General features: G+C 34.9%; 12 protein-coding genes, 1 long non-coding RNA gene and 1 pseudogene across 23 annotated transcripts; 5 read left to right on the forward strand and 9 right to left on the reverse strand.

The window, feature by feature from the left end:
• Positions 1–3,139: 3,139 nt before the first annotated feature.
• On the reverse strand, positions 3,140–13,948 carry LOC116120009 (annotated as a pseudogene).
• A 4,540-nt stretch (positions 13,949–18,488) lies between these two features.
• Positions 18,489–19,559, reverse strand: LOC116120010 (putative pentatricopeptide repeat-containing protein At5g37570). The gene has a single exon (XM_031405942.1). The coding sequence runs from the start codon at positions 19,557–19,559 to the stop codon at positions 18,489–18,491; it is 1,071 nt and encodes a 356-aa protein (XP_031261802.1).
• A 945-nt stretch (positions 19,560–20,504) lies between these two features.
• On the reverse strand, positions 20,505–21,075 carry LOC116120023. Its single transcript, XR_004126483.1, has 3 exons — positions 20,987–21,075; positions 20,797–20,879; positions 20,505–20,718 (listed from the first exon to the last, which is right to left on the reverse strand). It is a non-coding gene; the product is annotated as an uncharacterized LOC116120023 (long non-coding RNA).
• A 10,536-nt stretch (positions 21,076–31,611) lies between these two features.
• Positions 31,612–33,283, reverse strand: LOC116120032 (protein BIG GRAIN 1-like A). Its single transcript, XM_031405967.1, has one exon. The coding sequence runs from the start codon at positions 32,860–32,862 to the stop codon at positions 31,642–31,644; it is 1,221 nt and encodes a 406-aa protein (XP_031261827.1). The 5' UTR covers positions 32,863–33,283; the 3' UTR covers positions 31,612–31,641.
• A 7,153-nt stretch (positions 33,284–40,436) lies between these two features.
• LOC116120027 (GBF-interacting protein 1-like) lies at positions 40,437–46,904 on the reverse strand. Of its 3 annotated transcripts, none has more exons than XM_031405961.1 (10): positions 46,445–46,904; positions 45,834–45,877; positions 45,098–45,224; positions 44,806–44,944; positions 44,070–44,653; positions 42,875–43,214; positions 42,279–42,552; positions 42,020–42,112; positions 41,324–41,773; positions 40,437–41,005 (listed from the first exon to the last, which is right to left on the reverse strand). In XM_031405961.1, the coding sequence occupies exons 1-10, from the start codon at positions 46,626–46,628 to the stop codon at positions 40,664–40,666; spliced, it is 2,577 nt and encodes an 858-aa protein (XP_031261821.1). In that variant the 5' UTR covers positions 46,629–46,904; the 3' UTR covers positions 40,437–40,663. The 3 variants fall into 3 exon arrangements, with proteins under 3 accessions (XP_031261821.1, XP_031261820.1, XP_031261819.1); XM_031405960.1 differs by having other exon boundaries at positions 44,806–44,938; positions 45,098–45,230; XM_031405959.1 differs by having other exon boundaries at positions 45,098–45,230.
• Positions 46,905–48,367: 1,463 nt separating this feature from the next.
• LOC116120040 (protein Brevis radix-like 2) lies at positions 48,368–53,487 on the reverse strand. Of its 2 annotated transcripts, none has more exons than XM_031405980.1 (5): positions 53,338–53,487; positions 51,418–51,794; positions 49,536–49,671; positions 48,820–49,211; positions 48,368–48,740 (listed from the first exon to the last, which is right to left on the reverse strand). In XM_031405980.1, exons 1-5 carry the CDS (start codon positions 53,485–53,487, stop codon positions 48,662–48,664), a joined length of 1,134 nt encoding a protein of 377 aa, XP_031261840.1. In that variant the 3' UTR covers positions 48,368–48,661. The 2 variants fall into 2 exon arrangements, with proteins under 2 accessions (XP_031261840.1, XP_031261841.1); XM_031405981.1 differs by lacking the exon at positions 53,338–53,487 and adding an exon at positions 52,016–52,040.
• A 1,860-nt stretch (positions 53,488–55,347) lies between these two features.
• LOC116120011 (protein Brevis radix-like 3) lies at positions 55,348–55,965 on the reverse strand. The gene is made up of 2 exons (XM_031405943.1): positions 55,598–55,965; positions 55,348–55,393 (listed from the first exon to the last, which is right to left on the reverse strand). The coding sequence occupies exons 1-2, from the start codon at positions 55,963–55,965 to the stop codon at positions 55,348–55,350; spliced, it is 414 nt and encodes a 137-aa protein (XP_031261803.1).
• Positions 55,966–66,364: 10,399 nt separating this feature from the next.
• Positions 66,365–67,709, forward strand: LOC116120048 (uncharacterized protein PF11_0207-like). Of its 2 annotated transcripts, none has more exons than XM_031405994.1 (4): positions 66,365–66,458; positions 66,534–66,689; positions 66,768–66,932; positions 67,244–67,709. In XM_031405994.1, the coding sequence occupies exons 1-4, from the start codon at positions 66,417–66,419 to the stop codon at positions 67,514–67,516; spliced, it is 636 nt and encodes a 211-aa protein (XP_031261854.1). In that variant the 5' UTR covers positions 66,365–66,416; the 3' UTR covers positions 67,517–67,709. The 2 variants fall into 2 exon arrangements, with proteins under 2 accessions (XP_031261854.1, XP_031261855.1); XM_031405995.1 differs by having other exon boundaries at positions 66,780–66,932.
• A 1,555-nt stretch (positions 67,710–69,264) lies between these two features.
• Positions 69,265–75,618, forward strand: LOC116120024 (phospholipid:diacylglycerol acyltransferase 1-like). The gene is made up of 7 exons (XM_031405955.1): positions 69,265–69,716; positions 71,631–71,853; positions 71,982–72,265; positions 72,976–73,303; positions 74,017–74,276; positions 74,559–75,051; positions 75,200–75,618. The coding sequence occupies exons 1-6, from the start codon at positions 69,265–69,267 to the stop codon at positions 75,040–75,042; spliced, it is 2,031 nt and encodes a 676-aa protein (XP_031261815.1). The 3' UTR covers positions 75,043–75,051; positions 75,200–75,618.
• A 1,301-nt stretch (positions 75,619–76,919) lies between these two features.
• Positions 76,920–84,762, forward strand: LOC116120035 (polyadenylate-binding protein-interacting protein 3-like). 4 transcript variants are annotated; one of them, XM_031405970.1, is made up of 15 exons: positions 76,920–77,061; positions 79,175–79,338; positions 79,408–79,569; positions 79,720–79,850; positions 80,107–80,297; positions 80,908–81,085; positions 81,182–81,421; positions 82,343–82,473; positions 82,554–82,638; positions 82,769–82,802; positions 82,894–83,216; positions 83,385–83,531; positions 83,915–84,010; positions 84,104–84,169; positions 84,355–84,762. In XM_031405970.1, exons 2-15 carry the CDS (start codon positions 79,197–79,199, stop codon positions 84,382–84,384), a joined length of 1,956 nt encoding a protein of 651 aa, XP_031261830.1. In that variant the 5' UTR covers positions 76,920–77,061; positions 79,175–79,196; the 3' UTR covers positions 84,385–84,762. The 4 variants fall into 4 exon arrangements, with proteins under 4 accessions (XP_031261830.1, XP_031261832.1, XP_031261831.1 ...); XM_031405972.1 differs by having other exon boundaries at positions 82,569–82,638; XM_031405971.1 differs by having other exon boundaries at positions 82,346–82,473.
• Positions 84,763–96,751: 11,989 nt separating this feature from the next.
• Positions 96,752–101,207, forward strand: LOC116120045 (nuclear transcription factor Y subunit A-3-like). 4 transcript variants are annotated; one of them, XM_031405987.1, is made up of 6 exons: positions 96,752–97,025; positions 98,204–98,594; positions 98,949–99,061; positions 99,137–99,211; positions 100,306–100,479; positions 100,602–101,207. In XM_031405987.1, the coding sequence occupies exons 2-6, from the start codon at positions 98,297–98,299 to the stop codon at positions 100,974–100,976; spliced, it is 1,035 nt and encodes a 344-aa protein (XP_031261847.1). In that variant the 5' UTR covers positions 96,752–97,025; positions 98,204–98,296; the 3' UTR covers positions 100,977–101,207. The 4 variants fall into 4 exon arrangements, with proteins under 4 accessions (XP_031261847.1, XP_031261846.1, XP_031261849.1 ...); XM_031405986.1 differs by having other exon boundaries at positions 96,752–96,949; XM_031405989.1 differs by having other exon boundaries at positions 96,752–96,949; positions 100,309–100,479.
• A 4,738-nt stretch (positions 101,208–105,945) lies between these two features.
• On the forward strand, positions 105,946–111,457 carry LOC116120031 (PHD finger protein ALFIN-LIKE 4-like). The gene is made up of 5 exons (XM_031405966.1): positions 105,946–106,125; positions 107,300–107,332; positions 109,060–109,288; positions 110,241–110,379; positions 110,863–111,457. Exons 1-5 carry the CDS (start codon positions 106,005–106,007, stop codon positions 111,130–111,132), a joined length of 792 nt encoding a protein of 263 aa, XP_031261826.1. The 5' UTR covers positions 105,946–106,004; the 3' UTR covers positions 111,133–111,457.
• A 1,102-nt stretch (positions 111,458–112,559) lies between these two features.
• Positions 112,560–114,176, reverse strand: LOC116120033 (solute carrier family 25 member 44-like). Its single transcript, XM_031405968.1, has one exon. It carries the CDS (start codon positions 113,898–113,900, stop codon positions 112,845–112,847), a length of 1,056 nt encoding a protein of 351 aa, XP_031261828.1. The 5' UTR covers positions 113,901–114,176; the 3' UTR covers positions 112,560–112,844.
• Positions 114,177–115,444: 1,268 nt separating this feature from the next.
• LOC116120013 (ankyrin repeat-containing protein BDA1-like) lies at positions 115,445–117,755 on the reverse strand. The gene is made up of 2 exons (XM_031405944.1): positions 117,156–117,755; positions 115,445–116,254 (listed from the first exon to the last, which is right to left on the reverse strand). Exons 1-2 carry the CDS (start codon positions 117,753–117,755, stop codon positions 115,445–115,447), a joined length of 1,410 nt encoding a protein of 469 aa, XP_031261804.1.
• Positions 117,756–121,896: the final 4,141 nt, after the last annotated feature.

Genomic DNA, 121,896 nt, shown 5'->3' on the forward strand with positions numbered 1-121,896 from the left:
TCATATGTACTCATTACCAGTAACCTAAAAAGCCAACACACGTACGATATCATCATAGAAATTTTCAGAAAGGGTAACAAGTATCAAGCATATTCCGAATCATCACTATACGTAGGCAAACCCTTGATTGTCCCACTAGAAAGCTCATCTCTATCACTTACTATCTTCTATTTCCGTAAGTCAATGCTCTTTGGAATTTAACTGAGTTATTGTTAGAGTCAGAAAGTGACTCTATTTTGGTGATAAAAAACCCCATTTGTGATTAATTGAAGTATATTGAGACAATTAAGGAATTTATGTAATTTATTCTGAAAATCGCTCCTAAATTTTTCTTATGAATTAACATGTTTGGAATGATTTTGGAAAGTATATGAGTTATATTAGGTTGTGGTTTATAGGATTAAGGGTGATTTTGTCTCATTTATGCTATTTAGGGGTAAAATGTCATGTTTTAAAGGGCTGATTTTGTCACTCTTTCAATTATGCAGGGACTAAACTAAAATTTTGCAATGTGTTCTATAAAACAAAAAGTGCAGATCGCGTGAACAGGAGGCTGCCATCCATAAGTTTTCCGCGACCCTTCTCTTCCACCTACGGTGACTCTTCGGCTTCCTCGACCACAATCATCCAATCCTGGCAAACCACCAAGGCAAACCACCACCGAGAACCACCACGCCGCGATGCTTCGTCTTCCACCGCGTCGTTTCGTCTTCTCGGCCAGTTTTGGCCATTTTTTCGGTGCGTTTCCAGCTCCCCAGGGTAGATCTTCATTCCCCATAGCCGGATCTTGCATTTCCATCTCAGCCGCCGCGAAAACGCCGGAATCTGCGGTTTTGCCGCGCGACTCTTCATCTTCCAGCCAGATCCTACTCATTTCCGGTGACTTCTCACCTCCCCAGGACCTGATCTGAACTCCCCATCACCAGAGCTTTCCATCGGTACCTTCGGATCCCATTTCCGCACACGTTTCTAGAGACCCGTCGAAAATTAACGTTTTTTCGGCGAACCGCGGCTGTTCGTATTCCGAGCTGTCCGTTGGTCATTTTCCCCCTTTTTCGCACCAACATCGCTGTCGGTTACCTCCTCTCCACCATGGTCAGCTCCGTTTCCACCGTTTCGGCCTCCGTCATCACCTCCATGAGCGCTAAGCTCCTGGTTGTCTGTTACGGCATAGGCGAGATCGGGATTGACTCCACGACTCTTCTCATCGGCTCTCGACTAGTTGGATGAGCCGATTATGGACATTGGTAGTATTGTGCTTTGGATTATTTTGTTTTCATTTCATGATTGATTTCGATACTTTAATATGATTTGGGCATAACTTGTGATGTATGTTGTGTCCTTGTGATTTAATGTTTTCATAGAACTTGCTGAATGTTGTTTGGAATAATTAAATGATGATATTGCTTACATTACTTCGCATCGATTGTAATTGAGTTGTGTTTGGATTTATTTAATTTCTACTATTGTTGCGTTTATTGTGAAGTTGGTTGATTGATATTACGTTGTTGACAGATTGTATTTGTTATCGCGTACCAACTAGTGGTATTGCCTTGTGCGTTTATCGACGTTCAATGAGTCTTTAACCAATCGAACTGAGTGATCGTGTAAGACAGGATAGATTTACCTAGAGTGTCGAGAAACTATTTCATTGATTTACCTTGCCTTGTAGGTTTAGGGGATCGTAGAGGTGTGGAGAAGAATTGTGTGAGTCGGTCTCGTGTCGAACTAAAACCGTAACGGCAACATTTTTATTATAAAGTTTTTATTAGTTTTAATTGCACTATTTCATTATTTGCATTTAGTCTATTTAGTTTCATTAATCCATTGCCAATTTCATTTTCGCTACTTAAAATACATTAGGTTGTTAGTCTTGCTCCCTGTGGATTCGATCTGCTTACCGCTAACTACGGTACTTAGGTTTAATTTTTAGACTGTGACGATCGTCTAACGTATCCAACATCATATAAGTAAGTTCCACCTTGTTTCTACATCAAGCACCAAATGACTCTTACTTTCATTTTTTAATTCTCCACACACTCCATAAATCTCATTAACTTGCTAGAGAAGACCTCACATACCTCCCTATAACACGAATTCTAATATAGAGTCATCTATATCTTTTACCCTCTTTTACAATCAAACTTAGTATGTGGGCAGAACATCTCATGAGAAGAAATTGACCACCCAAACATTTCCCTGCCAACTTGATAACTGAATCCAAGGTAGCTTATCCCACATCATAGAACTTGCATTGTCAACCATTTTCTGTGAATAACTTAGAAATACCTCAATCAAGCAAGCACCTCTCACTGCCTTCCCAATGATTAAACCTTTATGACTACTTATAGGAAAAAAGTTTAAAATCCTTTTGTGTAGTTGCCAATCGTCTTCAATGAAGTGAACCATAAGACGCGCATAGTTGAGGTTCTAACAATTTGTCCATGTATCAGTGTGTGAACAAACTATGATTAACTACTAAAAAACTTCTTTAGCTTTTCACTCTCTTCAATATAAATCTGAAACAATCTGTAGCCACAGTCTATGGGAGGGCATTTGAAACCTAGCGTGCCCCGTCATCACACGTTGAAACCCCTCACGTTCCACAAAATTAACGATAGCTTATCGATAATGATCATTTGGACAATAGTTTCTCTATCAAATCTTGATCAAATTTCCATGAACAATAAAGATTGTGTAGGGGTGGCACCATCACTTGAGAGGTCACGTGAGCTTGTTGAAAGAATATGTCTTCTGTCTTTTGTCCTCCACATTTAGAGGATACTTTTACCGCCTACTTAAGTGATTACGTAACAACTTGTACCACTCTACTTGGACAGCAGAATATCCCACAATAGTTACATGTTGCCATCAATCATTCTTATTCTCACACTCATTTTTGGTGAAGTGATCCCACATTTCAATATGTATCCTTCCTACTAGTAGTAGATTTCGCACGTTTTGGAGCTAAAGGTCTAGGTGGTCTTGGTGTAAGTGCTTGGTGTCATTTGAAGTGTCAAAGTGGGTGTGTTGTTGTCACTTGTCAAGATATCTAACTGGCATAAAAAAGGAATATGCATTAACTAACATTTCAACATGTACACAAAATTACCAATGTAATAAAACTCACTAACCTTCCTTAATCAGCAGTATTTGACTTCCTCACTTGAATTCCTGAAACAATTAATTATACACAAAATTCAATCAAAATATGAACAAAATAAAATACAATTACACAAAAAGAAGTAATTAAATTACCCAGGAGATGACACTTCTCGTAGGCCTTTTTCAGTCCTTCAATAGGATGCACCGTTTCATTTTGAAAACTAGAATTTACGAAAATGACACATAAATAATCAACACTAACCAGTAGGCGGCAACCACAACAATCAAACACCCTCCAACCTCCACATTACAACACCCAAAACAACCAAGAAACAATACAATCAAAGGAGAAAGAACCACGACACTAAACACCCGAAATGCCTTCACATTACACAACCAAAGAAAACAATACAAATCAGAAGAAGTCAGATTTTCTTCAACTCATACACGTGTTAGCACTAATTGTTATAGTGTGGCATTGGAAATGAAATATTGCAAAGGAGCTTCCAACCATGCACTAACCATTAATTTAATACTTTTCTTCTTTTTATACATCCAATGTTGAAGACAAACATAACCACACAGAAATAGAGAGACAAGAGAAGAGACACACTTATTTTACTGTCTTGTTCTGCATTAACAGAACATCTAAAGAAATAGAGAAACAAATATAGAAGAGAAATAAAGAGAATAGTAGCCCAATTCTAACTTTATTTAAGAGAAAAAAAATGTTTAAAGCAATTATTAGTGATCAGTTTATACCATCTTGTCATGCAACAATGACATTTATAATTTTTATTAGATTATGTTTTAACTCAAGTAAAAATTAGAAATTCTATCTGATTAAAGGGTAAACAAAAAGTAGCAGTGTTAATTTGGACAGGATTCTGGCATGTGCACTAAATTTGGTTGTCTAAACTCGCTCTGCTGATTTTACTTGTTCAAGGGTTTAGAAATTTGTCAATCATCTCCATTAACAATAAATAAATCTAGAGGACCTCATCACTAAATAACATACCAATTATTGTTATTGACTTTATTGCATTATACATATATATCCCGCAGAGAACTCATTCTAATTTAGGTTTTTACTTTTTGTGCACACAATTATTGTTGGTTGAACACTAGGTTACTCCACATTACACAACCAAACAACCAAAGAAAAACAATACAAAAAAACTTACAAAGCAAAGAGATGATTGGAACTAGAAAAAAAAATGACGATGGAGACTAGAGCGACGATGGCTACTGCAAAGACTAGTGAAGAAAGAAGAAATGGTGACTGGTGAGCAAAAGATCACGGCTGGGAACAACTGAGCTGGCTAAGTCACGCAATAGGCTGTCTTGAGGGACCTGGGAACCCCAATGTGGTCCGAGTCTACATAAACAGGGACCGTGAGCAACCTGAGGCTGGCTGAGGTATGAGAACTAAGCAAGAGAGTAAGAGTTACTGAGACAGAGACTACAGTGGCTAGGTGAAAAAGAAGAATGTGACTGGAGAGCAAAGTGGCGACTGGGAGTAAAAAGTTTAAGAAATTTGTACCTGAGGCTAGCTAGGCTAGGCATGAGACTGAGAGAGTGAGAGTGAGAGTTACTGAGATGGCACTGCAGCGAGCCAGCAACTTCGTGAAGAAAGAAGAATGGTGACTGGTGACTGGTGACTGGTGACCTAGTGACTAGTGACTAGTGAGCACAAGATCGGCACGGTGGAAATTTGTGTGGCTGAGGTGTGAGAACTGAGAACTGAGAGAGACGAGAGTGAGAGTGAGAGTTAGGGATTGCAATTGCAAAAATCCAAAAGAGTCAAAAACCAAAAATGCAAAACACATATATATTTTTTTTAAATTCAACTCAAAAAACCGGTTTCATGTAACCAGAATATTTGATAAAAACCAAAACCGAACCAGGTATTAATTTTTTCTAAATAACCGAACCGAATCCAGAAAAAGGGATTTTCAATCCGGTTTGATTTTCGGGTTTTTTTTTCCACCCCTATCATCCATCATGAAAGCCTCTTGTTTTACACAAAAATGGTCCTAAATATATAGGCCCTATTTTTCATGTGTTATTAAAATTATCACAATCATGAATACAAAATTTATCAAAGCAAAAACCAAATGAACAACATAAAAAAATTATATATTAAGAATATACATTTTTTTTTCATATTATTCATAGGGCTACAAACGAGCTCATGTCGAACCGGGCTCGACTCGGTATTTTCTAAGTTGAGTTTGACTTGAGCAGCTCGACATTAAACGGCTAAGCTCAAGCACGCTGATACTCAACTCGACCTGCTTGCAGTCTAGAGGATCCGCTTAATTTCGCGAGTGCTCATGGGCTCGTATAAGCTCGCGTAGTTTAAAGTAGTGTCCCTATCCTATTTCCATAAATCCCTAACTTCATTTTCTTATCCTAGTGCAAAATCCTATATTCTTATTCCTACTTCCATCGTTCCAGCTCCAATCCACCATCGTTTAGCCTCTAACCCCCAATCTAAGCTTCGTCGCCGCTCTCTAACGATGGCCAAGCTCTCCTTGTCCCATTCATCTTGTAAGCGTATCATCCTCTATCTTCTTTGAATTTTATAACGTAATAACTAAACAATGTGTTAATGTTTTTCTTTTCTTTGAGATTGGTTTTTGCCTTCAAAGTACTCTACTTTTTTTGCTTCTTATCATCAGAAGCTTTGTTTTATTGATGAGAAATTTTGAAATATTTATTTAATTTATATTTATAGATATCTCATGGATTTTTTTTTTATGTTTGATCTTGTTTGTGTTGATGTTGTTGTACCAAAATATACACTGATGTCAGCACCATCAATTAACTTAACAATTACTCAAAGACAAAGTGGTATTAGCTGTCAAAACTCCAACCGCCTCGAAAGATATTTTATATCAATCCTATCCCATTTTAAGATAAGGTTAAGGAGTGGTCCTCACGTGTTATTGCAAATTTGCAAAAGCACTAAAGGTACAAATGGGCACATCACTTCCACAAAAGAGGGGGTTAGGTACAAACGAGAGCTTCACTATTTTTTTCTCTGTAAATAAGCATTTCTCCATTTTTGTATGCCTAATAGGCATAATCAGAAAAATAGCCAGAGAACAATAAATAACAGTGGATGTGATTCGCTTTAAGCATCCGAACTACTATAAAAATTCCTCTTGTCCATCTTTTATTTATGTTTCATCAAACATATATCATCTCAGCACCATAAACACTTCTTATGAATCATTCATGGTGTATTTCTAAGAGCAGCTTAGCACTTTGCACGTGCGAGTCGTTGGTGGTCAAAATCAAACATCAACAAAATTCATCCATCATAAATGGCTCTGATTTAACGCAAAAATGGTCTTAAATATATATGGTCCCAATGATTCACGAGTTATTAGAAATTATCACATTATGAATACAAAAATTTATTAAAGCAAAACCAAAATGAATGACATAAAAATTTATATTTATTAGAATATACATTTTGTTCTTATTATTCAACAAGAAACATAGATTCATCCATCATAAATGGCTCTGTTTTACACAAAAATGGTCCTAAATATAGATTATCCCATTATTCACGTTATTAGAAATTATACACATTATGAATACAAATTTTGTCAAAGCAAATACCAAAATGAACGACATGAAAATTTATTATTGATGATATACATTTTGTTCTATTATTTAACAAGGAATGATAGATTCTCCATCATGAAACCTCTTGTTTACACAAAAATGGTCCTAAATATATATAGTCCTAATTATTCACGTGTTATTAAAATTATCACAATTATAAATACAAAATTTATCAAAGCAAAAACCAAATGAACACATAAAAAATTTATATATTATAGAATATACATTTTGTTCATATTATTCATAGGACTACAAACGAGCTCAGTCGAATCGGGCTCGACTCGGTATTTTTCTAAGCCGAGTTTGAGCTCAAGCAGCTCGAACATTAAACGAGTCAGCTCAAGCCCGCTGATACTCGACTCGACTCGCTTGCAAGCTCAGAGGAGCTCGCTTAATTTCGCGAGCGCTCGTGGCTCGTATGACTCGTGTATTTTAAAGTAGTGTCCCTAATCCTATTTCATAATCCCTAACTTCTTTTTCTTATCCAAGTTCAAATCCTATTTTCTTATTCCCCAATCTCCATTGTTTCAGCCTCCAATCCACCGCCGTTTAGCCTCCACCCTCCAATCTAAGCTCTTCGCCACTCTTTGCAGGTGGCCAAGCTCCGCCTTTGTCCTCATTCATCTTGTAAGTATACATCCTCTATCTTCTTTGAATGTTATAATGTAATAACTAAACAAAGTGTTAATGTTGTTTCCTGCTTTGGGATTTGTTATTTGCCTCAAAGTATTTTGCTTCTTATCATTAGAAGCTTTGTTTTGTTGATGAGAAATTTAAAATATTTATTTAATTTATATTTATAGATTCTCATGGATTTGTTTTTTTTATGTTTGATCTGGTTTGTGTTGATGTTATGGTGCAAAAAATACACACTGATTTAGCACCACCATTAGAGCTTAACAAGTACTCAAGACAAAGTGGTATTAGCTATCAAACTCAAACCGTCTCAAAGAAATATTTTACATCGGTCCTATCCCATTTTAATATAAAGATTAAGGAGTGGTCCTCACATGTCAAGCAACTTGCAAAATCACTCATTACATGACCTCAAAGTATAAATGAGTACCTCTCTTCACGAAAGAGAGGGTTGGGCACAAACGAGAGCTCAACCATTTTTTTTTCTTCACTGCAAATAAAACTTTCTCCATTTTGTACACCTTACAAGCATATCCGAAAAATAGCCAGAGAATATAAAATAACAGTAGTGTAGATTCACTTTAAGCATCCGACCCTTATAAAAATCTCTTTTGTCCTCTTTTATTTATGTTTCATCAACATTATCATCAGCATTATAAATACTTCTCATGAATCATTCACGTATAATTTCTAAGATTTTCTTAGCACTTTGCACATGCGAGGCCATTGTTGTCAAATTCACTCATCATATACATAATTTGTTGTTTTGGTTGGCAACATAGAGTTGATTGATGAGATATGAATGCTTATATATATTGGAGATTTCATGAACATTTGAACTGTAGGAGTTGTTATTGAACTGCACAGATTCAGGGAACTGCATCAGTCGAGCTCGCAACGAGCTACTCGGGCTCGCTTGAACTGTCTACAAGCCTGAGTTTGATGTCAAGCTCAAGCTCCAGTTTACTCAGCTTGGTGATAAATTTATCCATCATAAATGGCTCTGTTTTTTACACAAACATTCTCCTAAATATACGGTCCCAATTAATTTTTTTCAATAAAATGTCTAAATTTCCATGTTGTCTCATTCACGTGTTAATAGAAATATATCATATAAATACAAAAAATTATTAAACAAAATCCAAAATGAACAACATAAATTTTAAAATATCCAATTTTTTACATTTTTTTATATATATAATTCATTTTTTTAATATTTGAATAGAGTAATGATACACCTACAACCTCTTTTCACAAACTTTCTCTCACAACCTTGACATGATAGTTCTCAATTGGCTAGCCGTAATATATCAAGTGGGATCCATTATGTCTGACTAATTATAATTATCACGTCGAGGTTGTGAAAGAAAACATGTGAGAAAGATTATCGTTGTAGGATTTTTCTTTGAATAACATAGTATTGATTATATATAAATTCATTTTTTATAATTTTGAATAGAGTAATATACATCACCCACAACCTCTTTTCACAAACTTTCTCTCACAACCTTGACGTGATAGTTCTCATTGGCTAGCCGTAATCTATCAAGTGGGATCCATTATGAGCTGACCTAATTATAGTTATCACTCGAGGTTGTAAAAGAAAACATGTGAGAAAAGATTATCGTTGTAGGATTTTTCTTTTGAATACCATAGTATTGTATGATGTATTGACTAGACTGTTTAATAGTCCATGATATTGGTGGTAATTATAAATAACCCAACAAATTTGGTGAATCAAAAAGTTTGGCCTCCCGCCCAATCATGTCAAATTGGGACGAAAGGCCCAAGTCAAGGCCCAGAATCGGCCGTCGTGGGTGGCGGACGAGCGAAACCGAAACTTAAGGCCATTACAAGGGTGGCATTCTCTTTCTAATTCTAGTGCTTGTTTTGTAGTACACAACAGAACTGGTGATAGAAGCGAGTTTCAAAACCCTAGAATCTCTTGAGAATGTCAGCCACTGACGGTGCTTGCGATGCTCAGACCTCAGAAAGAATAATTTCAAAGTTAACGTGAATTTATTGATCTTTCTTGTGGTTTATGTGGTTCAGTTCAAGAGTTTCTCGTAATGAGAAAGTAAAGAGTTGCTGAACGAGTGTAACGATAGTGAATTGATGTATTTTTTTTTTTTTTTTTTTTTCTTCTTGTAAATTAGAGTTCATATTAGCCATTTATATTATTCAAATGTACCTACAAGTTGTTTATTTGAAGTAATTTTAGTTAATTTTGTTTGTTTCTTTGAGTGCTTTGGAGACTATACAAATGCTACTAGTATGTACATGGATTCTGGTTTTGACTTGAGATTATTCATTGAGATTTAATCTTTGTGTTTTTGTTTCAATACACTCCATGGGAGGATTGCATGTTTGTCATTGTAGTGGTGAGACGTGGCATTGCCAAGGAGAGGAATTTGTCTTCGAAAGATGCGGGTTACTGTGAGTTTAGGCCCCTATTCCCAGTTTTTTCAAAAGGCAAATATGTTATTAAACTAGTGGCTTGGCCCAAAAAAAAAAAAAAAAAAAAAAAATTTAGGATAAGACAGAGAGCAGTGATGTTTGAGTTGGTGCTATATTTTGAGCAGAGATGTCAGGTTGCAATGGAGTGAAGTGACTTTGAATGCAGAATTTTTTCTACATGCTTGATGATGAAACGACCCTTATTAAGGCGTGTGAGGATTTGGCTTACTTTTCTACTCATTGTGGTAGGGGTTTTTTTCACAGCATTCTTTGACTTAATTTGTTTTTTCATTGGTTGGGATCAAGTTGTTGGAATATATCTATTTCAATTGAAAATGTATTTCAGGTAATATGAATAAGAACCAATAGAATATAGGGAGTCTTCTTCGCAAGTAAAGAGGCGGCGGTCTACAGTTTGACAGCCAGTAGCGGACTCTTCTTTGTGCGGCAATGAGGCCTTCTGCAATCCTAAAATCAATTGTCAGTGCTGGACACTCTGTATTGCATTATGTCCTTTGTAATATAGTTCATTTTGAACATTTGATATGGACTAAATGCATATCCAGTATGAAAGTACGAAATGACTTATGCCATCAATATTGCCCATATTCATGTTTCTTCATTTAATGTTTAGGAGAGAGGGGAACCAGTTGAATAGGTTTTACCTGAAGCATCACAGTGATTTCTGGGTTTTCAGGTTTGTGTCAAGACATGTTTTGGTGCAAATATGAATTCAAATGCTTTTTTTTTTTTCTAATCGATGTAACATATGTCAGGAGATGTGTCTGCCTCGGGTTTGAGAACCTGATGAGTCATTTGATGGGTGGTTTACCCAATCCTTTAACGATGCTGAGACAAATATCAGCTCGCTAATATGTATGCTTCTTCGTCCTTTTTCAGTTTGATGCCATTCCACTATAACTTGATTGCTTTGTCAGGTGAGACTCAGGAACTTCTCTGGAGCATCAAATGTACAAATTCAGGTTCCGGTGCATGAGATTTACTAATAACTGATTGCTCTGTCATATGAGCCATTCCTTTCTATTTTTGTTCTACATTTTGTGTGCTTACAAAAGTGTTTGACCATTGTAGAGTTCAGCAATTCGCCACCTACATGTGTTGCTAATGCAGTTCACAATGTGTGACTCAAACTCCTGGAAATGCTGTTTTTTAAAGGTATTCCTCCCTCTAAATTTCTCTTTGTTGTTTGTTTCCGGAGGGAAGGGAATCTTCTTTTTGTTACACAATATCTCTCTCTTTCTAATTCACACAAAGGCATTGTTCAATAACTCAATAACAGACTATTAAGGACATTTTGTGGATGGGACACACAATAGTTATTTTTTGGCGATACCATAGTCCTCATCTCGGGTATTTTATATGGGTTGTCCTGTCCCACAAATTAGTCGCGTATATGTGGTACAAGTCCATGGGGCTAGCTACTGGTCTCTCTGTACCATATGCTTGGAATTACGATTTATTGACTCATTGTTCTGAATATATAATTATATTTCTGACTCTTTTCTAATTGCTTTAGGCAGAAAATCGTTCATACGGACCCCTACTAAATTAGCTTCTTCAGTTTGCCTATCCATTTGCCTTCATAAAACCATGTGGAGTCCAGGAGATGTTCTCTGAAGGACTAAACCAGCGAATCCACACACCACCATCAAATCAAAGCAAAATATTGAAGATCCCTCTGCCTACCCAACTTAGCATTTTCTGGGAAGCCTGTCGTGTGGCAAAACAAAAATTCAAACTGAAGGAGGAAAAGGCAGCATCACATTAATAACCAAAGATGAGTTATAAGTTTTCTTCCAAAATTCAAGCATATAAATTAACATCGAAATTCTATTTTTGAAGTAACTCGGGGATTTCGTTAAGTCACAGCACGTGTTTATGTTTCCCAGTTTGTTTTATTATTGTATTTAAGGTCTCTTGTAGCTCTTCATCTGACCTGACCTTGCTTGTAGACTCCAATGTAACCATGATGCTGCTTTTATTCTCGAATGTAAACAAAGTAACCAATGCCAAAATTTTCAACACCGGTCCAACAAGAGTGGAATGACCCCATATCATGTAGGAACCATTGGATTCTCGTGAAGGCGAGCAAGTACTACAAACAACTACAACCATATCCTCATATCAGACATTCTTTTAGGCTTAGCTGAGTTATATATGGACAATATCAGCTTTTGTAGTACCTGGTTATCACTGCCCTAGAAAATGTGAGCACAAATGGGGAAAACCAATGAAAAAACTTTAACAGATGGCTTTAAGCCAAATTCAGAAACCTGCTGCTTAAGAAGCCAATGTGTTCTTACCTTGCTCTCTGTACCAGCTCCCACAATAGTTCGCCGGTGCTCATGTTGAAAGCCCCGGATAACATATTAAATCGGCACCTAACATTCACACAAGTAATTCAGCCTCATAAATAGTCAGCATAGTTTGTTACAAACCGGAGTTTTATAACCAACAAAAACCTTTCGCTCTGTATAGCATTGCGAGTTCTGGGAAGCGTATATCATGACAAATTCCTACTCCAATACAGCCCATTTCTGCATTCGACAAGTGAAAACGTGTCGGTTCCTTACTATTTTGAACAATGGGATACTGAAAATGCAGAGATGCATGTAATTAGAGAAGAAACAGGGAAGAGAGATGAGAGATAGCATAACTTGATTAGCGTAAAGCACAAAGTCCTCTGAGCAAGCCTGCAGAAAATGCAAGATTCACCATAATTTAACAACTAAATTTTTTATGTGACCAAATGCAAACCTGTATCTACCATGTTGGTTTATCTCCTGAAGTGAAAATATCAGATTCTTTGAAAGAAATATCCCCTGGGATGTCAATATCAAACAAATGGACCTGCAAAACGAGACCAATCTTAGTTAATTCTTTCAAATGTTTAACCTTCTATATCTTCCTTTTTATAATTTTCCTGAGATTCACCATCAACATCAATGAAATCAAAACCATATCGATAATTTAGACCAACTTACTTTCCTATGCTTAGCTTTCAGCTTTCCATCTGCTCCAAAAACACAGCAACTATTAAACAACTTACCATTGTCGCATTCAGGCATGGAGCCACCAACAATGGTGATCCCAAGGCTCAAAGCAGCCTCTGATAAGATTGAAATGACGGCGAAGCATCCTCTTCCTCAAAATTCTCACATATTTCGCAAAGTATCATTTGAATAAGGACATTCCACATTCCTGTTGTATAAAAAACATAACCAACATGAACTAGGCATACATAGCTGGAATCACTCAAGTACTTGGTGGTTAATATATAACTCACAGGTAACACAACAAGCCTTGCCCCTTTCTCTGCAGCAATTTATTGAATTATGAGCATGGATTAGGTTTTGATTTTTGTCTACACTAACTGATAACTGGCAGAGTCCAATCTTGAACTGTTCACATACAGAACAAATTTTATCAACTCAGATAACTTTCTAAAACACACAACAGAACAAGTAATTTTTCATGCACAATTGACAGATCTCTTGTTATCATAAGATAGTGATAGGTAATTATAAAAAAGGAAACAAATCTCAACCAAAATGCTCATCAATGTAAAAGGGTCATAAGATCTATAAAAATTAAAAGAGTTCAAAACAAGAGAAGATCTTATTTGGAAAGCAAAACTTTGAAATAGTGGGCACCTCCAATGGCTAAGTGCAGTAAAGCTGAAGTTTCCTCTGGTGTTTGCCATCTCACGCTCACACACAACTAGCCAAAGTTGGAATTACCCTTTATTTTATAATAATCAAACCACTCTTTAGTGGCATCTTCAAATAATACAGGATAAGGTTAATGGGTCCAAGAGCTTTTGGAATCTGATATATTTATTTATATATTGGTTTTTACTTTACACTGTCTAGAGATTCACGTAAAACCATTCAATTTAATTATATCGTTGCCTTCTTTTGATTGTTCTATAGATACAAGGAAGGCGAAGGGCAAATATAAATAGGATTTTAGTCTAACAAATGACCTTAGATTTCGGATTCTGAAACTGAACTGTGTTAACTGAATAAAGACATCTACAGGAACTGAGGAATATATGCCGGAATCCAATGTCCCATTGTGTATTTCCCATAATGTAAAACATGTTTTCATTTGATGGGATAGGTTGAAAGACTAGAAGTCTGAAAAACAAAAGAGAGTCTACCGAATTTTCGAATCAACAACTATGGAAATCGTGATGAGCAGCCTTGTCTACTGTCCACATTTATCTATGGCAAAAGATAATCCGATGAATATCTATTTAATTTATTCCTATGCTTCAACAAGGAATGATAACTCCCCTTGGCGAACTCAGTAGTAGCAACTATTGTGGAGCTGGTAACCAAGTAGTAGGAGTGTTGGAATGTAGGTTAGGCACGCGGTAATCCCTAACTCTCAGGAATTAGCAGTGGAACGTCGTGTTAATCATTTATATAGATTATGTGTTGTTGAATTCTTTTTGTAAAGAGATGACACGAAGAAGAGAGCAGTAAAGAGGTATGGCCAAAGAATTTCAGTTTTAAATAAAACAGAATTGCAATTATTTTTAAATTATGAATTTGAATTTCTCTTAACTTTTAAGTGTAATTATTTAGATTTTATCCCTTTAAAACTATCAAAAGGAGAATGTATATGTATCGATTGAAGAAATGAATAGATAATGTTTTCTTCTTCTTTCACAGTTATAACATAATCGAAGTTCACGTAAACTGACCAGACACTAATATATATATTATTAATTCGAACTCCCACTTTACAAAACTATAAGCATAATAATTAGTATAACATGATAATCAAACACGAGGAGAAAATGTAAAAAACTAGATTCAAGTTATTCCAATACAAAACAGTCCATGAACAAGAACAAGAGACGGTATTTTTATTTAATTTGCTAAAACTTAGACAACCCAACAACTATTAGCTGCTGGATTAAGCTTATTATATTTTTTCCATACATAGATATTAAGGTGGAATTTATAGCTCAGAATCATCAAAAGGTCCCCAAACCAGTGGTTTTGCTGGCTTTAACTTCAACTTCAACTTCAACTTCAAATAAATAGAGAGCAAACTAAGACCTCTGGTCCTCCACTCCACATATGTCAGCCAATTGAGAGAGACAGCTTCAGTGGTATGGGAACCATCAAAGTATACATATTCACTCGGGTTAAAGCACAGTTCATAAGGCTGGGTATATTTCCACACCCACTTCCACATAAGGTCCTATACCACAGCATGCCACGTCCCCATACTTGAACCCTTCATTTGTAACATCAAAAACCCTAGTCACCGTTAAATGACTGAAGCCGAGTAGAACTAGAATGCATATGCAATGGAAGAAGCTAGAAAGTGCTGGTTAGATCGAGGAATCAACGTATCACATTATCTTTATGTATTCATTTAATAACCCTCACTATATAACATATATGATTATATCCTTGAGTTTTTAGAAGTCTTATCATACAATATATTAGGTAAAGATCATATCAAGAGAAGATTCCAATTACAGATGATATGATAGATCTATTAATAAGATTTTTTCTGATACAGAGAACTGAAACGTCTATTTAATGAAATTTTTTCTAATTCGCTTGATAAACTTATAGAGGACAAAATGATTAATTTGAATAAGAATTGATCTGACTCTGATTGGATGAACTTCCCATGACGCGATAGCTTTATTGTGATAAGAATTATAATTTTTTGATGGAAAATGGATATGGGATTATAGTTAACTAACCATATGTTGTGGGATCTTTGATCCTGTTCCCAACTGCGGTGAAGAAATCAAAGGCTGAGAATACAGATCCTGGCCAAGATTTTCACTAGTTAAGGTTTTAGTTTCTTGACTAAAGCATTGTTGTGAGAATCGCCATGTTAATGGTAACCCGACGCATGCTTCATCACTCACATTTGACCTCTGTTTCGGCAGTGGCTGACAACCGAGTGGTCCAACATTTTGAAACATAAATTTCCTTCCTCCTTCGTTATATATTCCTGCAAAAAAAAAAAAAAAAATTTAATATCAGCTAAAATTTGATAATTAACCAACAAATACTACCCCTGTAAAATATATAATCTTACCTGGACATCCTTGAAGATCGTTTCAATCACTGTGTCTACGTATTCTTGTTGTTCTGGATAGTATCATTAGAGTGGTCGAATAGGAACGATTGAAGTAATCGTTGCCACCAATGAAATCAAATAAACCGCATTTCCAATTCTCCTCTTGGCTTCATCTATGCCATGTTGTTCGTCCAGTTTACTACTAACTCCTTGAACAGTTGGACCTGTTCCCAAAATCATCTGAAAGGAAAAGGCTCATTACCAAGTCATCAACTTAAACCATGAGTTTGATTGCAACGAAAACATATATATACAGAATGATGAGAAAGTTTTTCGGCGAAGACAATATTTGGCGTACCGTATTTGTGACATTAAGGGTACAGTTGCTCCAGCGAAGCAAAATTTGCGCCATGAGTGAAATCTGCTCCAGGTTTCAGAATTGGTGGCATGAATGGTAAGTTTCACCTTCGATGCTGCGTCAAATGAAACATGGAGAGTTCATTAAGCCTATATCACTTGCTTGGAACATATTTACTAACAAAATCTTATTACATATTTATATTTACTTCTATTAAATTGTTTTTAAAATATTTATATGATGTAATTTATTAGACTCTTGCACATTTATATTCATGACATGTTAGTGTTTTTCAACAAACATTCAATTATATATGCACCAATTAAACTACAATATTCTTACCATAAAATCAGGAGCCAAACGGCCATCAGAATATCTCCCAGTTGGCTGAAGAGGGAAATAGGTCCTGCCATAGGGGAGGTGAAAAGCAGGAATATAACGATTTGGTGAAATGTTTGATTATTTCCAGCATCAAAAAGTGAATCCCCCAAGATGAAGAAGTAATTCTCAGCACCATTGCAGCTAAATGGAACACAAAGGTGACAGTAACACACAAACTTATCATCACATAAGCAAATTATAACTTGACTTGCCATAGTTTTCAATAGATTTCTTATAAGCTACTTTGTATTGTGCTTTTTCAGGCTCCTCTCACTTTTTATTTATACTAAAAGGGTTGGGAAAAATCAGGCACCAATGCAGATGCATGATAATCGTGGTTAAATGTCCCCCGTTCGATGCATGGTCCCAGCTTAATTAAATCCTATGTATAACCTATAAAGATCACATGCATGCACAATTAGGTTACGTTGAAGCTACATGCAGTACGAGTACGAGTGCATGCGATTGTGAATAAAACGAAGTAGAATGCATAAGTGAAGTTATTAATATGTTTTATGCTTATTGTTTGCTATTAAGTTTTGAATTATTTTCTTTCCCATTTAATGCACTTGGTCACTAGTTGGATGCAATCTTTTTTCGGTGACTAAGGTTCTCCAGTTGTCTATTTCAGTTTGTGCACATGTCGATTAATACTCTGAAACCCTAAAGTTAATAGTTAGGTAAACCTTCAGTGGCTAATCTTTTAGCAATCGAGGTGAATTGAACTCGAAACATCTTAAGTAATACACCCAGAGTCTTAGTTACCCCTCGATCACCCAGTAGTTGTTAGTCTCTCATTAATCTTTATTGGATAAAATCCTTTATCAACTTTTATCCGAAACAAATAAAGGATTCCTGATTAGTAGATATAGAGAAAACTATTATTGATAACCACAAATAAATGAAGATGCATAATTTTTATGAATCATTAAACCTCAGAAAAACTGAATTCAAGAGAGGATCTTATATTTTATTCAGACATAGTTAAACAAAAACAAAAACAAAAAAAAAAAAAAAAAAAAGAGTTATTAACTCTATAATTAAAAAAATAAATGGTGTGTTTGTTGTAATTTTTGAATAGAATTTCTATAATAGAATACTATTTAATGAATAGGATGATATGAGAAGGCGTTTTGGAAATATTTTTCTGAAAATATTTAGATTATGTTTTAACCCTTTATTTGTTAATTTAACTAAATACCACCCACAATAAAAGTTTTATAATTAACAAAACACCCCGACCTACCCAACTATTGCCTGCAGCCGGCCACCACCGCCGATGGTGGTCGAGTTGTCGAGATGCGTACAACCGCTAATCTGGCCGACCTGTGCCGATATGACTTTCTGGCCAAAGATCTAGCCATTGACGGTCAGATCAACACCTTAGATTTGGTCATTTTGCCAAGATCCATGGTGGATCTAGCCGAAAACGACAGAATGATGCACGACTGGCCAGATCCAGTCGATCATGCATCGTTACGTGCCAGCGTCAGGTGGTGCATGACAACGGCGACAATTGCTAGTTGGTGATAGTGGCTTGGGTGGGTGGGGGCGTTTTTGTTAATTTTAAATTTTTTATTGAGAAATGTAATTGTTAAATGTTTTGAGCTGAATAAAATTGAACTAGATTTTGGGTTAAATAGAAAAATAATATTTTATTTTCTTAGGATAGGATAGGGAAAATAGTGTGTCAACCGCACCCATCCACATAAATTAAGTTTGATAACAATAGAGTGTACCAAATTTTCAAATCAACAAAGTATAAAAACTTATTACGTAACAATATTCATGATACGGATTAATGTGAGCGTTTCAAAACCATTTATAAACTCTATAATGATAAAATGTACAACCAGAAGAACTTACCACAGCAACCTTGCTCCACATGCTCAGCCAATTTAGTTGCCATTTCAATGTCTCCAAGTTGTGTACAAGCTGAGATAGCTCCCACCATTGCTACCTCACTGATTCTCTCATTTTTTTCTCTCATCACCTTATACAATTCAATACTTTTCTCAGCATACCCATTTTGTGCATAACAAGCCACCATTGCTGCCCAGCATGAAGCATCAGGTTCCAAAATCTCATCAAACACTCTTTTAGCCTCACTCACATCACCACACTTCCCATACCCTGCAATCATAGCAACCCATGTCACAGAATTCTTCTCTATCATCCTATCATAAAACTCCTTTGCCGCTCTCATATCACCACATTTTGCATACCCTGCAACCATTGCAGTCCAAGAAATCACATTGCGCTGGCTCATGCTATCAAACAGTCTTTGCGCATCATCCATCATAGCCATCTTAGTGTATCCACAAATCATAGCAGTCCATGCAATAAGATCTTTATCCTCATCATCCATCATATCAAATAATCTTCTCGCGTCCAATACAAACCCACATTTTGCATACATGTCAAGCAATGCAGTTATTACAAACTTGTTCCGGAAGTAACCTAATTGCACTACTTTAGCCTGCACTTGTTTGCCTTCAAGAAATGCCGGCATACGAGCACATGCATTGAGCACGGAAGAGAAAGTGAACCCAGATGGCAATACACCCAACCGCTGCATTTTAGCATACAACCAAATGGAATGGCTAAATTGAGTATGAACAACATGGCTACGTATAAGGGAAGTCCAGAGGAATTGATTCCTACAATTGGGTATTTTGTCGAACACTTGGCGTGCATAGCTCAAGTTATCACCGGATAGCTTAAGGAGATGGAAGAGAAATTGGGTTAAATAATTTTGGTGGTGGGTTTTAGGTAGGGTTTTAAGTAAGAGGGCATGTGTTTGTTTTAGTTGGTCAAGGGTTTTGCTTATGTGTATGTAGTGAGTTATGCTATGTTCGGTCTTACAATATTTGGTATGTGGGGTTAAGTTCTTTGTTGTCATGAATAATTTTGGTCATTTTGTATGTGGTCACGTTCAGATTTTGAGTTGGGGATTTTGCAGAATGGTAAAAAGGGTGGCTAGTCTTCGTGGGAAATTTACGTTGTTGGAGGGTTATAGATTATAACAAGTAGCTTTTACTTGTCCTGCAGCCAATATTAATGTGAGAGCTGAATGCTGATTTGCCTAAGCTTACAGCCATATGGGTGTTTGGGTGGTTGTTTTTTTATGGATAAAGAAATATTAAGGTACACAAACTTTAAGTTAAAGAACAAAAAGAAAAATTAACACCAACTCATTGTACATCAATGTTCTGAAAACCAGACTAGACAAGCCGATCGGATCAGTTCGACTGTCGACCGACATCTTTTTCGATCCAAATTTCCAATTTTACTATTCACCCAAATCCCTAATCTTACCGTCGACGGACGAGGGGCTACCAAATGTTGGGGTTAGAGGGGTTTTGTAGAAGGGAGGCCGATGGTTCAAGGGGTGGTGTCGGATCAAATTTTGGAGGCCAAAAATAAACCGAAATTTGGTAAAAAAAATCAACTCAATACGCGAGTCACAATCGGTGAATAGGGGGCTACCAAGTTCCGAGGTTAGAAGAGTTTTGTAGAGTGGAGGACGGCGGTCCAAGTGATGGTGTCTAATTGAATTTTGGTAGCCGAAAAAGTCAAAACCAAAACATATCACAGGGGTATATTTGCTATATTTCAAACCTGTAGGGACTGAAAATCTTTCAGGGGTGTTTTTGCAAAATTTCAAACTTTTTGGACCACCGGGTTCCTCGATGATCTAACCGATCAGACCGTTCAAACCGTGAACCAGGCCTTTAACCAGGTCAAGGCCCGGTCCGGTTTTCAAAACTTTGTTCTACATATAAGGGGAGTAAGCCATGATAGTGACCACCATCAAAATGCCTCGTACAACCTTAGAATTTGAGGCCAAATAGTAAGACTCTGGAACCTTATTTCCCATACAAAAATTTACTGAACACTCTCTCAAGATGGTCACTAATTTGCAAGACAGAATAATCTAATAACATTATTGAGTTTACATGGACTGTTGTCCAGTACTAATGCTTCAAGGCTTATGCTCAACCAAGTCAATGAACTTGTATACATCTCCCCGCCTTTGATTCTGAACGGGTATGTGCTCTCTATAATCAAAAACATTATGAACACAATCAGGAACTTGATACAAGTTTAGCTTTTAAACTTGAGAATTAGGACACTACCTCTGGAGTTGAATAGCTGAATAGTCAATCTCAGCAACTACTACTGTCTCTTCATGACCGGACGTTGCAATAATTTCACCGTTCTGTTAAAGTAAAAATAGAGCCATTATCAGTTCACCAAGACCTTTTCTTAATGCTGCTTTTATTCTCAGAATGTAAACAAAGTAACCAATGCCAAAATTTTCAATACCGGTCCAACAAGAGTGGAATGACACCATATCATGTAGGAACCATTGGATTCTCGTGAAGGCGAGCAAGTAGCTACAAACAACTACAACCATATCACTCATATCAGACATTCTTTTAGGCTATAGCTGAATTNAGTTTCCTTTAGGCTTGATTAATTCCTTGGTCATCTCTTATGTAAGTTGTTTTCCTTTAGCTTCAAGTTAACTCATTTTTCGGATTTTGTTTTGCATGGTGTGTATGAATCCATTTGTGGTGCATTTGAGCATAAATGACTTTGTGATTGACTGGAGTTTGATATAAGGAGTTGTTTTAAGTTGTTTAATGATTGTGAGTGTGTATGGAGTGTGTTAGCCGAATGGTCATAAGGAGTTGGAAGAAAACCTAGCCTAGGTTGAGTCAAAAGTGGTTGTTTTGGGGTAGTATATGAATTGAGGTTGAAGAAATTCATATCAATAATATACGTTAAAATTTGTGTTTCTAGTGTCTAAAGGTGGTCTTTAATTTAACTAATGTTTAAACTTTATTGGTGGTGATATTGACGTTTTAAATTTAATTGTAGAATTGTTCTCTAGAAATCTAGTTAAGTAACACAGTTTTAATTGAAAAGAAATGGACTTTGACAGACCATTGTTTAGAAATTTAAAATTTAATGTAAGGATTTTATACTGCATTTGTTCATTGGTTGAACCGTAATTTCAAAATAACACAAATGGTTGTAGGTATTATATAAGATTTGATTATCAACCATTTGAATTACAATAGTTCGTTTGTGTCACTATTATTAGTTAAGAAACAATTATTATTACTGAAATGGTTGAATAACTGTTTTACAAACTAATCAAACCAATCTATGTTGTCTACTTTTTAAAATTGGTCGTTGTCCAATGAAACAACGAAGTATTTTTTTTGTGGCTCAAGTAAGTGTTGGAGTTGTCGACTACTTCAGCATTAATGGGTAACGGAGACGCACTCGGGGGTCCCGCGTAGGCGGTTTTGGGCTTTTCCATGTATAACCGCTGTAGGATTCCTTTTAAGTTATTAATTCCTTTTTTGGGTTGGGCTTAGGAATAGGAATTCTTGTAAAACTAGGTTTAATCTCTTAAACCTAGTATATAAACATACTTTTCTCTTGTTATGGGTGTGAGAACAATTCATTCATTGTAAACGAGAGAGGTGAGGCATATTGCAATAATATTGACTCAGCTGGACGTAGCCTACATTGGGTGAACCANCCGATGGCGTAAAACCCCTTTTACGAATACCCTATTGATAATTAAACATTATAAAATAAGAATTAAATATCCCCAACTAACAAAGGGTGTAGTTGATTTTTGCAAGAGATTGACTGAATTTAATTGGTAGGTTTTAAAAAATTATATTCAAAACCAAACAAACAAAACTTAGTCCCAAATGAATGTCAAAATGAACACCAAATTTACTGTTACTAAAGGCTCAATCTACTCAACAAAGACTCCTGCCTAATTTCTTTCATCATAATTTACAACTCAAAATCAAGCTACATTACCATGGATAGATATTGAAACCAACCACGGCCAGCGGCCGCAGCCTCCACCGCACATTTGTCATAAAGAGTTAATTTGGTCACCCTCAAATCTGCCTAGATTTAAGACTAGGGTTTGACACCATTAATGAATCAGGCAAGTTATTGGAGTTAACTGTCACAATGAAGTCACTGTTGTAGGAGAAAGCAAAGCATGCTTGAAAATGAAATTAATTTGAAGACAAATTAATCTTTTGCTTTCTATAATTTGCAACATAAATGTACATAAAAAAAATATGACCATATTTAAAGCATTCAAACTTCAAATTTTTGGTGTCGGCCACACCTAACTTATAAATAAATTCACCATAATTTAGCCATTAAATTTGGCTTTGTTCATGGGACCATTTAAAGATGTTTAGTTTATTTATTTCTTGGACTGATGGGTTGCTTTCATTTTGTTAAATAAAGCCCATCTAGTTTCTACATAATATTTAATTTTTTTTGTTTGCTAACAAGACTTATTAAAATTGTCAATTCTCTTATATATGTTTTTTTTTTTTTAAATAATATCCAAGCACAATTGTCAGCCGAACTCACCTATTTGTCAGGGACACGGAACACCCTAAAACCCAATGGATCAAAATAACTACACAAATGCAGTAAGTGTCTCTATTGCGATTCAAATACAAAACCCTTGAATATAACTAACCCAGTGATTAAAGAGTTTGTCATTTGGTCACAAGGGGAACGATGAGATTCATTATGCTCTTTAAAAAGTTAAAAAAAAATAATAATAATAATAACCTAGCTGAATAATAGCATTCTAAATCAATTTAAGTAAAAATAAAAATAAAAAATAAAAAAATTGATTATAAAAGTGAATTGTTAATTAATTGACCAAAGTAGCTAGCCCTACGAAGTTCAACTTAAAAATGGGTGGACCATGAAAATGAAATAATTCTAACCTAGCTAGGGTTGGCTAGCAACTTCATTAATACTTTTAAGGACAAGGTAGCTACTACTTAAAGGCTAAAGCCACCCATGGTGGGTCTTGATCTTGACCTTGACTCGTCTAGCCACCACCCTTAAGCAATTTCACTTTCAATAAGCAATTTCACTTTCAATCAACAATATGAATGTTTTCACATTAGGGTTTGTTTTTTTCCCCCCGAAAAAGAGAAAAAAAAAAAGTTAAATTGATGAATATATCACATTATCTATATGTTATTTACCCAACAATATCATATTATACGTACATCTGCTTTTTTTCTTGTCTATAAAAATAATATCACATACGTTAATCTTGTCTAAGAGTTTCCATTTAATTTAATGAGCAAACGTTTATGAACAATCTTAATGCCTTTAGATTAGGGTTTTAGTCTTTCTTGAAAAAGAAAAAAGCTAGATATGATGAATATATCACATCATTTGCATATCATCTATTCAACCATGTCATATTATATATAAATATATGTTTTTTATTTCTTCTGCAAATAATATCGCATGCATCAGTTTTGCCTAAGAATTCCCATTTAATTTCTCGAGCAAACGTTCATGAACTTAAAACTTATGATCCCCAGAGATCCACCATGACCAGAGTAGCCGCAATAGATATGTGGAAGATAAGCAACATTAAATATTATTCAACATTAAATCACTTTGATACAAGATAAAAAAGGACATGTAATTTCCAAGCATGTTAATTAATTACACTTTAATTAAACTTTAATTAATTAACAAAACAAGGCTCCTTTCCCATTCATGGAAGAATAGAATGTGGGTTTGCTTTTGTTTATTCAAAAGATAATTTTAATTATATATAAAGTAAATGTAGAAACTTGAAAGTGTAGCTAGAGTTTGATTAGATGCCTACTCAAACTAGTTTAAAAGAACAATATTTAAATTAAATTAAAATTTTGATTAGTTAATTAATTAACACACCCAACTCCAAGTGGAAAGCTTATGTTTAATTAACTATTAATATTTTTGTTAATCAAATCAATCATCATCCTTTTATGGCAACTACCTCGAGTGATATAAACAAATTCAATTTCTAACACCCTCCTCTCACGGGAGGTGCTGGATCAGGATCCAAACCCAAACAAACGTGGTTCGGGTAGAATTTATCTAAAAGTTAATTCAAGGAAGGAGAGGGTCCAATCATATATATACATCATAACAGATCACCAACTTAAAGACGTGAGACAAATTCAACTTCTACGGTAAAGAAATATAAAATTAATTAATTATTGCACACATTTAGGTCCAAAATACCTTTCGACATCAAAAATACCTTTCGAGGAATTGCCATCACATCACAAAGAGGATTTTGAGAATGAAAACAAGAGAGACGTCTTTTTTTTCTTTCTGATAATAAAAAGAAGAGAAAGCCACGCACAATTCTTTGTTCTTTGCCTTCTTCATTGTATTATTCTTATAATGACACAAAATATCACCCAAAAATTTAAACATTTTGATACTTATAATGACACAAATTAAATCCCAAATATTTGAGTTTATACTTTGTTTCATGTTTATTTTTTCTATCATCAAACACTTAAAGCTCGTTTGAGTTTTCCTTCACTCATACCCAGTTTGGATTTTTGTTTACGGTATCAATAAATTCTAAACGATAATATTTTATAGTTTTCAACGTGAAAAAATTTGACTGAATTTTTGTCTGATGATATATATGTTATCATGATGATAAATGTTTAAAAAAAAAAAAATTACAAATTTTAAGAGAAAAACATTTAATTGAATTTTTCTCATATAGTATTTCTCGATGTTTATTACAATATTATGGAAGAGTCAGATAAATTACATATTTATACTCTGGAGGTTCATTTTTTTAACCCATCCTTAGGTAGCTCAAGTGGTAGGACGAGCGTTGGGATGTGTGATTAAGACACACGGTTTTAGGTTCAAATCCACTAGCTTCCAAGATTTAAGCAGGTGGTCATAGCAATTGAATGTTGTGCTAGTTATTTATAAGAATTAATGATTAGTCGAGATGCACACAAGCTCGCTCAGACACCATTTTAAAAAAAAAATGGTGCGCTTTTGTTTATTATGATAGTAAATATTAAATAAACAAAAATTTCACGATTTTCAACATAAAAAAGTTTAACTGAAGTTTTCTCTTGCGATGTTTCTTAACGCTGGTTACAAATATACACCCAGAACCCTAAAACATGATACACAACTTTGCCAGAAAGATTAAAAACTGAAATGTTGTTTTATTTTTGGCAAAACAAAGAAGACAAAGTGAAAGCTAAGATTAAGATGTTGGAATATGTTATATGATCATCTTTACAAGTAATCAAACTAGAAGCTTTGATCAAATATTATTCTTGTTCTTTCTGTCCCCATCTCTTTCTCTTTTTTTATATCTATATGATATGAGATTTTAATAAAGAAAAGAATTTAAAGGATGCACTGTTCAAGTTTCAACAGCTTCACAATGTAATCGCCTTGGGATCATCAAAATTCTCCCTCGATCCATCAACTTTCTCTCTTTAATTTTTACTCATATTTATTCTCATTCTCATGTAAAAAACCAAACCCACAACACAACAACACCTTCTTTTTCTTTCTTTTTCTTTCTTTTACTAAAGCTGCCCTGCTTGCTTATTTTTGTCCCCTCTAGTTTTACTTTTTCCCATTCATACCCATCTCTAAAGAAAGTGATAAATCCTTCGAACGTCCCTTGACTTTACTTTAAAATCGAATTCACCCCTTTGGCTTTTCTTTTTTTTCTTGATATCTTTTTCCCTTTTGCTTTGGAAACTTTCAAGTATATCTTAGAAACTGCATCCTTATACCAGATATACCAGATCTTTCAAATATTAGGAATCTTAGGTCTTATTAAATAACGAGTATTTTGAATTTTCGGATTTGTTTTAAATATTCAATAACTTGATTTATAATAATGAGGTAACTTTTATTTGTTACTTACTTAGTGTGCCTTTCTATTATTTGCCATCGTAATTGTTAAATCGGCCCAATTTTCCATCATGTATGGTTACTTGATGTTGTAGAAGGTCATACTCCTATATATTTTTTATCAAGTCAATAGTTAAAAGACTTAAATTGAATGAATATTTGGTAATAATGAGAAAATTTCATGAGGTTTTACAAAGGAAATAGGGTGTTTTTTATTTAAACACAAATGTGAAGGGAGGTAAATGAAATTTGTCCAAAAGAATTATCCCATCACAACTACAAGGGCAAACGAGTAACTTCCTCAAATAAAGTGAAAGAGACACACGTGTAGATAACCCACGTGTCAAAAGAAGAGTGGAAGTGAATAATGCTAGGCAGCAAGGGGGCAAAAGTTAAAAAAACGAAATAGCGTGGGGCCTATATGATGATGATGATAGTGATATTTTAATGGTTTGTGATTTGATGATAAAATCAGCGGATGATACGGGGACCTCTGAAAGAAGAGGCGGCACACGTGTGCATGCGGCCAGCGACAGGCAGGCCAGCCCACCACGTGCGGCCCAAACGTCAAGTCACTCACACAGTCACACTCATCCATCCTTTAGCTTCCCATTTTAATGTACCACTAACTTGAAGGCATGCTTCGTTGTTGGACCACTTTTATGCCCCCACTCACATTTTGTTTTCAAATTTTACCAATTTTTTTTTTTTTTTTGGGATCCCGATAACTTTAATGTAGGTTCGATTTTCAATTTATGTTGTAACGTTGGTGTACATTTTCGAGGTTTGCTTTACTTTAACCATCTCTATTTTGGTCGATTAATGATATTAAGAAGTTGATTATGAAATCACATAAGGACTAATTGTGGGATTTATTACTAATTCTATGTTATTTAAAGTCTTTGTTAACGTAACTAAATAGTATAGGTTTTATCAATTATAATTAGTTGTTATTAATCACATCCTATTTATAACCATTCGTACTTATAATATACATGCATCATAAGATCTATATCCGATCTGGAGCGACGCGTACAACTGTTGCTCAATTGTTGACTTGCAATAGAGGCCTCATGGTCCTCAGAGGCTCGTGTCGTTAGTGAAGCTCCCTCAACAAAAGGGCTTTGTGGACCAATGTTATAAGACCCGAACCAGGCCTTGACCCGATCAAGGGATCGTCCCTAGTCGGCCAATCTGATCGATTGGACTAGTGATGTTATCATGACATAATAAAATTTTAAAACAACAATAATTAATCCAAAAACTCCAACAATCAAATTCAACCTCCAATCAATCAGACAGTCCCGGTCAGGCGAAGTGGGGGTTGTGGACGCGTAGGGGGCTCGCACGCACGCAGTCACGTGCAGAGGAATCATGCACTATGGTGTGTCGCGCAATCGTGACTGTGATGGAGATGGTAGGCTGGTGAGATGGTGTCAACGGTAGGTGGAGGATATGGTCTGGACGATTGATGGCGATGTGGACGGCTAAAGGTCGTGCTGTGCGAAGAAGAAACCTGGATCTGGCAAAGGCGAGGGCGACAAAATCAAGCCAAAAAAGGCGTGAATCAGCATTTGGGAGGTGTTTTCCGTGATTTGGGGTGCAAAATCCGTCAAAAAACAACAAAAATGGCCTATGGGAGTTGATTGGTTCTCTGATCCAACAGTTGAATCAATAATTCGGTACTGTTCCACCGGTTCAACCCTAGGTCAATCCAGTCCAACTGTTACAACCGAATTTAGGATGTACCCTGTCCGAATAAGGGTCTCATTCCCAATCGAACCAGTCAGTCTGTTCCAGGTTTTAAAACAATGTCGTGGACTGTCTTGAATCGTGATTCCCACCATTTGGCAGGTATAATTCATTCAATAAGACCAACTTACATTATTATATTATTGTGTACAAAAAGGTTGATATCTATGAACCAGAAAGGGCCTCATATCTATCTCAAAGTTGTTTGTAGAAAGAAACAAAGTTGACAACTTAGAATCTCAGATTTATTATTTGTCAACTAATAACTGGCAAAATAATTGAGAGGTAGAAGATTAATTAATTGAGAATAACCATTGTTAGAGATAAGACATCTCAGATTTGAGGCTCAAATCAATCAAGCTTAATTGGTTGACCCGGCATGCACCCTTTTGCATGGACAGAGTTAAAGATGGTCGAGCCAATGATCAAGCCATTTGTGGTTTACACTCGGGCCCTAATCCGAGTTGGTCCCTTCGAATGCTATGGCCACATGGTTAATTTGGTTCCATTGTTTGTAAATGTTATGCTTTAATGCCACGGAGTTGTGCATGGTTGGTGAGTGACATGGCTAGCCATGGCTTGCCCCAAAATGTTCAACTATTTATTGAGAAGATGATAGTAACAACTCGATTTTATTAGCCATTAACAACACATTTAATTACAAGATGGTCATTATTTATCTATATTAAAAATGTTTTCTAGTTTTCATTCTTTACATTTCATATTGATTAAAAGAAAAGATAATAAAATCTTCACATTGTTTCTGATCTATACCATTATAAATGTGTTTTGGTATAACTTATTTCCAAAAGCTAACTCGAAGGAGAATAGAGTTCAACCACATATATACACCATAAGTAACCAAATTGGTGATAGAGAACAAATACAACTTTAACAGTTTCATTTTTAGATACTTTAAAAAAAATGATAACGAGTGTTTCCAAATTTTGAGAACACAAAATCAAACTTCTTATTTCAACCACCAAATACATACCAACAACACAAAAATTATGTATGTTTTTTTTTTTTTCTTTTGTAACCAAGGTGTTCGAGCCAGCTTACTCTTACTTCGACTAATCCTCAGGGAAGACTAGTGCAGCAACCTATCACCGGTCTCCACACTTAACTTTTGGGACGAGGAGGTTCGAACTTGAGACTGTGAAGTAAACAAGGATATCACCTCTAATTCTAAGAAAGATCCGCTCAGACAACCATTCCCTCCTGGAATGATGCCTAGTTGCCTACTCCCCCCCCCACCCCACCAAGGAGCAATTTGGCTTTAATATCACTTGTCACAACTCCAAAAATGCAACGGAATTGGACTGTCCGGCGCCATGACTCCACCAAGTCAGGGCCAGCCTTACACCATTCAAGTCTTTTAACATAGCGACTCTTCCTAAATTAGCCACACATCCCAGTGCTCGTCCTACCACTTGAGCTACCGAAGATAGACTATTATGCAATGTTGTTAAATATAAACTTCTATTAACAAAAAATCTATGCTGTAAAATAAAAGCCTTTACACATCATAGAAGCAACTAATTAGGTGCTAGATATTTTGCATTAATCTAAGTCTTAATCAAGGATTAAATCGAAATTAAAAAGTTTGACAACGATTATAGTTTGTCAACGCAGGGATATGAGTTGGTGGTCTCACTCTCACACCCACCACTAAATCTCCCCATAATTGTTTTCAACTTCTCCACTTCACCAACCATTTGGAAACACCTTTAATTTCTTAGAAGAAAAAAAAAAATCAAGATTTGTTGTTAATCGAAGCTGATCTTAAATCTTAATTAATCTTTGATTAACAACTTAATTAATATATTTTCCAAGTCATTGATGTTGGAGGCTGCATGGCAAATAGCTTTCATAAGGTCACTTCATTAATTTTGTATTCTATAGGCAAATTAGAGTCTACAATGCTTTTGACCTTAGCTTAGCCTTTTCTTTTCCTATAGTCCAAGCTAAGTTTCAAAATTTTGATTAAATTAATTAATTATGTGATGATAGCTTAATTAGTATATCACACTGTTATGATTTAGTGGTCCTCGTAATTAATTAATTAAATCCATCTTCACGTCTCTCTTCTCCTCATAATTTATATTATGAGGAAGATTAATTAATTAATACCCTATCCCTCAATGGTAAAATGAGTGATTATGTAGAGTCATCCTAACTAATCCGAGATGTAAGCACATCGACATCATTTCCAACACTGAAAAAAGATATCGACGTGAAATCCCTACACCCAAACCGGCGTATGTTAATTAACTCTTACCAACAAGAATTTTTTTTTTTTTTTTTAAATAACTAAAGTATCCGACCACAATTGTTAGCCGAGTCCACCTAATCCTCAGGGTCACAGAACACCCTACAAGTTCAATGGATCAGGATAATTATAAAACTGTAGTAGATGCTTCTCCTGTGACTCGAACACAAGACCCCTGGATATAGCTAACCCCAGTAACTCATAAACCCTGATAATTAAAAGCTTCCCATTTTGCAAACTAATTAATGCCATGCATGTTCCTTTGAGTGTTATTTTATGTGCATGAGACAAAGAGTGATTAAGATAATATAAAATAAATAAATAAAAAAGGTTAAGAGATAACACAAAATTTGCAATGAATTGATTTGATAAGGTGGTTTGAAAATGAGATTTATTTTGGCAATTTAATTTAATTTGTAGAAAAAAACTTTAATTGAATTTACTTTTGAGGAAATACTCATAGCTTAGGAGCCAACCAAATTTGACAAAAAGGTCTTGAAGATCAAAGATTAGATCCTTTTGTCCACAGCTTTGGAGACCATGTATTCATTTCTCTTCTTTGCTTTTTTTCCACTATAATCAACTAGAGTAAAACCCATATAAACCCTCACCGGAAAATCATTTTCCGGCAACCCGGTCGGGAAGTACTTTAATCAAGAATAATTAAATTTTTAGAAAAGAAAATTCTAGATTAATTGTCACTTTTTTGACTAAAAAATATCCTTCATTTATATGGTTTTGAGTCGAGTTTGTGTTATATTGAAGCAATTTAGGAGACCCCACATTTAGCGAAGAGAAAGCAAAAGCTTCCCTCACTTTCTCTCTTTCTCTCTTGCTGAGGATGATTGATGGTGTAGAAAATCTGCCCTTTGCTTTAATTTAATTGAACTTAACCTCTCATTTTACTTTAAATTTTTGAATTTCATACGTGAACAAGATTTCAAGATTCTCCATAATACATACTCGTTAAAGTAATGAATAGACGATCGATAAAATCTTTTGAAGATCGGAAGAGTTGAAAACAGATAATATAAAAGAAAGAAAAAAAACGTAAAAATTGAGAGACATATTTTTATTATTTCTATGATGTAAACCAACCCCCAAACCATTCATTAAAATTAAACCTAATTAATTAGAAACTTAATTTTTGGAATTTTTTTTTTTTTTTTTTTTTTTGGTGGAATTACAAGATCAAACCATTGGCAATGGCTCGATTAGTATCAAGATGAGTTGTTTCATAAACCGGCAGTTCTTCTCGGTACCTCTCAATTGCTCCAATGGCTGAAAGATTATCCAATTCAAAAAGATCAGAACTTGCACAGCTTGCATCATCATCTTCATCTTCTTCTTCAACATCATCAAACTCTTGATCATTATCAAACTCCAGCTTCTTCTTCTGATAATTCTTCAGCAACTCCCTTGCAGCTTCCTGGACTCTTTGGCTCTCATTCATGACGCGATATTGAAGCTCGTCATTCTTGTTATTTTCATACAGGTTCTTGTGCCCACACGGCCTGCAATCTTCATCAACGATCACGCTTACCGGATAAAACCTGACTGATCTCTTGGTTCCGTTGCTTAACTTCCCTCTTGAAGATGGCGTCTTGCTCAAACAAGACCTCGAGAATGAGGAAGCTGATGAACACGCCGATTCCGGCTGTGATGAGTTTATAATCTTCGCCTTCTTTGCATTTCCTGCAGTGAAGAGAGAGTTCAAGAAGTTTGCGAGTCGGCCGCCCGGAGAAATCGGCTGCTTGACTTTCTTCAGATCACTGTAAATTTTCAAGGCTCTGGAAAGTTTCGTCTTCCCGGAACCACCTTCGTGTTTTGGCGCAGCCCCCGCCGCCTTTTGCGATGAAACATACTCTTTCTCGGGGCGGGTGGAAGAGAGACTGGTTCGAATTGGCTTCGGCCTTTGCATGGAATAACAAGAACTTGAATTGGATCTTGATTTTGCACCATAAAAGGAGTCTGATTCCGATGATGAGAAGCCGCCTCCACAGCTGGATTCTGAAGAACTGGAGCTCGACTTCAACAACACCGAATTATCAAAATGATGCTTTGTTTCGAAATCCGCCATGGAGTTTCTTCGAACAACGACCTTTTCGCAGCTGACTTTCTTCTCCATCCACCTCTCAATCATGCAAGCTCGTTGCATACGAGCCATTTGATCATCTTCTTGCCCTCCATGCCCATGCTTCTTCTTCCTCATGGATTCTCTGTAGAAAATCACCTCTCGGTCATCCTCGTCTCCTTTACCGTTTGATTCATCAATGGAACGGTAAATAGCGTCGAGAAGAGTTGAAGAGAAAGAAGGATTATTGTTGTTCTCCCTCCTGTTTCGACCCCCCTTATGAAGAAGATGATGATCTTCCTTTAACGAATACTTCTCCCACACATCCATGGATGAAACTCAACTGAAAACTTATATAATAACAACAATAAGAAACAGTAGGTTTCAAATGATATTGTTTTCTCTTTCTTTGTCTGCCTCAAAAGAAGAACTATATATCAATCAAAAGCTGATGAAACTGAGCAAAGGTAAGTGAGAGAGAAAACAGAGAGAATGATTATACATAAGTGATGAAGAAGAAAGAAACAAAAACATGAATGTCAAGACAAAGATGATGACAGAGACTCTTGCTATTCTGTAATTCTTTTTGACTCTCATAAAAATGAGAAGAAAACAAATGAGACACAGCTCTTGATGGGCTCTTGATGGCTTTTGTTTTGTAAAAGAGTTTTTGTAATCAAAAGCCAAACCTCACGCCTGAAGAGAGAAGAAGGAGAAGAAGAAGAAGAAGAAGAAGAAGACAGAGAGAAAGAGAAAGAGAAAGGGTTCTGTGTGAGTTCTCTTTGAGAAAGTCTTATAAGGCCAGAGAGTTCAAGCCAGCTGGCACATGACTGCCAGGTTGGCAATGATGACGTGGAAGATTAATTAAATTTAATTAATTGTAATTAACACTTCATGAAGTGACGTAAGATCCTTTGCTTTAATTTACTTCATAAAGTTAAAGTAAATTATTAATGTGTATAATTGTGCATACAAGATATTGATACTAACAACAAAGCTAATCTTTGATCATTAGGGTCCACTTCATTTTCTTTTTCTTCTATATATTTTAACCTCTCATTTTATTTTCCAATTTTTTTCCTTTTGAAAACGACAATTTTTTTTACTAATTTACCTGAAAATCTATCGTACGATCGGCCGCAGATCATATTTGACATATATCTACAAATTATTACCAGAATGACATGATACCCAGATAAATAACTCACATTTTTCATCTTCGATGCGTTGACATTGTAGATAATGACAGACAACAAATAAGAATTAGACAAAACTTGTGCATAATGCAAAGAATGGCTTACGTGATACCCAAATGTATGATAAAACATGGCATATCACGTTTGTATATTAATATCTACAAAATGAAAGCGGCATTGATTCTATTATATTTTATCACAATTTGCGATACCCAGATGTATGATCGATATTTTTCTAAGTTCTCTTTACGAGCATATCATTTCGTCTGCATATTAACATCTGTAAAATGAAAACAGTAACGATTATGTTATATCAAATCAAAGTTTTTAAGATGTTTTTTTGATAAAAAGATGGCCAAAGAAAGAATAAAGAATGATTCAAAACTTGGGCATAATGCAATCAAAGTTTCTCTTCTTTATTAGGCAAATAAGGATATGGTATAAGTGTGAACCAGACTAAAAGATCAATTAAATTGCTGCCCATTGTACAATTAAACATCAACAATTATATTTATTTATATAAGCTTGAATTAACAGTCAACTACTGCGGCTCATTTGATCTTTTGTATAAACATTCATGATTCAATCAGCTGATGAACAGCAATAATGTTGTGCCCTAGATGTGCTCTCTAGTCTCTACACAACATTCATCATAAAGTCGGATTCTCTTTTTTTTTTTTTTTTTTTCTAACATTTATATCCAAAATTTTCTTGGAATTGGGGTTACAATGTAAAGATTCAAATTATTAGGTTAAAATCAAAATTAATTTTCTCTAATATGAAAGTATCAAGTATGATATGTTTTCCCTACTAATCTCGTCAGATATCTTTGGTAAATGGTTTATTGGTGTCTTTTAACATCTATACTCAAAGGCATAGCTAAAGTATACTCAGTGGGGTCAAGTGACCCACTAAGATTCTGAAATTATTAAAAATAGATATATATTTTATAATAATTAACCATTTTGAAATCACTAAAATTATCCGTATTTTATTGACTCCATTAAGATATTTTCATATTTTATTGATGCTGGGATTTGAAAATACCTATATTTTTTTTCACGTTTTTTCTCTTCAACAATTCCTCTCATTTTCTTTTATACTTTCTTCTTCCTTTAATTGAAAAATCTTCGAAGATAATTATAAAATCGATAATTTTGTATGTATAGCTTTTAAAATTACATTTTTTTTTTTTATTATTGTTATTACTTCAATATATATTTTATCATCAATAAATGGTTTATTATTATCATCTAAAACTATAAAACAAGAATTTAATAAAAGAAATTTGTGTTTATATATACATATATATAGTGATGGTCGGCAAATCCTACTGTGATAATAGGCATAGCAATTTGAGCAGCAAAAACAATAATGGGGATGATATGGGATTAAACAGGAAAACATAATGTTTAACAGCAGGGAAAACACTTATACATATGATATTATAATTTAATTACCAAGATAAAAGATTACCATGATTGTGCAGTTGATACAGTGAACAAGGTTAATTAAATAGCTTTTCACTAATGGAGAAATTAAATAATTAATTAATAATTAATATATTGTGTTTTGTTTAATCTTTTACAAACAAATTTCAGCCTTCCCTTTCAATTATTGTTGTCACGCATTAACAAATATTTCTTAAATCCTCCCAACAATTTGGGAGTAAACTGAGGCAGACAAAAGGATAATATGTGCATGTTCTTGCAATCATAATCTCTCTTGAATCTTATTATATATATATATAAACTTATATTTATTTTTACAATATGATATTTCTCGTAATTAAACTTTGAAAGGTTTTTGATTTTTGGTCCCAATTGATCTTCTATTGTAGGGCATTATATTCATAGTAGTGGGAATACTTTTTTCAGCACACATTTTGATGAGATCTCTCTTTCAATATTTGACCACTTGTTTTTCATGGTACAATTCTTAAACATATTCGTGGGAAACCCAAATGGTTAGAACGAATTGAGGATAATGCGAATAAATTTATGATCTCAGATTCGATTCCCGATCTGAACATCTGTGATTTAAGTAAAGGAGTATGGCGATGGGTTACTGTGCTCCTCTCTCTCAATGATTAGTACACTTTGGTTACAAAAAAAAAAAAAAATGCACAATTCTTAATTAATCTCTTGATTATTTAATTAATCGAGTTAATCTAAAATTTAATTATAAACTAACCTAAACTTCTCTTTACCCGTTTGCACCATCGTGTATATATCTTGATTTCTAGCTTGGCAGCATAGGCTAAATGAGCTGTTGAGATGATTTGTGCACACTACTATATCTTGCTTTCTCGACAAAATATTATTCACATTTTTATAAGAGTAATGCTAGTTTCAGTCACGTCTACAAAAGTCGTTGGCACTCTTCGTAACACATGAAATTTTACATAAACAAATGCATATTAAACTCATTTTGTACATACGTTATTGTGAGAGTCAACGATTGTCACACACAAAACTGAAACTAGCTAATCAAGATGCTCAAGTCAGTTTATATGCATCTTAACTAATCTTCGGGAGAGACTAACGCAACAACCGACTGTCACGCCCCCATCAGAATTGGCATACATAATATATGTGGCAATACTATACATTATAGATTCGCCTCACTAAAGAATTGTTGTGAATATAATTAACTAATATATAAAAAATTTGCATGGCCCATGAAGATATGTAAAACTTTAGAACTAGAATGAGCATGGGAAAGAAAGAAAGAAAATCTCAGCAATATGAACACAGGAAGATCAAATTGGGTTGGCCATGGCCATGGCCATATCTTTAATTTGTTAATTTGTGTGAGCTTTTAGAGAGAAAAGAGAAAGAGGAAAGAGAGAGAGAGAGCATGTTCTTCAAAGTGGATGGTGCTTATTAGGGCAATGATAACACTCGTGGCTCTTAAACCTTTATGAGACTGATCATTAATTAATACAAAATTAAATATAATTAATTAATATTCTTCTTAAGTTAATAAAAGGGAAATTAATTAAAGTAATCGTGCGTGTGCATTATTAATTCCTCTTGATTATTTCCATCTTAGCTTCGCTTCAAACTCAAGATAATTTTACATTATGGCATTTGCATTGGATACATGCACACAATTAATATAGAAATTATTATTCATCATATTATATAGATAAGAAGCTATATATATTGGTCCTAATTAGCTTAAATGATATTTTGAAAGACCTTAGCTAGAAATCATAACATACACGATGAATAATCTTGAAAGTTTGAAATCCCACAAATGAAAAGTGCGCATAGAATGTGAAAGTTGTATGACAACATTAATCCGATAACGTTATTGAATGGTCTACCATTAATTAGATTTATAAGGATCAGTATTAAAAATTCTAATTCAACGATTAAAATTGATGGGTTTTGTAAAAAGGTCGAGAGATTCCTTTCAAGTCATAGTAGATGATGATGATGTGAGTTCCATATTGAAACACGAGATTCCATTTAGATCAAAGAATTGAAGTGACCAATTTAGGGACCCAATTGAAAAAAATCCAACTAAGTGTGTCCATTGATATGCCCTAACAATTAAGGCAAAAGTGTCCCTTTACCCATTTTCACATTTCAATCATACATCATCATCATCATCATCCTTCTAACTAAGAATAATATGAACCAAAAAGATAAATATGCATGCTTGGTGGGTATTGCAGCTGATGACTCAAGCCTCCACCATTGATGATTTGATTTAATTTCCCCACTAGATTTGACACATCCTTTGACATTGTTTCCTTCCTACTACATTATTAAAAATTGTCCCATTGTGTATGCTTTAATTCATTCAATTTAAAAGGTGTTTCTAGGATTTTACTTCATTACTTATTTTTGTATGCTAGCAAATTAATATATATCTTTACTTACCATATATTAAAGAAAATCACATTGAGAAATATGTTGCATGGAACCCATCCGTGGACAGTCCAGATGGTTATGGCAAATTGGAGATAGTATAAATATCTGCATCCATAGTTTAAGTGGAGAGCATTGCATGAAGCATATTTATAATTTAAAGAATATTAATCTAAGAACTAGAATTCTCATGTGTGAATAGTCATATTTTCCACAAGAGATGGTGTCAATTAACATTGAATTTTTGTCTTTTAAAGTGTTTACCAACATCAGTAATCGTTTATTAACACCATATAACAAGATTCTCATTTTAAGGTAACGTTGAACATTCGCACGAGGGTTTAATACACATAAGAGTGTTTGAAGCATTTATGAGAAAAGAAACACAAATAAAGTACTCTTTTAGACTCATTCATGGGTAGCCCATATGGTTAGGGCGATTTGAGGATAGTATGGATAGGCGCACGGTCTCATTTTCAATTCCCCATCGAGCATCCTTCGTTTAAGTGAGTGACTGTGGCAGTAGATTACTAAGCTAGTCTTCCCTAAAATTAGTCGAGATGCACGTAAGCTGACCCAGATATCTTGGTTAAAAAATTATAAACTCTTTTTGTTTTTTCTAATTAAACGTGTATTCAAGTTATTATAATATATAATCTATTTAAAAGCACTAAAAAGTTAATTACCTTAACACAATCAAAACTCAAAAAGGGTGTTTTAATTTATATTCTTTAATCTTTTTTTTTTTTTTTTTTTTTTTTTGGTTGTTGTTAGGTAGCTCATTAATTATAAATAATATATGGACAAATCAAATTAATCATCCTAGAAATGCCCCATGCACTTTAATTAGCATTAGGGCAAAAATTAATTTGTTTGCATGCCCATCACATTTTTTTGTTGCTTGATTTGATTGATGAAATATTGGATTAATATTAGTGTTTTTTAGGGTCACAAAAGCACTAGCTCTGAATTAATGCTGGTCTGGTGGCTGGCTGCCATATTCAAATCTCTAGATCATGAATTGAATGAATATATTTAAAAAAAAGTTTAACTGGGTTTGATCCTGTTTATTTGGAAATTTTAAATAAAGGCATGGCCTGGTTTGATGAATATTATTTTAAATTAAAGGGCTGAAATGTCATGATTGATGATCTTGATTTTTTTTTAAGTGTGGGTCACCAAGCTAATTAATTAATTAAGATTGCATTTGCATGCTTAATTTGGCCCATTTTCAATCCTTTCATTACAACTCACAACTTCATATAAATTTTTAATGGTTTGCAAGATCACATTAATCATAAACACATCCTTGTTTTATATAAAGTGTATCAAGGGCACATGATAAAAGTTTTTTTTTTTCTTTTTTCTTTTTTTTTTTTAAAAAGCCCTAATGTTTTGAGTTCATTAGATACATTTTTTATATGAATGGTATTAAAATACTTTTCTAACCATTAGATTTGTGGTCAAATGGCAAAACTTTAGCCATATGGGTAGATTACCCAATAGTCTTCTGTTTGAGTCTCCGCAATAATCACCTTCCATATTTTGGCTTGTAAGGTGTTTGATGGGTCCCAAGTTTTAAACATCAGTTATAAAAAATAAAAAATAAAATAAAAAAATATATTTTTCTAAACTCTTTATATCTTGCAAGCAAGAATTTGATTTAGGATACAAGGTATTCTCCATCAACGGTTGTGAATGATTGAAGAGATCTTGTGTTCAAGTCTCCACAATGATCGTCTACCACATTTATGACTTACCTGATCCATTGAGCTTGTAGGATGTTCAATAGGTCTCAGGTTTTAAACCCTGGTTATTTAACCAAAAAAAAAAAAAAACTTATCAAAACCCTCTGTATCTTGCGAGCAAACAATGATTTGATTTAGGATACAAGGTATTCTCCGTCAACTGCTGTGAATGATAGATTTTTTTAAATCCAATTTTCATAGCTTTCGATCCGTTATATCGATCATGATTTTCGTTTCCTAAGAAAATGATTCTACCCTTTTCAGCTGTTTGTAGGCAAGGAGGGATTTGAACCCGTAACCGTAGGGTCATAGTTCATATGTTTGTAGGCAAGGAGGGATTTGAACCCGTAACCGCAGGGTTCATAGTTCATACCCATGTCCTTGATTCGAAGTAAAGAACACAAAATCATAACATAAAAAACCTTGATTTTGATTTGGATATGGCTTAACTCAAAATCACTGTACTTAAATGAGTATCTCATGATTAATAATCTAATTCTTCTTTTTCTCCAGCTATAATGACATGATCCAAAAGAGTATCAAATCTCACAACACTGAAAATATCAAAATGACATGGAAAGTAGAGAGACAAGGAAGGGGCATTGAAATGGGGGCTTTGATTTCAACATTGGAAGGAGATAAAGGAGAAGGGATTGTGGTTGGCTAATAAAGTTGAAGAGCCCTAAATGCAGAAATATGAGAGCATTGGAAAGGAATGTTTTGGTGATCCCAAGGAAGAAAGCAGCAGTCTGATCAAAAGTGAAGAAAGAAAAGATACACAACAATGCCCTTCCTCTTTCCCTTTTTTTTCTGACAAAGGAAACACAACTCAACAATGACAAATCTATCTCTTTAAAAGAAGACACACACACATACACATTACAGGAGATTGAAATTTGATTCCCCAGAACACAGTTCCCATCTGCACATGTACATGAATCTGCCTTTAGGCTTTAGCTACAGGAGGAAAAGATGCATGCATCTGTAAACATTAGATTCCAGAAACACTATTGAATTATCAGTATCGTATATCGGTAACTTTACTGAGTCAGATAACTTTCACCAATCCATACACAGAGTTGAGAGAGCCAAAATTACAGCCTTTTAAAGAGGTGTAATTGTAAGATTAAAATTATAAAAGTTTAGCTAACATATTAACAGAAAGGGAGAGGGTGGAAAATGAACACCACATGATGCATTAATTGAGAAAAAGATATATGGGTTACTCATTTCACAAAAGAAAACTAAAAACTTTATATAGCTACTTCAATCCCTTACAAGGAGGTGGGTTAGATTTGCATTTCTTTCAGAAGTTTGGAGTCCAGTTGAAATTTCCCAATTGGGGCTGCTGATATGCACCAACTTGTGCTCCGGGAGCAGCTGGGGCAACCCCAACTCCCACATTACCACTCATAGCAGGGCCCAAATGGTGTGGATTGGCCATTGCAGCAGGTTGTGGTGTAGGATGGTACATTCCTGGGAATTGCATGTGGGAAGATTGTGGTACAGCTGCATTGAAGGAAGCATGACCAGCATGGGATGGCATATAAGCTGCGTGAGGCGTTTGTGCAGGCATGTTGTAGTATGGAGCCGACTGCAAGCCTGGAAGATCTCTTGGGTTCTGAATCCAAAGTTCGGATGTCTCAGCCTGCCATGTTGTGTAAAAATTTAAGTGAAGTTCATACTCATACAATAAAATCAACTTTTATAATGTTATCAGTGAAGTTTAAATCTGTATTTCTCTAATTGCAAGCAGAACACTGCACATTCAACCCACCAATTAAATTGCCAGACGCATTCAAATTAGCAAAATGTCATGCACATAATAGCATATTAAGATATCATAGATGTTTAAGATGATAAACTGACTGACGCAGTACATGTATTTTTGCTGCATGCTTAACTGAGATCTCTTTAGAAAACGAAAGAATCAGTGGCTACTGCAAACAGAAAACTATATTTTTACCTGTGGATTTGGAACATAAAGGTTGCCATCTTTGTACTTCATTCGAGATGAATCTTCAAGTCCAGCAGCACTCCCAACTACATTAGGACCATTCATATACCCAGTTGGACTTGTAAAACTTCCAAACCCGGTGGGACTGCCCGCAGGAACCGGCTTAAATTGCTGAATTCCATACTTGAGGCCATTTGCGCTGAGATGTGAACTACCTCCTGGCATCAGCAAGTAACTGCTGCCATTTGTCGGATGTGGGTAGGCAGGGTTACTAGAATAGCCAGGCACGGCCATCTGTGGCACATAAAGCGGGGAGATGAATTGGCGGTATGGCATAAGGTTAGTGAAATGGGAAACATGGACTTGAGGATACATCTGGGTCATTTGTGGTGGTTGCTGCTGCTGTACCATGGCAATTGTTGATGCCGGGATGCTGTTGGCAGTATGCGAGGCCAGGGACTGTAATCATCAGAATTCCAAAAACATCAGCTAGGCCAGTAAAACCAAATAAAATGGAAATTCCTTAGCTTACAGAAAATAAAATCAAACTAACTGCATTCATGATTCCTTTTTAAGGCAGCAAAAATAATAATAATAATAATAATAATAATATGAAGTAATTTATGAGTGCACATGCACAGTGAACTCATGAATGATGGACAGCATATCTATTTAAGAATATGCATTAATATGACAATCATTTACCTCCTGAGGAGAAGGTAGTCCTTGTCCTCGTACAGTTTCATCCATACTGGGTCTGAAATATGGCATATCATAACCAGTCTGCGGATCATATGCCTGCCAGAAAAGCAATCCACATAAGAATGTTAAATTGCAAATAAGCAATGAAAAAGCTAAGAAATATAAACATTCTTATTTATAAGTAAATCATAAACATAGTTTATACACTATAGTTAAGATCATTTATAACAGTAAAAATTAAGTGTCCTTAAACTGAACTCACTGAGAAATTTGCCAACTCTGAAGGATCCTGCTGTTGTGGTGACTCTGAAAGAGCATAGGATTGGTTATTTTCTCGTACCAAACCAATATCGTCATAGTTGTCCAAATTCTGAGGACTTGAAGTCTCTTTAATATCATCAGGCAATTGATGCTCAGACGCTTCAACTGATGCCGGTGAGTCAGATCCAGAGTTTCTTACTTGATCATCAAGAATATCAACCGGATTGTTGCCAGAAACCTCATCACCAGAAGACTTGGAAGCAGCTACAGAGAAACTGCCACCAGAATAATAATGTCACACATTAATTTATCCCATACTAGAATTATTATTCCACTACTCCAGAACCCAACAGATTTTTTGTATGCATACATGTTATTTTCAAATGAACTAGAAATGCCAATGAACACTAACATAATCCTGTAAGCAATCAATACTTTAATTCCTGAGTCACCCAGGCAAACTACAGAATTCAGTAACATTATTACAAGGAAACTTCTATATAAGAGAAAATTCACAATTACTAGTCCAATATTAAAATGACCAACTGTTTGAGCATATCAACCAAAAGCAATTAATTACTTATATAAAACACCAACCTTGCAGCAGATTCACTATTAAATTCTTCAGCAGCAACCACCGCTTGAAATCCGGATCCAAAACTTCGGGAGGAATCAAAATCCACTCCAAAGCTGCCAAAAGTTAGTCTACAGCGATCAGTCTCAGGGACTCGGATATGCTGGGCTATGATTACATTCTGGTTTTCGCAGATGTTAACTCGAGAAAGTTTATCTTGTAATTTTGCTGCATCTGACTCCAATCCCTTAGAATTTTCAGCAGGCGCTGATGTAGATTTAGTAGGTGTTCCAATCACTCCAGGCCCGATTACACGTGATTTTTGGCTCGATTTTGGTTTCCACTCCTTATTATGTTGTGAAGCTGCAGTTAAAGAACATATCCAATTATGTCCAAAAGATTTACAGAAACACAAGGCATCAAGCGTGTAATTATTAAACTAATTTTGCAGTTAAGAAATCTGAATATTTTCCATGAACTGACTAGTTTTTAAAAGGCTGAAGAGAAAACAACAATTTGGCACACACCACTACAAATTATGATTGTCAAATAAAGATAATAGCAGCTTAATAACTTGGTGCTTAGAAAAGGCACCATCAGCAATATTTTCTCCATAATACACACCCAAAAAAAAAAAATCTACCTCCTTGATGGAGAAGGCTGAACTTTGAATCATGACACAAAAGACATTCACAACATCACATTACATAGATAAGGAAATAAAACATTTCTAATAGAGAATCATATAATGTCATTTGTAATTCCTATCATGACACAAATGACATATACAACATCAAATTACATAGATAAGGAAATAAAACATTTCTAATAGAAAATCATATAAAGTCATTTGTAATTCCTACTATGACACAAATGAAATATACAACATCACATTCAATAGATAAGGAAATAAAACATTTATAACAGAGAATCATATAAAGCCATTTGTAATTCCTATGAACCCTGTGGTTCAACAAGAGAGCAAATTGTTAAGCTTCTGATTCATTTCAAACTAGCATGTTTCCTTCATTATATCTTAGCATATGCATACAAATTCAATCCAACAACTGTGTTATATATCAATTTGGTGAAGAATAGTTAAAGGCCACTAAAATATCTGTGAAAGAAGGTTACCAAATAGAGTTGTTTTCCTTTTCAATTAACATTTTCCCTTTAACTGAAATCTTATATGAAAGCTCAAATTTGCAAGAAGTATACCTTTTTGATGACCAACAGCTTGCTGGTGCGACTTTCCAGTATAATGATTAGTAAACAAAGCCCTGCTAACTGGAATGCTGGACATTCCAGAACCGCTTGCAACATTTTGATTTAGTTGGTCAGCCTTAGTTATTGCAGGGAATGGTTGAAATGATTCTGAAGAACTATCTCTTCCCAAAAGTGAATTTGAGAAAGAACTACTTGGTGCAGAGAAATCTTTGGCAGCATTTTCAGTAGACTGTCGCCCACCACCCACAACCCCAACTTCACGCTTAATAGCTCCAACAGCAGCATCAGGAGATGGCACATGAACAGGATCTGTGGAAGAAAAGTATACCCCAACAGAATTGCTTGATGCCAGTGTTGCAGTTTGTTCTTGGGAATTGTTAGCTTTCACCCCTTGCACCCGAGAAACTGTACCAGGAACCATAGTTTTCTTCGCATCAGAAGCTTCCCTCCTATCAGTACCACTAACATTAGATTCTTGAGCAGGTCTATGCTGTAAATCAGTTGGTCCATTCGAAGCTTGAGATAAACTCCGTCCACCAGAGGGCTTTTGACTGCTTGGAATTCCTGTTGGGCCACTGCAAAAGTAATTACAAGGAAGATTCAGCAACGAAAACCATAAGAAACAGAAATTAAAGCAGGAATATCTATTGGTAGAGGAAATAAATTGTGCTAATTTGGGGCCACTTCCAATGTACAAGTAAAGCAGACAGTACTAACAGGAACCTACCCCTTTTCAGCAGCATTTGGTGTCACTTTCTCATCAGTAGATGTTGAGCATTGAGGCGGAGGAGACTTCACATCCTTATTTGTATTTCGATTAACTCTGTTGTCTCTCACAACGCGGAACTCTCTATTGATTCCTGCATCTAGTAAAAGTCTATCCATCAACAGAAGAGCAATAAAATTGCCTCATAACAAACAATTTAGACATAATCTGTAGAACAAAATAGCTAAAAATCAATTAATGCATCAATGATAAAGCAAGGTATAAACAATTAACAGGTCAAAATTCTCATTACCAGGTAAAGCATTCCGAGTATAGCCACCTCTTCGACCATTACGCTCAGCAAATGTACGCACTTTGGTCATTGGAGCAAAATTCTCAGAATTTTTTCTTGGATCAGTTGAAACCTTGTAGCCCACAATCTGAGGCTAAGTACATAAGTATTGGGAAGCAAAAATACCAAATTAGAACAGCTTCCACAATGAAATCAACTTGAAAATACAGAAGTGTACTACAATTCTTGGTAAGAATTATCAAGGCAGTTGAATCAAAAGAAATTTTTTGCAAAGCCATAAAAGGTATCATTTACCATAAGTCCTATAAGCATTTTCATATGACAAAATAAAACATGCAGCAAATTTGCCTCGAAAAATCAAAAAGAATAAAAAAGAGAAAAAATCGTGGTAGTTGAACATTTAAATATATACAATACTGTCCAAATTTCCTAGAACTTCACTCAACATATGACCATTTTACAGGCAGGAGAAGCAACAAAATTCTTTTGGGATGTAAACATGATTACTAACTATAAATTTTTCTTATCAATCCTGGTTTGATCGTATAGAAAAGAACAACAAAATAATGTACAATATTTAATATTTGGAGGTGAATGACAACAACATCATTGAAACCTCAATGTCATATCCTAATTTTTTAAATTTCAAAAATGGTAAGGGTAGAAAATATTGATGCAGGAAAAGAAGACCACTAGCAATTAGCAGATAATGAAACAATGTCTAAACAAATTTTACCTCTTTCTTCTTGTCTCTTCTTCTCTTTACCTCATGGAATGGATCTGAACAACAAAACGAAATGCACATAAATAAAATATTAAACCCAAAATAAAAAATAAAAGAAGATAATTTCTAATAGATAAATAAACAAACAAAAGTTTTCATACAAACCAAACGTTCAAACAAAAAGAAAACCATCATCTTTGAGAACTACTACACATATTCAAGTTCTCTCTATTCACAAACACCAACCTTAAACATTCAAGTTCTCTCTATTTACAAACACCAAACTTTCCAACCACTGATGACACAGTTACATAAAGCTCTGAACAACAAAACACATTAATTCAAAGAAACATTATATTTAACGAAAATCCCTTAAAGTTTTGTCTCAAGAACCTTTCAAGAAACTTATCGCATTACAAAAACCACAGTTAAATATAAATCGCTATGTTACTATAACTAACAAAACAACCCAAAGAGATAAGAATTGCAATGCCACTATACAACCGAATTTGTTTAAACTAGTAACCAATTGTGAACTGCCCACCAAAATATACCAACACACGCTAACAAGAAACATCCCCATTTAAAATTATTAATTTTTTGCACCAAAAAAAAAAACTGACCTTGATTAAGCAACTTTTGAGCAGTTTCATTTGGGTCCATGTTAGAGTCTTTCAAAGCCACATAAATATCAGCATCCGAGTGATTACCCACAATCTCTTTGATCGTTTGGATGGTTTTCCTCACTCCCGCAGACAAAATCTGAGTCCCACCTTCGATTCTCGCTGACCCACCACTAGTGACCATCTCAAACGCCACGCACCGCCGCCACAACCGCCACCGAGACAAAAACCCACACACTTCCCAAACTCCACTTTCAACACAAACCTACCAAGTTTCCGCCCCAAAACAAGAGACCCAATACGCAGAAACGGTCAATTAAAGAGCTTGAAATGTATAAAGTGTCTGGTTTCGAGTTCGGTTGGTTATGGCTAAGGCTAGGGTTAGGGTTTGCATTAACACACATAAAAAGAGAGAGAGAATGAACGGCTTGTTGGAGGGTTTTGAAAACGTTTCACATTAAAAAAGAAAGACTATGAAGAATTGTTGTGGAAATTTGGGGTTTTGTGTCGAAATGACGAATTTGACCTTTGGGGATGGTTTAATTTGCATTAGGGTTTTTAGCATTAATAGCCATTTTGATAGATTGGTGTAATATAACAAATTTTCATAATTCTTGTAAAACTAGTCCCATAATGGCTTGATTACCAAAAATGCCCTTCATTATGTTCGTTGAACAAGTCATTGAGAGTCTGTTTAACTCGTCAAATTTAGTTCAACTATTAACTAGTCAATTATCAAATATCGTCTTAACACATTAAACAGTTTCATTGTATGCATTCGATAGTAAGTTAGACAATAGTTATTCAATTATATACAATTTGAAGCTAAGTATTTTATCGTAATTAAAGGGGGGGTATTTTTGTCAATTCTAATTGGCTTTGCTAATTTTCAAAACCAAAACCTAAAAACTTTAGTTATAGTCCTTTTCTTTCTTTTTCCTCTTTATATTTTTTTCCTTTTCTCTCTCTTTTTTTTTTTTTTTGTTTGGTTTTTCCCTTTTTCTTTTAAACTTTCTGTAATTTGGTGAAATTATTGAACTTTGTAATATAAATATCATTTATGGTTACGGTGGTATTGAAAAAAAGATACTGAAATTAGGAATTATTTTATCAAAGTTTCTTGTTAATCTTTTTCCTTTCTTTTTTTTTTCCTTTGCAAGGGTTGTCAAAAAAAAAAAAAAAAAAAATCTAATACATCGATTAAACAATTTTTATTTTTCTTTTAATACGATCATTAGATTAAAAAGAATATATTTCAAAAAAAATATTGATTTAATTATATGTTTTAAAAGCAAGATTTTTTTTTTTTTTTTGGATAAATCCAATAATTGCCTCTCCTGCTATCAAACATAAACCCCTAAAGAAGCCAAAATAATTTGTACTTACAATAATGATAAATTTTTTTAAACAATAATTGATTTTTGGAACAATGTCAAGAAGTACCTAAATTTACTTTTATAAAAGCAATGTTTAATCAAAGATGCTTTCATTTATTTTTATTTTTTCTTTCTTTGCCTTTAGTGTGGGATAAAGAAATATTGAATGACCTCTTCCATTCTTCAGCCATACAGAATTGGCCCAATTTCCTCTCTAATCTAGTTTTCAAAGAATATTTAAGCCCAACTAGATTGGCTTGTTTTAATATCTGTTATAAAAATGAAACTCGAATGGAGAAAAAAAAACCTACATAGGAGTTTTTCACCACATCATTATACTGATACGTTGAAACTATCTAATAAAACAAAGAAATAATATAGTTATTGAAAGGAGTATACTAGATGACATGACGCAATTCTGATCGTTGATAATTATGAATTAATATTATCGACGATCAAGATTGTGTCACATCATTTGGTGTATGAATTTGATGTACTATTTTTGGTAACGGAAGCATTACTTATAAAACAAACTCAGAAAGGGTGGTTTAAGTAATGTTAATATCACTATGACTAAAGAACTCCCATTAATTTTCATTTCAACACATATTAAACAAACTCTAAATGACCAAATAATTGCACATTATCAACCCCAAAATAAGAAATTAAAAAGAAAAATTAAACACATCCCTTAATATATAAATTGGAGCAAAGGTAGAAACCGAGGCATTGTTAAATATATGTATAAGCTATCTTATGAGGTTTTGTCCCAGGAACTTTGTTATAAGGAGAAGACACAACTTGAATGTTCGTTCAATCACCGTTTCATGAACTTGCTCAATCACAAGTATTGTTCTTGTATCCTCGCTCGGTTTTCCTCCCACCATATCCTCGCTTGCATCTCTCCAAACCGTTCTCGGCTGCAAATGGAAATGTATATTAAAGACAGTCGGATTCAAATTGTTGAATATGTTTAGGAAGTAACAGTTTTTAGGTTACCTGAAACGGACACGTCTAAGCTCCCGTGTACCACCAGGAAGTGATCTGATAGTAATGTACACTCCTGGTTCATCTTGTTCAACCCATTCAGTCTCCATATCGCTGGCATTGCCAATGGAAAGCTCTCCGGATTGATCAGCCTCTCTTGAGGAACTAGTCCTTGCAGAACCGTCTATGGATGATGTCTCTGTCTTGGTGCCACTAATGCTTGAAAGTTTCGGAGTGGAAGCAAGACCAGCTGAGTCATAAAATTGGCGGGATTGCATTGGTTGGTGGTCTAGTGAATCTGATGAAGAATAGCCTACTCCCATTGGGCGGTGGAAGTTGCGAGGGCGCTCATTGTTCAGTGGGGGAGTAACAGGGCTGTCCTTCGCAGATCCAATTCTCAAGCTCTGAAAGCAGGTGAAAAATACTTATAAGCACCAAAACATTCGTACCTGTAGGCAGCAATCCATTCGTTGAATGGAGCACTGACCAACCCATGATAGATGGTATAAAGTCAAAAGAATTATTGCACTATCATAGTCTAAACCATTTACAAGCCTGTGCGCGTTGTCATAGTCTAATCCAGTTTCAAAGCAATGCAGAACGACATAATTTTGTTCCAAGCATGTATCCAAGTGCCTGGTAAGGAGTGTCTCAATCCTATATAGTATTTATGCAGAAACAAAGTCTTGAGATCGCTTTGTTTGATAGTAATTCTGGTGTGAACTTACCTCATCTTCAGATCTTGGTGAAGTTGGAAGTGGGACTGCTTCACGATTGAAACGTTGAACATTGTATAACTCCATGACTTTGTCATAGTTCTCTGCCCACCATCTTTGAGCTTGCCATTTGTTAAACATTTCGCGACTGAGGAGATGATCAAAATAAAGATTAGCACTATTAAACAATTACAGGAAAGGGAAACAAAGAAGAATGCCAGAGAATGAAATGATAAAATTTTTGCAGTTCTGCAATGTTAAAACAAAAAGTCTACACGCTAGACACTGGAAAATTAGTGATGTTAGTCGTGTTTATAATATTAGCTGCTAACATCGAAGAGAAGATATTTTTAGCAAACAAAGAAAATCATATAATATATATATATATTTATATTTATATTTGTTTTCAAGAAGACGGGATAACCACATAAGGAACATCCAGGAATAACAAAGCAGAAAATAGATGGAAAATTCTACACTTAAAAAAATGTAAATTACAATAACTTGACTCCAACTGATGGATGAAGCCACCTTTTAGTTTTTATCCAATTGAAAAACAAAGCCAGATCTCTGTAAGTGCAACCCCTCATAAAGGTATTTAGAGACATAAAGGGATTGATGTTGTTGTGCTTGGTTGCTTCCATTTCATAAGGGTATTCAGTGGCACAGTGAGCTTTTATAGTTACAACCAATATTAAAATTGCGCTGTGACATCTATTGGAAAGAAAAGAATCTCCAAGTCTCCAGATTACCCTACTTCAAAGCATGACAAACCTGATAAAAATAGACAGAAAAGGATCTCTAATTCTCCATACTTACTCATTGTTGATGATCACCAAAGAAGCCAAATAAAATCTCTCTTGGAAAGCCTAAAAACGTGGGAAAGGAATAATGATCAAGATTGTCCAAACTTTGCTCCACCCAAACTTGAAAACAGGTAAAGCAGAACTGTTCATATGATTTTTTGGTCCATCAAAGAAAAAAACAAACTAGTTGACAAGCAATGATAAAATTCTTGTACAGTGGAGTGAATTCTTTTGGAGAGAGGTCGCTTTCATCAGATAATGTAATTTTTTATCATGCATTTCACACAGGACATAAGGGACCAAGAATACCAACACATACATGTGCACCAGACATGAATTTATTCCTCATGCCATGCCCATTTCATCAATCAGTGTCCTTCAATTTACCGCCCCAAGACACTGGCGTAACTACATTTTAAAAGTTCAGTCATTTTACACCATACCTAAAATGCTGGAGCAACTGTCTAATTTTCAAATAATTACTAAGCTGATTACTATTTTATGTTTAACTTTTATTTCCAACTAATGCAAACAATTCATGATTCACTGGAATTAGAACAGAGAAGTGATGCATATAGAATCTCTAAAGTCACACCCATACTTGCAGAACACTTCAATCATGGCAAATGACTGATACAGTAACATGTCAAATGCAAATGCAGTGCATTACATTTTCAATGAATGCAAGCATAGATAGATTTTACTGGAATTCAACAGAGTGGCCATGCATGAAGGAGCCCTAAAGACAGACCCATACTTAGGGGCCCCTTCAATAGACAAAATGAATGTGATATACAGTAACAGGTCACATGCAAATTCAGAGACCATTGACACAAAATCAGAAATGACAATTGTCATTGACATCTCCAATTACCAGTAGCAAACTAAAACAGGTGCACACATTCAAATAAATAAAACCTTCAATACCATATCAACATATCAAGACCAACAAAAAATATCCAATATACAAAGGACATTGCCAATATTTGACAAACTCAATCACCATTTCCATACTACAAAAGTTTGATGACACTCAAACAGATAAGACCCTTCACTATCATACCATCATTAAATAATCGACAGTGTACCTGAATCGAATACGCTTGAGATCATTTCCTCCCTGAGGCAAGGAAACAAAAGTTATTAGAACACCAGGCTCCACTTGTGCAACCCATTCCTTGGGTTCATCCTCCTCCATAAAAACTACAGACTCTGTTCGTCCACTAACTGATGCAGGAGTCCCTTCACCACTTGATAAGCCCTTCAATCTTGCTTCCATTTCTTTCCCCCACATTCTTGGTGTTGAGTTGGAACTTCCCGTTCTACGGTATGAACAATGGAACCTTGCCGAGTCTGAGGCAGCATCCGAATCAGCAGAGTTTCTATTCTGGTTACAGTTGGATGATCCTGAACATGGTTTGCAGTTTCTATACGCTCCAGATGCTTTCAGTGCCATGTCTTTGATCTAAAATTTATAAAAAATTTAAAAATTAAAAAAATGAAAGGAAAAGAAAATTTCTAAGATACTAATTCCTCTTTTAAGGGAAGAAAAGAAGAAAAAGAAATCCAAGTACAAATTTTTAAATTATCTTTATTTTCCTAATTTTTTAAAAGTTAAACCAACTAAGCCTGGTACAGGCACAGAGCTAGAGTAACTTTGATTTTCTTTCTACTTTCTTTATCAACCTGACATAACTGCTAAGAAAATCTTGTCAAGGAAAGAATTCTCTGCTACTAGCTATAATATGATAAGAGAAAAGAAAGGAAATTCTGGGAGTGGTTGTTCAACACTTCAACTCTTTTCACTTCAATATTTGTTTAACTTCATCCATTTAATCAGTGGACTTTCCCTTTATATCCTCTCAGCTACCAAACATCCAAAACTATAATAGTCAGAATAAATAAGATTTCTATTCCTTTTCTCATACTTTATCAACAATCAAAGAAAGCCCGCTCTTGAGACCATTACCTGAGATGAAAGGTCTTTTTAAATTAAGCACATTAATTTTTAACCCTTTTTTTATCACATATTCAGTATCAAAATTATAAGATGCAAAGCCTCCTACTACCTATTCCACTATTCTTTTGCATATTTTCTCGTAAACAAAACAATTGAATAAAACAAAGTAATAGTGGAACTTTTTCTCTTGTCCTACACTCCTACTACCTCTACAAAAATTTTAAAAAGAGAAAAAACTCAGATTCCCCTAATTTTCCCCCACTTTCTCAGGAACCAAATAGGCAGAATAAAACAAACAAATAATGGAACTTTTTTTCTTTTGTCTCATTACACCCTAAAAAACAAAAAACATAGAGCCCCAAAACGCAAGAACCCTCCTCTTTTCTCACACAATTACCCAACAACCATACAGAGCCTGGCTTCATTCACTATTTCTGAATGTTTTTAATTTCAAATATTTGAGATTCAATCAACCTCAACGGCTCAACCTGTCTGGTTGTCAAGAAAACAAGGGAAAAATGTTTCTGGAAACTGAAAATCTCAACATAACTCAATCCAAAGACCTGAATGAAGCACACCAAAGTCAAACCACTATAATTGTCCTTTTGGCACATAAACCGAAAATCATGACACGCAATTCTCCAATTCCTTTTATGTTCTGTCACTTTCTCATCGCCTAAACAGAACTTAAATTAACCCTTTCTTCCTCATATTTTTACAACTCTTAATAATAAAATAAATTACACAAATAAAACTCAAAACCCCAATTCCTCCAAATTTTCCAACAGTCTCGCTCATTTTCTGAGATACCAAACAGAACTTAACAATCTTCATCCCAGTCTTTTTACACATCCAAATTTTCCAACATTTTCTCAGCAACCAAACACAGACCTCCAAGAATTAAAACTCAGATTCCTCATTTAAATCTCATAAATAAACAAAATACTAACAATAAAACCCAAAAACCACAATTCCTCCAAAATTCCCTCATTCTCTTAGCAACCAAATACAAAGCACCAAAGCATTCACACTCACATTCTTCATTTACCTGAGCAGAGAGAGTTTTAATGGCCTGCTTAGTCCTCGGTGTTCCCACAACCTCATCATCCTCCTGCTCCGGCGGCAGAGATCCATTCTTGCTCTTCAGCTGCTGATGCTGCAGCTGCTGCTGCTTCGAACACGCAATACACGTCAGCATCTCCTCCAATAACTAACCACAACAAAACCAAACAAACAGATCAGATTCAATCCCTTTCATCACACATTCAAACAAAACAAAACAAAAAAAAAAAAAAAACACAGTAACGTTACCATAACCAACAAACAAACAACAATTCATTCCACAAACGATATCAGATTCGTACTGCTAAGCAACTAACCAACGAACTTCAACGTCAAACAAAACAAAACAAACAAACAAACTACCACGGCAACGTCACCGGACCAGCTCCGTCATATCATATCACAACAAAAGGCATTGTAGTTTAGTTTAGTTTAGTTAGTTAGTTAGTTAGTTAAAGAGTGAGAGCTTACCGTGAGAGAAGGAATCGTGAAAATTTGTTCGTCAGGTACAGATATAAAAAGGGGGGGGGGGGGGGGGGGGGGGGGGGGGGGGGGGGGGGGTGCCAGAGAATGAAATGATAAAATTTTTGCAGTTCTGCAATGTTAAAACAAAAAGTCTACACGCTAGACACTGGAAAATTAGTGATGTTAGTCGTGTTTATAATATTAGCTGCTAACATCGAAGAGAAGATATTTTTAGCAAACTAAGAAAATCATATAATATATATATATATTTATATTTATATTTGTTTTCAAGAAGACGGGATAACCACATAAGGAACATCCAGGAATAACAAAGCAGAAAATAGATGGAAAATTCTACACTTCAAAAAATGTAAATTACAATAACTTGACTCCAACTGATGGATGAAGCCACCTTTTAGTTTTTATCCAATTGAAAAACAAAGCCAGATCTCTGTAAGTGCAACCCCTCATAAAGGTATTTAGAGACATAAAGGGATTGATGTTGTTGTGCTTGGTTGCTTCCATTTCATAAGGGTATTCAGTGGCACAGTGAGCTTTTATAGTTACAACCAATATTAAAATTGCGCTGTGACATCTATTGGAAAGAAAAGAATCTCCAAGTCTCCAGATTACCCTACTTCAAAGCATGACAAACCTGATAAAAATAGACAGAAAAGGATCTCTAATTCTCCATACTTACTCATTGTTGATGATCACCAAAGAAGCCAAATAAAATCTCTCTTGGAAAGCCTAAAAACGTGGGAAAGGAATAATGATCAAGATTGTCCAAACTTTGCTCCACCCAAACTTGAAAACAGGTAAAGCAGAACTGTTCATATGATTTTTTGGTCCATCAAAGAAAAAAACAAACTAGTTGACAAGCAATGATAAAATTCTTGTACAGTGGAGTGAATTCTTTTGGAGAGAGGTCGCTTTCATCAGATAATGTAATTTTTTATCATGCATTTCACACAGGACATAAGGGACCAAGAATACCAACACATACATGTGCACCAGACATGAATTTATTCCTCATGCCATGCCCATTTCATCAATCAGTGTCCTTCAATTTACCGCCCCAAGACAATGGCGTAACTACATTTTAAAAGTTCAGTCATTTTACACCATACCTAAAATGCTGGGGCAACTGTCTAATTTTCAAATAATTATTAAGCTGATTACTATTTTATGTTTAACTTTTATTTTCAACTGATGCAAACAATTCAAGATTCACTGGAATTAGAACAGAGAAGTGATGCATGTAGAATCTCTAAAGTCACACCCATACTTGCAGAACACTTCAATCATGCCAAATGACTGATACAGTAACATGTCAAATGCAAATGCAAATGCAGTGCATTACATTTTCAATGAATGCAAGCATAGATAGATTTTACTGGAATTCAACAGAGTGGCCATGCATGAAGGAGCCCTAAAGACAGACCCATACTTAGGGGCCCCTTCAATAGACAAAATGAATGTGATATACAGTAACAGGTCACATGCAAATTCAGAGACCATTGACACAAAATCAGAAATGACAATTGTCACTGACATCTCCAATTACCAGTAGCAAACTAAAACAGGTGCACACATTCAAATAAATAAAACCTTCAATACCATATCAACATATCAAGACCAACAAAAAATATCCAATATACAAAGGACATCGCCAATATGTGACAAACTCAATCACCATTTCCATACTACAAAAGTTTGATGACACTCAAACGGATAAGACCCTTCACTATCATACTATCATTAAATAATTGACAGTGTACCTGAATCGAATACGCTTGAGATCATTTCCTCCCTGAGGCAAGGAAACAAAAGTTATTAGAACACCAGGCTCCACTTGTGCAACCCATTCCTTGGGTTCATCCTCCTCCATAAAAACTACAGACTCTGTTCGTCCACTAACTGATGCAGGAGTCCCTTCCCCACTTGATAAGCCCTTCAATCTTGCTTCCATTTCTTTCCCCCACATTCTTGGTGTTGAGTTGGAACTTCCTGTTCTACGGTATGAACAATGGAACCTTGCCGAGTCTGAGGCAGCATCCGAATCAGCAGAGTTTCTATTCTGGTTACAGTTGGATGATCCTGAACATGGTTTGCAGTTTCTATACGCTCCAGATGCTTTCAGTGCCATGTCTTTGATCTAAAATTTATAAAAAATTTAAAAATTAAAAAAATGAAAGGAAAAGAAAATTTCTAAGATACTAATTCCTCTTTTAAGGGAAGAAAAGAAGAAAAAGAAATCCAAGTACAAATTTTTAAATTATCTTTATTTTCCTAATTTTTTAAAAGTTAAACCAACTAAGCCGTACAGGCACAGAGCTAGAGTACTTGATTGTCTTTCTACTTTTCTTTATCAACCTACATAACTGCTAAGAAAATCTTGTCAGGGAAGAATTCTCTGCTACTAGCTATATATGATAAGAGAAAAGAAGAAATTCTGGGAGTGGTTGTTCAACACTTCACTCTTTTCCCTTCAATATTTGTTTAACTTCATCCATTAATCAGTGGACTTTCCTTTATATCCTCTCAGCTACACAACATCCAAAACTATAATAGTCAGAATAAATAAGATTCTATTCCTTTTCTCATACTTTATCAACAATCAAGAAAGCCCGCTCTTGAGACCATTACCTGAGATGAAAGGTCTTTTTAAATTAAGCACATTAATTTTTAACCCTTTTTTTATCACATATTCAGTATCAAAATTATAAGATGCAAAGCCTCCTAACCTATCCACTATTCTTTTGCATATTTTCTCGTAAACAAAACAATTGAATAAAACAAGTAATAGTGGAACTTTTTCTCTTGTCCTACACTCCTACTACCTCTACAAAAATTTTAAAAAGAGAAAAAACTCAGATTCCCCTATTTTCCCCCACTTTCTCAGGAACCAAATAGGCAGAATAAAACAACAAATAATGGAACTTTTTTTCTTTTGTCTCATTACACCCTAAAAAACAAAAAACATAAAGCCCCAAAACTCAAGAACCCTCCCTCTTTTCACACAATTACCCAACAACCTACAGAGCCTGGCTTCATCTCTATTTCTGATTTTTTTTAATTTCAAATATTTGAGATTCAATCAACCTCACGGCTCAACCTGTCTGGTTGTCAAGAAAACAAGGGAAAAAATGTTTCTGGAAACTGAAAATCTCAACATAACTCAATCCAAAGACCTGAATGAAGCACACCAAAGTCAAACCACTATAATTGTCCTTTTAGCACATAAACCGAAACATCATGAACACAATTCTCCAATTCCTTTTATGTTCTGTCACTTTCTCATCGCCTAACAGAACTTAAATTAACCCTTTCTTCCCATATTACAACTCTTAATATAAAATAAATTACACTAATAAACAAACCTCAACCCATTCCTCCAAATTCCAACGTCTCGCTCATTTTCTGAGATACCAACAGAACTTAACAATCTTCATCCCAGTCTTTTTACACACATCCAAATTTTCCAACATTTTCTCAGCAACCAAACACAGACCTCCAAGAATTAAATCTCAGATCTCATTTAAATCTCATAAATAAACAAAATACTAACATAAACCCAAAAACCACAATTCTCACCTCAAAATTCCCTCATTCTTAGCAACCAAATACAAAGCACACCAAGCATCACACTCACATTCTTCATTTACCTAGCAGAGAGATGTTTAATGCCTCTTAGTCCTCGGTGTTCCCACAACCTCATCATCCCCTGCTCCGGCGGCAGGATCCATTCTGCTCTTCACTCTGATGCTGGCTGCTGCTGCTTCGAACACGCAAACACGTCAGCACCCTCCAATAACTAACCACAACAAACCAAACAAACAGATCAGATTCAATCCCTTTCATCACACATTCAAAGGAAAAAAAAAAAAAAAAACCCAGTAACGTTACCATACCAAACAAAAACACAATTCATTCCACAAACGATATCCGATCGTACTGTAAAAGCAACTAACCAACGACTTCAACGTCAAACAAAACAAAACAAACAAACAAACTACACACGGCAACGTCACCGACCAGCTCCGTCATATCTATCACAACAAAGGCATTGTAGTTTAGTTTATTTTAGTTAGTTAGTTAGTTAGTTAAGAGTAGGAGCTTACCGGAGAAGAAGGAACGTGAAAATTTGTTCGTCAGGTAACTGCAAGAACTTGACGAATCAAACAGTAGAGGAGAAGAAGAGAAGTGACCGTTAAGGCATGGTTAACAGCAAGTAGTGAGGCAAGTTCTTGATTGTTGATTTTTTTTAAAATTTTAATTTAATTAAATAAATTGTTGTGTTGCGTTGTAAGAATGAGTAAGATTTAAGAAAGAAGACACAGAGGTTTGTGAAATGGAAATAACAAATAAATTATTAATTAATTAATGCAATGGCTCCTTTGTTAACGTGAGGAAATGAGAGAGACTGATAGCTATGGAATTTGGGCACCGAGTGGCAAGTTGTAGTAAATTTAATTAAAAAAATTTTGAGTTCAAAAGTTTAAGTTTAAGCTAACCTATTTGTCATGGGCCCCACTTTTGTCCACGTCATTTTCCGTATTTGGAAATTTTCACGATTTTATAATATTTCTATATAAGTAAATTTATAGTCAAATTAATTTTAATAAATTACCAACAATAATTCTATATAGTAAATTTTAGCATCCGTGATTTGATGAGACAATAGGCTGTAGGCGGAGTGTGGCGCGCGGGGGCGCTTGTCTTTAATTTGGGGTGCACCATGGCGCCGCCCTAGCTAGCGACAGGCTCGATCAAAAGAGAGACCTAAAGGATAAAAAAGAAGCTGCTCTATGACTCTATCTCTAGCCAGTATGGGTTTCCCTCGTGGGCCTTTTCTCATTTTCACATTGTGGCTCAATTTAGCCTTTTTTGGGTACAACAAATCATATACTCTTATTAGTTCCGTTATATTATTAGTTCGATAATTGGAAAAACGTCGGGTTTTACAACCGTCCAAGCACTTTCGTTATGTATTAATCTCACTTAAAAATTAGTTAAGTATGCGTAAACTGTCCAAACACTTTCGTTACAAAAATATAAATTTTTTTTACTTAATATATGTGATTTTTGGGTGGTGGTAGGTGAAGAATTAATAGTAAGTATAGTTAATGTGACCATTAATTAACTGTTTCCATTAATTACAATAAATTATCTTTTATTGTACTTGCTATTGTTGGTAGGCTACATTTACATCTATTAATTTGCAATAAAAAAGGAAAAAGTTTTAACCTAAGATCTAAAAGTGTCATATGAAAGTTAATGCTAATATACCACCTCTCTTTTTCTTTTGTTAAAAGCCCGACAATTATTGACATATCTCTATCCTAATAGCACATCATCATTTCCGATTTTTAGGTAAGGTAAAATTAAATCTAGATCGATAATATTTATCTATTCTTGTACTTATCGTACTTTTTATTTTTTTTTAGTAACTGAGGTGTTCAAACTATTTGCATTCATCTCAACTAATCTTTGAATCTATCATAAAGTTTAAACTAAAAACTCAAGAACTGGAGTAAATCTCTTTGACCGCTGAGTGTTTTCTTCAAGATAAAAGATAAACCGAGGGGCCATGAAACGAAAGCTAAGGCATCACCTCCCAATCAATTCATATTCCTAAAAATACTCGTATGAGCACATGCAACAATCCATTTGGTAAAAGTAATTGAATTCTTAACGATCAAAAATGGTGGTCCAAAGTGTTTATTTTATTTTATGTCCATTAGTGTAAAATCGGGACCATTGATTTAGTATCGGGTTGATTGACTCCTGAAATGACTAACTCTCAATGTGAAATGTACTTTGAGGAAGACTTTTAACATTGTAAGAGACACAACATTTTTGGAGTTTCTCTTTTGTCCAAAACACTTGTTTATATCTTATTAATCTAATATTATTGATCGGAGAAGATTTAGTCAGAATGCAAATGATAATCACGTGAATTAGTATTAATTTAACCCAATAATTAATTAATTTTAAGTTTTCAATTGTACACTTACATAAATTTACATATAACTTAATTTTTTTTTTTTGTCTAAGACAATTTACACGCACCTTAGACTTTATTTAAGAAAAATTATCCCACATTAACCCACACTGCGATCCCTCTCCTCGACTATTTCTTAGGAGAAGTTCTTCCACATTAACCCATCTCTAAGGTCCCCTTGATAAATTATGCGCAAAGGTACTTTCTTTACGCCTAGCAGGGAATGGAACATGGGACTGTGAGTTAAAGTTATAACACATCCCCTTGGTTCTACAATTTCACCCGAATTAGTATTAATTTAACCCATAATTAATTAAATTTTAAGTTTTCAATTGTATAAGTTCATATAACTTAATTTTATTTTATTTTTCAACTGAGATGTCTGGACAATTTACGCGCACCTCGTTATTTTTTAGGAAAAATTATCCACATCAACCATCACACGGTCCCTCTCCTCGACTATTTCTTAGGAGAAGTTAACCCACATCACCCATCTCTAATCCCCTTGGTAAATTAGCGCAAAGGTACTTTCTTTACTCCTAACAGGGAATGGAACATGGGACTGTGAGTTTAAAGTTATGGACAATCCCCTTGGTTACTACTTTCAATACTAGCAAATTTTCATATATTCATATATTATATTAGAAAAATTAAACAACCGACTAAATATTAATGTTGAACCTTTATCTGGTAGTTTAAACTTTTTAGCTTATAATAATTTAACGTGGTATCAAAACTCTCGAACTATTTCATAATTTCATATAGGATACAATAGACCATCAAATTCACGTTTTATATTAGGAAAATGTCTTTATACTAAGATTTGGAACGATTTCAAATTTTAGTAGAGGGTATTATCGTAAATTCCTTGAAAAGATTTGTCTTATTTCTCATATCCGTAATTTTGGAAAATATTATAAGAGTTTTTTACTCGTTGTTTTTAAGGGACTTTTTTATGATTTTAAGGGTTTTATCTCTGTCCAATTTCTCGTGAAATCTGTATACTTTTTTGAAGACATTGAATGTTGATTGTTAATAATTAAAACAATAGTAAACGAAATATTATTGTTAAACCCATTACGTAATAGTTTAAACTTTTTCGTCAGTAATATTTAAACACGGTATTAGAGCTCTCGAAGAAGAATGGTTGTGGGTCAAGCCATTTACGCAAATATTGACATGAACAATACACCTCAATAATATTGAAGTTGAAATTAGAATTCATTCTCAACCAGAAATTCAAATCCTTGAGGACCCTTTAATCTTAATTTAATAATTGGGCCCACATGGGGGAAGAGGCTTCAATGCCATGAATTAAAACTATATAATTATGGTGATGGTAGGTCATAAATATGGACCTCCATGACCAATTAATTTCCATGTTTCCTTGCTTCCCTCACCTCAATTCTAATGCACATCTTGTTTTTGACCCATTAAGTTTTTTTTTATATTTATTAAAATTAATTTGAATATTATTTCACTGCACATAATTTATAATGCGTATATAAAATGGTCCGTCTCTCTAATAGATGTCTATATATATATTTTAAATAAACCATTCATTGAATAATAACGATTATCTATGATCTACTAAACAGAAAGAAAGACATTTATCGAAATACAAAAAATTCTCATTTAATTTACATAAAAACAAGTTTTATTTTTGCGTGGTGAATTTGACTGAAATTTTATTTTTTTAAGAGAAATATTGATGTTACAAAATTATTAATCTATTTTGAATAAGAACCATTTTTTATGTTTTGTGAAACATATGTCATTGCGGATGCATGGCCACTAGGTCCCACAAAGCTTATCCAAGGCAGGCCCCTGAAAAGCTTCTCAGCCTTGAGTCTTGATTCACCAAATCTCCCTAAAAAGCCAAAAAAGGAACCCTTCGTGTTCATCTATCTACAAGACTATAATAACCATGTTTTTTCTTGTTATTTTTCTTTATTTAGTCCAAAACTGTTTGGGGATCACTTTACGACCAGAGTTTAAAACTGGAGTCTTATCAAATATATACTATTTAGAAACTGGAACAAATAGTTGAAGAAGCGCGAAATAATGTCATTGATCATGTAAGTACCCATTAGAGGATTTAACTCGGATTTTTGGAGAGCAAACTACAATCTAATGGTTTACTAATCTCTCGTGTCATGAATAGAAACATTAGTAATGGGAAACCAATTCCATTATTTGAAACTGGAGTCTTATCGAACTCTATAATATTAGAAATAGAATAGTTAAGAGTAAGAAAATGTCATTTGATCATAAGTACCCGTTGGAGGGTTTGAACTCTAGATTTTGTGAGAGCAAAGCGCAAACCTGATCATCAGTTAATCTGCGTGTCATGAATATAACATTAATAATGGGAAACCTGATCCCATTATTTAGAACGGAATCTTACTAACTCTATAATATTTAGAAACAGGAAGCAATAGTTTAAGAAGCAGAAAATAATGTTGTTTGATCATGTAAGTACTCGTTAGAGGATTTAATCTCTAGATTTTTGTAGAACAAACCATAAACCTTACGTCGTCAGTTAGGGGGTGTTTGTCTGAGCTTATGAAAATTAGCTTATAAGCAACAAGTGCTTATAAGCTAATTTTAGCTTATAAACATTTGAAATTTTAAGCAATTACGTGTTTTGGTTAAGTATTATAAGTGACTGATAAGTAGTTGACGTGTTGGTAAAATATGGTTTATAAGTACATTTTATATATGACTAAAATGGTACACATAAACAATGGTTACTATAGAATTTTAAAATTAAATAAGGATGTATAATATACTAGGTCAAACTACTTATCAGATGCTTATATAAAAAAAAAAAAAAAAAAGTTGTCCTATAAACTCAAAAAAGTTATAAACAAAATGTCAGTTTATTTTAGAGCATAAACTAGTTTGACCAGCTTATAAGCTTAGACAACACCTCCTTAATCTCTCGTGTTGTGAATGGAAACATTAATATGAAACTTCGATCCGACCCTAACTACGAATATTAAAGGGAAGTTTATCATTAATTAATTAAATAACTATCTAGTTATACTTTTCTTTAATGCAAAGTGAAAGTTAAGATGTTACTAGCAATGGAGGATTCTATACTTAGAAGTTTGAACTAAATCAAGTAATTTAGCTGTCTTCCAACTAAGCCTACAATGCCCTTTTGCCCCTTCTGTCTGCTTTGCTAGTTAAAGTATAAATTGAAAACGAGGATGGTTTTGATTTTAAATTAATATTTCACTTATATGAAAGCTTTAAGACATATCTCTTGGCTTTAATCCTAAAGCATGCTTATAAAGGAATATTAAATGAAATACACAATTGCCCTTTGCTTTTTATGTGACACATGATCACACATAGACGAAATTACTATAGTTATAAGTGTACAAAAGTTTAAAGTGAAAAAGTGTTTAAGGTTAAGAGTCCTAGTTCAGACCGATATCGTTCTAGTTAAAGACGATCGTTTAACTTTACTTTATTGGTAGGAGTGGAGTGAAAAAAAAAATTATTATAGAGATTAAAAAGTAATTTTTCAATTAATAGGGTGGGGAGGAGAGAAATTTGGATGTGATTTTGGGTCAAAGTGTCGAATTCACAAATAGGAGGAGTAAAAAGACTTAGTTATTAAATTTATATATTTCAAGAGATTGTTTCTCACCAAATTCCAGTTGTGTCCTCCTCTAAAATCTCTCAAGATTTGCATACCCATGACTCTTCTTCCTCCATGCAAACCGAATCGAACGAAGAAATGTGTTGAGGGAGGTCTATGATTAGGGTCTTCGAAAGAGTCCCATGAGCCATAAGGTTTCGATGTAGGCCTTTTCCAGATTGGTGGAACATATTTGACATAATAGTCAAATTAACCTGATGGTTGACAAAGAAGACCGATTTTTGAATCATTATCTTTAGATCAAGATTAAATTTTAAAATTTTTTGTGGAGCACGGGCTACCCATTGCCACATAGATTGAAGATAGCTCCACCACTGTTTATCGGTATATTTACTCAACATAATACAATTAAAAAATGAGAATTGTTCATAAGTTAACTTAAAAAAATAAAGGCCATTGCAAGTTGATGATCGTCTTTAATTCCTTCAAAAAAGGAGTTAATTTGTTGATAAATCATTGATTTAATTAAGTAGAACACGGGTTATACATTATATTATGTTCACAAACAAATTAAAACGACACAGTTTCGGTTAATACTATATAACAATTACAATCGCCTTTTAGCCTTTTTTTTTTTCTTTGGGGTAGCCAAACTAGGCCCAACTTCTCCCTTCAAGCCTGTAAAGAGGCCCAAGGCTCAGCCCACTAATTTTTGTTTAATTTAAGTTTAAGAGTAACATTAATCCCCAATGGTTTGATATAATAACAAAAACCCCCCATGAGGTTTCAGAAATAACCAAAATTTCCCATGTTGTTAAGTTTTAGGCATTAAAATAAACTATAAAAAATCAATTTTATAATAATTATTAACTCATAACAATATAAATTTAACAGTTCATTAACGGCAGAGGGAGCTTTGTTATTTCAGAAACCTTAATCTAATTTAATTTTATACGAAAGAACTTGTAATTGATTATGGCTTGACTATTGTTGATATTTCATTTTTGAGGTTTTATCGTCTTATTTAATTGATGGCATATCGTTCAAATTTTACCTATTTATTGATCAATTATGATTCGATCAATCAAATCTAATAATGAATTTGGTTCGATAATATTATTGATTCGATAACATATTCGATCAATTTTCATCTTTATATTGTGATTGATAGCTTAATTGCGATCGAATCAACCCTAATATAATAACGAGATTTGATTTGATAATATTGCTAATTAATAACATAATATTTTCATACCTTTTTTAAATAAATATTTTAATAAAAAAATGTTCTCAAAATAAAATAAAAGAAATCAAATTATAAAACTCTATTTCTTTACCATAGAGGCATAGACCCTCACACAGAGGATCACTCCTCTCTTTCTTTGCCCTTTCTGTCTTACTGTCCCTCTTCCCTCTTCCCTTTCCCTCTTCTCCGATTCTCTTTTTCTCGTTGCGTCGTGATTTGAACTCGATCATGGCTTTAGTTCCGTCTAACCCTAACTCACTGAGTCAGAACTCCTCTACCTGACACGAACGCCCCCCCAAACTCACCGCTTAGTTCCTCCCTTTTAAGGTACGCGATCGAACTCTCATAACTCTTTTTCTAATTCGTTATTCTATTTATTTGCCTGGTGGCTATTTGTCTTACAGCAAAAAAATTTCAATTTCAGCAGTAGGTGACACTGTTTTTGATTGTCATGCTTCTCATTTTGTGATGGATGGATACCGGAAAACTGTCATTTTAGTGTTGATCATTTAGTTTTCGGTATAATTTTCATTGTGTTGATCTGATATTTTTAATCTATTTATTTGCAGAAGTTTATCAGTTAGTTTTCTGTATAAGTTTTAATTAGTTAAAATATTCACCGTATTTGATCGTCATGCTTCTCATTTTTTGATGGATGGTTACTAGAAAACTGTCAGTTAGTGTTGATCACTTGGTTTTCTGTATAGTTTTCATTGTGTTGATCATGCATTTGCATAAGTGTATCACTTGGTTTTCTGTATAAGTTTTTATTATTTGACATATTCACTGTTTTTGATTGTCATGCTTCTCATTTTGTGATGGATGGTTTCATTTTAGTGTTTGATCACTTGGTTTTCCGTATAATTGTCATTGTATTGATCCAATATCTTAATCTATTCATTTGCATAAGTTTATCACTTGGGTTTTCTGTATAAGTTTTTATTATTTGACATATTCACTGTTTTTTATTGTCGTGCTTCTTATTTTGTGATGGATGGGTACTGGAAAACAGTCAATTTTAGTGTTGATCACTTGGTTTTCTGTATAATTGTCATTGTATTGATCCAATATCTTAATCTATTCATTTGCATAAGTTTATCACTTGGGTTTTCTGTATAAGTTTTTATTATTTGACATATTCACTGTTTTTGATTGTCGTGCTTCTTATTTTGTGATGGATGGGTACTGGAAAACTGTCAATTTTAGTGTTGATCACTTGGTTTTCTGTATAATTGTCATTGTATTGATCCAATATCTTAATCTATTCATTTGCATAAGTTTATCACTTGGGTTTTCTGTATAAGTTTTTATTATTTGACATATTCACTGTTTTTGATTGTCGTGCTTCTTATTTTCTGATGGATGGTTTCATTTTAGTGTTTGATCACTTGGTTTTCTGTATAATTGTCATTGTGTTGATCTAATATTTTCATCTATTCATTTGCATAAGTTTATCACTTAGGTTTTCTTTATAAGTTTTTATTATTTGACATATTCACTGTTTTTGATTGTCGTGCTTCTAATTTTGTGATGGATGGGTACTGGAAAACTATCAATTTTAGTGTTGATCACTTGGTTTTCTGTATAATTGTCATTGTATTGATCCAATATCTTCATCTATTAATTTGCATAAGTTTATCACTTCGGTTTTCTGTATAAGTTTTTATTATTTGACATATTCACTGTTTTGATTGTCATGCTTCTCATTCTGTGATTTAGAGAAACTGTGGTTTCATGGCAGCACATAGGCAAAGGATGTGGAGTGATGATCTTCAGGTATATTAGTGTATAACAAGTTTTGTGTGTGGTTATTCATTGGACTTGGTTGCTTAACCAAGTCTTCTTTTGCAGATTCCCAAACTCAAAATGTCTATACTTGAAGCAAACAATGCTGAGCTACAAAGGGAAATTGAACTATGCAGAGCAAGAAATACTAAACTACAACAGGATCTTCAAGAATGCAGAGAAAGCAATATTGAGCTACAATGGGAGCTTCATGAATGCAGAGTAACTTAAATTCATGAATGCCAAGTGACTTTGATATTAAACTTTTTGTACTTAGCTCGTATAACTTCAACATGATAGAGGTTTTTGCAGGACATAAGAGATATAAAGGAAGAGTATGAGAGGTCTTTGCAAGAAGTAAGAGATATAAAGGACGAGTATAAGAGGTCTTTGCAGGAAGTAAGAGATCTAAAGGAAGAGTCAGTGAAACTCTATGCAGAAGTGAATCATCAATTGAAGTTGCGGGTTAGTGCATTTGATACTGTTACTTAATTTTCTGTCAATAGTTAAGATGTTTTTGACTTAAAAAAGTTCTATTTTGCAAAAATTTATCCATGAAACCAGAAGATTCATATAATTCTGACCAAGGACAAAGTATGACTTGCATAAACATGTCTTCACATCATGTTCGAAAAACGAGAAAACTCAGAATTTCATAGTTCCAGTTTGTTTTTTTTTATATTAAATTTTGTTTGGTTACAATACATAATTATCTGATGATTGGTTTTCATATAATTACATTTAATTTTCTCGTTGATATATCTATCTATGACCAGGGACATCTGAGCTCATTTAGAGTTCCGGAGGATAGGGACACAACGGAACCAGACCATTTAGACATACACACAGGAAAGCAGCAGGTTAAGAAAAGAAAAATAGGCGATCTTACTGTTGAGGATGAAGAAAAGAATGCATCTGGATCATGTTGCACATATTGCGGGGGTTCATTATGCAAAAATACACGTCACTGCCGACCAGTTGAGCAAATTTGTAGTTCATCATGCACATGCAAAGTCTATAAATGCTCCAACAAAGAATGTGACATTTAGCTCTTATGAACTGATTACAGGGTAAGTGGATTGTGGTCTAGCTGTTATAGCATATATATTCTTGGACCTAATATTTTACTGCCTTTAGAGAATTTCTACACAGGCTAGCTTCAAACTCTTTCTTACATCTATTGGATATTGTAAAATATAAACGGTTGAAAATTTGAAGTTAAAAGATCCACTAACTAAATTTATTGAATGTGTCTATTATTTATTTATTTATTTTTATTTTAAAAACAAAAATGATAAAACATACAAATATTAATGTTTTAAAACCCAACCCGAGGTGAAACCTGGCAAAGTGGTTGGGTGTTGACCGGCGCGTGAAATTGATGTCAAAGTTTTGAAATCTAACAAAAATACCCTTAAAAGTTCTGTGAGTCCTTATATGTTTTTAATCTTGCAAAAACACCCCAAACACCATTGGAAAATAAGGTTTGTTTCTGGCGATGACAACACTCCTTATCATCACGAAAACACTCTCTTCAGTCTCTTAATCACAACTCACCTCACCCCTCACCCATTCGCTGGTGACAGTAGGATTTTTCAGGCAACATTGTTTTGTGATTTCCGGTTGATTCACTTACCGGAAATCGACGTCGTTGCTACCATTGCACTCATCAACATTTTCTCTTTAAAAGTTTTAATATTCTAGCGTTTAATTGTTCATGGATTGGTGTCTAAATTTTTAAGGTTTGAATGAATAAGAAATTTTGTAATCTGACCTAGTGAAGGCTCAGAGTTCTAATTGAACCGGCCAGGACAGGCTGGGTTTTAGAACAGTGACAAATATCACACATTTTTCAAGTTAAAAAAAATTAAAAAAAATGGTATGATCACATTTATAACAATTGTAATGGGCTATAGCCTTTTTCATTTCGGTACTTAAATAGGCCCAACTCTTTCCTTCAAGCCCACCTTCCTTCAAGCCCGTGAAAAAGCCCAAGGCTCACCCCACTAAATCTAGTTTAATTTAATTCATTATATGAGAAACGAATCGTTTTTAGCGTGGTGATGACAGTGATCCCATGCTTTTCTCGTCTCATCTCCAACTGATAGAACACCATGACTGACATCCACGTTGTAAGCTAATAAAATCCCACCACGTGTTCGACGTTCATTGCATACGCGAGCCATATGGACCCACTCATCCATCAAAAGAATCACCCACCAATCAGCGTCACGCTTCGAATCTCACCTGCCAGTCACTCAAGCATTTATTACCCTGAACAATAATCATTGGCTCTAACCCCTGTTTGTTTCCCCAGAAAATAATCCAAAGATTTTCTCAGAAATTTTTTCATTTCGGAACTCCACCACCTTCAAGAACGTTCCGAGGTTTTTTAGATTAAAATTAATTTAATTCAGCTTCGTTGAAGTCTCTGTTGTTACTTATGTTTAATATTTTCTCGAGAAGACGAAGTAATTGAAGGAATTTTTTTCTCGCTAAACGCATTTCTTATTATTAGTTAATCCACCACTATCGAGCGTGTTGCACGTGCTTATTTCTTTAATTAGTTTAATCTCGTTTTCTTGAGAAATGAACTGATTGAAGAAGGTTTTTCTCGAGAAAGAAACAGAATCTAAATTTCTTCTTCTTGTTATTGTATTTTGAGTGAAGATATTTTAACTATTTTTGACGAAGCTGGATAATTTTTTTCGGATAGTCAAACAAAGTAACTTCTAGTATTTTTCCTGGAAAATCGAACGAATTTTCCCGTGAAACAAAAAGGTCCTCCAAAAAAGAAATGTCTTTTCTTCGCAGAAGAAAACAAACCACGACCTCGGAGACCAATGATTCAGAGCCAAATATAATCGAAGAAGATGATAAGAAGAAACAAATAGCTGGAAAGGACAAAAAAGCCCCTGAAAATGAGAAAACGCGGCAGAAGAAATGGTCGTGCATCGATTCGTGTTGTTGGCTTATTGGTTGCATATGCGTGACGTGGTGGCTTCTATTGTTTTTGTACAACGCCATGCCGGCGTCGTTTAATCAATTCGTTACGGAGGCCATAACGGGGCCGGTGCCGGACCCACCGGGTGTGAAACTGGTGAAGGAGGGGTTGAAGGTGAAGCATCCGGTGGTTTTCGTGCCCGGAATCGTGACGGGTGGGTTGGAGTTGTGGGAAGGCCACCCTTGTGCTGAAGGGCTGTTCAGGAAACGCTTGTGGGGTGGCACTTTTGGCGAGGTCTATAAGAGGTATTTGATAAATTTGTTGTTTAATCATGATTTGTTGATTGATTGATTGTTTGTGTGGTTTGTTCTATGATTTTATTTGTTACTTGTCTGTAATTTTGTTTGATTTGAGTTGTGATATTTCAGTCTCACCTAAGAACAAGAATATAAAGGGTATTTATAAGCTGATGGTGTTGACTGTTGACGGTGGTGGATGAATAAGGAAGGTTTTTGAGTGTTATAAAGACCATTTTGATTGTTCTATGGGTTGGTAATGAGTTTTAGTGGATGGATTTCGAGTGATTCGGTGGTAAAGATGTGTATTTAAATTAGATTTGTGATTTTTTTTTGGTTGTGGTTATGAGGTTTGTGGGGGAAGCTTTTGGGGATTTTGCTGGTAAGTTGGTATATTTGACCATATGGTTTTGAGGATTTTTGGGGGTAGTGGAGAAAATTTCGAGTAGGCATAAATATGGGGGTAAATAGGGGTGTTTGTCTAGCTTATAAGCAACAAGTGTTTATAAGCTAATTTTACCATATAAGCATTTGAAATTTTAAGCAATTATTTGTTTAGTTAAAGTATTTATAAGTGACTGATAAGTAGTTGACGTGTTTGGTAAAATGTGGTTTATAAGTATATTTTATTATAAAATGACTAAAAAAGGTACTACATTAAACAAGGGTATACCATGAAATTTTAAAATTAAACAAGGATAATGTGGTAATATACTTGGTCAAATTAGTTTATAAGCAGAGTGTTTATAAGCCCTCTCCCCCCCCCCAAGAAAAAAGTACCTTCTCCTCAACTTATTTTTTTGGCTTATAAGCTCAAAAAAGTTATAAACAAACAGATCAGCTTAATTTTAGAATTTATAAGCTAGTTTGTCTAAGCTTATAATCAGCTTATAAGCTTAGATAAACACCCCCATAGTGTCGCATGATGAAAATTTATATTGTGTTTGGTTTGTTTGAGAACATAAATATGATGAGGAATTGAATACAAAGGTAATCTGTTTTGTCGTTTATAGTGGATGGATTAGAGTTTGGTTGCATTGCTTTGAAGTTGTTTTATTGGATTTTCCACTTTTTGGAGGTCAGTCTAAATTTGGTTCTAATTATCTGCCTCGTTTTGATAATCATGGTGTAAGAAATTTTATACAAGTTATCTGCCAACTACTTTCCATGTTTGAAAGCAGAACATAGTTTGTTTCAATACTAAGCAACTTGCCTTTTAGATATGAGTTTAAGATTGAATTTTGTTCAAGTTGATTTTTCAAACACTTGCCTTTAAGATCAACCTTTTGATTATTCACCTTTTTACTCTTTTGAATTAGAATATAACATCAAAATAGAACAAAAATAATATTGGTGATAAAAGCCTCACTGCATGAGAAATTCAAATTTATCAACAGCATGTGTTTAAGCATCTGGTCTCTTACATGAATTATCTGATTGTAGAATACAAGTGTGGAAATTTACAGCTTCTTCCATCTCTTTAACATAGTAAAGATTATGAATAGGAGACGATTCCATAAATCCTGGTCCAGTTCAATATCTGGTGAACATTATAAACCATTTGTCAAAATGAATAATGTTGTTGTTGGGTTCTTATAACTGCTCTATTTTACAATTAAATGAAACTGAATATAAGTGGGAAAGGATGTTGGGTTAAAAGCTCAGCTGTTTATAAATTATCTGTGCCAATTTAACTTTCTTGGTGAAACCTGAGTTCAGTTTTGTGCAACTGCTGTTACCAATCAATATGATGTTTATGAAACAATCCACAAGTGATGTTAGAGATAAACTACGTGTGTTGCATAGTAATGCTGTTGGCATTGTTTGTTTCTTTTACACATTAGTTGTGTTTCCATTATGAGCTACATTGGTTGCATCTTATGGTAGTGGGCTTCTTTACATAATTTGATGGATATTTTGCAGACCTCTATGTTGGGCGGAGCACATGTCAATGGATAATGAAACTGGACTAGATCCTCCTGGCATAAGGGTCAGAGCCGTCACTGGACTTGTGGCTGCTGATTATTTTGCTCCAGGTTATTTTGTTTGGGCAGTTATGATTGCTAACTTGGCACGACTTGGATATGAGGAGAAAAACATGTATATGGCTTCGTATGATTGGAGAATCTCATATCAAAACACTGAAGTATTTCTTCTCAACTTAAATTTCTTGTTGATATTGTGCAATGCCTTAGGAATTCATTGAATTTGCACCTGCTCTGTCCATGGAATACTTGCATTGAACTTTATCTTTTTTGAACTCAATTTTATCAGGTAAGGGACCGATCACTAAGCCGCATGAAAAGTAATATAGAATTGATGGTATCGACAAATGGGGGGAACAAGGCAGTTATTATTCCTCATTCTATGGGTGTTTTGTATTTCTTGCATTTTATGAAGTGGGTTGAGGCACCAGCTCCAATGGGTGGTGGCGGCGGACCTGATTGGTGTGCTAAGCATATAAAGGCAGTGATGAACATTGGTGGACCATTTTTAGGTGTTCCAAAATCTATAGCTGGGCTATTATCTGCTGAAGCCAAAGATATTGCAGTTGTCAGGTAAATATCCCGAGATCCAGTATGCCCATATACTTGATTTACTCAATCTCATGTAGTGTTGTCAGCTTGTTTCTTGGCTGTCCTTGTCTACAGGACAATGTCTGCCACACACCCATGCACATGTAATTCGAAAATTGTCTTACGTCTTTTTGGGCTAAAGTTTTGAGTTTCGTTCATCAGAAGTGTGATTATTGTTTTATTTATAATGGTGCTTAGCTACTTCTGAAATTCTGCAGTCTTAGTTAAGCTTTTATTTAGCCTCGTACATGAAGTTTGGAATTGAAGTTAAGTGTAGTGTTGGTGTTTCTTTTCATTAGCTTGTATCACTAGCCTGGTTGTTCTAGAATGGTTATGTGGCTTTGAAATGAATATTTGGATGTGATATGTATATATATTTTTCTAATGAAATACACACTTTTGGCTTTTGCTCCTTTCTGTCTACTTTTTAGATTTGTTGCTTTCTTCTTGTCTGCTTTCATGTTTACAGCTAGATGCAAATCAGGTTTTCACAATCCCTAAATGTTAGTCTTCATTCTTGAGATGCAAAAATGGTGTCTCATATTTGCTAATAAGAATGCTATCTTTTTTGGCACTAGCAGCTCTTGGTAGGTGCAATTAATTTTAGTACTGATTTATTATTATGTGAGATGCATTTATGCATGTTATCTTGCACATAATGAAAAACCAAGGATCTGTCTCTCACAATGCAGGGCCATTACACCAGGCGTTTTGGACAATGATATATTTCGCCTTCAAACATTACAACGTGTAATGCAGATGTCACGCACATGGGATTCAACCATGTCAATGATACCAAAAGGTGGGGACACTATATGGGGTGATCTTGACTGGTCACCTGAAGAAGACTATGCTCCTAGCATAAGAAAGCAAAAGAAAATTGACACCCATGTTGTGAATAAAGACGAGAATGGAAGCATGGCATCTCAAAGAAAGCTTAAAAACTATGGAAGGATTATATCTTTCGGGAAGGATGTAGCATTTGCACCTTCATCTGAGATTGAAAGAATTGATTTTAGGGTAAGGCTGTGGTATTACATTTTGCTCTAGTACACTTCAAATTTTTCTGGTCAGTTAATTTATTCTTTTATCTCACTCTACTCAATTCTCCAACAGCTAAGTTCTAGATGAATGACCTTTAAGTGAATTGGAAATGAAGTAACTCCACTGGGCTCTGCTTTTCTTGAGAGTGAAATAATTTGCAGTAGGAAGTGCAATCAGAAGATGCACCACATTACGTTACTTTCTTTTTTATTTTTTAATATGAAGGAACTTCTCCTTACATGTTGAGAGTTAAAATGTTTTTTTAAGTACGAGAAGTTTCAGAGCAATTTTTCATTAAAATAATGAATAGTTGATATTGAAAGCTGATAGATGGTCTTTTTAGTTTCAGTCTTTGATGCTTAGACTTCTTTAGCTCTCTACCATTTGGCTAAATGATGGTGAAAAGCTTTTATAGTTTCCAAAAGTCAGACTATATTTGCAACTTTATTCAGAAGACTGCTCTACTAAATGCAGATGGACTATGATATGTTTTTGTGTCTCTGATGGACAATTTTGTGGTTAGTCTTATTTTCTTTATTGGCACTGAGAAATCAGTTTACCATGTTACCTGTCTTTTTGTATTTTGGCTTGTTGCTGCATAATCGAATATTCTCCATTCTGAACTGTGTTAAGCATCTCATTATTCTGTTTTTCATTGGGTTTATTTGTTTGGCTTTGTCATATTACAGGGAGCTTATAAGGGTTGTAGTGTTGCAAATAGTACCTGTCGTGATGTGTGGACGGAATACCATGAAATGGGAATTGAAGGTATCAAAGCTGTAGCTGAATATAAAGTTTACACAGCTGGATCACTTGTAGATCTGCTAGAGTTTGTTGCTCCAAAAATGATGGCACGTGGTAGTGCTCATTTCTCGTATGGGATTGCTGACAATTTGGATGACCCAAAATACCAGCACTACAAATACTGGTCAAATCCCTTGGAGACAAAGTAAGAATTTTATAACTTAATTATTTCAGATTATATTGGTTTGCTTTGATATTCTTTCTTGGCATTAGTTTTAAAACAAAGTTGTTTATAGAAATAGTATACTAAAACTTTTGCAGTATAATCCATTTCACTAGATTGGAAGTAACTTTAAATTTTATATATTGCTTGGTCTATTCAATGACTACTGCAATTCATGGGAGTTTTTTTTTTTTTTCTTTTTTTTTCAAGATGTAAATGCTCATTTATTCTGAATGCTTTGCTTGCATCACTCTGGTTTTGCAGGTTACCGAATGCTCCAGATATGGAAATCTTTTCTCTCTATGGATCTGGCTTACCAACTGAAAGAGGTTATATTTACAAGTTCTCTTCTTCTGCCGACTGCTACATTCCATTTCAGATCGATACTTCAGCTGATGATGAAGATGAAGATGGTTGTCTTCAAGATGGAGTCTATACTGTTGACGGGGATCAGACTGTACCTGTTTTAAGTGCAGGATACATGTGCGCTAAAGGTTGGCGCGGAAAAACCAGATTTAATCCTTCAGGAATTCGGACATTCATTAGAGAGTATGATCATTCCCCTCCAGCCAATCTGTTGGAAGGTCGGGGCACTCTAAGTGGTGATCATGTCGATATAATGGGAAATTTTGGGCTAATCGAGGATATTCTAAGGGTGGCAGCTGGAGCTACAGGAGAAGAATTGGGAGGTGATCAAGTTCACTCTGACATCTTCAAGTGGTCCGAGAAGATCAAATTGCAACTGTAATTTCAAGGGGTATGCACTTTTCTGACAGTTAAACTACTTCTTTATGTCCCTTTATATCAGCATTCGGATCTTAGCGATAGATCTTGCCGGAATCAACTCGCCGCCTTCAATTCCTTTTATGCTTAAACTCGTCATATCTTCTCACTGCAGCTTCCAGCTTGGAACTATTGACTGCAATTGTTTTTTTGGTGGAAATGGCCTTCTCCAGACAAGTGCTTTATCTGCACGGATGCTCGACGACTAGTTATCAGATTTCATCATGTAAACTTTGTTATAGTTCTATTTTGTCCCGATCGCCTGTCTTATGGATTCTTCTTCGTCTTCCACTGTTTGGTTCCTGGGAAAAAAAAAACTTATATTCTTTATAGCTTGTTATTCCACAAGCTTAAAAAAACAAGGATTGAACACTCCTGTGGCTCTGGGTTGATTTCTTGACAGTGTTTTAGCCTTTGGCCTTCTGTAACCTATGTAATCGTTTGAATCAGCAATATGCTTGTAATTACGCAACTTCTTGTTTGATATCGTGATCGTTCTATCTTATTGACTCGATAATATTATCAAATCAGCTTTCACTTTTATATTATAGTTGAAAAAATAAAAATAATTATGATCTGATCGATCGTGATTTAATAAAGAAATTTGGTCCCATAACATCATTGATTAATAATATAAATTTAATTTTACATATTTATTTTTGGCCGAATGATTTACACATACCTAAGGTTTGTAACAATAAAGTGATACCCAAAAGGTTTTGAAACGATAAATAGGTACTTTCCATACCTAAGGTTTGTCGTAACAATAAAGTGATATCCAAAAGGTTTTGAAACGATAAATATGTACTTTCCATCATGTGTTGTTAGTGATTTCCGTTTGATAATAGTGAAAAGACTAGAATGCCCTTGAAAGTTTAATATTTTAGTTTTTTATAAATTAAAAAATTTCTAAAAAACCCTCTAGGTTTACTAATTTAACTAAACACCCCAATATATAAATTTTTTGTAAAATAACAAAAACACTCCCATCATTTGTAGTGCCAGCTGAAAAATTGCGTTACGACACAGACCCGTCGGATCTGTGTTGTAACCCGTCGATATGGCCTTTTCCGACCAGATCTGGATGTATATTTGGCCGTTGAGGCCGCAAAACTCTCGACGGCCAGATCTGGACGTAGATCTGACCGTTGAGGCCGCAAAACTCGTGACGGCCAGATCTGGACGTAGATCTGGCCCTTTCTGGCCAGATCGACGTGTTACGACATAGATCCGACGGGTCTGTATCGTAACGCAATTTGCCTGCCAAATTCCAGGGTGGTAGCCGGAATCTGGCACTGCGAGTGGTGGAGGTATTTTTGTTATTTTACAAAAATTTTATATGTTGGGGTGTTTAGTTAAATTAGCAAACCTAGGGGATTTTTTAAAAATTTTAAATTTATAAAAATCTAAAATATCAAACTTTCAAGGGCATTCTAGTCTTTTTACGATTATCAAACGAAAATCACTAACAGCACATGACGGAAGGTACCTATTTATCGTTTTAAAATATTTTGGATACCACTTTATCATTACGGCAAACCTTGGGTATGTGTAAGTCGTTCTCCCTTTATTTTTTACTATTTTCAAATTTCTTGATCCTGAATTTTAAAATTTAAAATCAAATGATAAAGTTTGATTAAAAAGAAATAAATATATAAATAAAATAGAGATAAGTGATAAGTGATAACCCAATTATGACTTATGAGTCTATTTTGTATACCATACACCCGCACACAGAGGATAGCTCCTCTAGTTCCTTAATAGTTTCTCACTCTGTCCTGCTCCCATTTTTTTCTTCTCTCTCTGGATCATAGCGAGTACTCTCTCTCTCTCTCTCTCTCTCTCTCTCTCGTTGCCTCGTGATTCGCACGTGATCGTCCCTTCTGTCTAACCCTAAACCCCCCGAGTCAAAATTCTTCTCTCTGACTCGAACTCCCCCAACTCACCACTTATTTCTACCCCTTTTTTTTCCCTACTTATTACGGTACGCGATCGAACTCTCGTTACTCTTTTTCTAATTTCTTATTCCATTTATTGTTAGGTTCTTATTTAGGAGTTTTAGCTTATTTTGTTTTGTTTAGTTTTTCCCGTCATGTTATGAAATAAATTTATTATTTTGAATGGAATTATGAAAATTAGGGTTTCTGGGCCTTCGAATTTGATGATTTCGATGTTGAATGTTGTGAATATAGTGAAATATGCGTTCCGTTTGATGATTTTGTTGTTACTGTCGTTTTAAGTGTTTAGGATATGTCGTTTTGGGTTGTGAGGCTATGCATGTGATTAAGTGCTTGGTAGTTACGAGCTATTGGTGTTTGAGAAGAGTGGAATTATGGATTGGGATGTAGCCGGAGATACTCTTAGTAGCATGTTTGAGGAGGATTGATGATGTGGACGTAGTGTAGGATCTTGTTGCTTTGAAGATATTTACATGTAGTTTGAGTTGCTCTTTTTAGGGAGTATCCCATTAGAATACTGTGAAAGATATTTTTATTGCATGCGGGTTATCATGCAATAGCCTGTGGTTTGTCCCAAAGTTATAAGTGTTTGGAATATGTTGGTTTAGGTTGTGGAGCTGTTTTGAATGTGATTTGGTGCTTGGTAGTTATTGTTCTTAGATAAGAGTGAAATTCTGTCTTGTAGTTTTTGGGCACCTAGAGATACTCTTGGTAGGGATTTTTGGGGAGGATTCATCGATATGGTGACGGTTTGTTGAACCAATGAGATGGTCTTAGTGTAGGATCTTGGCGCTCGCTATATACATATTGAATGCTTGGAGTATTCCTGTAGAATGCTGTTAAAGAGATTTCTGTTATGTCTATAGGTTGACATTTGAATCTTTTTTGAAGTTAAAGGCTTGTTTGAATGGTAAGGCCTTTGTTTCTCCCATGGTGTTTTTAGTGTTTGGGGTATATCGTTTTGTAGTTTAGGAATGTTTTCAATGTGATTTAGTTGCTTCGTAGCTATTGGTGTTACAGATAGTGAAATTCTGGATTTGGATATGTCATTTTAGGTTGTGAAGGTGTTTTTAATATGATTTAGTTGCTTTGTAGCCATTGTTCTTGGAGAAAGAATAAAATTCTGGATTGGGATATGTAGCTGCATAGAGTATTATTGATGGCTTCTTTGAGGAGGATTGATCAATCTGCTAATGTAGGTTGGATTTTGTTTGAACAAATGATAGGGTCTTAGTTTAGAATCTTATTTAAGATACTCACCTATTCGGTTGTTGTTGGATATTCCAGTTGAGTGCTGTTAAAGAGATCTGTGTTCTGTTCATAGTTCAAAAGTTGAAATTTTGTTTTGAGGTTAATAAGAAATTAATTGAGTGGTAAGCCATTGGTTTGTTCCCTCAGAGTCTGGGGTTCAATTCCTTAGGGCAATCTACTTGGTGAAATGCTAAGAATTTCTGACTTCCTAAAGATTTTAGATTTCAGCAGGAGGCAACTAAGTTGGTTCATATATTTCTGGTTCAGAGAAGAAAAAGCAGGTTAAGTTTAGTTTCTTTTCCAAGGTTTTGCAGTTGGGTATATGGTTGGTCTAGTCTTAAAAAACGGTTATATGCTTGACTCAATAAGAGAGCATGGATTTTTAAAGCATTTTGCAATGATTGTGTACTTTTGGACCATTTAGGGTGAGTGACTAAAGCGTTCAGGAAGAGTGGAAATAGGCCTAGGCATGGTTGCTGTAAAATTGTCATTTTAGTGGCTGTTTGATGAACTTGGTCTAAGTATTATGTGCAACTTTTCCTCAGTGATATGCTAATGTGTACAAGGACCTAATGTCACTTAGGTGCTTTCAACTCTAGAGAAATTTAGTCACCATCTGATGACTGTAGCTACCTAAACATTGTGGTGAACTTAATTCCTTGTTCTTTTTGGTTATACCTGATTAGGTATTTTAGTTAGTTGGTATGATAGCTCTCTGTTTCCATCAAAATCTGTTATACGCCATCTGATTTTCACTTGGTTTTCTGTTTAGTTTTCATGTGTTGATATAATGTTTACATCTATTCATTTGCATGCTTTGCTGAGGCTCTACCCTCTGATGCGAATTAGCAGAATGACTTAGTAGTGATAAAATATTTTTTACCATAGGTTGTAGAGGCTTCTTGTGCTGATGATGAATTTGCAACAAGTTGTGCCTCCCAAGTCCACTGCTAATGGATTTGGCCGTAGAAGAGGTGAAAGAGAAGGGGGGACTAGGCTGGAGAATAAATTGCCATCTGGAAAATCTAACTCTGCTAGAGTCACAAGTACAGGTAAGCTTCTCATGAACTGAAAAAATTGGAAAATTATATCATCTTTCATTCTAAAGGCAGCTCCTATAGGTGCACTGAGTGGTGGCAAATTTGGAGGTTTTGAGAGCCCTTCCCATGATCGGTTATTATATGTGACAACAAGTCTTATAGGACTTCCAGTGGATGTCCAAACGAAAAATGGATCAATATACTCTGGAATATTTCACGCAACTAGTGATGAAAAAGAGTTTGGTATGTTCTATTGATTTTTATTGTAGTCAAAGAACATGGTTCGATCATTCTTTTTGTGAATTGGTGTTGGTTCCTTGCTTTTATTTATTTAAGCATACATTTTTTTAGTTTTGCTATTGCTTTCTAAAGTTTCTCGTTTGTGAACATTAGGAGTCATATTGAAAATGGCTCGGTTGACAAAAGATGGTAATCCACGAGGCCAGAAAATGGAGACTGTTAGCAAGGCACCTTCAAGTATTTTTGTTATACCTGCCAGTGAACTTGTGCAAGTTATAGCAAAGGTTGGGCTGCATTTCTTATTTGTGGAATTCTGCTGTTTCAAATATAGTTTTGCTGAATGATTTAGTTTAAATTGTCCATGTGTGTATCTTTTGAATTACAGTATATATGTTGCACCTCTTCAATTGCAGCAAAAATGTAGTTAATTGTTATTAATTCTGCGGCGACAAGAATTATATTTAAGCCTTTTTTCAGATGAATTATTTAAATTTAGGTACTGTTTGTTTGATCATTAGTTAAATTCATTGATGATTCCAGGAAGTGGCTGTAACTAGCGATGGATTGGCAAGTGAGCTACAGCGAGAAAAGCAGCATGAAATTATGATAGATTCATGCATATCACAGTCTCGTCATGTAGATGTAGAAAGAGAGCTAGAACCATGGATACCAGATGAAGATGCCCCGCATCTACCTGAATTGGAAAATATATTTGATGGCCCCTGGAATAGGTTGTTATAATAACTATTTCTTCTCCATATCTCTTGGTAATTGTTTTACTGTTCTGATATATCTTGATCAATAGGATCATTCCTAATGCTTTGCATCGTTTCCATCAGCAACCTTCAATTTACTATGTGTTGGAATTGCAGCCATGAGTTTAACTGTGTTGTGTTTTATATATATATATTCCTTTCTCAATTTATAATATACCTGAATGATCTTTATTATGAACAACTTTTAATTTTATAATGCTATGGACTATGTTATGAAGGTGTGGCTGGTATTCAACATATAGATCCAAAAAATATTAATCATAAGCATACATTTCTAATGATATGTAGGAAAGATTTTGTTATTGAAATGAAAATCTATGAAATAGTTTGGCTTTATGGTAAAATTGTGAAATGGGTTCTTGCAGTTAATCTTCAAAAGTTGGAACTAAGCTTAGTGAGTTGAATATATTGCGGTGGAGAATATTCTTGTTATTGGAGTTTTTTTTTTTTTTTTTAAAGTTTCCCATTGAAAGAAAGTATTTTCCTGTTATTGTAATTTCTGTAACATCCTCCTTTGTTATATGTTGTATCAATTGGCTTAATTTTTATCTTGATTTTGTACTAGGAACTGGGATCAGTTTGAAATAAATGAAACATTATTTGGTGTGAAGACTACTTTCGATGAGGAAATTTATACAACAAAACTTCTGAGGGGCCCCAAAACGAAAGAGTTGGAAAGAGAAGCTATGAGGATAGCCAGAGAAATTGAGGGTGAGGATACTCAAGATCTTCATTTAGCAGAGGTGAGGTTTTTACTAATCGCATTCTCGTCTTAGAACTTTATGGGGTTAATATGTCTTGCCAAATTGCTTACCTTTGCTCATGCACGAGTTCAACAGGAAAGAGGCATGAATCTTCATGAAAGTTTTGATATCGATGAGGAGACCCGATTCTCTTCGGTCTACCGTGATAGTGCCCTTGATGATAGTGGATATGAAGAAGATGAGGATATAATGTTGGATTCACGCAATGATGAAACCTTTGGTGGTCCATCTGCTTCTGTGAGCCAGAGACCTGCTGATTTTACCAGTGGGAAGAGAAATGATGCAGCTCGAGTGTCTTCAAGCTCTTCGTTAGTGGTAGTTCCTCAATCGATAATCTCATTTTCTGGAACTTGTGTCATTATACTTAGCTGTTGAAAATACAAGTATTTATTGAAAACTTTCATGCCTGCTTTGGTAAAATATGGTGGAGCTCTGAGCACTTTTTTTCTTTTAGGTGATTAGGGAGGTATATTGAGACATAGTCACTTCTCTATATTAGCATGTATAGTGGGGGTGAATGGTAGGCGATTGCAAACCATAACATTATGGTCTTTATTATAGTTGAGCATAGAGTACCTGGGAGGTTTTGGAATGTTATGGGGAAAATTTACAAACCATGTTTTACTTTCTTATATACTGATTTTATGTCACCCTGTAAAACTGATATTCATTTTTCATATGAAACTACAGAGGCATTGTATGTGCTCTTGATGCAGAGATATTTTAGAGAGAATGCTATATGAAGTGGAGCTGAGGCTTTGGCCACTTTAGTTAATGCAAAGTTCACCCCTCCAACATTCAGTCGTATTTCAGAAAGAAAAAAGTGTTTTATCATTTTAATGATGTTACTGTGCTATAATGCTGGCACTAGACTGTATTGCCATATTTTTAAGTTTCTTGCAGTATCTTGGTCACAAAACTTAAGTTTGCCTTTACAAAGCTGCTATTTTGGTCATCATTTATTAACATTCTATGTTGCAGAAGCAATTGCATCTTTAGAGTTTGTTCACATGAAGCCAAAAGCATTTATTTTTTTATCATGCAAGCTTTTGGCTATTCTTATTTTCGAACTATTAAACTTTTCTTGACAGACTTCAAATATTTGTTTGCAAGAAAATTATTCTGTTAACAAATTATGGAAGATATTTGTAATTATGATGCTGTCTGTCTTTTCTTTCAAGGCTCTTTTTGATTGTCTTCTTACCTAAAGAATATTCTGCTTTCTTGTTGTTGAAGCAGGATGAGGCGCAGTCTTCCCACTCTAGTACTGTTGCAGATCCACAACGCTTGGTTTCTTATGATCTTGTTAGACAGATGGCATCTGAAACTCCACATAAAAGTATTTCTACTTTGGACAGTGAAAAAAGGTTTTTATAACTATTCTTTTGTTTTGCTTGATTATATGTTAATCACTTGTCTATAGAGTCAGATATATTCCTTGTAAAAGATTTGAAATTTACAGGGTCCATGAGAATTTGCCTGGTGAACATGGAGGAAATAGTTATGCTAAGGAGTTTTTAGATAAGCATCTGGTGAGTTTAACCTGAATTAATTTTGCACATCTCCTCGTGGAAACTTGGACGTGATTATGCAAGTGCGTAAACTTTACTTGCTTCTAACATACTTGACCCTTTTTTTTCAATTGCTGGTATTTTAATGTAGCTACCGGAGGATGCTCAACTGTCAAAATCAGAAGGTGGGGGTGTAGTTTTAATTCACAAGGTGTTATATTATAATTGTTTGCCCAGGAAGATTGCAGTGCTAACTTGGGGCACTATTTCTTGCAGATTCAGAGTCATTAGAGAGCAACGTAGATGGTTTTGACAAAGTGGGACTATCTGCAAATGCCTCTGCTTATGCTCCATCCCGTGCTCCATCAAAGAGCAATGAGAAGACCAGTTCACCTGGTGAACAATTGGAGGCGCCGGCACCTAGTAAGGCACCTGGAGAACCACAATCTGTAATTTCTCGTGGAAGGCCTGGTAGTTCTGCGTCATCCACTTCAGAATGTGCAGTAGCTGCTTCAGCTTCTAGTGGTCCTGGTTTATCACCAAGCTCATCAGGGGGTTCTATGTCTTCGGAAAGATCAACATTGAATCCTCATGCCAAGGTGCAATTGATATTTTGGATTTTATGTGATCATTTTACTCCAGTGTAGTCAGGGGCTCACGTTACTAAAGACTGGACAATGCCAATGTTAATTTTTTAATTTTAAATATGATCTCTTCTTGAATTTCCTTTTTCGCTAATGTGATATTCTTTTAAATGTGGGTATCAGGAATTTAAACTCAATCCTAACGCAAAGAGTTTCGTCCCATCTCAAGCGGGTGCTAGGCCCCAATCCCCTGTCACTGATAGTCCCTTCTATCATCCACCTAATGTATCTGCAGTACCACATATCCCTGGCATGCCCGTAGGTTTTGGAGTAAGTACTTTACCATTTAATTGATTATTTTACCTTCTGTTCAAGTTTCAGCTAAGTATTGTGAATGGTTTGGGATGGATTCTTTCAGAGTGAATGGTTAAGGATTCACATATCAGTCAGGCATGATTTGTTTTTTATTCTTTTCCCCCTATCTCCCTCTTCCAGATAATATGATGTGGTTCAGTTACTATATATGCTTTTTAGGATCTTTTAAGAAGCAACTTGATTAAATGGTTGGTAATTATAGCCAATACTGTTGGATTATTTTTGTCTTTTTTCAGCATGTTTTGAGAGTGAATTTACATTATCTTTTTTAGAGATTAGTTTTTAGCTTTTTAGTCCAACTTGTTTATAGTTGTGACTGACTTTTGCATCTCTTGCAGATTGGACCTGCATTTGCTGGGCACCAGCCTGTCATATATAATCCTCAGGTTCCAATGCAATCACCCCAAGCCTATTATCACCCACATGGACCTCAGGTACGTCATGACGTTCAAATTATTTTAGTGTGCGTTGGATAGAGTAACATGTTCTCATCGCATGATTATTTACCTGAATTCATCTTATTGCAGTATGGACAACAGATGGTTGTTGGCCAATCCCGGCCACTCTTTTACATGCAGAGCTACCAGCAGCCTGTAAGCAATTCTCCTCTTGTTATAAACTATTTAATGCCGTGCTTCCCCAACTTTATGATTACTCTAATTTCCATTACCATACCTGAAAAGTCTCTTATTTATTTTAGCCTCTTGAAGATGATGATGCGCTCTGGAAACATAAATTTTTCAGTACTCGCTAATATTTGAACACTTTGTGTTTACAGGAAATGCCGTATAAAGGACGAGAATTTTAGCCAGTTGATCAGCTGATAAACATTCTTGGCAGCTATGTTCTGTTCTGCTTGCCAAGGATGAATCTCTCGAGACTGATTGGAACAAACAATTTTCTGGGAACAAAATTGGCGCCTCCGGCCGCGAACGTTTGCCTAAAAATTGTGAATCCCATATGTGCTGAGCGATTTTTCTTCATTATGGGATATAATTCAAATAACCCTGTATGCCTCACTCAGTCATAACTCGGATTCTTTTCTTTTGCTATAATTGTACTGTCTGGTTTTCTTCTTCTCTTCTTTTTTTTTTTTCTTTTTCCTTTTTTCCTTTTTAATGTCAAATTAGTTTGGATTAATTTAAAATGGAAATTGGAAAGTAACTCTCTGATGTACCCTGCTTCAATTCTTTTATAATTTTTTTTTTTTGTATGCTCTGATTTTTAAATTAATTTTTTTTTTCTTATTTCCTAGCATTTGCTGCTATTCTTTGTTTTTTTTCTTGAAGAAAGTAAAGATTAGAGATGGGCAGGTTGGGGTTGGGGACTTTGTAATAAAACCCGGACCGGACTGGTCCAGTCGGACCGGGACCCGGTAGCTTCTCCGGTCTGGTTCAGGGTTTAGGGTGGTATTTGTAATATTTTAAATTTATAGGGACTAATTGGTTAGTTTTAGGGGTGTTTTGGAGATATATCAAAAGTTTAAGGATCAATTGATAATTTTTTGGGAGTATTTTTGAAATAAATAAAAAATTTAGTAACTAATTTAAAAATTTTGGGGGATATTTTTTTAATATACTAAAATTTAAGGGATTAATATGTAATTTTTTAAAGATTAAATTATTGTTGACCTCATCGGCCCAATCAGTTGGATCGGTTAACCCGTGACCTGGGCAGCAAAATGGGTGCCCTCTGGTTTGGGTTTTAAAACAATGGTTGGGGAATGGGGTCTTCATCCTCGACTTTGTGGGAAATACCCATACCCGAGTTGGGGGTGTCTGGGAATCCCTTTCCTTGACCTATGGAGATGAGATGATCCAACATACCTTACTCCTCCTTGTTGGGGGGAAAATTCCTCGTGGGGAATTTAGTCCCCTATGGGTATTAATCGCCTCGGGAACATAATTTCCCCCAGTTGGGCAGTAATGAGATGGGGAATTTTCCTCACGAATGGGTCTTAATCCTTGTTGATCAATTTCTAATTTTCAGTTAAACATCTTAATTCTTAAAGAGTCAAGGTGGGGAACTTGAAATTGTCATGAGTCCAACAATTATTCAAATACCCAAAATAAATAAAATGAAAACTAAAAAAGGGTTATTAGTCCTCTATAAGACATAACTTACATTCAAAATTTTTTGTTGTGAAAAGCCTAAAATATCATTACAATTTACAAGCCATATTTATATACTCATAAGAATATATAAAAACAAATATAATAAACACTTATAACATTTGTGGAAACTTTCTTTCAAATTGGTGTAAAGCCTAGAGAGTAAAAGTGTCAAACTACAAACAAAAGTGTCATTGTGATAACCCAACTATGTAGATTGTAGAACATCACAGGTTCACAAAAGTACAAAATTTCAACAGCACATTTCGCATACACCCAAAATCCCAATTGAATAGCCATTGCAAAACGGTAATTTGCACACACCCAAAATCCCAACAAAATAACACAACCACTTATACAATTACAAAGTCCTAAATCCCAGACATGGCACCAAGAAGCTTCACTTTCATCATAAATCTGCCTTTTTAATTTCTTATTAAACAATAAAAAAATATAGTTTAGTTAATATGTTATATAAAATAGTATTATATTGTATTGAAATGACAAAAGAAAAAAGAAAGAATTTTTTTCATCAACTCTATCGTACCTCATCATCCGCATCATTGTCATCATAAATTGTGGAACAAGTATTTTCACCTGACATAAGAATAAATAAACATTATTGAGTAATAAATCATAATCAGTTTTTTTAATCTTTATTCCATTGAAGAAATATAAATTTTATTTGATTACCTTTTATATTAGCCCATAACCAATCTTAGAAACACATCAATGCCTTAATGTATCGAAATGTAGTTTGTTGTGATGTAGACTCACTACTTTGTCGACAGTGCTAAATGCTGATTCAGAAGCAATAGTGGACAAAGGAATTCTAAGGATATCTTGAGCAATCCTTTGTAGAGTAGCATATTTAAACCCATTTGACTTCCACCAATACAATATATCGATGTCAGGAGTTCTAGGCACAAGGTTCTCTTCTAAGTAACATTCCAACTCTGACTTTCCATGGCCATAGAAAGAAGTAGATTTTTTCTCCATAATCACAACTAAAGTATCCAACATCCTCCGAAGACCACTAGAATTAGGAACATCGAAGTGAGAAGAAGTTGCAGATGATGAGGAGATTCACAACTTCTGTGTTTAGATTGATACTCAAAAAACATATCACTAAATAATTCTTGAACCCTCCTAATCTCATGTGGACCATCATCTTCTCCATAGATAATGGGAAAGACTACATCTATCAACTTCAGTTTATATCTAGGATCTAATACAATTGCAACCGCCATAACACCATGAATCACATCCAAATATTTGGAAAACTTTTCGTCCATCTGTGTTGCCATGTTCATTATCATGACATTTTCACATGTAAGCCATCTAGACAACTCCATTCTAAATTCACAAATCTCGGGAAAATAAATGTTGGTGGTGGGATATTTAGTTCCAGAGAATAAGAGTGTGGTGTTGTAAAATATTTTTAACTTTTCAATAATGTTCACTGTCAACTCCTATTCTTCCTCACTTGGCTAACATCTATATTGTGGCTCCTGATGCTTTAAACGAGGAAATACTCCTTTATAAATAAAAGTTGTTTCAAGCATCAAATACATTGAGTTCCAACACGTCTTGCAATCCAGAGCTAACTTCTTGGTACTTCCAATCCTTGCTTGACGTGCCACTTCATCAAATTTTTGCTCCCTTTTAGGCGATGCTGTCCAATAAGTAACACTCTCACGAATTTTTGCTATAGCTTCTCCAATAACTGATAAGCTATCCTAAACAATCAAATTTAGAATATGCGCACAACAACGCTTATGAAACATATCACCATGTAGCATAAGGGAGGAACGTGGAAGCTCTCCCAATAGATCCTGGACAATCGCATTATTAGTGGAGCAATTATCAACCGTTAATGTCAACAACTTAGTATCTATATTCCACTCATAAAAATAATCCATCAAAGCAGCTGTAAGCACATCTCTAGTTTGGGGACAACGCACATGTACAAACCTACAATATAAATAATACATAATTCAGTCATTAATATAAATGAAAAAAATCAATGAAGAAATAAGAATAATAAAACTTAAAAATACAATACCTTAGAAGTCGACTTTGTAACACTCAATTGTTATCAATAAAGTGTGCTATGACAGTCATATATCATTTGTTTTGATTACTGTCTTCTCCTTTTCAACCTCATAAATCTCCATAATATCCTTCCTAATAATTCTCCTAGAGACAACCTTGAACAATGGTTGTTAGTGCTACAAAATGTTCTAAACCCCGAATGGTCAACCATGCTAAGCGGCTACTCATGTAGAATTATCATTCTCGCAAGCTCCTATCTCCCCACGTCTTGATCAAATTGGTAATTTTCTAATATCTTATTTGATCCCTCTTTTTGGACCCCCACAAGCATTTTCTGTGATACATCTTGGTACTTTCACCTGGGACAAATCTATGATGATCATGCAAATGTTTTGTCCCATTTTTAGAACCACCTACAAGCTGTTTACGACAATAGTTACACTCTGCCTTGTCCTTGTCATCTACTTTTACTTTCGTGAAATGTAACCATACAACTGACTTAGTCTTTCCACTTCCGACAAGAATTGAAGAATGAGTATTTGAACGTATTGGTTTGATTACTTCAGTACCTTCATCAACTGGGGATTGCAATCGATCACTATTATCAGCTGGAGTTGGCATTTGGGAACTTGCAATCAATGTCTTTTTTTATGACTCGAAATTAGGATTGATCTCCTCATGTGAACTCTTTCTTTTGCTAGGTAAAGAGTATTGAATGGACATGGTAAAACCTAAAGGAGTACAATATAAAACACCAATAAAAACATCAGGAATAAGCATGCTTAGACACCAAATTTTATACAAACTACGCTGGACATAGTAGAAAGGGTAAATATTACAATGAAATATGAAAAGCTAGGTTTGAAATGAATAATGCTAGATGGAAATGACAAACCTATCTACCCTCATCCAAACTTTATCAAAAAAAGCCCCACAAGTTTGACCAATATAAAACCTAAAAAGTATTCCTTCTAAGCCTTAGATTCTTCCCTCTAATATCATATAGTTGCTAATATATTAAATCCATTAATTAGCCAAATTAATATTATTGTCCTGTAATTAATATTGTAAGGCATACTACAAACAATGTTGCTTTTGTAAATATAGATTACTTGAAAAACAAAATTTTCTCATTATCGGCAAATCACCTGGTGGTGGGGAATTTACTAGTTCTATTAAGGCAGCAATGACATACATTAAATTTCATTCCATGTTCGGCTCATCATCCTCGATGGCCTTGAAGGAGGCAGATGGGTTTTAGCGGCGACAGAGAGGAAAATAAAAAACAATAATGCTAGGGACACCGAAAATTTTACACCGAAAATGTGTACCGGCCTACGTGTAACACGTATCTGATTTGTTTAACAATTTTTTTCTAGTGAAGCGTCCCCATTTAAAGGACGCCCGTCCCTGATTAAAATACAATAAAAAATTTTATAAACATTAGGGACGACCGTTCATAAATTTTGGACGGCCGTCCCTTACGTTTAGACGGGCGTCCATTAGGAATGGACGCCAGTAATGTCAAATTAGTTTGGATTAATTTAAAATGGAAATTGGAAAGTAACTCTCTGATGTACCCTGCTTCAATTCTTATTATAATTTTTTTCTTTTTTTTGGTATGCTCTAGTTATAAATTAATTTTTTTTTCTTATTTCCTAGCATTTGCTGCCATTCTTTGTTTTTTTTCTTGAAGAAAGTAAAGATTAGAGATGGGCGGGTTGGGTTTGGGGGCTCTGTATTAAAACCCGGACTGGACTAGCTGGTCGGATCGGTTCGATCGAGACCCGGCAGCTTCTCTGGTCTGGTTCAGGGTTTAGGGGGGTATTTGTAATATTTTAAATTTATAGACTATTAGTTATTTTTAGGGGTGTTTTGAAGATATATCAAAAGTTTGGGGATCAAGTGGTAATATTTTGGGGGTATTTTTAAATAAATAAAAATTTTAGGGACTAATTTGAAATTTTTGAGGGAGATTTTTGTAATATACTAAAATTTAAGGGATTAATATGTAATTTTAAAAATTAAATTATTGTTGACTTCATCGGTCCAATCTTGATCGGAGCAGCAAAATAGGTTGATCTCTGGTCTAGGTTTTAAAACAATGGTTGGAGAATGGGGTCCTCGTCCTTGACTTTAGGGGGAATACTCGTACTTGAGTTGGGGGTGTCAGGGAATCCTTTTCCTCGACCCGTGGTCCCCTATGGGTATCAATCCCCACGGAAATGTAATTTCCCCCAATTGGGGAGTAATGACATGAGGAATTTTCTTCACGAATGGGTATTAATCCTCGTTGATCAATTTCTAATTTTCAGTTAAACATCTTAATTCTTAAAGAGTTACGGTGGGGAACTTGAAATTGTCATGAGTCCAACAATTATTCAAATACCCAAAATAAATAAAATAAAAAATAAAAAAGGGTTATTAGTATTCTATAAGACATAACTTACATTCAAAATCTTTTGTTGTGAAAAGTCTTAAAATATCATTACAATTTACAAGCCATATTTATATACTCACAAGAATATATAAAAACAAATATAATAAACACTTATAACATTTGTGGAAACTTTCTTTCAAATTGGTGTAAAGTCTAGAGAGTAGAAGTGTCAAACTACAAACGAAAGTCAATGTCATAACCCAACTATGTAGATTGTAGAACATCACAAGTTCACAAAAGTATAAAATTTCAACTGCACATTTCGCATACACCCACAATCCCAATTGAATAACCATGGCAAAACGGTAATTTGCACACACCCAAAATTCCAACAAAATAACACAACCACTAATACAATTACAAAGTCCTAAATCTTAGACAAAGCACCAAGAAGCTTCACTTTCATCATAAATCTATCTTTTTAATTTCCTATTAAACAATAAAAAAATATAGTTTAGTTAATATGTTATATAGAATAGTATTATATTGTATTGAAATGACATAAAAAAAAAAAAAAAGAATTTCATCAACTCTATCGTACCTCATCATCTGCATCATTGTCATCATAAATTGTGGAACAAGTATTTTCACCCGACATAAAAATAAAGAAACATTAATGAGTAACAAATCATAATTAGTTTTTTTTAATCTTTATTCCATTGAAGAAATATAAATTTTACTTGATTACCTTCTATATTAGCCCATAATCAATCTTAGAAACACATCAATGTAGTTTGTTGTGATGCAGACTCACTACTTTGTTGGTAGTGCTAAATGCTGATTCAGAAGCAATAGTGGACAAAGGAATTCTAAGGGTATCTCGAGCAATCCTTTGTAGAGTAGGATATTTAAACCCATTTGACTTCCACCAACACAATATATCGAAGTTAGGAGTTCTAGGCACAAGGTTCTCTTCTAAGTAACATTCCAACTCTGACTTTCCATGGCCATAGGAAGAAGTATATTTTTTTCTCCATAATCACAACTAAGTATCCAACATCCTCCGACGACCACTAGAATTAGGAACATTGGAGTGAGAAGAAGTTGCCGATGATGAGGAGGTTCACAACTTCTGTGTTTAGATTGATACTCAAAAAACATATCACTAAATAATTCTTGAACCCTCCTAATCTCATGTGGACCATCATCTTCTCCATAGATAATGGGAAAGACGACATCTATAAACTTCAGTTTATATCTAGGATCTAATACAATTACAACCGCCATAACACCATGAATCACATCCCAATATTTGGAAAACTTTTTGTTCATCTGTGTTGCCATGTTCATTATCACGACATTTTCACATGTAAGCCATCTAGACAACTCCATTCTAATTTCACAAATCTCGGGAAAATAAATGTTGGTGGTGAGATATTTAGTTCTAGAGAATAAGAGTGTGGCGTTGTAAAATATTTTTAACTTTTCAATAATGTTCACTGTCAACTCCCATTCTTCCCCACTTGGCTAACATCTATATTGTGGCTCCTGATGCTTTAAACAAGGAAATACTCCTTTATAAATAAAAGCTATTTCAAGCATCAAATACATTGAGTCCAACGCATCTTGCAGTTTAGAGCCAACTTCTTGGTACTTCCAATCCTTGCTTGACGTGCCACTTCATCAAATTTTTGCTTACTTTTAGGTGATGCTATCCAATAAGCAACACTCTCATGGATTTTTGCTACGGCTTATCCAATAACTGATAAACTATCCTAAACAATCAAATTTAGAATATGCGCACAAAAACGCATATGAAACATATCACCATGTAGCATAAGGGAGGAACGTGGAAGCTCTCCCAATAGATCCTGGACATCCGCATCATTAGTGGAGCAATTATCAACCGTCAATGTCAACAACTTAGTATCTATATTTCACTCATAAAAACAATCCATCAAAGCAGTTGTAAGCACATCTCTAGTTTGGAGACAACACTCATGTACAAACCTACAATATAAATAATACATAATTCAGTCATTAATATAAATGAAAAAAAAATCAATGAAGAATTAAGAATAATAAAACTTAAAAATACAATACCTTAGAAGTCGATTTTGTAACACTCAATTGTATTAATGAAGTGTGCTATGACTGTCATATATCATTTGTTTTGATTACTAGCAGTTCATAAATTAGAAGTTATAGCAATTCTACTCAAATTCTTGTTTAACAACTTCATTGTCTTCTCATTTTCAACCTCATAAATCTCCATAATATCCTTCCTAATACTTCTCCTAGAGACAACCTTGAACAATGGTTGTTAGTGCTACAAAATGTTCTAAACCCCGAATGGTCAACCATGCTAAGTGGATACTCATGTAGAATTATCACTCTCGCAAGCTCCTTTCTCCCCACGTCTTGATCAAATTGGTAATTTTCTAATGTCTTATTTGATCCCTCTTTCTGGACCCCCCCACCAGCATTTTCTGTGATACATCTTGGTACTTTCACTTGGGACAAATCTATGATGATCATGCAAATGTTTTGTCCCCTTTTTAGAACCACCTACAAGTTATTTACGACAATAGTTACACTCTACCTTGTCCTTGCCATCTACTTTCATGAAATTTAACCATACAACTGACTTAGTCTTTCCACTTCCGACAACAATTGGAGAAGGAGTATTTGAACGTATTGGTTCGATTACTTCAATACCTTCATCAACTAGGGATTGCAATTGGTCACTATCATCAGCTGGAGTTGGCATTTGGGAACTCGCAATCAATGTCTTTTTTGATGACTCGGAATTAGGATTGACCTCCTCATGTGGACTCTTTCTTTTGCTAGGTAAAGAGTATTGAATGGACATGGTAAAACCTAAAAGGAGTACAATATAAAACACCAATAAAAACATCAGGAATAAGCATGCTTAGACACCAAGTTTTATACAAACTACGCTGGACATAGTAGAAAGGGTAAAGATTACAATGAAATATGAAAAGCTAGGTTTGAAATGAATAATGCTAGATGGAAATGACACACCTATCTACCCTCATCCAAACTTTATCAAAACAAGCCCCACAAATTTGAACAATAGAAAACCTAAAAAGTATTCATTCTAAGCCTTAGATTCTTCCCTCTAATATCATATAGTTGCTAATAGCCAAATTAATGTTATTGTCCTGCAATTAATATTGTAAGGCATACTACAAACAATGTTGCTTTTGTAAATATAGATTGCTTGAAAAACAAAATTTTCTCATTATTAGCAAATCGCCTGCTGGTGGGGAATTTACTAGTTCTATTCCATGTTCAGCTCATCATCCTCGATGACTTCGGAGTAGGCAGATTGGTTTCAGTGGTGACAGAGAGGAAAATAAAAAATATGTTTCTATATATATATAACATGTTAATTAGTTAATATAGTATGTCATCTTTATATTATTTTATTATCTATGTTGTATCAGTTAAAAAAAAAAAATACAATGTATCATAATTCATAAGAGATATTATCTATAGACTATAGTTTAAATGAACCATTTGATTACATGAAACAAATTAATCAATTCCTATAGACTATAGTTTATCTACAATAATATTTATTCATGTTAATTAGTTAATATAGTATGTCATCTTTATATTATTTATTATCTATATTGTATTAGTTAAAAAAAATACAATCAATCATAATTCATAAGAGATATTTTCTATAGACTATAGTTTACATGAACCAAATTAATCACTTCCTATATATATATATATATATATATATATATATATATCTGTGTGTGTGTCATTTGTTGATGTATTTAATATTAATTAATCTCTTAAAAAAATAAAAAAATAAAAAATTTAATAAATTTGGACATTGGACAATTTAGAGTTTTGAACTTATAATTTCATACATTTAAGATTAAGAGTTTCAATTTCTATGTAACACTAAACTTTGTCTTATATTTAAGATTAAGAGTTTCAATTTTTATTAGATTATGTTAATAGTTTATATTTACTTTACCAATTATTAAATTAAAATGTATAGTGACATTATATTTTATTTACGTTTGAGGAAAAATTATAGCTTATATTTAATTTAATTGTCGAGGATTTTTTGGGGTTGGTTGGGTAATTGGTGGGGATTTTTCAAATAGATGGGTAATTTCCGAGGGCGTGTTCATGCAGGGTTGGGGCAGGGACCCGAGGGGACACACACATTCCCAACCACGACTCGCACCTGCTGACGAGGAATAAAATTCTACCCATGCTTGCCCCTATACTTGAAAAAATCAGGGAATCTCTGACCCGTTTGGGGTAGGGTGGGTAAAACACCTATCTCTAATAAAGATTGGGCTGTACGAGACATTTTGGTCATTGAGTAAATATTTGGATTGCCAAATTTTGTGAAACAACTTAGGGATGGTAATTTGGCTCATGGTTCGGGTTCAAAAAAGATCCGACCCTAATGAGATATGCAATCTATATATATTTTTTGAATATGATATTTATTTAAATATAATCTCTATCACTTCATTTGAATTAATTTAATCATAATTTATCAGGTGGAACCCAGATAAGACATATTACAAGCTGACCAATTGCAAAATATCACATAAAGATTATCAGAGAAAGTTTGTGAGAAGAGATTGTGGGTATAACATTTTCCTACAACTGTTATTATCATTAAATAAAGTTGTTGATTACTTTAACTTCACTTAAATAAACATCAGTTTATTATATTAATACTGGGTTAATCTCTTGAACCAATATTAGGAAACAACAGAAACATTCCAAATTTTTGGCCATCCCATTAAAATAATACTTGTCAACATAGCTTAGCAGCAAGATTTCATTGACTTATTATTAATCTTCTAGATCCATTAAGGGTCATTTATTTTATTTTTATTTTTATTATTATTTTTTTTTTTATCTTTGGAGGATGGATGATGGTTGTCACCATAGTGATCATTAGTGGCCTTTAATTATTTATTAACCAAGATAAGACTATGCTTACCTATATTAATTAATTGTAATTTATTATGATTTCACAAAGCCAAAAGAAAGAGATAAGCATGCCCCTTAGTTGGCACTTTTGTTATATAAGATTCTTTTATGTTATTTTCTTTTTCCCCCACCTTGACAATGAAATCTCATATTAATCAAAATTGATAACCCCAACTTTGGTATTGTTAAAAAGCACACATAATTTGGTGATGAAAGGGTAGATTTGGGATATTGGAATTGTTAACTCATTTAAGAATTAGAAAGTTTGTGGAGGTTGAAACTAATCATAGACAAAATTGGGCCACTTTTATTTATGATTATTATAATAAGGTAAAGACTAAAGGCCTAGGTAATTTTCTTGGGAAAATGTCACATTTTTAGGGAAAATCCATTAAGTGGATCAAATGTTGTTGTCTCAATCTTCTATGCTTTTTGAGAGGTGATAGGGGAAGTACTCATTTCATCTCTTCTTTAACTTGAGTGTTGCTTGCTCAATGCTTAATTTACATCCATTAAACCCTAATTTTTTTATTTTTTTTTTTAACTGAGGTTTTATATACACTTTTACTAATCTTCAAGAGAAGCTATCCTATAGTAACTTACCGTCGTGACGTTGTAAGTAAATCATGGGTAAATGTATTACCTTTGCACCCAACGGGGAATTGAATTGGGTTGAAGCCATACACAACCCTCTTGGGTGGGTTAAACCCTAAAATTGGCTCATTTTCAAGTTTCAACTTCAATTTTGGTTTATTTTTTTTTATTAGTTTCTCAATGAAATGACACTATACTTGCTAATTCATTTAAAAGCATTAAAATTTTCTATTTTTTTTTTTCTTGAAATTGTGGTAGATTTACTTGCCTTTTTAACCAGTAGATAGAATTATTATCAACAAATCACAAAATAATCTCACCTGTAAAATAAAATTATTAAATTAAATACATAATTATGTTACCTTATCGATCGAGTGACAGGTTTTATTTTAATTTTACTAGTTTTTAAAATTATAGTATTCGAATTTACTTTACGAGTGCGTGAATCACACTCATTTATATAGAAAGTCAGAAACCACAATGAGAATATCAAGAAAGTTTTAAAACTGAATTTGGAGTATTCATATTCACTTTACAGGCGTGTAAAACACACTTATAAACGTTAAAGAAATCATAAATAAATATTAAAAAAGTCTTAAGTGAAACGGACTAATCACGTCATCCGTATACCTCAAATGAAATCTTGTGTATACGGGCACAATACTCCACAATTACTATAAAAATATAGGATATAATATTGGGCTATAACAAAAACCAAACATATTCATAAATATATGATATTATGATCAACTCCCTCTCTGAAAATTCTTATAATATAATTCAAAGAATTTGCAAAAATCAATGAAAGTGGGTGTCACGCAATGCGAAGGTGCGCGTGGGGGATAAGCTCAGGTGAAAAATTGTATAGAGACGGCTGAGGAGAGAGTAGTTAGAAACTTATGTAAAGAGTGTAAGAATTTATTACAAAAATTTAAGATGCAGGAACCTCATAACAAGACAAAACTATAATACAGACAAAACCAACTCAACTCAAAACCAACTCAACTCAACTCATATAATCTGTTTTTAAATAATATAAATAAACTAAATAAAATTATGCAGAGGAGGTGGTCAAGAAGGTGGTGGTGGAGATATTGAGTTAATGGGCATGGTGGCGGGTTGAGAAAGTTTGTGTCTTTCTTAAGAGAGTGTGTTGTTGTTTTGAGGAAAAAAAGGTGAGTTTTTGAATGTAAAGTTGAAAGCTTTGAGGGAGAAAGTTGAGTCTTTGAAAGGTTAGAAAAATACCCCATCTGTTATTCATATTTGTCAATATTCTCTATTACTATCTGGTTTACCATTCTTTAAAAGGTACAGTCTTTTTCTTGGCTTTCTCTCTTCTGGGTTTGTTTGTTTCGTTGTTTGTTTTTAGATGATTTCCTTTCTTATATTCATGGTTGGGAATCTTTGGAGGTTAAGATAGAGCTGGTTTTGAGTGAGAGTTGTTGTTGTTCTTTGCATGTTTTGGTGATTTATGAGCTTTCTTGTTTTGTGTAAGAATCTATGTGGGATTTAGATTATTGGTTACTTCTATTTTGAGATTTTGCTTGTGGGTTTCTATTTGCATGTATGATTTGTATTCCTTTTTTGGTTCTTATTTTATGTGCTTTGTGCATTGAAATATAGGAAAATCCAAACATTTTTCAGTTTGTCTTATGGAGTATGAGATATATATGCTTGGTTTTGTTCAAAATTATTTAGTGTTTAGTTTAAATCTATCTGGTTAAGTTTATTTGATTCAGCTTGTTAGATTGTGTTTTCATGCATTGGCTAACTCTCTGCTCTTTGGATAGCCATGTTGAATTCGAAAAAATAAAAATAAAGAGTCTTTAAGGAATTAGCTTGTGTATTGATTCGGTATTAGAACTTTAATCAAGTGTGAGGAATTAGTCGGCCAGAAATTTTCTATTTTGCTTGTGTTGGTATTAAAATTCGGGGGTATAACTTGACCCTGTTTGCAAAAACTTATTCGACGCATATTACAGTAAATCTTGTTAACTGGTTTGGGTTCTGTGGAACAAAAACAAACACTGAACATAAGTTGACTAGAACCTTAAATTATGAACTGCAATCATTCTTCGATAGTATCGATGATAGAAATGTGCATGATTGATTTTCTTCGAAGACAATTACATCTTCTTCGGTGCATCCTTTAGATTTTGTTGAAACTATGTTGCCCAATTCAGGCTTTGGTGAAGTTTTCGTTTCAATTGCTTCCCCATCCACTCCTCTCTTTCTTTAATTGTATTTAAATTATTTATAAAGCTCTCTGGGTTTCCTTTTGTGTTATGCTAAAGTTGAGGTATACTTTAGTGGTATGTCATGTGATTGCTTAATTAACTTTCAATACAGTTTACTTTCTGTATGTGCTCCTTTACTGTTTATCATTCCTTAGTTCAAGGTTGCAAGTCTTTCCATGCTTATGAAAACGTTGAAAACTTTTGTTGCGGTTGCTTTCAAATTTAAATGTAATGTTTGTTGATTGGCAGGTTGGCGGAATACTAGCAAACAATTTGCTCTTTTACATTTGTGAAGATTGAATTGAAGTTTTCATTGCAGTCTGGACACTTAACTGATATTTTATGACAATGCAAAACTTCTGTAAGAAAAATTCTGGTGGAAATTCTACCCACTCAACATTGTTGTATGATGTGAGTTGCCCTTCATGGGGGAGTTCAACTGAGTCATGTGCTCAGCAGTCATCTATGTCGGAAAGCTTAAGCTTGAAGATGGGTGCTCCTCCTCAGCATTTTCTGAACTCTAAGCAGTTGAATTTTCACCTTCAGGACCAGGAGTCATCATCTACTCAATCGACTGGGCAGTCTTGCCCAAAAGAGGCTAGTATGGAACATAGCAATCCAAATGGGCCGGCAGCATCAGGTTAATATATGAACTCCCAGTGTTTCTTATTTTGGTGTTTTTCTCTTCTAATCTATTTATAAAAGATTTGCTCTTATCAAGTAGCTAAGATCTTTAATATATGCAACTGGGTTTACATATACGGTATTTGTATATGTTTTTTTGCTTTCAATGATGTTACTTAAAATGCTTACAAAAGAATAAGGAAAAGAGTTGAAACCTATATTTAGTAATGATTAGTAGGTAGTCCGGTATCTCTTCACTTGGCTCTACGTATTGATATATAATGCTATGCACAATCTTATGCCTATTTTTGGTCTATTTTGTGGCATAGCTAGATGTATGTCTAATTTAGCGGTTCTTGTTCTTGCTCAGGAATTAATGGAACTCATGGGAGACCTTTGGGAGCTAACACTAAATTTGCCACATCAATGGGACCTCAGGATTTTGTCTTCACTCCTTCACATGTTGATTATAACCATTCAGTTGTAAGTTAATGCTCATCTGTGATATGCTGGTTGTGTGAATGAAATGAATCTTATGCTTTGTGGTTCTTATTGCAGGCTCCTGTTCAACTCCATTATGCTGAACCATACTTCCATGGCTTAGTTGCTCCTTTTTATGGACCACAGGCTATGGTAAGCAACCTGAAGTTTCTGATGTCTTTCTCTTAATTCTGGTTCGGCCGCAGACATTTGAAATAGAGCTAAAATAGAAATTTTATTAACATATTTGCAGTCAGAACAGAAATTAAATTAAATTATATGCAATCAAAGGCCATTAGCTTACTAAGACCTTGCGTACACAAAGAAGTGAGAAGTCTTATTTGTTCCTTATTATAAAATAAATCAAGCCTTTTCCCAGAAGCCTATATGAAGATAAGAAAAAGACTTCGGGCCACATTTTATGCTCAGTGCACTTCAAAGTTCTTATGTGACTTCGGGAGAATATGGCCTTTAGATAGGGCAGACTGGACAGAAATGATTCAAGTAAATTAGTTTAGTATTGAGGGTCAGTTGGGTTGAGTTGTGACGAGAGCTCTCGTGATATTCTTTCTCTTCATCTGTTAACGTTGTTACTTTATTGCAATTCTTTGTTGTGTGGGAAGAGTATCTGCAACACCTTGTGATTCTTCAAAGTCTTAGACTCTAGACCATCTTTTTCACCAAGTAGCACCTTCCTTGGTGTCATGCTTAAGTCTTTAAATAATTGCATCAAATGTTTTGCCGACCCTTTGGATTCTTCAATGTCCAGAAAGGAGGATTGCTCTCTTTTATGATTTCTTAATCAATATATTTTACTTTGCATCTCACTTTGTCCTTATTCTCACCGCTTTCTAAATATCTTATTAATTCTTTTAAGTAGGTCAGTTTTCTCTTTCATTTTTGATATCATTAGGCTATTTCTTTAACAAAGTGCTATTGCTTTATGAAGTGTGAGCTTTCTGGAATCAATGCAAAATGATTGTAAACTAATTGAAATTGTTCTTGTCAAGCATTTTTAACTGCAGAATCCAACGATATCTAGATTTCTTTTTAAATACCATATGTGCTTTCAACCCTGTGGAGTAACGACCGTTGATTTCTGATATGGATTCTGATTTTCATGTCCTCGAATCAGTCTCTCTGTCACCTGCAAACTTATTTAAACCAGACCACTTTTAGCGTACAACTATACCACGATGTGTCTCCTCTGTTACCCATTTATGAGATACGTTTCTTTGAACTGTCAGCAGATTCATCCTCCTCAAATGATGGGAATGGCTTCAGCTCGAGTGCCACTGCCTTTGGATATTACAGAAGATGAGCCCATTTTTGTCAATGCTAAACAGTATCGAGCGATTCTCAGGCGGAGACAGTTTCGTGCCAAGCTTGAAGCCGAAAACAGACTCATCAAAGGCCGCAAGGTATGTGCCCTTTGGTTTTTCCATTCCCTTGTGCTCCTCAGTTGTGCACTATGATGGCATATTGGTGTCGTTATTTGACAATGTGAGATTTTTCTAAGAAGTGCTGTCATAAACCTTTGCAGCCGTATCTTCAAGAGTCTCGTCATAAGCATGCACTGAATAGAGCTAGAGGATCTGGAGGGCGTTTTCTGAACACGAAGAAGCTCCAAGAATCAAAGTCCACAAGTGAAGGTGTGCATATGTCAGGCTCTGGTGAGTTACTCTCAACTGGAAATTTCTCAGAATCCGAAGTTCATCGTGAAACCTGTAAAGAAGCTGCTTCCACCACATCCTGTTCCGACATGACGAGTGCCTCCAACAGTGAAGACAACTTCCAGCAGCCAGAATTCAGGTTCTCCAGCTACCCCTCGCACATTGGCAGAAACACTCTGCAAGGCTGCTCAGCTGATATCAGCGAAACCCGCCTACGCTGCCTCCTGTCTTCCGTTGACAGGTGAGGCGAGCACTACCCGTTTCAGCAGTTCGAATTCAGGAGAATGCAGCTGCTACTATTCCATTGGGAAGTCATCCTTGGCTCTTTTAGTTTACTCTCAATAGTGTTGGTGTTGCTTTGAGTTTCAGCTTTTGTCAAAAAAACCAAGGATAATGGAGTTTCATTTTGTTGTGGTTTAAGTTTGTTCTTGTATGCTTTTTGTGATAGCTTAATTATGAAAATCTTTACCCCTTTCGGAACTCAGTGACAGAATCAGGAATTTATGTTAATTACGTCCGATGAGGAATGGACTAATTTTATGTTGCATTAAACTATTCTCTCTCTATTTGGACATGTTATGATTTTGGGACATCTCATTAAAACTAGAAATTTATAATATTGATTCGATAATGTTATTTATCAACCAGCATCTTGTCGCTGTTGTTGGCAATGTTGTAAGACTCGGATCGGGCCTTGACCCAGTTAAGGGGGCGGTTTTTGGGTCGGTAGGTCCTATCTGTTGGATCGATCGGTCGGACTGGTGATATCTGCATGACATATTGTTATTTTGATTGGAATTTATTTTATTTATCATTTCATCTTTAGATTTGGATTTTTGATTTATTTTATTTATGTTATATTATTATTTGGATTTTGGATTTGGATGGAATTATTTTAGAAATTTATTAGAATTTTAAAATTTTGTTATGCCATGTTGATGTCATTGCTCCGTTCTCTGGCCTGACCATTGAATCAGTGATTCAACACTGTTTCATTGGTTTAATCCCAAGTCAATCCGATCTAATTGTTATAATTGGTTTAGGATGTATCCGCATTGAATAAAGGTTCGACTCTCGATCAGACCGGTTGAACCGATTGGTGTGGTTTGGGTTTTAAAAAAAATACTTATATAGAGGGCATTTGGATTATATAATGTTTTATTATAGGGGTATATTATATTAACGGAAAGAAAGAACACCTTGAAGATTGTTGAGAATGCTTTATTATAGGTATTTGTCTAAGCTTATAAGTTGGTCAACTTTAAAATTAAGCTGATTTGTTTGTTTATAACCTTTTTGAGCTTATAAGCAAAAAAAAAAAAAAAAAAAAAAAAAAAATTAAGGCACTCTGCTTATAAGTTAGTTTGACAAAGTATATTACCACGTTATCCTTGTTTAATTTTAAAATTCCATAGTATACATTTATTTAATATAGTACCCTTTTTAGTCATTTTATAATAAAATGTATTTATAAGCCACATTTTACCAAACACGTCAACTACTTATCAGTCACTTATAAGTACTTTAACCAAACACGTAATTGCTTAAAATTTCAAATGCTTATAAGCTAAAATTAGCTTATAAGCACTTGTTGCTTATAAGCTAATTTTCATAAGCTCAGACAAACACCCCATAAATTGGTGAATAATATGTTTGGTTAGGAGGATAAATGGGTGAGTATGTTATATAGATTACTAAATTGCTCTCCTTTTTAAATATTAATATAATAGTATTTTTTATTATTATTTTTGAATAATTTTTTTTAACCTCTTACATTTGAAATTTTGCTAAAACACCCCAGCTATATAAAATTTTAATTTATAGCAAAATCATCCCCACCCACCCCAAGCCATTGCCGACAGCTAGCCATCATTGCTAGCCACTGCCGGCAGTCGACGGAATGACGCATGATTGGTCGTATATGGCCGATCGTGCACCAGCAAAGTTGAAAATGGCCATGGATCACAAATCCATGGTTGGAAAACGGCCAGATCTATGGCCAGTTCACAGCCAAAGATGTGGCCATAAAATGACCATAGGTCTGGTCGTGAAATGACCATAGAAATGTTAGATCTGGTTGTTTCTGGCTATAAATCTGTGATCCATGGCTGGAAAAAGGCTTTACTGGTGCATGACCGGCCAAATCCTGCCGGTTGTGCACAATTACGGCGACTGACATCGACGGTCGGCAATGGTGAGTCACGATCGGCAGTGGTCTTGGGTGGTTGGGGGTGTTTTGTTAACTTTTAAACTTTTTTGTGGTTAGGGTGTTTTAGCTAATTTCTCAAATATAGAGAGACTAGGTAATTGTTATTTGATAGACATTCGAAGGCAATTGTGTCCGAAACGGTTTTTAATTAAGGGCAAAATGGGTAAAAAAAATCATATTACTCCGGTAATGTTTTAATAATACTCTTTAAAAAGATAATAAATTACCCCCCATATTACCAACAGTAAATACTATTTGTAATAAAAGATTATTGTAATATTTTATTACTTACAAATCAAACACTGAAATCTTGTAAAATAAACGAAGATTATCCTCGTTACTTTATATACCCCTAATCCAAATGCCCCATAACATAATAAACTTTTTATGACGGTTCTTAATTAAACTTAAAAAAAAGAAAAAATTAATACAAAACTGGAGTTTAAGTGAATTAAACCCTCATTAATTGTAATTCCTAATTAAATTCATTTTTATAAACTCATATCCTATAACATGCTCATTATCTATGCAGTATCATAGGGTGCGTTTGGCTCCCTATTTTTATCCATATTCTCAATCCTATTCTCTAAATAATGTTTGGCACACTATTCCAGAAATATTACCCTATTTTTTTAATTACTTTTAGATCCCATAAGATTATTAATTTCACTAAATGCCCCCTGAATTTTTTTTAAAAATTAACAAAAACCCCCCATCAACCCAACTTGTCAGATTCCGACAACCACCGCCGGTGATAGCCGGAATCTGTACAACGGCCTAAATTCCGACCATAAACTTCCAAAGGAATGGCTGTCGTTGACCGAAAACGACTTGGCCGTCGCTGACGGCCAAAAATGGCCATCGTTTTGGCCTTTCCAGCCGTCGACGGCCATAACAGGCTGTAGATCTGGCCTTTTCCGACCAGATCTGTGGTGGATCTGGCCGAAAAAGGCCATAATGATGCATTACGGCACAGATCCGATCAGTTTGTGCCGTAACAAAATTTTTCGGCCAGATTCGTTCGGTGGCGGCCGGAATCTGACACTGCAGGTGGTGGGGGTGTTTTTTTCATTTTATATAGTAGGGTCTTTAATTAAATTAGTAAACCTAAGGNGAGCTTATGAAAATTAGCTTATAAGTAACAAGTGCTTATAAGTTAAAATTAACTTATAAGCATTTGAAATTTTAAGCAATTACGTGTTTGATTAAAGTATTTATAAGTGACTGATAAGTAGTTGACATGTTTGGTAAAATATGGCTTATAAGTACATTTTATTATAAAATGACTAAAAAATGTACTACATTAAATAAGGGTATACTATGGAATTTTAAAATTAAACAAGGATAATATGGTAATATACTTGGTCAAACTAACTTATAAGCAGAGTGCTTATAAGCAAAAAATAAAAATAAAAAATAAGCTCAAATTATAAGTTTAAAAAAGTTATAAACAAACATGTCAGTTTAATTTTAGAGCTTATAAGCTAGTTTGATCAGCTTATAAGCTTAGACAAACACCCACACGTAATTCCTTAAAATTTCAAATGCTTATAAGCTAATAATTGCTTAAAATTTCAAATGCTGATAAGCTAAGCTAATTTTTATAAGCTTCGACAAAAACCCCATAAATTGGTGAATAATATGTTTGGTTGGAAGGATAAATGGGTGAGTATGTTATATAGATTACTAAATTGCCCTCCTTTTTAAATATTAAGTATTTTTTATTATTATTTTTGAATAATTTCTTTTAACTCTATACATTTGAAATTTTGCTAAAACACCACAGTTATATAAAACAATTTATAGCAAAATCACCCCCACCCCACCCCAAGCCATTGCCGGCAGCTAGCCTTCATTGCTAGCCACTGCCGGCAGTTAACGGAATGGCGCACGATTGGTCGTATATGGCCGATCGTGCACCGGTAAAGCTGGAAATGGCCATGGATCACAAATCCATGGTCGAAAAACGGCCAGATCTATGGCCAGTTCACAGTCAAAGATGTGGCCATGAAACAACTATAGATCTGGTCGTGAAATGGCCATAGAAACGCTAGATCTGGCTGTTTCCGGCTATGAATATGTGATCCATGGCTGGAAAAAGGCCTTATTGGTGCATGACCGGCCAAATCCTGCTGGTCGTGCATAATTACGGCAACTAACGCCGATGGTCGGTAGTGGTGAGTCACGGCCGGCAGTGGTCTTGGGTGGTTGAGAGTATTTTGTTAACTTTTAAAATTTTTTGTGGTTGAGGTGTTTTAGCTAATTTCTCAAATATAGGGAGGCTAGTTAATTGTTATTTGGTAGACATTTGAAGGTAATTGTGTCCGAAACGGTTTTTAATTAAGGATAAAATGGGTAGAAAAATTATATTATCCCGGTAATGTTTTAATAACACTCTTTAACAAGATAATAAATTACCCTCCATATTACCAGCAGTAAATACTATTTCTAATAAAAAATTACTGTAATATTTTATTACTTACAAATCAAGCACTGGAATCTTGTAAAATAAATGAAGATTATTCTCGTTATTTTATATACCCTCAATCCAAACGGTCCCATAACATAATAAACTTTTTACGATGGTTCTTAATTAAACTTGATACAAAACTGGAGTTTAAGTGAATTAAACCCTCATTAATTGTAATTCCTAATTAAATTCATTTTTATAAACTCATATCCTATAACATACTCATTATCTATGCAGTATCATAGAATTTTCGAAGGTCTACGTCAACAACTGCAAATTATTATCATGTAACGGACCGCAGCTGATCCTCTCCCCAAAGTCTAGATTTGGCCTTTTGGGTTTGGATTTTCGGACTCAAACCCTCCTCTCAAATACAGTTAACCCAAATCAATAACTCCAGATTCAAATCCGAAAAACTTTTCATTATTCCAAAAAAGACCCTGAAATAACTTTAAAATCCCTATATTAACCTTCTCCTCGTCACTGTCCTCACTATATATATATAATCTTTTTTTTGTTTTAACTCTCATTTTTGGATTCTTGAAAACAATTTAAAAATATATATATATAAAAAGATTAATCGAATATTGAGATATGGACGGCGGCGGAGCTGGTGGAGGCGGCGCCGGAGCTCAGTACAACCCGCGCACAGTGGAGGAAGTGTTTAGAGATTTTAAGGGACGGAGAGCTGGCATGATCAGGGCTCTTACTTCAGGTGTTTTTTCTGTTTGGTTCTCGAGAGAATAGAGAAGAAACTGAATGAAAACATGGGGTTTCCTGGGATTTTCAAAACTTTCAATGGGTTTGGGTTGGTTTTTTGTTTAGTAATGCGGTTTGTCTCTTTTTTTTTCTCTACAGTTCTCCCTTTTCTTTAAAAAAAAAAAAAAAAAAAAAATAACACAAGGTGAGAAATTTGTAGTAGGGTTTTGTGTGTTGAGAATTTTAGTGTTTTTATGTTATTTTTTTACGAGTTAAATCCTTTTTTTATTTTTTATAATTTTAACCTTTCTTTTTTACAGTGAAGGTTTTGTTTGTTATGGGAGAAAACATACGAGCAAGTGAGAGAACGGATTTGTAATATTGAGAATTTTTAACGTTTTTCTGTTATTTTCGGCTTAGAATATGGATGTTTGTTCCCCAAGAAAAAGTTTGAGAAAATGGAAGAAAGTTGTCTATTTTGGGAATTTAACTGTTTAACTGTTGTTCTTGGTTTTGTTATTATTATCTTTATGGGTTTTCCGTGTTTCATGCTTGTTTGTTTTCTGAGAAAATGTGAGGAACGTGGAAGAAAGCTTTGTCTGTTGACAATTATTCAGAATACTGTTTTTCTACTGTATTGGTTTAGTTATGCTCTTAGAAAATGCTACTTTTTTACCGTTCCCTGTTTTAGTTAAATGTGGTTGTTTCCAATTTTGTCTACTACAGGATTGTATGTTTGGTTCTTGAGAAAATGAGAACACATAGTCAAGAAACTATTGGAGTGCCATGTATTTTCGGCCGGGTTTGTGATGGAGCTGGAGAGAAGACAATTTTGAATTATTTATGCTTATGGTTTTCCCGCTGTTTTATATGAGAAGATAAATGGAGTTTATTGTTTTGTGATATCAATTTTTAATGTTTGCTTGACGAGAGACCAGAGAAAAGTGGGGGGAATATTTGTTATGTTTTCTTCTTTAAATTTTTTTGTTCTGTTGGGAAGTACTTTCCTTTTCAATAGATATGAATATTCAATGTGGTTGATGAGAAACTGTAATGAAAATGGAAATTGAAATGTGAATTAACTGCTTTCTTATAAATGATAATTGAGATGTGAAATCTTGCTTCTGTAATTGGCCTCTTGGAAATATGTCCATTTGAGATTTTAATGACATGTTTCGTTGGTTTTGCAGATGTTGAAGAGTTCTATCAGCAGTGTGATCCTGGTAAGGATTTACCTTTCTTGTGAAGTTTTTCATGTATCTTTATTTATTGATAAATGCTCAAGTAAATGCTTTATATGTTATTTAATTCTGTATAGTATTTCTGTGGAATATATATGCTGCTTTGTCATTGTTGGGTTGGTTGCTTTTCCATGCTTTTCATGCTCGTAGTTTTATGTTTCTTTGGGGCTATGGTTATTGGTCCAAATGCTTTCCTTGTCATTATCTTATTTATGTTTATGAGATTTATGCTTTGTGTATGATGTATCATTACTCTTGACTGTAATGAAGTTTGTGACAAAATGCTTGTACTGGACCAATTTCCAAGAAGTCTACTATTTCTTGATCTGGTTTGACTTTTGATCCAAAACATGATTACTGAAGAGTTTCGAATGCTTGAAGTGGTATATTCTTTCTCTTCCGCTTGGCGGTTTTGCTGTCTTTACCTATTTCTAAATTTTTTGTTATTGAAATGAAATTAGAATCTTGTCTCTTGATTTTTTGTTGTTTGTTGTGTTTTTTTTGTTTTCTTTGCTTGTTGAAGTTTTCCCTTTATAAGTAAATTTATGATCATTGTTCTTTTCAAAATCTTAGTTCATGATTAGGTTATGAAGCTATAATAGTAATGTTTATTAGTTTTCCAGGGGCAAGGTAGACCTTTTATAGCTGCCTGCCACTTCATAACCGTCCATTTTATGTTTTCATTAAAGTTTCCATCTTTCATAGGTTTTTTTTTGTTTGTTATACCGGGGGGTTGGAAATGTGTCGCAGCCTTCATCCAAATGTACAAGGAAACTGTTTATATCGAAAAAAAGGGTTGGAAACGTGTTGCAGCCTTCATCCAATTATGCAAGAAACTGTTTTTAGGAATGATAGGGGGCTCGTCGCTTGGCATAATGTAAAAATTCTTTAATTGACCTGTGCAAGCACTTGAATTTAAATCTTGGGAGCTGCCACTTGTTTAACATGCTAAAGTGTAGTTCTGTACCCAAAACTCCTGTGCCCGGCGTCTACTTCTGCAGGACAAGCATTGGTGATAAGCGTTTTATTTTAGGAATCACTGAATTTTAGTGAACCTTTTTTGAGACATACTCTGTACAATGAAGGTGGTGCGTAGCTTTCTCATTCTGTTGATATTTCAACGTGGCTGTGTAATCATGACACGTACTTAGTGTGTCCAGGCGTCCCATACAGTTGTGCAATAATTCATGTTTTCTATTTATGGTAGCTATAAGCATCAATTTAATGTAACGTAAATTTGCTTATGAATCATATATGATGGTTGGCATATTGTTCAAGTATGTCTCATTGTGTGGATGTTAGAACTGGACCACATCTTATTGTATCACTTTGGTCATATTATTGAAATTACTATTCAACTATAAGATCACATGCTTTTAAATTTATGAAGTTTAGTTACTTCTTCATGTTTTGGCTGGAAATTTTTGTTTGGGATGTTATTATGAGAGGTTTTACATTTATCAATTTATAGAGGTGAATACCATATTTATATGCATGTTTAGAAACTTTTGCTATTAACTATGACTAGAGCATGGCACATGTTTCATGTGTATGCTTTGGGATATGGTTTTGGGTGTACAATTTCCAGTATTTTTTTGTTTATCATTTGATGTGGTCATTGATTCTCATTTTTCTCGTATTCCATTCATAGCTGTATTATCTACTGTTATTTTCAACTCATGTTTATGATAATTATTTTCTACTTACAGAGAAGGAGAATCTCTGCTTGTATGGCTTCCCTAGTGAGCAATGGGAAGTCAATTTACCAGCTGAAGAAGTGCCTCCGGAGCTCCCAGAGCCTGCTTTGGGTATCAACTTTGCAAGAGATGGCATGCAAGAAAAGGACTGGTTGTCTTTAGTTGCTGTCCATAGTGATGCATGGCTGCTGGCTGTTGCATTTTATTTTGGTGCCAGATTTGGATTTGATAAGGCTGACAGGTATATATCAACTCATTTGAAATTTTTAGTTCTCCCTCCTTTGAGACAATGAAGTTGAGGTGTACTTTTTTAAATGTTTGTATAAAGTTGGGATTAATATTTGGCTTATAGAGTTAAATTTACCTGTGGTTGGTGCATACTTCTGTTGTGCTTTCAAAATTCTTGTTTGTCATTTTCATATATTTGGCAAAGTATTTTTAACTACATTGAAAATTTAAAATGATTCATTTCTACATTTACTTTAAGTCAAATGATCTTAATGATGTCTTGTTCCATTTATTTAAGCCGAAGAAATAATGTGATCTGACTTGAGCTTTAAATGTTTCGTAGGTTGGCCATTATTTTGGGCAGTGTTTGTTATGTTACTCATCAGATAGAATAATTGACTTTATTGATAATTGTCATTTGGCAAGCTATACTTTTTGACTAGTCAATCACTTGCTGCTGGTGTGAACTATTGGCTGTTGATTTGTTTTTAATGTCTTCTAGTTCTAGAAGGCTGTCTTATAATGTTTGCTATCAATGTTTATGATATGATTAAGTATTTTCCCTGATCTCGATCTTTAAATAAATAAGATCAAGCCTACAGTGCTGAGGTTACTCAAGGTCTGTCAATTCATATGCTTCTTGTTTTCTTCACTGCATGATGTTAACTTCTTACATTCAACATATCTTATTACCATCTGAGGTTTAAGGGTATTATACCTAATTCATAATCTTACGGAGATGAGGTCAATTTTTTAATTTGGTAAAGTTAATCTCAATCATGTGCTTTGTGAGGAACAACTTTTTCACTTTATCTTGGTCCCAGTTTCTTGCAAGGAACTGTCTGTCACCTGTAAGATTATATTTATTTCAAATATGTAAATAGTGATTGTTGCACTAATACATAAATTCTGATAGAGTTAATTTTTCAGTGCAACGCTATTTCACTTTGTTATATGTGATGCAGAAAACGACTTTTTAATATGATAAATGATCTTCCAACAATATTTGAAGTTGTAACTGGTGCTGCAAAGAAACAACAAGTAAAGGAGAAGACATCAGTCTCAAATCATAGTAGCAACAAGTCCAAGTCAAACTCCAAACCGGTAAATTACAACTTTCTGTATCTTATCTTTACATTTTGTAGAGCTGCCAGTTATGCTGGTATGATTTGATTTGTGGAAAGCAAAAAATTTAAGCTAAGGTAACATTTCGTTTTAGGTTACAAGTTCTACTGGTTATTTAGTTATAATGTAAAAGCATAAATCACTGAAGATGTTAGGTTTAATAAAATTTCCAACCAGTGTTAATTTATCAGCCTGGGTTTCACTGGCAAAATGAAATGTGTTCTCTGCCTGTAATCATGAGGGATGATGCCCCGGTGTGTTTTAAGTTCTAGATTACAAATTGAAGGAATTCTCATTAGTTGTTTGTGAACACATGGCATCATTGATGAGATGGGGTTTCTTTTATGCTAGCATGCTGTCTCTGCATTCTCTGGTTTTCAGAATAGGCTTAAAACATTTTTCAATTGGCTTTGCTCTTACTAATTGGTACATTTTTGCCTTTGTTTTCTGGGGTGACAAAAGCAACGAGGATCTGAATCTCAGGCAAAGTACTCGAAGCCATTGCAGCCGAAAGACGAAGACGAGGGCTTGGACGATGAAGATGAAGATGAGCATGGTGAAACTTTGTGTGGGGCATGTGGCGAGAACTATGCATCAGATGAATTCTGGATTTGCTGTGACATCTGCGAAAAATGGTTCCATGGGAAGTGTGTGAAGATCACCCCAGCGAGGGCTGAGCATATCAAGCAGTATAAGTGCCCTTCATGCAGCAACAAGAGAGCTCGCCCGTGATTTAGTTTTCTCTCTCTTTGTAGACTGCTAACTTGCCCCGTCCATCAGTTTCTCTGTTTACCAGTTCTATCAGTAGTTCAGCTTGTGAATGGTTATGGATACTTAAGTTTAGGAGATCTCAGTTTTCAAGATGATACTGTTTATCTTGTCCATTTGGTCGTATGTGATACATAATTGTAGTTTATCTTTCTTAATTCAGTAGGCAAATCCTGCTATCCAATTGTTAAACACTCAAATCTTCTCCCTTTTTGGTTGGTTTAGGACTCATTTCATGCTGTTGTATCGAATATTTCTCTATAAATCCAACTGCCCCTTCTGCTTTCAAGAATTTGTGCAGTATAAAATACAACTAGAAGTGACTCAGATTTTCTGTGTTGTTGGGTTACAGGACAGGACCATGGCACATTCTGCAACCACTGGAGTGTACAGAAAGGCAAATTAATTAATCAATTGGGCCAACTAAGGGACCCAATCATTGCCATCCATAGATCTTATCCAATACCAGCTACCATTCCCAGCCCTATTATAGAGAAAATACAGAAATCAGGGAAGAAATTGTTTCCCAGAAATGCTGTATTCGATCAGAAGAAGGCTTACAAACTCGCTTGGCCAGAAATCAGGTAACTTGTTTAGTTTGTATCTAGATGTCAATCTAACCGTCGATATAGATTCAATTATGAGACACACCATTTGCTGCATCAGTCTGGATGGAAGATAAGGGGCAATGTATTGTTTATTATCATAATGACAGTTTTATATTCTTACTTAAACTCATGGATATATATAAAATTGGGCATCATAAAAAGTTGTTAATGTGATGGCAACATAATAACTGAAAGATTAGCAATGAGTGATTTTTTTTAATCAGTTTAAGATTCTATAGTGAAAAGACATGAAATTAGATACAGAAGGTTAAACCATTGAGCTTGTAATTAATTAGTAGGACTGTAAACTGACGAATTGCAAACTACTAGGTCAGGATTGTAAGAGAAAATGTGTGAAAAAAGATTGTTGGTGTAGTATTATTTTAAGCCGTTAACCTAATTTTATATATAAAAGATTCTACCAAAGCCACATCCATCTCAGAAACTCATAGATCCACCATTTATTTCTGAAGTTATCCACAACAGAACACAACCCCACCACCAGCATTACCTAAACTTTAGCCAATTATAGAAAGAACAAGATGCCAAAGATAATGCTACACAAGAGTTTGATTTAAGGGCTCAGATTTAGTTATCAAATCAAATAATGCTTGCAGAAAAGACTTAGATAAAATCTAAAGTGGAGGCTGCTACTCCACTTGCAATGGAAGGAATCTCAACATCACTAAAATAATTGAACATGGGAAGATGGTTGAAATGAGACTCATAAAGTTTTAAGTTCATAAGTGAAGATCCAAAGTTTGGATCACAAAATTTGAAGACTGAGGAAGAGAAAAAGAGATTTATATTTATATGCAAGAGAGGTGACATCAATTACATTGATTAACCCAGGAGGCAGGCTATGGCTAACAAAGAGAAAGTAAGTAGGCAAAAAGAATATAGACAAGTAGAGTGAAATTTAACAAGATAAGAGATAATTCCCCATTATTAAAGAAATTCACAGGCAGTGAACATTGCCATTGCAGGGATTTACATTGAAGCAGAAGGCTCCAATCTTGTATACCAAGTCATTCATCGTGTAACAACCCTCCATTTCTCAACTCCCCTTCAGGTTAAAACCTCTTGACTTTTAGTCGAGAGGCGTTTCAGAAACTCATAAGTAGTGATCATAGTTGTTGCAGAAATAGACATTGATGCCCACCTTGGCCCCAACCCTCTATAACAGGCCGTCCAACCACCTTCCTTGACCAAATTCCGAACAGTCTGCCCAACAGTCGGTCCAAGCCTACCATTCGCTTCCCCTTCCAAAACCTGCAACCTAGTCTTAATTGTATCAAGTGGCATTGTAATTAAAGCCGATACACCACCTGCCATAGCTGCACTCACTCCCTGAACTGCCATTACCATTTTTGAATCCGGCCTAATCATATTCATACTCCCCTCACCATCATCCCCACCACCAACACCATATCCACCTTTCCCCGAAAAATGCCACCCAATTCCTCCCCAAACCACCCTTTGAGCCACAGAATATGATGCCCACCACACTGCATTTGATGGTGCATATGTCAAGATTGATATCCCAAATCCTCTATACAATCCTCTTGCTCCATCAGTCCTAACAATCTTCCTACACGCGTCGATCCCATTTACATATCTACAATCTTTTCCATTAGCAACCATTAGCCTTTGACTCACAACATCAATTGGAGTCCAAACAAGTTGAGCAGCCATGGCTGCACTCAACCCTGCAGCGGCATTTGCAATTGCAGCTGCAGTCCCTTCATTAAGCCCTAATCTAACAGTAAAGCTCCCCACTTTACTCTTTGTAACCTCTAAAGCCCCCATGTAAAGCGCCCTCGCAGGGATTGTACCCATCAACGAAGTCCCGAATCCTCTATACAAAGCCCTAAAACCCTCATTTCTAACCACAAAAGTTGCAGTTTTTACACATGAAACTTGACACTGACCCACTTGCTGTCTTGTCTTTAACACAACTACAGGATAAAGGGCTGCTGAAACTCCAGAAAATAGCGCCGCCCCATGTAAGAAAAACTTCCATTTATCTAACATATGCCAATCTATATCGCTTGGTACATCAATTTCTTGACCTGATACCGAAACCGAAACCGATTCTTCATCTTCCGCCGCTCTTAAATTCATCTTTCCAACACCAAAAACAAAAAAATCTCAAAATATTTACAATAAACAGTAATTACAACACAAATTTGCTTTGTTTTACTCTGTTTTTGTTTCCTTTTTGTTCTGTTTCTGGACTTCAAATCAAGAAACCAAGGGAGAACCAGATCAACGCATGGATCATACCACGCAAGGTAGCCACCGGCGACCGCATAAATCGCCGGAGAGTTCTGATCTCACCGGAATAAAGAGACCGAAATGCAACACAAAATGAAAAGAAAGTTTACACACTGCAAAAGGAAAAGAGATATGTGAGGGTGACCGGAATAAAAGGTGATTTTAGATTAGAATGACTTCAGGGAAACCGACACGTGGCAATTTCGGGTTAGGAGGTTTCGTTTTAATATTAGGTTGTCAGGTGGCTTATCTGAGAAATTGTATTTATAAAGTATGGGTGGGGAGGAAATTGGAGAAGAATCAGCCGTTGATTGTTTTTGGGAAGTGATGATCTGGCGGTTGTCATTTGTTCAAGGTGGTGATACAAAAGATTCTGACCTTTTTGTCTGAGAAAAAGTTGGACCCTAGTGGACGTACGTAAGCTGACGTGTAAAGTCTATCCATTATGAAGTTAGGTTCCGGTGTGGACGGGTGTATAGTCAAAAGGGTGCATTTCTACATCGGTAAACATTAAGAATTACTCGATCTATATTCAATGTTACCTCTGCAGTCTTAATAAAACAGTCAATAATACGTTTATGGTACGTTTGGTTAAGAGGATATTTTATTACTAAAAAGATAAGGTTATCATCAAAATAGATTAATTTAAAGATTACGAGAGAATGTTATATAAATGTTTCGAAATTGAACTGACCTCTCTCTTGAATGAGATCCGTTGCCATCGTCTCTTTCTCCAGTGCCAAGTTATGTGGCATGGATTTGACGATTGACGAATCGGATCTTTACAGTCTTAAAAATAATACATGTTCTGAGTCAAAGAGTCAAAATTTTAGGTAAAAATATAAAAATGTTACATGTTAAACTCTTATTAGTTTTACTTCGATCGGTGGATAATTCTACTATATACTTTTTGATATAAAAATAATATGAGAAATTAAAAATAAGAGTTAAGACGCTCAAAGTTTGAAGATGTTAAAATAAATAATTTGTCGTTGATTATACCACAAACAAAATATAATAACCAAAGATATGGTAAATGTCCTAACTATGGTCTGATGTCAACAATACCAAGTTATATATCTGAACCTTCTTGTTAACCAAGGTGTCCGAGCCAACTTATACGCAACTCGACTAATCTTCAGGAGAGACTAGTGCAATAACCACCACCACAACCCCCCTTAAATTACGAATGTTCAAACCGGCTGGGAATCGAACCTGAGACCGTGCTATATGTGTGAACTCTTTAAAAATATATATAATGTCTATGGTTGAACACATTTATATCCGTTCTACATAAACTTTTCTCTGTGTCCATTCAAATAACACATATTAATTGATCGAATGTATATGTGTTCGTTTTCACAAATAAGTTCAATCTAGCTATAATCTCCCTAAACACTCACCATAAGAGGCTGATCAGGCTGTTTTTTGTTCTTACAACAGCAACATTCAGCCACATAAATCACTCCCATGAACAACTTCACCACCACCCACCGGCAAAATCTAATTATATGTATAAAAATTATGGCCACAAACAACACAAGCCAAAACCATGGGTACCATTGATCAATAACATCAAATATTTCATCATGTGGCATCACCAAGCGTATTGGCCAATAGTATGCAGCTGCCACAAACAGCAACGTAGCCCACATTCCAAGGAGCAAAATCCCCACAGAAACTCTATTCCTGAGAGGAACTCCACTAATGAGCCACAAGATGATGCTGAGTGAAACTGAGAATGAGAATGTGCTGGAGATTATTAACCCGTCATAATCAGTTTCATGAGTGTATGCATGAATTGAAGTTCCAGCTCTGCATATTACTCCCTTTGGGCAGGTTTGATCTTTCTGATTGGTGGTGTCGGCTTGCCAGTAGCCACCTGGTGGGTTTGTTGCAATTTGGAAACTTATGGTGGCAATCAAAGTGGCCACCACCATCAAGTTGCCTCTTGTGGTTTCATGGTGGTCGCTCTTGTACTTCATGAACTTTCTCCATTTAAGGAATGATGTTATTGGTTTTGGTTTTGGGGGTGATTGAGTGGTTTGAGCTTTGGTAATTGTCTCAGTGATGGGATTCTTCTGTAAATTGCTTTCAGTTGTGCCATTTCTGCAGCTTCCATCAAAAGCTGCAAAGCCATTTTTGATCAAGGAGTTCGCATCCACTCTTATTTTTGGCAGTGAAAGCAAGTACCTAGTGGTCTGCATAAGGCATAAAATCATGCATAGCTTTAGGATTGTTCATGATCTTACTACTATTAATATAACATTAATATAAGATGCCGTATAAAGTTTGAAGATTCGAGTTGAGGGGGACATGTTTTGGGTCCTGTTATTTGAGGTGGGTAAGAGACAAATCTAAACCCCATCAAATGAGGTGAATAGTTCAATACATGATGATGGTAACACTTTGAGTTTGACACTAAGCAAGATTGACAAAGAATACTGCAAGATTCAACTAAATTGAAATAATACTATAATAGAATGAGCAAACTAATAATTTACTATATAAGTAGTAGGGGTGAGCATAATTTTAGGGTAGAACTGTAACTGATGGGTACCCGGGCTTCTGATTCTGGTTCCTACTCAAAGTTCTAGTTCTTAAAAATTAGAATCGATACTGTAGAGTTTTAGTTCTGGTTCCCCCATTGTAGGACCCAAAATCAAAACCAGAATTGAGATATGGGCACCCGGATAGGAACCTGGACTAAAATATAATTTTTGTAAACTATTGGGGGTGTATTTGTAATTTTTAGAGGGTTTATTTATAATTTTTTAAAAAGTAAGTGGGTAATTAAATTATCCTGGGTTCTCGGAATTGGAACCAAAACTTATGTTTTAGGTTTCAGTTCTTAGCTTCTGGGAACCAGAACTAGCTGGTTTTGATTCTAGTTCTAAATCCAAGGAATCAGCCCATTCTTGTTCTTTTGAATTTGGGTGAGTACCTGGACCCGCTCATCCCGAATAAGTAGTTTTATACAGCTAGTAGATAATGAAGTCAGTGATATCCACTAGTGACAGTGCCTGCCTGCTCTTTGAGTGTGCAATGTGACAATTCTCCTTGAATTCAAGCAAATTAAGCAAGAGATAGAAAGGCTTGTACCTCATATTGCTCCAATATAGAAGATACTTGCAAGATAGTGTTGCCTTCAAGGTTTTGGGAGTTGAGAAACTCCTCATCTTCAACTGATGCCACCAATACTTTCAGCGCACCCAAATGATTATACCTAACACACAAATGTAAAACTGTTTCTCCATGGATTTGCACAAGAATTGACTCAGGTTTTGCACTTATAAGCTCTTGTATCACCTCAACTCTCCCTCTCATTGCAGCCAAATGGAGAGGAATTCTCCCCTCTTGGTCAGCAACCAAACCCACCTCCTTATTTGCTAGTAACAACTCTTTGACAATCTCCCTGTGGCCCTCAGCAGCAGCCAAGTGAAGAGGTGAGCGTTTGAAAGAGTCCAACTCTGTGACAAGTTGAGGCTTTTGGCTCACAATAGCCTTGGTGAACTCAACATGACCAAGCAAAGCTGAGATGTGTAAGGGAGTTTCAGTGAAGGCAGAGAGTGAAATTTTATGAAGAATGAATGGATCCTTCTGAATCAGTGTGTTCAAAGTGGCTACACTTCCTCTCATGCTTGCTTCATACAGCATTTGGGTGTCATTTTGAGCTGCTGCTTCCTGAGCTTTAATCTCCATTTCTGTCTTCCCTTTGTTTTGCATTTTCTCTACTTCTCCCCTCTTTGACTTCCTTTAACCTCCAACAACTCTAATTAGATAAAGAAAGAATATGAGTCTGAATGCACTCTCATAGTGGAGATTCCAATTTCAGAAAAAGTTGACTGATTGCTACTATTGACAATTCACACACATTTGGAAACTCCACCATAGATGAATGACACTTCAAATTGTCTAGTTCACATAAAAAAAAAAAAGAAAATTCTCGTCGATATATATAGAATTACTTAATCTAAAAAATTTAAATTATTAGGTAAGATCTATCATCTTTTAAATATAAACTCATTCGTGGATAGTTCAGATAGTTAGGGTAAATTGAAGATAATGAGAATAAGTGCACGGTTTTAGGTTTGATTCTCCATTTAAGCATCCACGATTTAAGTGGAGGACCGTGACGCTAGGTTACTGTGCGAGTCTCTTCCGAGAATTAGTCGAGGTTTGCTGCATACTTGATCTTAATTTTTACATGAATGTGAATGGAGTGACTGATTTATTCGAAATATTGACGATAAGTTTATCAACTCCAAAGGCCCTATCAACGAGACAATCTTGCTTACACCTGCCAGGCTAAAACAACTTGAGGTATGATATCAGCTGCTTTAATTGATTAATTAAAATAAATTATATTTTATCACATGATCCATCCATTTAGTATGATAGTCTCATTATTTATTGTAATTTTTTTTTACGTATTTTTGTTTTCACTTTTTTTTTTTAATGTATATTGTAAAGTACTACAGGATGTCTAATAATTATTAATTTGCTCTCTTGTTTGGAATCTTTGAATAATGATCAATACGAAAAACTAAGAGGCAGTTTGATCGTGGTGGCCTCTCCGATTGCGCAAATGAGTTTCCAGGTTGCAACAAATCCTTCAGGCGGGTTCTGGCAGGTTGACACCAAAAGGTTTGATGAAGGTTGCCCTGGGGGCCCGGAACATGCAAAGCTGGAACTCCAGTATTAGCATATACTAGTAAAGTAATTAACACATATTTACAGCCTGCAGCACCCTTTCTTTTGTGGCATCACTCAGCGTAATCCTTTTGCTTATTAGTCAAGTTCCTCTCCAAAATAAGGTTGTTTAGTTGGGATTTTGATAATTGGGGATGTGGACTTCAATCGTATTGATAGCGGCTACCTACATTTTCTCAATTCGCATGGTTCAGGTGCACAATGGTGAAATATTTTCTGATTTTGTTCGCATATGCTCCCATAGTTCAGTTGCGCACCTTCAAGAAATATGGTTGGCTTTGATAAACTCTTGTATCACCTCATTGCAGTCAAATGCAGAGGGACTATTCTACCATTGTTAGAGTTATGAAAATGACTATTCTGATGATAAAAAAACCTTTTGTGTAATTAAATTGAAGTTATATTGAGACTATTAAACAATCTATGAATTTATTCACGAAAAATCACATCCTAATGTTTTCTTATGAATTTAGCATATTTGGAATGAATTTGGAAATGGTGTGAGTTGATATTAGGTTGCGGTTTATGGATTAGAGGTGATTTTGTCTCATTTATGCTGTTCAGGGGGTAAAATGTTATGTTTTCAAGGGGTTAATTTTGTCACTTTTCAATCATGTAGGGACCAAATGGAAATTTGCCATATTTTGCATAAAAGAAAAGCCAAAGATCATAGATTGGTGGCTTCCGCCCACGGAAACCCTTCACTTTCTTTGATCAAGCTTCGGTGAGCATCTCTGGCAACTCTCCAACTTCCCCTTGCACCGATCTCCACCATCTATCACCCCCTGCTGCCGCACGACGCTTCATCTCCCCTTACCAGCGACGTTTCAGCTTCCGGTGGCTTTTCTCCCATTTTCTGGCGGCCTCGCACTTCCCTGGTGGTCGATCTACCCTCCCCACACTCAGATCCACCTTCCACCAAGTTTCGCTGAAATATCGCCGTCGCAGTGTCTTTCAAATTCCATGCCAGTTTTCATGCACTCTTTGGTGACTTTTCACGTTCCAATTAGCTGATCTATCATCCCCATCACATGATCTATCTTCTAGTACCTTCAGATCCCATTTCCGCCACCACTCGTCAAAAAACTAACGTATTCCAATGAGTTACGATTGTTCATATTTCGAGTTGTCCGTTGGTCATTTCCGCTCATTCTTCACATCATCTTGTTGTCAGTTACTTCCTCTTTGCCAAGACCAACCCCATTTTTGACTTTTCAACCTTCGTCGACACCACCATGAGCGACTGAGCTCTCAGTTGCTTGTTACAGTGTAGGCGAGATCAAGATCGACACTCATGGATCTTCTCTGCAGTTCTCTACTAGTTGGATGAGCTTGAATGTTGGACATTTGGTTAAATTTCTTGTATTCAGATTATATTTGTTTTCGTTTCAGTTTGTTTGCGATGCTTTAATATTATTTTGATGCTCGACGTGCTGAATTGACAATGTTCATTGAGAATGTTTGTTGATATACAACTTTTTGCATAATTAAACGTCAGTTTGAGATTATTGAATGTTGATTATGGCTTTAAATTGCTTCGGTACTGATTGCAATCAAGTTGTATTAGCGTTTAATATCATTTCTACAGAATGCATTTGTTGTGTAATTGGTTGATTGGATGATATAAGTTGATAGGTTGTACTTGTTAGCGTTGTACCAATTAGTAGTGTTTAAGGGTTTAGTGTTTTTCGGTTAGTTGATGATAATCTTTAACCAATTGATCTATAACTAAGACGACGGGGAGACAAGATAGATTATACCTCGATTACCGAGAGATGTTTTTATTGATTTGCCTAGCCTTGTAGGTTTAGGAAATCGTAGAGTGTGGAGGAGAATTGAGAGAGTTGGTCTCGAGTCAAACCAAAACCGCAGCGGCAATGTTTTTATTATAAAGTCTTAACTAGTTTTAATTTCAAGCTTTTATTATTTGCATTTAGTTTGTTTAGTTTAATAAATCAATTTGCCAATTTCCCTTTCGTTAACTTTAATATACATTAGGTCGTTAGTCTTTGCTCCCCGTGGATTCGACTCTTCTTATCGCTAACTACGGTACTTAGGTTTAATTTTATGGCTGTGACGACCGGTTCGACAACCATCATGATTAGAAACCATCAGACAAAACACCATCATGTGCTATAATTTGAGCCTATGATTAAAGCAGTCTGACTTTTTGGCAAGTTCTGGTTATCCATTCCCAAAAGAGCCTTGCTAGAATCCTCATAACCATAGAAATCGGAGATGTGCCGATCTTCTTAATTTTATCAGTCTAATCAAGGTATCTGTCAGAAGCTAATCAGAGAGAGGCAAGAGTAGTAATTAATTTGCCAAGAGAATGCAGAGAAGAAGAGAAGAGGAATTACAATTATAATCCGTATGTATTTCATTGTGTTTGTATGATTATACAGAGTCTTATTTATACAAAGTTTAAGAGTATAAACCAGGTAATGCAATATTGCACCTTAGTGGTGAGATTACATGTAATCAGCCTATTAATGGATAATGATTCAGGATATCAAGCCGTAGTCCCAACTTGCCATTTTGTACATTCGCAATATTTGCTTTCCAAATTACATCACCCCCCATAAAGCTGGTGGCTTGTATATGTCGAAAACATCGAGCTTGCCAAGCAAATACAAATGCTGTTGACTACATAATGGTTTTGTAAAGATATTCGTTGGTTTTTCTGAGGTGCGACTATGCATGGTCTTGATTACCCCTTCCTGAATTTTATCTCTGACGAAGTGACAGTAAATTTCAAACTGCTTTGTCCTTTCATGGAAAACAAGATTTGCTGAAATGTCGTTTGTGGCTTTATTGTCATAGTACAAGACAATTGGTTTTTCCATTTCAGCTCCTAAATCCTTTAATAACTTGAGAATCCAGATGATTTCACACATGGCTTTGCCATAGCTTTATATTTTGCTTCTATGGAGGAAAGGGATACTGTTGACTGTTTTTTCGTTTTTCAATAGATAAGAGATCCACCAAGCTTTATACAAAAACCAGTAAGAGATTTTCTCGTCATTGGACATGTAGCCCAATCGAAGTCACAATATGCTGCAATATTCAGATTTCCATTCCGAGGTAAAAGAAGTCCTAAGTTGGGGCACCCTTTTAAATATTTAAGTAC

Source organism: Pistacia vera, unplaced genomic scaffold (assembly GCF_008641045.1).
Source record: "Pistacia vera cultivar Batoury unplaced genomic scaffold, PisVer_v2 Contig918, whole genome shotgun sequence".
NCBI classification, from domain to species: Eukaryota; Viridiplantae; Streptophyta; class Magnoliopsida; order Sapindales; family Anacardiaceae; genus Pistacia; species Pistacia vera.

Coding starts and splice junctions, on each gene's coding strand:
- LOC116120010 (XM_031405942.1), bottom strand. CDS start 19,559: ATGACAACAAAGAACTTAACCCCACATACCAAATATTGTAAGACCGAA.
- LOC116120032 (XM_031405967.1), bottom strand. CDS start 32,862: ATGGATGTGTGGGAGAAGTATTCGTTAAAGGAAGATCATCATCTTCTT.
- LOC116120027 (XM_031405959.1), bottom strand. CDS start 46,628: ATGGTCACTAGTGGTGGGTCAGCGAGAATCGAAGGTGGGACTCAGATT. Junction 44,945..45,097: donor TACTCGGAATGCTTTACCTG/GTAATGAGAATT, acceptor GACTTTTACTAG/ATGCAGGAATCAATAGAGAG. Junction 41,774..42,019: donor GACTACCTTCTCCTCAGGAG/GTAAATGATTGT, acceptor TGATGATTACAG/TCCCTGGCCTCGCATACTGC.
- LOC116120040 (XM_031405980.1), bottom strand. CDS start 53,487: ATGCTGACGTGTATTGCGTGTTCGAAGCAGCAGCAGCTGCAGCATCAG. Junction 49,672..51,417: donor CTCAAGCGTATTCGATTCAG/GTACACTGTCGA, acceptor TCATCTCCTCAG/TCGCGAAATGTTTAACAAAT. Junction 48,741..48,819: donor CTTAGACGTGTCCGTTTCAG/GTAACCTAAAAA, acceptor TTCCATTTGCAG/CCGAGAACGGTTTGGAGAGA.
- LOC116120011 (XM_031405943.1), bottom strand. CDS start 55,965: ATGGCACTGAAAGCATCTGGAGCGTATAGAAACTGCAAACCATGTTCA. Junction 55,394..55,597: donor CTCAAGCGTATTCGATTCAG/GTACACTGTCAA, acceptor CACCTGTTTTAG/TTTGCTACTGGTAATTGGAG.
- LOC116120048 (XM_031405994.1), top strand. CDS start 66,417: ATGGCAGCACATAGGCAAAGGATGTGGAGTGATGATCTTCAG. Junction 66,459..66,533: donor TGTGGAGTGATGATCTTCAG/GTATATTAGTGT, acceptor CTTCTTTTGCAG/ATTCCCAAACTCAAAATGTC. Junction 66,933..67,243: donor ATCATCAATTGAAGTTGCGG/GTTAGTGCATTT, acceptor ATCTATGACCAG/GGACATCTGAGCTCATTTAG.
- LOC116120024 (XM_031405955.1), top strand. CDS start 69,265: ATGTCTTTTCTTCGCAGAAGAAAACAAACCACGACCTCGGAGACCAAT. Junction 71,854..71,981: donor TCTCATATCAAAACACTGAA/GTATTTCTTCTC, acceptor CAATTTTATCAG/GTAAGGGACCGATCACTAAG. Junction 72,266..72,975: donor AAAGATATTGCAGTTGTCAG/GTAAATATCCCG, acceptor CTCACAATGCAG/GGCCATTACACCAGGCGTTT.
- LOC116120035 (XM_031405970.1), top strand. CDS start 79,197: ATGATGAATTTGCAACAAGTTGTGCCTCCCAAGTCCACTGCTAATGGA. Junction 82,803..82,893: donor TCAACTGTCAAAATCAGAAG/GTGGGGGTGTAG, acceptor TATTTCTTGCAG/ATTCAGAGTCATTAGAGAGC. Junction 83,217..83,384: donor CATTGAATCCTCATGCCAAG/GTGCAATTGATA, acceptor TGTGGGTATCAG/GAATTTAAACTCAATCCTAA.
- LOC116120045 (XM_031405987.1), top strand. CDS start 98,297: ATGACAATGCAAAACTTCTGTAAGAAAAATTCTGGTGGAAATTCTACC. Junction 98,595..98,948: donor AAATGGGCCGGCAGCATCAG/GTTAATATATGA, acceptor GTTCTTGCTCAG/GAATTAATGGAACTCATGGG. Junction 99,212..100,305: donor TTTATGGACCACAGGCTATG/GTAAGCAACCTG, acceptor TTGAACTGTCAG/CAGATTCATCCTCCTCAAAT.
- LOC116120031 (XM_031405966.1), top strand. CDS start 106,005: ATGGACGGCGGCGGAGCTGGTGGAGGCGGCGCCGGAGCTCAGTACAAC. Junction 106,126..107,299: donor GATCAGGGCTCTTACTTCAG/GTGTTTTTTCTG, acceptor TTGGTTTTGCAG/ATGTTGAAGAGTTCTATCAG. Junction 110,380..110,862: donor CCAAGTCAAACTCCAAACCG/GTAAATTACAAC, acceptor GGGTGACAAAAG/CAACGAGGATCTGAATCTCA.
- LOC116120033 (XM_031405968.1), bottom strand. CDS start 113,900: ATGAATTTAAGAGCGGCGGAAGATGAAGAATCGGTTTCGGTTTCGGTA.
- LOC116120013 (XM_031405944.1), bottom strand. CDS start 117,755: ATGGAGATTAAAGCTCAGGAAGCAGCAGCTCAAAATGACACCCAAATG. Junction 116,255..117,155: donor CTATATTGGAGCAATATGAG/GTACAAGCCTTT, acceptor TGCCTTATGCAG/ACCACTAGGTACTTGCTTTC.